Source organism: Thalassophryne amazonica, chromosome 16 (assembly GCF_902500255.1).
Source record: "Thalassophryne amazonica chromosome 16, fThaAma1.1, whole genome shotgun sequence".
Lineage (NCBI taxonomy): Eukaryota > Metazoa > Chordata > Actinopteri > Batrachoidiformes > Batrachoididae > Thalassophryne > Thalassophryne amazonica.
The window spans coordinates 44,305,065-44,416,183 of NC_047118.1; the positions used below are offsets into that span (position 1 = coordinate 44,305,065).

Here is a 111,119-nt window from a genome sequence, read left to right on the forward strand (position 1 = left end):
ACGGCGGCCTCTGTGAGGTGGCCTGCTCCCATGGAGATATGGGGCTCGTTCTGTTTATGAAAACTATTTGTTGTTTTAGGGAACAAAATGTTATGAATGCTATATTCCATTTTTGCTAAACGCCCCTAAGTCTTACACACAGTAGCTTTAATAGATGTCCACGGAGTTTTAACACATTGTCTTAAAGTTTAAGTTTACGAAACACTCCACAAATCCATAAATTTGAAACCCAAGAACCCAATGTAAAACACGTTAGTAATGGTAATTTTCATTTTATTATAAAAACTGTATTTGAATCCAGTTTGTGTTTCCTTTGTACAGTAAAAAATATTAAATTAAACTCCCGATGTTCTTAGCAGAAAAGATAGAGGGGAATGGAGTTTTGGGGTGAGGGAGAGTAAGTTCCCCCTCACAAAAGGAGGGAAAGGAAAGAGATTCAAAAGTCCAAGAAAAGCAGCAAAGGGGACGAGGCAGAAAGAGACGGCGCGCATCGCCGCCATTCTCCTCATTTCTGTGCAACACAGTTCATTTGGATCAATTTCCTCTGTCTATTCCAAACAGTAGAATCCTAAAAAAACAAAAAAAAACAAACAATAAACCCTTCCCACCCCATTCTGTCCACATCCCGGTCATTATAGTCAAAATGTTACAGGCACACAGTTATGCACCCCTCCTCCCCAAGCCTCCACAAGAAGTGTCTTTAAAGGAAGGAGTGCACACACATTCGAGGGAGAAGGTTTGCATGTTAGCGAGGGAAAAAAGTCCCTTCCAGCATGACGGATGTCCGATAGAGAAGCTGTCTGGGCGTCAAACATGTCACGCTGACAGCGGACGGTCAGCTGCCGCAAAGAAGGCTGAATAACCCCCAACTAAATACATCTAAAAGTCAAATTAAATATACACTACGCCAACTCTTAAGAATCAATAACAAAAATAGATTTCTATAGCAACTCTAGCAGTCTCACGGTACAGAACCCCCTCACCCATCCCTCCCCAAAACCAAAAATAAATAAAGCAAAACCAAACATTTTAAAAAGGAAGATATGCATCACATTTGGATTTACAATAGTAATAATAATTAAAAATCCACATCACTCTGCTGAAACAGACTACAGCCTGATGACGGACAACAAAAATAACAATAAAAAAAGGCTCTTTGCATTATCATTTTACTTCTTGATAATTTTTGAAATCTAAAAAAAAAAAAGCAAAAGCTTCTTAATAAAAGGCAAATACTCCCATTTACCCCCCAAAAATATCACCACTGTTGTATTCAGCGAGAGGTGGCGCTGTGGGGCCGCTGGAGAAACTAACCCCCTGCATTGCCCACAATTGGCAAAAATATATTAACAGCAATAACTTACAATTCATTTATACTAATTTATTTAACGACTGTTTGATTTATTGTTCATCTCCCATAGGAAGTTCAGTTCAATGCATCTTTATTGAAAACATTTTAAATAACATTTAATAATAATACTATAAAAAAGAAAAAACTAAGTTGTAACAATAACACTGTTCTGGATGAGTGCAGTTTGTGCGAAGAATCACAGAACATCTCAGATCAACTTGACAGGAGAAGTATCAATCCTACATGATGTCTAAGGGGTTGTGATTCATGTTCTGGCCCAGTGGGTCCTGACTGCCACCGCCCGGCCCGTGGAGACTAGCCATGCCGCTCAGCTGAGTCAACATGGCGCTCTGCTCGGATCCAAACTGCTCCATAGAGTTCTGTTGCTGCTGTGATGCTGGCTGTGGCTGCTGCTGTGGGGGAACCACCATACCTGGGTGGTGCTGGTTGAGGTGGCCCGGGTGCGGCGAGCCCGTCTGCATCTGTGGTGAGATGTGATGTGGGGAAGGCTGCAGTTGCAAGCGGGGAGATGGGCTGGAGTGTGGCGGCTGGGACTGTGGTCTCGGTGAGGGTTGTGGGGATCGCACCTGGTTAGCCAGCGATGTGGGCAGAGTTTGGCCCTGCAGGTGGGGGTGTGGTGACTGGGACACTTGCTGGGACTGTTGGGGGCTCATTGGGCTACTGTGCTGGGCTGGTGATCCTCCAGGGCCAAGGTGCTGCTGCTGGTGCTGGAGCAGCCTCTGGTGGAGGGCCTGGTGAAGCAGGGCCTGAGAGGATAGAGGTTGTGGCCCACCCTGAGTGGGCTGAGGGCCTTGTGGTGTCTGATGATTTCCTCCTACACCCCCGGCACTTGGCCCTGCTTCACCACCTGGTATGCCAGCCAAGGCGTTCTGCTGCTGCTGCATTTGGAGGTGGTGCTGGTGCTGGAGCCGCTGTTGGAGTGCAGCTGCAGCCTGCTGCTGGGTCATTGTCCCTGGATAGCCTTGCCCCTGCTGGCCCGGGGGTCCACCAGACTGCTGAGAACCAATAGAGGGTGGCCCCTGTCCTGCTTGAGGACCCTGCCCCAAATAGCCCTGCCCTTGCGGTGGCTGCTGGAACTGGCCGTGATTGACTCCCATTTGTGGTTGTTGCTGCTGTTGGAGATGCTGTCTCATGAACAGTTCTCTCAACTGGGGATTGTTGAGGTTTGCCATTTGTGGCCCCTGGCCTTGCAATCCTCGTCCTCCTTGCTGCTGCTGCTGCTGCTGTTGTTGTTGTTGGAGAGCTGCAACTTGCTGCTGTTGTAAACTGTTGAGCATTGGCCTCTGTTGCTGTTGTAGCTGTTGTTGCTGCTGCAGCTGTTGTTGCTGCTGCTGCAGTTGTTGTTGCTGCTGCTGCAGTTGTTGTTGCTGTACTTGCTGTAACTGTGCTATAGTGGCCATGTTGACATTCGCCCCTCCCTGACCCCTAATGTGCATCCCTGTCTGGCCAGCACCAGCAACATTCATGTTCACCTGTGGACCTCCTGTCATGACATTCCCCACAGGACTCCCTGCAGGGCCAAGACCCCCTGTGACACCACCTGCTCCTCCCTGCACCCCCTTGTACTTTGAAGCCCTCTGCTTAATGAAAGCAGCCATGAGCTGTGGATTGGAGCGTAGGATGCTGAGGACTTGCTGCTGCTGGACCGGTGAGCTAGGTGAACGAAGAGTCCGAAGCAGCTCTTGTAAGGCTGCTTGAGGACTATTCCCACCAGCAGCACCAGGGCCTGGGATGCCAGCAGAGCCAGGGACAGGTCCCCCTGGGACCCCACCACCAGCACCTTGTTGCTGCTGTGCCATATTCATCAGGGCAGCATGAGTCTGGGCTTGCTGCTGCTGTTGCATCTGTTGCTGCTGTTGAGCTGCCATCATGGCTGGATGGCCCATCTGACTCATCATAGCCTGCCTCTGTTGGGGTGGCAGCCCCTGGCCTGCCCACTGTTGTTGCTGCTGTTGAGGGTTTTGAAGTGGAGCACCCATCCTCTGTTGGTGAAGCTGCAACTGAGAAGAGAGCTGGCTCTGAGGAATGTTTCCCTGCTGAGGGGGTTGCTGCATGGGTCCACCTGGCCCAACCATCATACCTGGAGGAGCTCCTGCTTGCTGATCCATGTGAGTACGAGCAGCTGCTGCTTGAGTTTGCGGAGGCATTCCCTGGGGTCCAGCCATCCCTACTCCCCCCGGGTGGCCCATGCTCATCTGTTGACCTTGAGCTTGTTGATGGTGGGAGTGAGGCTGCATCAAACCTGCAACTGCCTGTCTCTGCAGTGCCATCTTCCTCTGTGCATCGGCAACCTGCTGGATTTTCATGGCAATCTCCACTGCTGCCGGTGGTGGGCCAGAGGGGGGCTGCTGCTGTGAAAGTGGAGGCTGGACCTGGGACTGGCAGTGAGTTTGCTGACCTCCAACACCCCCAGATATGTTGCCACCGGGCTGCTGTTGGGGAGGTGTTGCAGAGCCAAGAACTGGTTTGCCCTGGGACTGGTGAATTGGGGAGGAACCTGGGGGTCTGCTGGCATATGGAGGGAGGTTGTTTGTATGCGGCTGGAGCTGCTGAGGGGTGGTCACTGCACCACTTTGCTGCTGTTGTGGTTGGACCTGAGGAGGTATTTGCTTTTGATGTTGGGGAGAGCTCATCAACCCCCCCGCTACGCCTCCACCCGCCATCTGCTGGAACTGATGGTGTAGATGGTGCTGAGGCGGCATGCTGGTTTGTGGAGGGATCCCAGTCGGCTGCTGTTGCTGTTGGACACTAGGTCCAGGGACCATTCCTTGCTGTGCAACTGGGGGTACAGTCTGAGTTGGGGTCTGGGGAGTTGGAGGTTGAGTGCCACCAGATGTTGGGGTACTGGGTGCTGTTGTACTGTTATTCCCTGGAGATGGAAGTCCTCCAACAGGTCCCCCTGGTGGCACTCCAGCTGGCTGTCCCACCCGCTGCATGCTGGCCATCCTCCTCCTTAACATCTGGGCCTGCTGGAGTCTGTGCTGCAGCTGCTGCTGCCGGAGCTTGTGCTTAATGTTCAGGCAGAACGGGACAGGACATTTGTTCTCCTGACAGTGCTTGGCATGGTAGCAACACAGAGCAATGAGCTGCTTGCAGATGGGACAGCCACCATTGGTCTTGCGCTTGCAGCCTTTTGTGTGCTGCACAACACGCTTCATCTTCTGGCAGGATGGCAGGGAACAGTTGGCATTGCGGCACTGACAGGCATGAACCAGGGACTGGATGCAACGCTGGATGCTAAGGCGGCGGGAATCTCCGGGGCTCTGAGTGGCTGCTGCTGCCTGGTTGTTGCTGTCATCATCCAGTCCAAGACCCAGTTTATCCATCTTGTGCTCGTGACCTTTAGTATTATAGCAGGTGATGCACAAGTCATAATCCTAGGGAATGAGGAAAGAGAAGAACATGAATCAAATCCAACTTTGACAAAGTGACTGATTAATACGCAATGAAAAACTTTACTGTCTAAGTAACTATCATGCATTCACTACTGCAATTGGGAGTTGGGGGCCATTCATTCATAAAGTTTTTGTTTAAGCTTAAGATTGCAGTGAATGCTCGCTTATTGCAGATGAAGGAACAGTTGACATGAGCAAACCCTTTATCTCCTGTAGCTGGCAGAGGAAAATAAAACAAGATAACAGCATGTCTAGATGCTCACCTCGCAGACAGTGCAGTGGTAGCGGGTCTCCACATGGTGTTTACATTCATTGCAGGTGTAGACAAAACGGTCCTGGCTCTGGTTGTGCAGTTCCACCAGCATGCACATGGAGCTCCATTTGGATCTCCTCAGAGAGCTGAATTCCAGGTGTTTGTCTCTGGCTAGAGTGAGAAAGGCATCACGGCCATCCATCAGATCGCAGGCCATCAAAGGGTCCGGCTCAGTGATGGGGGGCAGAGAGTTGGCAGTGGGGCCAGCAATGAGTCGGATGACAAAGAAGACCTGCCAGTGAGGGATGAAGAAATTTACTTTAAGATTCAAATTATCCACAAAATGCTGGAATGGAAGAAATATAAAATTAGCCCTACAGGCTTTTAACAAAGGTACCACAGTGACCACAGAATCTTGTTATCGCCCTGTTCCCAAAACCATCTGGTGGATTTCAATTCAACTTCACACAGTGGTAAGCACACCCCACAAAGATTGGCATGAAAGAAAATGATTCTGGTCCAATATTGCCAATGGGAGATAACTGGACTTTTATTTCCATATATGAAAATGCATTGGGAACACTGCACACTTTATTCCAAATCAAAACATGAAGAAAAATAGTGCCACAGGCATTGCAGCTCACCTGGATGATGCAAGACATCACAGTTTCTGCTAGAAAAGTGGGCATGGCCAAACTCCAAATGTCGTACAAAGGTCAAAATTTAAAACAAATCTTAAAAACCCATCGGATATGTTTTGGAGCGACATACTACAACCCCTGGCAAAAATTATGGAATCACCGGCCTCGGAGGATGTTCATTCAGTTGTTTAATTTGTAGAAAAAAAGCAGATCACAGACATGACACAAAACTAAAGTCATTTCAAATGGCAACTTTCTGGCTTTAAGAAACACTATAAGAAATCAGGAAAAAAATGTGGCAGTCAGTAACGGTTACTTTTTTTAGACCAAGCAGAGGGAAAAAAATATGGACTCACTCAATTCTGAGGAAAAAATTATGGAATCACCCTGTAAATTTTCATCCCCAAAACTAACACCTGCATCAAATAAGATCTGCTCGTTAGTCTGCATCTAAAAAGGAGTGATCACACCTTGGAGAGCTGTTGCACCAAGTGGACTGACATGAATCATGGCTCCAACACGAGAGATGTCAAGTGAAACAAAGGAGAGGATTATCAAACTCTTAAAAGAGGGTAAATCATCACGTAATGTTGCAAAAATGTTGGTTGTTCACAGTCAGCTGTGTCTAAACTCTGGACCAAATACAAACAACATAGGAAGGTTGTTAAAGGCAAACATACTGGTAGACCAAGGAAGACATCAAAGCGTCAAGACAGAAAACTTAAAGCAATATGTCTCAAAAATCAAAAATGCACAACAAAACAAATGAGGAACGAATGGGAGGAAACTGGAGTCAACGTCTGTGACCGAAGTGTAAGAAACCGCCTAAAGGAAATGGGATTTACATACAGAAAAGCTAAACGAAAGCCATCATTAACACCTAAACAGAAAAAAAACAAGGTTACAATGGGCTAAGGAAAAGCAATCGTGGACTGTGGATGACTGGATGAAAGTCATATTCAGTGATGAATCTCGAATCTGCATTGGGCAAGGTGATGATGCTGGAACTTTTGTTTGGTGCCGTTCCAATTAGATTTATAAAGATGACTGCCTGAAGAGAACATGCAAATTTCCACAGTCATTGATGATATGGGGCTGCATGTCAGGTAAAGGCACTGGGGAGATGGCTGTCATTACATCATCAATAAATGCACAAGTTTCCGTTGATATTTTGGACACTTTTCTTATCCCATCAATTGAAAGGATGTTTGGGGATGATGAAATCATTTTTCAAGATGATAATGCATCTTGGTATAGAGCAAAAACTGTGAAAACATTCCTTGCAAAAAGACACATAGGGTCAATGTCATGGCCTGCAAATAGTCCGGATCTTAATCCAATTGAAAATCTTTGGTGGAAGTTGAAGAAAATGGTCCATGACAAGGCTCCAACCTGCAAAGCTGATCTGGCAACAGCAATCAGAGAAAGTTGGAGCCAGATTGATGAAGAGTACTGTTTGTCACTCATTAAGTCCATGCCTCAGAGACTGCAAGCTGTTATAAAAGCCAGAGGTGGTGCAACAAAATACTAGTGATGTGTTGGAGCGTTCTTGTTTTTCATGATTCCATAATTTTTTCCTCAGAATTGAGTGATTCCATATTTTTTTCCCTCTGCTTGGTCTAAAAAAGTAGCCGTTACTGACTGCCACAATTTTTTTTCCTGATTTCTTATAGTGTTTCTTAAAGCCAGAAAGTTGCCTTTTGAAATGACTTTAGTTTTGTGTCATGGCTGTGATCTGCTTTTTTTCTACAAAATTAAACAACTGAATGAACATCCTCCAAGGCCGGTGATTCCATAATTTTTTGCCAGGGGTTGTAGCTACCCTTGTACCATATTTCAGTTCAATATCTTGAAAAACTGCTGACCAATGTCTCTAGGTGACATTTTCAATATGGCCACCATGGCAGCCATGTTTGACATTGTATTGGAATGCCTTTAACAAACTTTGGTGTATTTATAAGATGCATCCCTCAGGGAAAAATGCACACACTGTTATTTTTTTAACATCCTAATATTCATTTTTCTTCACTTTCTGTAAAGTACTTCATGTTTGGATTTGACACAATGTTTAAACACACTGCTATTATTTTGAACACAACTGTACAGCAGAATGTTGTGTGGAGTGTTCCCAGATTCGAACCCTGACTGGGCCAAGTCTTTGCTGCAAGTGTCTCCCCGTCTTTGATTCTCCATTTCCTGCCTCTAGGCTGCCACCCCCCCCAAAGTATATTCTAGTTCTTTTTCATGTTCCAAGCTCTTAATATACGTTTCACACTTTTCTTGTTTGCTGTAGTATGTCTGATTTAATATACTATCATTATATTGGCAAAAAAGCCAGATTGTTCTGCAGTAAAACATGACTTTAAAAAATAAGAAAAAACAAAAATGAAAAAATATCAACCCAATAGCAACAGGAAAAATCCCAGAATTTCAGGTATCTGTGTACAAAGTCCACACACAGCTCACATTACTGAATCTTACAGTTACACCACATCACTACAAAGGCGGTGCTGGGATCAGAGTAGACTCTCATACCTCTTTGTGTTTCTCCATGGTGGCGTACAGTTTCTGGGAAAGGTCATTGGAGACACTGGGCATCCCCGGCTTCTTCTTATTGCCTCGGCTCAAGCTGCTCTTGTTCTTGCTTGTCTTTTTATTGTTCTTCTTTTTCGCATTCTTGCTGTCTCCTTTTGTGGCCTGTGAAAGTACATCAGTCACATAAAATGTCTCTGCTATGTGTGGCAATAAAATAATTAAATAAATAGCCTGTCTGGAAGTGATGATTTCACAATTAACTTAATGGCTGCAAACAATCTTTTGAAAATGTTGACGTCACATCAGACTGGTTGGTCTCTTGTTGCACTCACATCTGTGCTCTCATTAGAGGTACTGTTCTCTTCCCTTTTCCTTTCCTCCTCCTCCTGTTCCAGCTCCTTGATGCTCTCCTCCAGTACGTTTGGCCAGAAGTCGCCCTCAAAGTACGGCAGCTCCTTGGCACTGGTCAGACGATCCTCTGTAGCCTGCTTGAAAATATCCTGAGACAAAGCGAGTAAGAAGTGCTACCATTAATGATCCAATACGCATTAGAACCGTCTCAGCAACAAGACATAATATACAGTAAACTAGGACCTTTTTAGGGCTTTAGTCCTAGCTTAGAACTGTGCTTCATGCAACTTGAATAGTTAAAGGAGCGAGACAGAAGACATTTAAAGGATTATCCAAAACTCATTTATTCTCTTAGTAAAAGAGGAGAAACTGTCTCACCTTATAATCATGCACAATGCGCTCAGCGACAGCTTTGTCCAACATTTTCTTGTACCACTCCTGCAGACGTTTTGGCTTTGGGATTTTCTGGTCCGCTGGGTGACAATGGAAGATGTAATCATCCCCTTCACTGGGTGGACAGGCCCAGATATGACCAGTGGTAAACCTGTCACAAGGAGACATTTCATTATTATTGATAAAGATTCACTCATGCAAATTGGTTACACAGAACACACTGCATATATTCCGACTCATGTATAAATGCGACCAAGCCCATAAGCAATTTTTTTTTGGTGTAAGGATTTCATACCCCAGTCTCTTGACATATTCCAGGTAGCCTATGAGGATCTCGTGGTAAACAGCAGTCCTGAGGTGTCGAGGTCGGAAGAAGTGCACGCTGTCCAGGTAGGAAATGTACACTCGCCTCTGATTTGGCTGTGGGCAGTCAGAGCCATACTCTTGAACATGCATGCCGAAAAAACAAACATCTGCCCCATCAATGTCCTCAAATGCAAACAAGGCTTTCATCCTGTAGGGGAAGGACTCTGCCATATCGCCGCTGTCCACAAACCTGGAAGAAGAGCCACAGTTGGAAAACCACCAGACACCAAAAGCAAATCAACCATTTTTTAGTTTGACTTAAGTTATTGGTTTGCACTGCAAAAAAAAAAAAAAATCTTACCAACAATCTTTGTGTAAATTCTAGTCATACTATGTAATCTAAACTTAATATAACTAGTTCTGAGATAATGCATCTTATAGAAATCTTAAGTGAAAGGAGTTTTGGAAACATCCCGTTTTGAGTCACATCTGAACTTTTTATTTTATTAGTATTACGAAGTGTTACATCTTTATAAATAACAGTTAGTTCCTTCGGCCGCTCCCTTGTATTCACTCAGGGTCACCACAGCTGATCCAAAGTAGGTATGCATGGAGAAATGTGGCAGGGGTGGTGTTTGAACCAGGAACCTTCTGCACTGAAACCAAGTGCACTAACCATTTGGCCACCAAATTCATATGGTAACTTAAAAAAAAAGCTTATTTCCAAAACTTTTCGCTTAGGTTTTTTTTCAGATGCATTATCTAATTTGACTAGTACTTTGACAGTAAGTAGACAAATATTCTTGATTTTTTTTTTTTTTTTTTTTTTGGTGATTTCCCACACCAAGTTGGAAGGTATGAGACTGATGACATACTGGAAATCAGAAAATCCTGACAAATGAAATCAAAGGTTTTATTTTGTATGTACACACACATTAAGGTCAAATCTATTCATAGGAACATTTCATGAATTATGCAGATTACCGCCAAGCAACAGCTGCCTTCTGCACATTTGTATTGTGCGTGTGTGTGTGTGTGCGCACGCGTATTCTTGCACTGCTTTGCATGGACACCACCACTGCAGTAACATTATGAAGTTTGACCTCTTACCTGGACTTCATGCCTGGTTTGACCTCAACCACTTTGTCTGACACATGGACCACACGGATTGTGACCTCACCAGACTCTGGATGGTTCTGCCGTTTGAGGTAGTCGTTCACTCGTGTCTCCAAAAAGTTCCCCAACTTGGTCTGAGGAAGCCCTACAAAGTAGAAGACAGAAAGTATAGTGAGACGGGACGTACTGGAACATAAAAAGGAGTCTTATGGCAAAAAAACAAAAATTATCTTTATCTCTGCTCAGCGATTTGTGATACAGAAACTTAATGTCAAACTTTAAACTTTGTTTTATCTTCTATTCCTGCTGTCTCAATCTTGTGATCAATTTCATAAACTCTCTTGACTTATTGTAAAGAAACTGAGCTGAGACACAGCGCCTCCTTCTGACCAGCTCCAAGAAACAGGAATGTTTCCATGGCCCTTTTTCATTGTCGCTAGGGACTGAACAATTAACAGAATTTTTATCGTTACTACAACAATTCAGTAAAGTGATAAAATCTTCACCAGGGCCACAATAAATGGCAATATATTTATTACTTTAATTGATCTGTCAGAGGTGGCTAAAATGCTGAGGGCAGAGCACAGGACAGGATGTGCATTGTCCTTCTACATGTGGAGAGTTTTCTGAGAGTTTAGCAGCTCATGTAATCTTATTTACTCTGTGTTTGGACACTTTCTTGTCAAATCAGAAAAAGAACAAATAAATAAATAAAAGCCCTTTCCCCCTCCAGTTCTTAACAGGCAATGCGTCAAAGCTCCGTAGTTTACTGCATAAAACTCTTTTTTTTTTTTTTTTTAAATAATGAAAAAGCTGGGGGAATGTGCAACTGATGGCACTTTTCTAGCCTTATGTTTGTAGTTGATGCTTTAAGTTTGGAGAAAAACAACATCGATGCGAATAAATTTGTTTTCTATGTGACATATAGCACTTTTTGGTGGTGACACACGCACACCAGTGTGTGATGTGTGTGTGTGCGCATGTGTGCAACTACTACTAATGTGAATGAAGTGCTCTGAACGCAGATGTGTGCAGGTTTTTTTGTTGTTGAAGAAACTGCTAATTTGCATGAACAGGCTCAGTGTTACTAAGTCCTGTTTTTGCATGTAACAGAGTACATGAGGTTTCCATATGTTCCGAGGGACAACGGTCTTTATAAAGACTTCACCTGTTTACAAACAATTAATCTACATGTTTTACTCACGGGCAAAACAAACATCGATTTGCTCCTAAACAAGCCAGCACATCCTTCGTGTTCACGGCTGTACTGCGGCTTTAGATTTTAAACAAACTGATCAACAACAGAACCAGGTTCTGTTTCAAATATGTGGAGTACAATGAATGTGTCCCTTGGTTGCGAAAATACAACATATCCCTCCCACCATTCAGTGCAAGAAATCTGCAAGCGAGGTCAGAGCATTACTGCTGAGACATCTCATTTATGATTCATCTATTATAATTTAATCAGATAAATGGATTACCACTTTCCAGCAATTCTTTTCCCCATATCAGTCAGTCCTAATTCCGTTGACATGCAAAGCTCAACATAAAACATTCAGGCAGGTTTTAACCTCGTTTGTGCCCCGCACCTTGACATGACGTACTTTATGATTTGGTGGTGCACAAGTAAACTGAATTATAGATTGGATTTGTCTGTTTTTGCTGCTGACAAAAATACAAAAACTATGAGGCATCTGCAAACCTGCATATTTTGTGCTGCAAAATAATGTCTGAGCTACATATTGGCATTTTTCCCCAAGGCACTGCAACCAAACCCAATCTGTAACAGTGTATTGAAGTTATTATTTTTAATTACCTTAGTCAATTATTTTTACTCTTATTTTCCCCTGCGTCAAATTTTTTTATGCGTCTAATATGTCTTGATTAACACTTGTATTTCTCTTTATCACTGCATTGGCAGCTGTAATTTAAGTGCAACACATCCATTACGTTGTTTAATATACACAAAGCAAGAAGCACATTAAACGGGACAATCTTGGCAGTGGGGGAGGGGGATATGAAAAACTCAAATGAGAACTGACAGATTTTCAAAAAGGAAAAGGTTCACTGTGGAAGCAAAACAATAACACAAAAAATATTAACTTAAAATACTACAACCATTTCTAAATAATAATAATAATAATAAAAATAACATTTATTTAAAAGGAGATTTTTAAAATGTTAGAAAAGACAGAAGAAAAAAAACAACAACAAAAAAAAACTAAAGTCGTGACTATAATTTGGTCTGAATGAAGGATTCTCAAGACCAGGCATCTAAGTGGCTCTACTCTACTCTTTTCTACTCTTCTATTTTACTCTTCCTTTTTAGATATACCTTAGTATACTAGCATAGTTCCACCTTAGAATTGGAATATAACATAAGATATACCTAACTGAATTTTCATGAGAACAAGGTGGAACATTAGATGGAGAAACAATGAGAACTTGTCTTTCAACGTTACACCACTTACTTTTCGCTGCATATTTGTTCTCTTTCCGTGTCTTATTGGCCATTTTCAGGCAGTTGTCACATACGAAACTGTGGAAAGAAAGAAAATAAATTTGTACAAGGTTCAATTTACAGATGGCCATCACATCTGTCACTGGAAAAAAGAAAAAAAAAAGACATTAAGCATTTAATCAAGCAAGTCATATCTGTGTGTTTTCAATAATGACTTTGCTCACTACTTGTAATTACAAAGACATGACGTGAGTTGGAAACATTCTACTTTACTTGAGCTGCAGGACTTTTGAAAGTGCATCTCTTCAAAACACATAAAGGAATTCTGCACATTTATAGTTTCCAAACTTTCCTTTAGGAACTCAGAATGATTATTTTGAAGAGTTTAAACACAGAGAATGCAGCGTATTTGGATGATAGCTGGCTCACCCTGATGGCCATATGGTTTCATTATGCAGAACACAGATCTGGTGCATTTTACGACCGCAGTCGGTACATTCCACAAGCCTGAGCAGAGACACAGAAAAGAGTAAGAGAAGACGAAAGACAGACATAAAACCCTCAGCTAAAAGGGCAACATGTGACATATATAAGCAGTTCTTTTCCCTACTGGCTCTTCAGAGCTGTTAAATGCACATTTGCAAACACCTTTTTCATAATTCAGGTGGTTCCATTACATAAAAGCAAAACACATTTCACAGGGAAATCTCAGAATTTATAGGGTCACAGTGAGAGTAAATATAAGTTAATAGGACGTACAACTCTGGGTCGAGCGTGTCATTTTTCTTTCGCTGGAACTGGTCTTTATTAATGGACCTGTGGAACAAATCAGAAGATAAACAGCATAACCAACAGGTTCACACGTCACACCAGCTTCCTTATGATAATCTGATGTACAGTTGTTACAAAATGTCCAAACAACATTCTTATTTTTAAAGAGATTAAATTTAAATAAAAAAAAAAAATCTACAGCAGGATGAACATGAATGTCCAACACTTGGACGGGGGGGGGGGGGGGGGGGGCGCTTGGCTCAGCTCAGCCTCTCGGGCTGTGTCCTGAACAATTTACTTCCTTTTATACTGAAGCAATATTAAAAGGTATTTTAGCAGAATTATCTGAAGGTATAATAATTAATAAAATGAGAAGGTTCTGAGTTGACTTTTACACTGTGGTTACATTATGTTCAGAGTACAAACAGTCAATACACACAGTCCCAATTTTCCACTACACTAATAGCACAAGCACATCCTACTTTAATCTGTCTGCCACAAACTGTACCTTTGAGAATGTAACAATATGCAACACAGGGCTGTATATAGGAATGTGAAAGGGGGGGGTTCAAATCCTTGAGTTGGGGGTCCAGTGGGCCGCAGGGCCCCTGGTGGGGTCGAGGGGCAACGCCCTCGTGGGGGGCACGGGGGGGGGCGAAGCTCCCCGAAGCAGAAGCTTTTTGAGGATTTCGAGGGGTAAAAAGCTACATAAATTTCATTTGAAACCCAAAATGTATCATTTTAGGAAATACATTTTTATATACAAATAGTCCTTGCTTGTGATTGGATCAGTTGCCATAAGAACCACCCAGGAAGAACCAAGAATGGTAGAATGTTAAGCTTTAATGTTAACTTACTTTATCCAAATATCAAATTTTAAAAGCATAGCTTGTCTTTTTCCATCAGACAGATGTTCAACTGGGGCTGAGGGATTAAAAACAAGTCTATTATTAAAAACTATCCCCATTTTGTTGTGTATGTCTGTTAAATGGAAAACTCAAGTTACATAAAGTAGCCATTAGAGAAATCAAGCACTTAAAAGTATTTTTTGATTTATGGAAACAAATATTTTCTGCTTGTGCCGTGTTCTTAAGAGTCAAAAATCAGTAACAACTAGAAGCACTCAGAGAGTGCAAACCTCCGCCAAGGCCACGGGGTCACTGACGCCATAACATCTACACGCCGTGGAATCACTGAACTGGATAGCATGTATCCTTAGCGCTTGGCATCACAGTTTATTGCAACTTGCACCTTTCCCAGAAGCTACTGTCATCTGAGCACTGATATTGATATTGCATGTGCTTATAGACAAAAGCAAATGAGACAAAATTCAATTTATTATTCAACTAAACTGCAAATATATGATTTTTTTTTTAACATTTATGAAACACTTCTCTAAACAAGGCCATAGGGTCACTGACCCTAAAGAGATTCCCTCCTTGGCACAGTGATCTATTCAACAATTCAGTGTTACAACCAAAACTATGATACATACACTTTTCTTTCTTTTATATTTGACATCCTTGACCATGAAAACATACCACTAGAACTTGGAATCACTTTTATGTCTTTATTAGTTCAAAAGTTATTGTATAAAAACGATTTTTCGGTAATGGCGGTTTTCTTCTGGATCTAGCTCCATAACATTTGAAGCTACATCAAATCTGATGACACCTTACTGAATCAGTACAGATTCTGCTACAATTTGATGTTAGTTGTGCATCTCTAGCTTCGTCACCTACTGACACATCTTCTATTTTCCCTATATTTCTGCATATTCTGGATCACTAGATCCGGAATCCGGATCATCACCAAACTTTGTTGTTTGATAGAACATCTGTCTATGTTACACCCTCATTTTTTTCAAGCCTTTCTGCTTTGTTTTTGTGGAGTTAGAAACTAGAATGTCAAAATTCCCCTATCCCGCAATGGTGAAGAATCCTTTAAAAAATTCCTGGATCCAGATCGTGATCCGGATCACCACTAAAATTTAATCACTTGTTCCTCTTGTCATTTCCAACCACTCCACAAAACTTCATCAAAATCCGTTCAAAACGTTTTGAGTTATCCTGCTGACAAACAGACAAACAAACGCGACCGAAAACATAACCTCCTTGGCGGAGGTAATAATATATTTAGTTCATAAATTTCAAAAGATGTAAGTGAATGCAACGGTACCATGCCAGCTGTTAAACTCTTTGAACTTGATTATATCATAATTAGGGATAGACAGTATCAACAGTAAATAGTTGTAATTTGTACAGTGCATCTGGAAAGTATTCACAGGTCTTCACGTTTCCACATTTTTATGTTACAGCCCTATTCCAAAATGGATAAAATTTATTTACTTTAATACCCCATAATGCGAATGTGAAAGTTTATTATTTTTTTTTATTATTTTTTGCAAATTTATTAAACATAAAATAAACTAAGAATTCACATATACATAAGTATTCCACAACCTTTGCCATGAAGTTCAAAATTGAGCTCAGGTGTACCCTGTTTCCACTGATCATCCAAGAGATGTTTCTACAGCTCAACTGGAGTCCACTTGGGGTAAATTCAGTTGATTGGAGATGATTTGGAAAGGCGTACACACACACACACACACACACACACACACACACACACACACACACACACACACACACACACACACACACACACACACACACACACACACACACACACGTCTACATATAAGGTCCCACAGTTGACAGTGCATGTCAGAGCACAAACCAGACATGAAGTCAAAGGAATAGTCTGTAGACCTCCGATATAGGATTGTCTCAAGGCACAAAACTGGGGAAGGGTACAGAAATATTTCTAATGCTTTGAAGGTCCCAATGAGCACATTGGCCTCCATCATCCATAAAGTGAAGAAGTTTGGATCCACCAGGACTCTTCCTAAAGTTGGCTGCCCCTCTAAACTGAGCAATAGGGGGAGAAGGGTCTTAGACAGGGAGGTCTCCAAGAACCTGTTGGTCACTCTGTCAGACCTCCAGCATTCCTCTGTGGAGAGAAAAGAACCTTCCAGAAGGGCAACTGTCTCTGCAGTAATCCACCAATCAGGCCTGTATGGTAGAGTGGCTAGACTGAAGCCACTCCTTAGTAAAAGGCACATGGCAGCCTGCCTGGAGTTTGCCAAAAGGCACCCGAAGGCCTCTCAGACCATGAGAAACAAAAGTCTCTGGACTAATGAGACAAAGATTGAACTCTTTGGTGTGAATGCTAGGTGTCATGTTTGGAGGAAACCAGGCACCATCCCTACAGTGAAGCATGGTGGTGGCAGCATCATGCTGTAGGAATGTTGTACAGTGGCAGGAACTGTGAGACTAGTCAGGATTAAGGGAAAGATGAATGCAGCAATGTACAGAGACATCCTGGATGAAAACCTGCTCCCGAGCGCTCTTGACCTCAGAGTGGGGCAACGGTTCATCTTTCAGCAGGACAATGATCCTAAGCACACAGCCAAGATATCAAAGGAGTGGCTTCAGAACAACTCTGTGAATGTCCTTGAGTGGCCCAGCCACAGCCCAGACCTGAATCAGACTGAACATCTCTGGAGAGATCTGAAAATGGCTGTGCACCAACACTCCCCATCCAACCTGGTGGAGCTTGAGACGTGCTGCAAAAAGGAATAGTCAAAACTGCCCAAAGATAGATGCACCAAGCTTGTGGCATCATATTCAGGATGATTTGAGGCTGTAATTGCTGCCAAAGGTGCATCAATAAAGTATTGAGCAAAGGGTGTGAATACCTATGTATATGTGATTTCTTAGTTTTGTATTTTTAATAAATTAGCAAAAAAAATAAAATCATGTTGTCATTATGGGGTGTTGTGAGTAGAATTTTGAGGGAAAAAAATAAATTTACTCCATTTTGCAATAAGTCAACAACATGACAAAATGTGGAAAACGGGAAGCGCTGTGAATACTTTCCGGGTGCACCGTATTAATTTGCTCCACGGTATAGATTTTGATGATACCAACTAAGCAGTATAGCAGGCTTCGATGTCAGCCTGCACCAACAAATCATCTGTGAAACATGAGGTCACACTGCTTTGTTTTGCAATTTTAAAAAGGCAGAAAGCAGGTTCTACAACAAAGAGGAGTTGGTCACAGTTGGTGGAGGATTGGACCTGCTTCGGATCTAAGAAGTCAGATAGTGAGCAGAAAATGAAAAATTGTGAACTTTTGGATGATGGTGGTTGCAAAGAGGGGTAACCTCCTGTTCCATTTCCACAAATCAAAACATGTCAAGTTTGCGGAATTCAAAATAATGCGTGCACCGCAAACTTCAGATAAATTGTCAAGTGGAGATGGGAAGAAGAAGAAGAAACAAAATCTAGCTCTCCAAATCAGGTCAGTGTTTTTGAAAGACTGAAATGATTTAAGGTTTTGTACCTTTTTTCTATTATTTACTGCTGCCATGCACTTCCCATACCAGTGCTTCACCAATTCAGAAATCTTTATGTTGAAAGTTTAAGAAAAATCTACACTCACAGTGAAATATACATTTACCATTCATGCTTCAATTTATGCCATGATATGATTAAGGCTAGATGGAATGGCCAAAAATTTAAAAGTGTACCGTATTTTCCGCACCATAAGGCGCACCTAAAAGCCTTAAATTTTCACAAAAATCGGCCGTGCGCCCTATAATCCGGTGCACCTTATGTGCACACTGAATTCCAAAATCTGCAAAAACGACTGACGTTGTCTTTGACTGTCGGAATATCGGACCATTTCCCGCTGACACAAGGACAAAAAAAGCGAGGTGGCCACAGCTAGAAGACTAGCTGTTCAATTCAGACACAGAAGATGAAGACTTCGATGGATTTGTGACAGAACCATAATAAAAAATAATGTGAGTACCATACCGGTAGTTCAAAGTTGTTAAAAAGTTCAAATAAACTCACCGTTTTGCTTCCGTGACCTTTTCTTTTTTTTTTGTAGACTATATGTTTTAGCGTGCGCCTTTTGTAAGGGTTAAGTACCCGCTAATTGAGGGCGCGCCTTATAATCCGGTGTGCCTTATGGTGCAGAAAATACGGTACTCTCTTTGTATATAACCACTATATATATGGATAGAACTTCATGCTCACAAATATCTGAGCCAGAATATTTTTGGTGACAAACATCATTGGAGAGGCTGCTGTGTTACTGTTGGAATGTGATGATACTCACGTCTGAGGCTGGGATGGGTCGTCACCCAGGGAAACGCTCTCGCCCTGGATTTCGTTGAAACACTTCTCACAGAAGTGGTACCTGTCAGCAAGAAGCCCATATTTTGGTGAACTACACCGTTCGCCATCAGCACAGCCAATCACAGAGAGGGCACGATGAAGCAGGCACCAATCAGGGCAGGGCAGGGCAGGACAGGCCACGGGGCGGACACACAGGAGGCAGTGGGCAAGGTAGGTCGTCGCCAGGAGGCAGCAGCCAATCGTGATGCAGGGTGTTTGTGTGGGCGCGTGTTTGATTTTGCGCATAAATTTCAGAGAGGATGATTGGTCACACCAAAGCAGGCCAATGCAGACATCACAAGCGTTAAAAAAGTGGGGAGAGAAGGGGAGAAGGGTAGAGGGGGAGGAAGATGGGATGGGGAGGTCAAAATGAATGTGTATATATATATATATATATATATATATATATATATATATATATATATATGTATAAATAAAATAAAGTGTGAAATAAATTGGCACAGGTCAAACAATGAAGGGACAAAGGGGGAGAGAAGGGTGTGAAGGAGGGAGGGATGGACAGAATGAGAACAACCAACAGAGGACAGAGAGCCAAGGCAAAGCAAAGATTAGCGTCAGACATCCAGTGGTAAACAACAACATTACAGCAACATGAGAGACCACTAGGAGCTGTGGAGGAGCAAGGGAGCGAGTCTCCAAACATGAAAGGATGAATGAGGAAAAAAAATCATGGTTAAGCAACAAAGACCCATCATCCTTTAAAGTCATTTATAAAGTAGGAACCTTTCTTGTAGTGGGAGTGTACCCAGCCTTTGTTAAACCAAGTAAATATGAAGTAACTGTGGTGTTGGAGATGAGAGGAAAACAGGTGCCCAATTTATGAATGGCAACACACTGAAAATTAAAATGGTGAACTATGAAAGATGGGAATGTGCCAAGGTAACCATTTGAAGCCAAATTGCATCTGCGATTGTATTGACTGAATGATGCTGTGGAGACTGGAATCAATATTGCAGTACATCCAAATGTCAAAGCCCCGTGTATTTTTGTGCTATTTCATCTGTGAGTGACACCTCTTACCTGTTCTGGTAGCTGAAATAAGCAGCGTCACGTTGGATGGTGCATAACTGTTTTCCATAGCAGCACAAAGTTTGTGGAGAAAACTCAAACTAGAATAAAGGGAAAGGAAAAGAAAAAAAAAGATAAAAATTGGACAAGGACTCCCTTAGTTATAATAAATGCACAAAGACTGAGATGCTCAAGATCAAAACACATCTACATACATTTGTAACTCAAAGCACTGATTAAACAAACATAGCCTGAAAGCGAACACAGTCCATAGTTGTTGAGGTTGGTGGTACATTGGTGTCAGTTACTAATGGAGTCACAGGACGCCTCGATATGGACTGCGCAATATCACCAACACCGTGAGAAATCGGGGTTTCCCCCAGTACAGAATCTCCGCCAAGCCAGAAAAATGCTTGTTTTTTTTTTCTAAATGAAGCCAGATTAATGAAAAATTCAACACCAAACATCCATGAATTTAGAAATCAAATCATTTCAGCACAGCTCTCATCAGCATTGCAGCACTGAGGATGCAATCATCAGGTGGTACGTGTAGCCATTAATATTTTGTTTGTTTGGGTTCCCTGTTCTACTGCTCCACAAGAGGCAAGACACCTGTCAAATACTTTTCTTAGAGATGTAACTGGCTATAATGTCCTTTTCACAAGAAGACACAACACACAGTGCATACGGAAAGTACGTATTTAGTGTTTTATGTTTTCCACATTTTGTCATGTTACAGCCTTAATCCAAAATGGAGTAAATCCATTTTTTCCCCCTCAAAATTTTACTCACAACACCCCATAATGACAACATGTTTGTTTTTTTTTTTTTTTTTGCAAATTTATTAAAAATACAAAACTAAGAAATCACATGTTTGTTGATTCACCTTTGGTAACAATTACAGCCTCAAGTCGTCTTGAATATGATGCCACTAACTTGGTGCATCTTTGGCCAGTTTTGTCTGTTCCTCTTTGCAGCACCTCTCAAGCTCCATCAGGTTGGATTTGGAGCATCAGTGCACAGCCATTTTCAGATCTCTCCAAAAATGTTCAGTCGGATTCAGGTCTGGACTCTGACTGGGCCACTCAAGGACATTTACAGAGTTGTCCTGAAGCCACTCCTTTGATATCTTGACTGTGTGCGTAGGGTCACTGTCTTGCTGAAAGATGAACCGTTGCCCCAGTCTGAGGCCAGGAGCATGTTTTCATCTCTGTACATTGCTGCATTCATCTTTCCCTCAATCCTGAGCAGTCTCACCGGTTCCTGCCGCTGAAAAACATCCCCACAGCATGATGCTGTCACGACCATGCTTCACTGTATGGATGGTGCCTGGTATCCTCAAACATGACACCTGTCATTCACAACAGAGCTCAATCTTTGTCTCATCAGACCAGAGTGACTTCTGTCTGGCCACTTCACCATACAGGCCAGATTGGTGGACTGCTGCAGAGATGGTTATCCTAAGGTTCACCACTTTCCACAGAGGAATGCTGGAGCTTTGACATAGTGACCATCGGGTTCTTGGATCACTTCCCTGACTTAGGACATTCTCCACCTGATCACTCAGTTTAAAGGGCGGCCAGCTCTAGGAAGAGACCTGGTGGATCTAAACTTCTTAGATTTATGGATGATGGAGGTCACTGTGCTCATTGGGACTTTAAAGCAGCAGAAATATTTCTGTACCCTTTCTCAGATATTTGCCTCGAGACAATCCTGTCTTGGAGGTCTACAGACAATTCCTTTGACTTCATGCTTGGTTTGTGCTCTGACATGCACTGTCAACTGTGGGACCTTAGGTGTAAACAGATGTGTGTCTTTCCAAATCATGTCCAATCAACTGAATTTACCCCAGGTGGACTCCAATTAAGCTGTACAAACATCTCAATGATGCTCCGTGGAAACAGGATGAATCTGAGCTCAATTTTGAGCTTCACTGTGAAGGCTGTGTAAGTGTACATAAGCAAATGCTTATGCAATGTGATTTCTGTTTTCCTGTTGCCTTTTTTATTATAAATTTGCAAAAAAAAAAAAAAAAAGTTTTCCATATTGTCATTATGGGGTACTGTGTGTAGAATTTTGAGGGGAAAAAAGAATTTCATCCATTTTAGAATAAAGCTGTAACATAATTTGGAAAAAGTGAAGCACTGTGAATACATTCTAGATGCACTGTAACACTCATGGAAGTGTTAAAATGTGATCGAGTTGTATGAACCAGCAGCCTTTTTGCTCTATGCACCTGTGCTTTAATAATTATTAATTAAACACGGGTAAACACAGCCACACATTTTAAATGCAAAACCGTAAATACCTCTGATTCATGAAGTTTTGCCATCCAGATATCAACTTTGAAAGAGTATATTTGAAAATGAAAATTGAAATGGTGTAACTCCTGCTCTAATTATTAAAGAGGTCATGAAGCGCAAAACCAATAATACCATGATATAATACAGTCACTCTCCAAGGGAGGGGGAAAGGAAAATGTCTAATTCATTCTGCTGTCTGCACAGAATACAAGTTTAACAGAGATTTCGATCTCACCTTTCTCCCACAACAGTATCCCAGGCTCTGCATGACGGGATCGATCTCCGACTCAAACACCTCAGCCAGCTTGGAGCAGTACTTGTAGACTCGGGACGTCTTGCGGTTGTACAGCCAGGCATTGTTGAACATCAGCCAGACGTCCTCCACATACTGCCACGGTTCCTGGTACTGTCCCGTATCCAGCTTACGCTTGACGGTAGATAGGTCCATTGGGTTCTTCACTATGTCAAAGTAGTCCTGAAGCCAAAGAGGTTCGATCCAAAGTGGAGTGGGAGGTTGAGATTAATTTCAGGAGAATTGAGGGATGATGACGGTGGGTTTGGTCAGCCCCAGGCCCAAGGAGAACAAAGTACCATCATTTTTGAAGGAACCAGACGACAGTGTGAGGAAGGCATTTCAGGTGACCACATGGGACCAGATTGGGGGAGAGAAGAGGGTGCAGGGGGACAATGTTGTTGAGCGCTGCAGAAAAAGGGTTCGTGTGCAAACAGAGAGACATGACAATTTCTGCCCTCGAGCTCTCCGCTTTGCACCCCTAAGTGTGTGTGTATTACACAACAGGGCTCGACTGGCTGTCGAAAGCCTGTCTGACCCTCTGTGCGACAGATTGTGCACTACTGTAATCCATAACAGAAATGCTGTCCCAGACATTTATCAATTAATCACAAAGTCTTTTTGTTTTAGTAAACACCACCCTAAAACCTGGATTAGGATTCTTTGGAGAGGTCTGAAAGCCCCCAGGGTTTTCAGAGACCTGTGAGTGGCTGATCAGGGTGCAAAACAGAAAAAACAGAGCAGCGGCAAAGCAACATAAGCAGTCATATAAAACACAATTGATGCTTTTAGCAACATGGTAGCTGGCATCAACACTGCTGGCAGCGTGAAATGATTGCAGAGTTAAAGCCGAACAGTGCCGAGGTGATGCAAAGCTTACAGGAGCTGATAAGTCTAATGTGGCTGCGTTCCTCTTGTGCATCCTCTGCTAAAGGTGCAAAGGATGCACTGAGGGGGGAAAACAACAACTACCAATAATGAAAGCTTTGTATGATTTCATAAGAAAAAAGCAACAGTATGTGTCTCACTGCAAAAACAATCCAATGCAACTGGCGAGGATGAAATATTTAAAAGTTTAACTGAAATTAAAAAGCTTTATTCCAGTACATATTTCAGATATGATATGCAACTAACATGTCTTGTGCTCCTGAGGATTTGTTTTTGTGTTGTTTTGATTCAAGGAGAGGAAAAAAACTATACATAAAGGTGAGAAAGTCAAATTTTATATTTTTATATTCATAAGAATGACCCATCCTTTGTGCCATACAATCAAAATGTCATATCCACTTCATACAGTGATAAGACCTTCTCAAATACAATAAGTCCCTTCGGCTGCTCCCTTGTTTGCACTCGGGGTCGCCACAGCAAATCCAAGGTTGATCTGCATGTTGAATTGGCACAGGTTTTACGCTGGATGCCCTTCCTTACGCAACTCCACATTACATGGAGAAATGTGGCAGGGGTGGGATTTGAACCCAGAACCTTCTGCACTGAAACCAAGTGCATTAACCACTTGGCCACCACCCCTGCAAGACCTTCTCAAATACAACCCCTGGCAAAAATTATGGAATCACCGGCCTCGGAGGATGTTCATTCAGTTGTTTAATTTTGTAGAAAAAAGCAGATCACAGACATGACACAAAACTAAAGTCATTTCAAATGGTAACTTTCTGGCTTTAAGAAACACTATAAGAAATCAGGAAGAAAGTTGTGGCAGTCAGTAACGGTTACTTTTTTAGACCAAGCAGAGGGAAAAAAATATGGACTCACTCAATTCTGAGGAATTGAGGTTGTACAATAAAATAAATTTTTAAAAATTTTTAAAAATTACTTCTCTCACTGACTGAGTTCGAGACTAACTACCGAGCCGACAGCCGTTTACAGGACAAAAGAGAAAAATAACCAGTTTGATCATAACCAGTATTATCGCTTTTGAGCCAAGTCTTCATTGTCGACAAGCATGGACATTTTTTTTTTTTTTTTTTTTTGGCAAAGCCACCAGAAGCGTACCTTCATGTGATTGCTTTGGTCTCTATGTAACCATGTTTGTATATATAAGAGTACTTCAAAGAGTTCTCGGCCTCACCCACAACCAAGGGGCACAACTTTCTGAAGCACCCTTGAACTTGGTAAGATATCTCAAAAACGCCTAATCCAATTTTGAGCAAACGTGGCAGTAAAATGGTGTCTGTAGATGGGAAGAAATGATTTGATTGTGTTTGAATCAGTTAAAGGTCAAGGTCAAATTGAAGATCAAATTTTCAACCACGTTTGTATGGAGGAAGATTTTATGGAAATGAGTTCAGGTACTTTACTGTTTGTAAATGTGAGTGTTTAAAAACCCCACATTATCAGTTTTTCTACACTGCCTGATACTTTAAACCCAACAGCATGTGATACTATAATCTTACTTTCATTTACAACGGGCTTACTATGACACAATCACCACATGATGACTGTGATCATTTATGGAGACAATGCTACAACACTTTTAAAATGATAAAGACAGCACCATGCAGTGCCCAGTTTTCTCCACCCTCAAAAATGAAATAATTTAAGAAACTTCTTCAATTCTTTGTTTCAAAACTGTTGTTGCTTTTGTTTCAAGTTTGTTTTCAAGTGACTGGAATAAATTTGTTCAAATAAAATTTGAATGCTATTACCCCACCTCAAACACAGGTCAGCTGTATACAAATGCACTACTACTGGTGAGGAACTGAACTAGAAAGCTAAGAATTAAATACTACGGTGAAGCCTATAAAAATTAAAAGAAATTACTCAAAAAAGAGGAGTATTTTCAACATACATTTGCAGTCCTTGTTTTGAAGATTTCTTCTTGAAACATGGGGATGATATGTCTTAGAAAAGTTATAAGCCAATTACTATATTTAGTGTGCAAAGAGACAAACAGCCTTTATTGGTCTGTCTTTGGTGACATTTGAGTCATATTAGTTAGAGTTATAATTATTTGTAAAAATGCTGAAAAAGCCAGCATTTTAATATCAAAGCTGGCTGCCTCGCATCACTCTCAAAATCATTTTAAATGGTTGAAAATGTATTAGAGCTGAAGTGCACACACTATGAATTTCCTCACAAGAGTGCTTGTTTGCATTTACATACAAAACATCAATATCGTCCTCAAAATAAGGACCAATTTCAACAAAACTGAGCCTGATTTAACAAATTCACACATTAAATTTCATTCTCAACCTCAAACATGCAATGGGAAAAAAAAAATGAATTGAGGATTCAAAGCAAGTAAAGGCTTATAAATTAAAATGACTACATCTATGACAAAAAAAAAAAAAAAAAATTCTAAATATAAATTTTTAAATCTATTGAATTTTCAGAGAAGCAGAAGCAAAATGGCAGCCAGTGCAGTCCCTTACCAGGTTAGTTTTGTTACTAGTTCGAATACGTACGGGTATTCCCAGTAACTGGGGGTCCACCGGCTGACGGAAAGGAAGGGACTCAGGGTCCTGCCGGTACAGAGCTTCCAGTGTTGGCATCAGAGCCTGACGCAGCTCCTCTGGTTTAAAAACTTGGAAAAAAGAAGGAAAGACACATCAGAATCTTGAATTACCATAGTAAAATTATGTTCCATCATTTTCTTAATACTAGTAATAGTGACACATTTTTGACCATATCAGGAAGCTTAAAATTCAAACACTTTACAAAGTCAGAAAAATTTATTTCGACTTCCAGGACATGATTTCAACTTTCATTTCATTTTTCATTTATTTATATAGCACAAAATCACAACAAGGTGGCCTAAGGCCTAACCTTACCAACCCCCAGAGCAACAGTGGTAAGGAAAAACTCCCTCTGAGGAAGAAACCTCAAGCAGACCAGACTCAAAGAGGTGTGTAACCACGGTTCTATGAATCCTGGATGACCGCCAGAGGGCGGTGCTGAAAGCACTGAATGATCCCTTCGCGCATGTGCAGTTCGAGTAATAAGAACGCCACAGATGACCAATCACAGTGTATATAAGCATACGTCATCCGAGGCTCTGTTGCTACAGAACCTTCTCCCACAACGCGGAGATTCCGAGTGACAGAGAATCTCTGGCGGCCATCCGGGATTCATAGAATCGTGGTTACATACGAAAACTTCGTTCCATTTCATCCCTCCTGACCGCCAGAGGGCGGTGCTGAAAGCGCTGAATGACTAATACCAACAATGTCACGAGGAATCCTGAGCACCCACCTCACAGAGGAGTCCCAGAGGACCCCGACAGGAACACATGACCCAAAGGATGAGGGTCGGCCGCAGTGACATTGTAGAAACGAGTGAATGTACTCGGGGAAGCCCATGATACCGCAACGCAGATGGCATCCAGCGGAACCCCTTTCATAGCTGCCCAGGAAGCAGAGACACTCCTGGTAGAGTGAGCCTTCACGCCAGCTGGCCGGGATCATCCCCCTGCATGATAGGCATGGCAGATGACATCAATGATCCAATGAGAGAGACGTTGTTTAGATACAGGAAAGCCCAACTTAGGACCCCCATGACACAAAAACAGCTGGTCACAGCGTCCCAGACTCGCAGTAGCTGCAATATACACCTCCAGTGCTCTCACTGGGCACAACAACTCAGACCCATCCTTGGCTCAATGGCTGGTTATTATAAGCACGGGACAACACCTTAAGCAAAATGCCGTGTTCGGCCACAAGGTAACATCAGCCCAATGGGACCCCATCTAAGACACAAGGGACTGACAGATAGAGCATGTAACTCACCCACTTGTTTAGCGGGGACGATAGCCAACAAAAATGCCGTCTTACCTGAGAGCCACTTGAGGTCCACCCCTGCCAAAGGCTCGAACGGAGGACGACAAAGTGCTTCGAGAACAAGGGTCAGATCCCAGGCTGGTGCACGTGGGGCAGCCGGTGGATGCAACCTTCAGTGTTGAGGGAGAGTGGCCCTCATCAAGGACAGATTGGAGAAAATCCAGAATAGAAGAAACGGAACAGGTGACTGGATTCTCATTACGGGCAGAACACCACTGACAAAACAGTCGCCACCTGTTGTCATATTGCTGCCGGGTAGAAGGTGCCCTGGCAGACAAAATGGTACGCCTGACAGGATTCAGGGTGCCATATTCATCCCCCAACTGAGAGAGAAGATCCCTCGTGGGTGGAAGACGCCATGGGTCGCCTCGACATAAACTCCGTAGCAATGAGAACCATGGACGTGTGGGCCAGAACGAAGCCACCAGCAACAGTCTGTGGCCCTCCCTGAGAATCCTCTGTAGAGTGGGCCAAATCAACGGAAGAGGAGGAAAGCGTACAGGAGCACCTTGGGCCACGGATGAGCAAATGCGTCCCGACCCAACACCCCTGTAAGGGAAAACCACCGAGGGCAATGAGTCGACACTTCTGTCATGAACAGATCCACCTCTGCGCGACCACAGAGGTCCCAGATCATGCTCACCACATTGGCGTGAAGACACCACTCCCCTGGAGCAGGCGCCTGACGAGAGAGAGTGCGTCCACAGCTTGGTTCTGCTCTCCCGGTAGATACTTTGCCCGCAGAGTGGACAGAAGAGGAAAGGTCCATTCCAGCAGATCCCTGGAGACTTTTAGAAGACGAGCCGATCTGGTGCCCCCCTGACGGTTGATGTGGTAGACAACTGAGGTGTTGTCCGACGGTACCAGAATGTGTCTCCCCTCCAGGTGGGGAAGAAAGTGCCTCAGAGCTAGATGCACTGCCTGTAGCTCCAGCACACTGATATGTCTCAAGCAATCCCTTCGGCTCCAGATCCCTTGAACTGCTCTGTGCTGCCAGACGCACCCCATCCTGTGGAACTGGCATCCGTGGTGACCACCTCTCTGCAGTACACCACTAGCCCCATCAGGACACCCCTGGAGAAATAAGCCCTGTTCCTCCAGGGAGCCAGGGGCCGGAGGCACAACCATGTCACCGTGAACTTGCGATGTCTGTGCAATTGGGGGTCCAGATGAAAGCTGTTGAGCCACCTCCGCACAGGGCGTAATGAAAGCAAGCCCAACGGCACGACGTGAGTGACTGATGACAGTTTGCCGAGAAGTTGCAGGAAGGCGATATATGGAAACCGCCTGCCTAGTTTGAACCGAATGACCAACTGGAGGATATCGTCTATCCTGTGGATGGATGGATGAGCCTCCATGGAAGTTGAATCCAAGGCCACCCCGAGAAAAACAGTGGTCTGAGAAGGAGCAAGGCAACTCTTCTCCAGGTTGACCCTGAGACCCAACTGGGACGTGTGAGCAAGCAGCCGATGCATATCCCGAGATGGGGCGCACAGAAGCCGATCGTCGAGATACGGCAGAATCTGCATTCCGCATGCTTGTAGCGGGGCGAGAGCTGCCTTTACACACCGAGTAAACACCCTCGGAGAAAGGGAGAGGCCAACCGGGAGTAACCGAAACTGCCAATGATGACCCTGATAAGCAAACCTCAGAAGGTGGCGGTGGTCTGCCGCAACAGGCATATGAAAATAGGCATCGGTCAGATCTCTTGACGTAAACCACGCTCCCCTTGCCACAGTTTGAAGGACCTCCGCCGTGGTCAACATGTGAAATGGCAGCACCTTCAAATAATGATTGAGTCCCAGCAGATCTAAAATGGGTATGAGGAAATATGTTGAATAGTCACCTCCGGGTTGCTGCAGAGGATCCACCTCCTCGATAGCACCCTTGGCCAAGAGGGCGGAGAGCTACTGATCTAGTGCTTGGGCTTTCACCTGGTCGGCAATCAGAGTCATCATGACCCGGTCCGAGATCTGTGGCCGGCACCGGAATTGCAACCTGTAGCCATGGGTAAAAGTAGCAACCACCCACCGATCCACAGTGTGAGCAGCCCAGTAGTCGAGCTGCTGATGGGAAAACCATCTGACTGCCGGCCCGGTGGCCTTACCTCCCCTCCCCACGACCCCTAGGGGCACTGGGGGGTTGGCGGCCACTATCCGAAGCTCAGTTCTGCCTGGTGGGGTGGCAGACTGGCTCACAAAAACCACCACCCGGCCTCCGCTGAGAGCCCCGCTGATAACTCTCATAGCGGTACTGAGGTGGGGGTGGCTGCACCACATGGCCAATAGACGAACGCCTCAAACGCTGCGGGGGCACAGTTCTGTTGAGGCCAGAGAGACACTGCCTAGTCTGCTGTGCCTGGATGGTCCGCTCCTGTGCCTCTAGGGCAGCCGGGCTAAACAGCATACCTGGCTCCACAGGAACACCACAGAGGGTCCTCCGATATGCCTCAGTCAGGGTAGACTGTGCCAGCCAAACCTGCCAACGAGCCTGAACAAGGAAAGACATAACTCGGCCAAGCTCCCTTGACATTAGGGAAAAAGCCTGCAACGCAGTATCATTAAATCCTACCACACTTGCTGCAGCACCAGTATCCTGCAGAGATGCAGAAACTGCAAACAGGAGGTGCGCCAGGGAATTACCCAACCGGCCAGCACACGCCCTGCGAAGGAGGTTGTTGGTCACACGGCACTGAGTCCGTGGGCACCAAGCCTCGCTGCGTAGAGCCTCCTCGGGAGACACAATAAGTGAGGCTACCGCTGGCATGCGGACTAAACCGGCCCTGGCAGACTCATGCATAGAGGCCAATGCTCGACCGTCCGCTGAGAGACGTGATAAGGCTCAAGGTTCCCGCCAACATGCGTGCAATTCCCTCAAATAGTCCACCGATGGGGGAACAGAAAAGGCAGTGGGCGCACACCCACGTCTGAAAAAAGCACTCCCAGCGGCAGCCTCCTCTGCCACTGGAATATCCAAGTGCAGTAGAGTTAAGGCCCTATGCATAACATCCTGCACACCGGCACTGCTCGGCTCACTGACCACACTTTGAGAGGAGCTGAGTCTCTGTTTCTACCCCAAAATGAGAGGCCGAGACGGTGAGAGACAACACATCCTCCTCCACCGCCAACTCAGGCATAGCCGGAGAAGCCCCCGTCCCAGGCAAGGAAGCTTCCAGCTGCCGGGCTTGAAACAATGACTTCATCTCAGCCAATTCTGCAGACAGCTGCTCTACCCTTGTGGCAAGGCCTTGATCAGCTGTGACCCACTTCTTCTTAGGAGGAGCTGCGGTAGCAGTGACCTCACTCTGACACTTTGGACGCCTGGGCGCAGTCACCTGCACCGAAGACGGGAGCTGGTCGGCCTTTTGTTGAGGGTGCACCTGTGCCAGCCAAGCCACTCTCACAGCACGAGGCATGTAACTGCAGTTGAAACAGGGATGGTCTGATAGCGCTTCCGTCAAGTGGTCAAGCCCAAGACAAGCTGGGCACAGGTCATGACCGTCATCTGCTCGGACTGCAAGCCCACAAGCAGCACAGCAGTGGGAGCCGTCCATAAGCCCAACCGCTCAACAGGCGAATCCACATGTCTAGCAGTCTTCAGAACATATGCCAGCACCGGGAGAGGGGGCGCGAACGCTGCTGTCACCAGTAATCGCGAAACAGGAGACCAACTCCGTTAGCTGTGACAAAATTCAGGCCAAAAAAACTGGGATAGGAGAGCGCGCACCAGAAGTAGCCAAAGACACAACCCCCAAAAAAAAAAAAGGGCTAACACAGTCAGCTGTCAATGTAAACAAGCTCAAAACCAGGAGAGGGGGTGCTCAGGGGGTGCTGTCACCGGTAGTAGCAAAAACAGAACAACAACAGGAGGCCAACACCGTCAGCTATAAACATAAATAGGCTCAAAACCGGGAGAAGGGGCGCTCACGCTGCCGTCACCGGTAATAACAAAAACTAAACAACAAAAGGACCCAGGTAGCTCGAAACAATATATGTATGTCCGTACACCGCGCAACACCAGGAGAGAGGGTGAACACGGTGCCGTCACCGGTAATGGTGACTAAAAGAGACACTTACCGCAGTAACAAGAACCGTTGCAGCCCCAGGAGGACGAAAAACGCTGCTCCTGCCAACAGGAAAGGCAAAAGGACGTCCAACGATGGTAAAACCACAATAAATATGCAGCACAAAATGGCTGACGCCAACAGTAGCGAACCGCGCGCGAGGAGATAAAAAGGAACAGAGCCCCGGATGACATATGCTTATATACACTGATTGGTCATCCATGGTTTCACAGGTGTGACTATTTTGGTATTATTTCTCGAACTGCGCATGCGCAAAGGGATCATTCAGTGTTTTCAGCACCATCCTCTGGCAGTCAGGAGAGATGAAATGGAACTGGCAATTAAACTGATTATTTACAGGTATTATACCAAAGGGGCTGATTACTTATGCAACCCATCATCTTGGCTTTTATATTTTTAATTAATTTATATCAAGTTGTAGAGATTTACTTTCAGTCTGAGTCTAAGGAAGATAATTTTATAAATTTTTATATTGAGAAGCCTGATTTACTTTTTGTATATGAAATGCCATAAATTAAAATGTGTGAAATACCAAGAGGCTGAATACTTTTGCAAGCCACTGTAATCAGGATTCTCCAAATGTTTATGGGTATTGACCATTACGAGCTCTGGGCCCCAGATTTAGAGCTTTGGCTCATGCTGGTTAAGATCAGCGTTTGTTTGAAAAAGGCTGAGGGAAAAGGAATTGCAGATGAAAATACAGGATAAATAAACCGGATATTCACACTCACTGGACAAAAGCAAAAGTCCCAATGCTTTTGTATGGTTTTTCATGTAATTAACACCGTATATACCGGATTTTTTTTTTTTATATATATAACGATTTTCGCTCATATCGGACAAAATACACAGCCATATTTTGGGCCAGGTTAAAAATGAACTAGATGGCAAAATGTTTGCATGTGTATGCAAACTGCATACAAACACTTCCACATAAATTCAGCATTATTTCATAATAAAAGACAGGAGAGCGATCACAGTGCCACAGCAGCACGTCTGACTCTCTCTATCCAAAGTGATCAAAGGGAATAATGTGATTATGAACCATCAGACGACAAATTAAAACCTCTTAAATAATTCTAAAATCAATTTTAAGCAGAAACAAGGACATTTTATGCAGAAACAAGGTGATAATCGGCGAGTCGCTACTGACGCTCCGAAATGACGCAGGCGCAGCAGCATGTCAGACTGTCCGTCTCTTCTGTGCTCAGTATAAGTCCAATCTTATTACTGCCAGGGCTTTCAAATTCACAGGGAGCATTGTTGGGAGACAGCCCTTGGACAAGTTCAAAGATGACTAACCTTGACCTATTTTAAGAGGTCAAAAGGTCACATTCTGATTCCTATTTTTATGCTCATACGGCCAAGGGTATTTTTACATTGCATTATATTTATAATTTAAAACACATGCTTTAAAATTCCCTTGTGCAGCTTTTGGATCCCATTTTGTGTGTGCCCATCATTTATAAATGAAGCCCAAAGCATTTAATTTCCTAATAAATTTTCATGTGCTCACTTTTTTTCTTGTTCTGAGTATTTGCCGGGGAGCTGTTGGTGGCTGTTGACCCTGGACCCTCTTCTTCTTCTTTATGCTCTTTCTTGACTTCAATCTTTCGGTCTTCGCTCAACACTACAGAGGACAATTCCGAGGATGAACAGGTATCCATGGGTTCACCACTAGCATCATCTCCTGATGGCTTCTCTTTCTTTACCTGGCAGACAGACAAAATTACTTTAGAAATTAATATAAAAAGTCAATTTATGCCTTACATTTTAGACAAACGACCTCAGACATTTTAAGACTTTTTCCTGTACTTGCTGTTTAAGAGCATCTAAAAACCTACCGCCACCCCTGATTTCTCTTCAGACTTCACATCAGGCAGACCCTTGCCTGTTGTTTCCAAAGCTTTGTCCTCTACCTGGGTATCAGTTCCCTCATCTGCTTCCTCCTCTTTTGTCGCCTCCATTTTTACCTCTTCCTGGCTGGGAGCGGGGCCTTCTGAAGGTGCGAGCTGAGAACTAGGGTCAGTATTGCTGCTGACAGAGGTTGGGGAAGACACCTGGCCATCTGCTGTCAGAGGGGGCTTCGGAGACAGCTGTAGTAATATAACACTTGGTTTAGGTTGTGTAATTTGTTATTTAGAATTTAAAAAATGACATTTTCCTGTTCATGCCAAGGACTTGTGCACTTAAGCATCCTGAAATTAGAACATTTACTCACTGGGGTCTGCGGCCGTTGTAATGGCACATGAGCATTTTGAGTTGGGGCAGGAGGAGTCTGGCCTGCATGAGAACCTGAAGAAGCCACACCACTGATTATCTGCTGTGGAAGCTGATTGGCCTTCTCTGAGGTGCTTCCTTGACCCGGTGGCTGCTGCAGCAAAACTTGTTGGTGTTGCTGTGAAGCTTGTTGCTGCTGCTGGGTGTGCTGTGCAGAGGGTATGTGGGGTGTGTTGGGTGTGTGTGGCTGTGGGGTCTGAGACCCAGGTAATGTAGGAGGTGTTTGATGTGGCTGAGGTGTGAGGCTGCGTGCGGGCGAGGGAGAGTTTGTTCGGATGGGTGGGCAATGAGAGTAAGAGTTCGGCTGGGTGGAGTTGGAAGATGGAGGCAGGTTGGGTAGAGGCCCAGCGCCACTGACACTACCAGGCCCCACTGAGCTTACAGGGACTCCAGAGCCTGGAACAGAAGAGGCAGACTGTGCTGCAGGGCTGCTCGCAGGGAGGGAAGGTGGGGTCGACATCTGATTCTGTTATACAACACAGGACACACACAGGTTAAAGCTCACTGAAGTGACATGAAAGGTCCAATAGCTCTCAAACAAGAACAGAATCAAACTTAGCTGTTGCTCTGAAATACATGTGAAAAGCTTTAAGCTTCATGTACTGTATAATCCTTTTTTTTGGTGGGGGACAAGTTATTACAAGTTTTTGTTTCAAAACCATGGCAAATTCGGCACTCTAGTATGGAAATTTAATGGTAACCAATTCCAGGCTGGTTTTTGCCAGATATAGAACCCAAAGATGTGGATGAAAAATACTGCATTGCTACTGGAACAAACTACAATATTAGTAGCCTAAAAAGAACAGTGGTCACACTGACTGATTTATTTATTTTGCAATGAAACTGGAGGAACAAGCAAAAACTGCACAATAGTTGTATCTATCATCACTCTTTTGTATAATGCATTAAAAAATAAAACAGAAGTTGTTCCAGTTAGCCATTTTATTTAATACTTTTTAAAATCTCTATATCTGTATCTTTTTTTTTTTTTTACAACATCAGTATGAGTATCGGCCCCCCCAAAAAATCCATATTGGTTGGGCTCTACCAGTGCACATGCAGGCTACTCGCACAGCCAGCCAAAGAAAGGCAGAAAGAAGAAACTTTTACTGCCGTGTGTCCATGTTTGTGTTTTGTAGCTTGGCCGCTGTGAAACAATCACAAAATAATGCTGCGGTTGTCTCATTAACATTAAGAGCCCCTTCACAAATAATGCTAAGTTTGGTCGAAGTGCGCATGAAACAGGAATCCTGTGCAACATGTGTAAAATCCTCCCTGCCTCGAACACATCATACCCCTGTTGCTACAACTGTTTGCGTACACCAGCGGCTGAAGGACAGAGTGTGCGCTGTGCGAACCCATCGATCCCTCTCGCGACAAGTGTCGGCAGACAACAGTCTGCAGACAATCATTATCGTGCTGGCAGTGAAATTTGTCTAAGTTCCCCATGAGTGTGGCTTTGGTGTGTGCACTAAACTGACAGGAGGTGTGGCCGTGGACAGAAGCAGCTGTGGAGATCTGTGGATCTGGACAACAGGTACTGTGTTTGGACAGACATGAACTAACAACTGCCCACTGTGACGCGCGTGTCTGCTTGCTGCCATTACGTGGACATAAATAAAAACATATCGCGACATATCGAGCGCACGCACGCTGCAGCCCACTGACAGGCTACCCCCAGGTTGAAACAGACCATCAGATCAGAACACGCAGCGGTTGATCTGACTGTTATGTGACCCACGTGAGCGCTGTTCCACATGACCCGGTGTCTGTGCTGCAGCACACCGTCCATAAGACATGCGTGTCGGCAGGACGCGCAGGGCAGCTGGACGCACCGGACCAGCAGATGTGGACATGATCAGAATGCCCTGCTTCTCATTCATGTCATTTCATGACTGTATGTCAGTGACCATGGGTCATCTACAGAGGAACAGACGGATCATATTTGTATTGCCCGCTTGATAAATGCGGTGTTTTTATATGGTAAGTGATTTAAATTTTTTTTTTTGCAATATTTCCATGTCCTTCCTGATATGAGGCAGGTTCTCACAGCTTTCAAAGGACAGCTTCGTAGCTCAGTGGTAAAATTTCTGACTGGCAATCAGAGCTTTTGGAAGGCGCAGGTTCAAGACCCATGGGTGGTATGTTTTTTTTTTATTATTATTTTCCACATAAGCAGTGCAATGTGGTCCCACAGGTACCAGCTGGTTTTTTATTTTTTTATTGATTTCACATAAGCGGCGCGACGTGGTCCCACAGGTACCAGCTGGTTTTTATTTTTTCCACATAAGCGATGCAATGTGGTCCTACAAGGTACCAGTAGATTTTTATTTTTTATTGATTTCACATAAGCAGCACAATGTGGTTCCACAGGTACCAGCTATTTTTTATTTTTTATTTATTCCACATAAGCTGCGCGATGTGGTGCACTTCGCACTGTGTTCCTGCTCGAAAGACACTGTCATGTGCATGAACTCTCACACCGGGATCGTGCACGCCTGCCTGTTGGCGCGATATTTCGTGGTGCGCTAATTCCAACTGTTTCATGCCGTTTCGCCGTATTCGACCAAACTTTGCACTATGTGTGAAGTGGCCCTAAGTAACGTCATGTTCTCTGACCTCCTTGTTCTGCGTTTCGTCACTGACTCTCTGCAACTGGGGAAGCTCCCATGATGATGCCAGGGTCTGTGCGATACTTTTGCAGTGGCCAGTGACTACTTAAACTGTAGCTATACTAACAGACACTGTTCATTCATCATCCCCAAGATGCTATGTGTACGAAAAAGCCACATAATTTTTTACAGTTGTTGAGTGTTTTGTATAGAAGGACAGAGTAAAGTCAAACCCTTCCTTTTCTCTCAAAAATTCTTGAAAGGGTAGTTGTAAAACAGCTAACTGATCATCTGCAGAGGAATGGTCTATTTGAAGAGTTTCAGTCAGGTTTTAGAATTCATCATAGTACAGAAACAGCATTAGTGAAGGTTACAAATGATCTTCTTATGGCCTCGGACAGTGGACTCATCTCTGTGCTTGTTCTGTTAGATCTCAGTGCTGCTTTTGATACTGTTGACCATAAAATTTTATTACAGAGATTAGAGCATGCCATAGGTATTAAAGGCACTGCGCTGCGGTGGTTTGAATCATATTTGTCTAATAGATTACAATTTGTTCATGTAAATGGGGAATCTTCTTCACAGACTAAAGTTAATTATGGAGTTCCACAAGGTTCTGTGCTAGGACCAATTTTATTCACTTTATACATGCTTCCCTTAGGCAGTATTATTAGACGGTATTGCTTAAATTTTCATTGTTACGCAGATGATACCCAGCTTTATCTATCCATGAAGCCAGAGGACACACACCAATTAGCTAAACTGCAGGATTGTCTTACAGACATAAAGACATGGATGACCTCTAATTTCCTGCTTTTAAACTCAGATAAAACTGAAGTTATTGTACTTGGCCCCACAAATCTTAGAAACATGGTGTCTAACCAGATCCTTACTCTGGATGGCATTACCCTGACCTCTAGTAATACTGTGAGAAATCTTGGAGTCATTTTTGATCAGGATATGTCATTCAAAGTGCATATTAAACAAATATGTAGGACTGCTTTTTTGCATTTACGCAATATCTCTAAAATCAGAAAGGTCTTGTCTCAGAGTGATGCTGAAAAACTAATTCATGCATTTATTTCCTCTAGGCTGGACTATTGTAATTCATTATTATCAGGTTGTCCTAAAAGTTCCCTAAAAAGCCTTCAGTTAATTCAAAATGCTGCAGCTAGAGTACTGACGGGGACTAGAAGGAGAGAGCATATCTCACCCATATTGGCCTCTCTTCATTGGCTTCCTGTTAATTCTAGAATAGAATTTAAAATTCTTCTTCTTACTTATAAGGTTTTGAATAATCAGGTCCCATCTTATCTTAGGGACCTCGTAGTACCATATTACCCCAATAGAGCGCTTCGCTCTCAGACTGCAGGCTTACTTGTAGTTCCTAGGGTTTGTAAGAGTAGAATGGGAGGCAGAGCCTTCAGCTTTCAGGCTCCTCTCCTGTGGAACCAGCTCCCAATTCAGATCAGGGAGACAGACACCCTCTCTACTTTTAAGATTAGGCTTAAAACTTTCCTTTTTGCTAAAGCTTATAGTTAGGGCTGGATCAGGTGACCCTGAACCATCCCTTAGTTATGCTGCTATAGACGTAGACTGCTGGGGGGTTCCCATGATGCACTGTTTCTTTTTCTTTTTGCTCTGTATGCACCACTCTGCATTTAATCATTAGTGATCGATCTCTGCTCCCCTCCACAGCATGTCTTTTTCCTGGTTCTCTCCCTCAGCCCCAACCAGTCCCAGCAGAGGACTGCCCCTCCCTGAGCCTGGTTCTGCTGGAGGTTTCTTCCTGTTAAGGGGGAGTTTTTCCTTCCCACTGTGGCCAAGTGCTTGCTCACAGGGGGTCGTTTTGACCGTTGGGGTTTTACATAATTATTGTATGGCCTTGCCTTACAATATAAAGCGCCTTGGGGCAACTGTTTGTTGTGATTTGGCGCTATATAAAAAAAAATTGATTGATTGATTGATTGATTGATTATTATTTCAGATGACATTCAGTGGTTTTAAAGGGTTGATAACTGTTTGTCTTCATTGTTGTCACAGTTTTTTTTGCATCAGGCATCTAGTTTTCTTTGGCAAGAGTGGTGACCAAGTGGTTAGGTGTGCTTGTCTCCACAGTGGAAGGCCGATTCAATGGCACCTCTGCCCATTCTCCATGTAATGTGGAGTTCTGTCAAAAATACATCCGGTGTAAAAGTTGTTGTGCCAAATCAACATGCAGATCCATCTCTGATTTGGTATGGCGCGCCTGAGTGTAACAAGGGAGTAGCCGAAGGCACATACTTGCATCTGATTTTCTTCAACCAACAAATTAGTGACTGTAATAACACCAAGGACTTCAAGTCATCAGTTTCTTTTCAGACTTTAATAAGGCCAGTGACATGAACTCACATCACATCTGAATGACTGCCTCAGCAATCTTTCAGCCTAACATAATTGTAATTGAACATTATTTGCCTACTGAGAACCCTCATGATTCTACTCAAACTACCTGATTGAAATTAGCACATACATATAAAACTGCGTTCCACTACACATTCACTTGTGTAGTAGAACAGTGATCACAGAACTAAAGTCTCAATATGTAGCATTTCAACAAATAAAATGCAGACAACTAAAAACACATAGTAACCGAGTGTTTCTTCATATCTGTAAATCTAAGATAACATTTGGTTAAATAATCTGAGACACGAACAGCTAATTTATACTTTGTGAAATTACAGCTCTTGGAATTACTTGATCCTTACCGGAGGCATATTAGCCTGGGTTGCTGGCTGGCTCATACCAACAGGACCAGTACCAAGCCCAGGACTAGACCCAGAAAATTGGCCTGGAGGAAGACACTGGTTCTGTAACTGTGCCACACTGGACTGACTCATCCGTGCTGATCCCATACCAATCTACAGACAAGACAAGAGGTAGTGTGCGATTAAATAACACTGTTCATGTTAGCCATCATGACAATATTAATAATAATAAAAAAAAAAGCTGTGGTCCTATGTCTGTGAGAATGTGATTCGTCACAGTAAGAAGGTCAAGAATGTGTGATCTTTGATCCAACATTGTAGTTCGATTTGCACATTAAGGAGGTCATCAGAACGGCCCGCTTACATTTGCAAAATATTGCAGTGATTAGACCTATTGTATATTGTCAATGGCGGATGTTGATGCCTTTCACAATTGACTACTGTAATGTGGTGTTTTCTAAATTGCCATTTAGGATCAGATGTCTGCAGATGATTCAGAATTCTGCTGCTAGTGCCTTGACTAAAAGCAGGAGATTTGATGACATTACACCCGTTTTGGCTTCCCTTCAGTGCCTTCCTTAGTTTAAGAGTTGATTTTAAGGTCTTGCGGCTGACTCAAAGTTCTACATGGGTTGGTGCCAATCTAGCTTACTGAACCTTATTTGCTTCCTCATGCTCTGCGATCACAGGGCGCAGGTTTGCTTTGTGTTCCCAGGGTTAATAAAAGAAGTCAGTAGGTTTTAAAGCCTTTGCTTACCATGCTTATTGTTCCACAGTGTAGGTACTGTGGAACAGTTTGCCTGTTGACATTAGAAAGTTCACTTTAGTTGAATGTTAAAACATTTTCTTCAGTTTCTCATTAGTTTTATTGTTGGTCTGAATTATATTTGTTTTCATTTTTATTACTACTTGACATTTTATATTAACTGTTAATCAGGGAATAACCATGTTGTGTCTGATGATTTGCAGACGTTCATGCTGGTTATACAGTCGCAAATAGAGCTTTAAAATGGATATGTGAGACTGTAATCCAGCATGAACGTGCGCAAATCATCTGTCACAAGGGGGTTATTCCCATTCTAATCCAATTCCATCGTTTGCACGGTTTATTTTTCTTTAGGTAATTTGGTCGGCGAGGCTTACCGTCGAGACAGGATTGCTCCAACAGCGGTCAGGTTGCGGAGTAATCCATCAAATGTGAAATGGTAATTCTGTATCAGAATTAGTATTGGGTAATGGGAACCGGTTCTTTTTGAGAATCGTTAAGAAATGATTCGATCCACCGGCATCAATAGCCTTTTTGCTTAACGATTCCCTTATCGGTCCCTCAGAGCGCCCGTTGTTTTTGAGGGTGTCTGTCGGGAAAATTAGCATTTCTCTATGTTGATTACAGACCCTGCAGTGAGTCTGTAATCAACTTCTTCTGCAGTGTAGCTCTGCTTTGAACCTTGAAGCAATGAAGCAGTGCTCTGACCCGCTGCTTCATTGGTTCTTTGCTTCGCTGCTTTTCAGTAGCGGCAAATCAGCTTCTTAACCCCTCTCAAAGCCATTAAAATATGTCTATCGTGAGTCACTTTTATGCGGATTAAAGTCACTAACTGGGACTCCTGTCTTGTGAGAAAGAAAAGAGAACCATCCTCCATTCCGTTCGTACAGCTTCAAACACTGCATGGCTCTCTGCCGAGTCAAGTTAGAAATATAGTCCAGTTAGAATTAATAACTTTAAAGTGAATCTCTGTTTAAATCAAACCGATGAAATCTTTCCAAACGTAATACAAACAATAACCTGCAATCGATCAAAATGTTTTTTCCTCCCAAAATGAGACATCCTGCGCTGACCTGCAGCAGATGGCTGAGTTCAGCTCAGAGGTATGGAGTGACATTCATACCAAAATGTCTGCAATGAAATGCTTTTGACAAAAACTACAAGATCAAGGATCCACCATGTAGGTTTGATTAAAGTCCAGAGATCAAGGATCCAGTAACCAATTTCATATTTACTTACTTTAAGACTCAATAAAATGTTGTTGACATAGAAAACCTGTAAAGCCTACTTTTAGTACACAGAAAATTCACAAGAGGTGTTGACAAGGGAATCAATAAGGAATCAGATCCATAAGCGGAACCGATAAAATCTTTTCAATACCCATCCCTAATCAGAATCCACATCAATACTTTCATATGGTAGCTTAAAATCACCTATTTCGAGTCGTCGCTACACGACTTTCTCTCACTCTGAGCTGACATCTGTATAGCAGCGTACGGTCAGGGCACAGAGTAATACATGAAATGTGAAACGACTGAATATTTTGCGACCTTACACCTGATATACGGTCTGAAATCTCACGTGACAAACCAATCAGATTCGCGGAAAAAATGTAATTGGATTAGAATCTGTTTTATGATGTTAAGCATTTTGCAAATGTTTCTCCTTAAAGTGCTACATAAATAAATGCACTATTAAAAGCATTACCTCTGTTTGGAATGTTATTGAAAATAAAACCAGAGGAGGAGGGGCTAATGGGTGTGAGATCGAAATAAAATAACTGATGACAATAACATCTGCAATAAGAGTACTGAATCAGTGAGTTTACATATGAAAAAATGCTCAAATATCTGTAGTTAGTCCTAACAGTTTTTCTGCGAATGACTGCAATTCCACAGCAGTGACAACTACAGTATCATTTTGCAAAATATGTGTATCCAATCAGTGTTATTTGGATGTAGCTGGGTCTTTGTCGCTTTTCAGTGGGGCCCATTTTCTGTTGTTTTTATAAATTGGAGAACAAATTTTGACACCAGCCAATTTCAATGGTTGTTTTTTGTTTCATTACAAGTACAGAGTTTTTCCAGCAGACAGACTGCTATGCCAACAGTTTTGCCATACAATGGCAGCAGAGTAATACAGAACCAAAGTTTAAGAAGTGGTTAGTAGCCCATAGCTAGCATTAGCACATATGCAAAAGCAAGGTAGCTCAGAAAAGGGACAAATCAATATCCACAAGATGGCAAATCTACAGGATACTCCCCTAAAACAGAAACTCCAAAAAGGCAAGTTGTGTCATGCAGAGCCATGAAAGAGTCTGGACGGGTTACACCCCTGAAAACTTACCCCTCCTAGGGGGATGCTTACCCCTTAGTGGGACCACTTGCTGAAGGCAGCAGAACGACAGTAGTTGTTGGATCACTAAGTCCAATAAGGCAGCAAATCATCCAGAAGACAGGATGACAGTATGTATTATCTTTAAGGTAAAAGGCAAGGACTTATGAATCCAACCAGAGAATCCCTCAGTGTAACTGACCGGTGTGCTGGAAAAGATTCTGAGCAGGTAAGGTGGAGCTACAGATGGTAGGGGTTGGTAATCCAGTGAGCCAAAAGACACAGAGAGGAAAAAAAATCCAATGACTGCTTAAAGAAGCACAGTAGAGTACTGGGATGGACTTCAGATGGTACAATAACACATATATTACAGCTGACATTCAGCTCTGGAGCCTTAAATGAAAATACGACAGCCACCAGCATTTTTGCTGTCAGAGTCTTGATGGTTTTCCCTTAGTAATTGAAAATACAAAACCTGGCGGTTGGTGTATTTTCTGTTTCTTCCCATTTTCATTTAGCCCTCTTCCAATCTCCACTGAAACTTTAAAAAGGGGTTGGATTAGGAAACCTGTGCTACCGACAGTTTTTTTCTTTTAAAGAATTTCAGACAAAATTAATTTAGCTGGGTTTTTCAGAACTGAGCTGTTTCTACACCACATTAAAAACCACAACAAACTAAACTACAACACAGTGAATGTAGCAATGCCAACCTGGTTGACTGGAGCACCAAGAGGAACAGGAGGTGTTGACCTCTGACCCATTGACTGCATTCCCATCTGAGCAAACTGGTTCATTCCTGAAAGTGAAGGATACAAATAACAGATCTTTACAGAAAGTCACTAAGACACATAATTAGGGTGGTGACATGTTGATAGTTATTTAGTAGCTACAAAAAAACAATAAATAATTTATTAGCTTGGTTAAGATGACAACTACACAGAACACACAGAACACAGAGGTGGGCTTCATAGATAATTGGCAAAGCTTCTGGGGAAAACCTGGTCTTGTTAGGAGAGACGGCATCCATCCCACTTTGGATGGAGCAGCTCTCATTTCTAGAAATCTGGCCAATTTTCTTAATCCTCCAAACCGTGACTATCCAGGGTTGGGACCAGGAAGCAGAGTTGTAGTCTTACACACCTCTCTGCAGCTTCTCTCCCCCTGCCATCCCCTCATTACCCCATCCCCGTAGAGACGGTGCCTGCTCCCAGACTACCAATAACCAGCAAAAATCTATTTAAGCATAAAAATTCAAAAGAAAAAAATAATATAGCACCTTCAACTGCACCACAGACTAAAACAGTTAAATGTGGTCTATTAAACATTAGGTCTCTCTCTTCTAAGTCCCTGTTGGTAAATGATATAATAATTGATCAACATATTGATTTATTCTGCCTAACAGAAACCTGGTTACAGCAGGATGAATATGTTAGTTTAAATGAGTCAACACCCCCGAGTCACACTAACTGTCAGAATGCTCGTAGCACGGGCCGGGGCGGAGGATTAGCAGCAATCTTCCATTCCAGCTTATTAATTAATCAAAAACCCAGACAGAGCTTTAATTCATTTGAAAGCTTGTCTCTTAGTCTTGTCCATCCAAATTGGAAGTCCCAAAAACCAGTTTTATTTGTTATTATCTATCGTCCACCTGGTCGTTACTGTGAGTTTCTCTGTGAATTTCAGACCTTTTGTCTGACTTAGTGCTTAGCTCAGATAAGATAATTGTAGTGGGCGATTTTAACATCCACACAGATGCTGAGAATGACAGCCTCAACACTGCATTTAATCTATTATTAGACTCTACTGGCTTTGCTCAAAAAGTAAATGAGTCCACCCACCACTTTAATCATATCTTAGATCTTGTTCTGACTTATGGTATGGAAATAGAAGACTTAACAGTATTCCCTGAAAACTCCCTTCTGTCTGATCATTTCTTAATAACATTTACATTTACTCTGATGGACTACCCAGCAGTAGGGAATAAGTTTCATTACACTAGAAGTCTTTCAGAAAGCGCTGTAACTAGGTTTAAGGATATGATTCCTTCTTTATGTTCTCTAATGCCATATAACAACACAGTGCAGAGTAGCTACCTAAACTCTGTAAGGGAGATAGAGTATCTCGTCAATAGTTTTACATCCTCATTGAAGACAACTTTGGATGCTGTAGCTCCTCTGAAAAAGAGAGCTTTAAATCAGAAGTGTCTGACTCCGTGGTATAACTCACAAACTCGTAGCTTAAAGCAGATAACCCGTAAGTTGGAGAGGAAATGGCGTCTCACTAATTTAGAAGATCTTCACTTAGCCTGGAAAAAAGAGTCTGTTGCTCTATAAAAAAGCCCTCCATAAAGCTAGGACATCTTTCTACTCATCACTAATTGAAGAAAATAAGAACAACCCCAGGTTTCTTTCAGCACTGTAGCCAGGCTGACAAAGAGTCAGAGCTCTATTGAGCTGAGTATTCCATTAACTTTAACTAGTAATGACTTCATGACTTTCTTTGCTAACAAAATTTTAACTATTAGAGAAAAAATTACTCATAACCATCCCAAAGACGTATCGTTATCTTTGGCTGCTTTCAGTGATGCCGGTATTTGGTTAGACTCTTTCTCTCCGATTGTTCTGTCTGAGTTATTTTCATTAGTTACTTCATCCAAACCATCAACATGTTTATTAGACCCCATTCCTACCAGGCTGCTCAAGGAAGCCCTACCATTATTTAATGCTTCGATCTTAAATATGATCAATCTATCTTTGTTAGTTGGCTATGTACCACAGGCTTTTAAGGTGGCAGTAATTAAACCATTACTTAAAAGCCATCACTTGACCCAGCTATCTTAGCTAATTATAGGCCAATCTCCAACCTTCCTTTTCTCTCAAAAATTCTTGAAAGGGTAGTTGTAAAACAGCTAACTGATCATCTGCAGAGGAATGGTCTATTTGAAGGTTTCAGTCAGGTTTTAGAATTCATCATAGTACAGAAACAGCATTAGTGAAGGTTACAAATGATCTTCTTATGGCCTCGGACAGTGGACTCATCTCTGTGCTTGTTCTGTTAGACCTCAGTGCTGCTTTTGATACTGTTGACCATAAAATTTATTACAGAGATTAGAGCATGCCATAGGTATTAAAGGCACTGCGCTGGTTTGAATCATATTTGTCTAATAGATTACAATTTGTTCATGTAAATGGGGAATCTTCTTCACAGACTAAAGTTAATTATGGAGTTCCACAAGGTTCTGTGCTAGGACCAATTTTATTCACTTTATATATGCTTCCCTTAGGCAGTATTATTAGACGGTATTGCTTAAATTTTCATTGTTACGCAGATGATACCCAGCTTTATCTATCCATGAAGCCAGAGGACACACACCAATTAGCTAAACTGCAGGATTGTCTTACAGACATAAAGACATGGATGACCTCTAATTTCCTGCTTTTAAACTCAGATAAAACTGAAGTTATTGTACTTGGCCCCACAAATCTTAGAAACATGGTGTCTAACCAGATCCTTACTCTGGATGGCATTACCCTGACCTCTAGTAATACTGTGAGAAATCTTGGAGTCATTTTTGATCAGGATATGTCATTCAAAGTGCATATTAAACAAATATGTAGGACTGCTTTTTTGCATTTACGCAATATCTCTAAAATTAGAAAGGTCTTGTCTCAGAGTGATGCTGAAAAACTAATTCATGCATTTATTTCCTCTAGGCTGGACTATTGTAATTCATTATTATCAGGTTGTCCTAAAAGTTCCCTAAAAAGCCTTCAGTTAATTCAAAATGCTGCAGCTAGAGTACTGACGGGGACTGGAAGGAGAGAGCATATCTCACCCATATTGGCCTCTCTTCATTGGCTTCCTGTTAATTCTAGAATAGAATTTAAAATTCTTCTCTTACTTATAAGGTTTTGAATAATCAGGTCCCATCTTATCTTAGGGACCTCGTAGTACCATATCACCCCAATAGAGCGCTTCGCTCTCGACTGCAGGCTTACTTGTAGTTCCTAGGGTTTGTAAGAGTAGAATGGGAGGCAGAGCCTTCAGCTTTCAGGCTCCTCTCCTGTGGAACCAGCTCCAATTCAGATCAGGGAGACAGACACCCTCTCTACTTTTAAGATTAGGCTTAAAACTTTCCTTTTTGCTAAAGCTTATAGTTAGGGCTGGATCAGGTGACCCTGAACCATCCCTTAGTTATGCTGCTATAGACGTAGACTGCTGGGGGGTTCCCATGATGCACTGTTCTTTCTCTTTTTGCTCTGTATGCACCACTCTGCATTTAATCATTAGTGATCGATCTCTGCTCCCCTCCACAGCATGTCTTTTTCCTGGTTCTCTCCCTCAGCCCCAACCAGTCCCAGCAGAAGACTGCCCCTCCCTGAGCCTGGTTCTGCTGGAGGTTTCTTCCTGTTAAAAGGGAGTTTTTCCTTCCCACTGTAGCCAAGTGCTTGCTCACAGGGGGTCGTTTTGACCGTTGGGGTTTTACATAATTATTGTATGGCCTTGCCTTACAATATAAAGCGCCTTAGGGCAACTGTTTGTTGTGATTTGGCGCTATATAAAAAAATTGATTGATTGATTGATTGAACTAACTGCTGAAAAGCCTCTATTGTAAGTACAAGATGTGATAATATCTGATTTTGCTGACTGCCTCAACTTCTTTACAATCACTCTATTCATCAATTTAAGACTATGGCCTGTTTCCGCTGACGTGCCCATAAAGAGCATAGAGGGATATGTTTTGCAAACTTAGTACCCATTACTACACTGGATGACATTAAAATTGAGGATGGCTATTGGTTATTTGTGCAACATCAATATTTTGTGTCTGCTACCTTCAACGTGCGTGGAACTTCTTAAACCCAAAACTAATTTTAAGCATCTTATATATATATACTACTGTGGAACCGCCTCCAAATTCAAATAGTCCAATTGACAATCCCACTGAGGTGCTTAGTTTGGGTCTCATGAACATAAGGTTACTGTCCCCAAAATCGCTGTTGATAAATGATATAAATTATGGAACATCACTTAGATATGATTGCTTTATGTGAAACCTGGCTTAAACCTACTGCTGTCTTCCCCTTAAATGAAGCCTGCCCGCCGGCGTACACACTGAGCCACATCCCTCGTGGATTTTGCTCTAATTTATAAATTTTGGTTTAGTTTACTAGCTGCTGGGGTCTAAAATATAATTCGCTTGAACATCTGACTCTCTGCTCTGCCCAGGATACTATGTATAGCCAAGGTCAAAAGAATAAAAATCAACCATGTTAGTTTGTCACCGTATATAGGCCCCTGGGCCCATATTCTGAATTCTTAGATGAATTTGGTGAGTTTCTCTCTAATTTGGCAACCCGTGCAGATAAAATTCTGATTGTTGGTGACTTCAACGTTCATGTAAATAAGCCTTCTGACCCCCTCTGCAAATCATTCATGGACATTATAGATGTATTATAATTCCAGCAATACATTGAGGGGAAAATAGATGACATTAGGTTAAATATATCCCAGCATGCCTTAATCCGATCACTACACCCTGGTCAACTGGTTAACACCATTTTTCTTGCATGGAGTTTTTCCAAAGGATTTTGGGTAATTTTTGGGGCACTGAATCCGAATCTGGTGTTAGTTTTGCCAATCACATAACGTTTTAGAGATATAAAAACATTTCTTGTATCAAGTGCTGAAGCAAAAGCTGCAGTCTCGCACACTTCTTCAGCGCCATAAATGATATTACGGCTCTTGTTCACATTTCACAATCCTGGTTTAAAAACTATGCTTTTGAAGCTAATTTTGTGCATGATTAGTGTCGTCAAACTTATGAGTGAAGGAGAAACATTTGTGTAATCCATCAATATGGAACATGCAGATTGCAAACAAACGTGACGTGGTAGAGGAAATTTGAGCTGAGATTCAGATTTGGCACCATAAAAATTACCCTAAATCAGTTCTAAAAGTCCAGGCAAGAATTTTTTTTTTTTTGATCATTGTTATAGGCCAATATCAAGTCTATCATTTTGTTCTAAAATTCTGGAAAAAAGTGGTTTCACAGCAGCTCGTGGATCACCTTAATGAGAATAATCTCTTTGAGCCACTGCAGTCTGCATAAGAAAACATAATTCCACAGAGATGGCTCTCAATAAAATGGTAAATGATCTTCTGCTTGCAGTGGATTCAGGCACCACTATTGGTTCTGGTGCTGTTAGAGCACCAGAACCATAGTGCTGCTCCCGTCTGAACTTTTAATCCCGTACTGTCCCAATCACATGATAAATAGCAAAGTTGACTCCCATCCCGTGGGAATCCTGTGACCTGTGGGATTCCCAAAAAAAACGGCAGCCTCTAGTGTAAAGCACCTTGTGGCAGCTTTGTTGTGATTTGACGCTATATAAAATGAAATAAATTGAAATTACCTGCTGGGTTCTGCATCCTGTTTACAATCTGATTTGACCCAGGTGGTCGGATCATAGATGGATCAGCGTGTGGACCATCTGAGAGCGTGACAAGAACAAGAAATCAGAGATCTCAACTTCAATATCATTAATGCAAATAAAGCCACAATAGCTGACCAAAGAATGGCTACAGCACATTTTGCACTGGCACCGTGCTATGAAACACCAAGCGCACTGTTGATGTGCATGATTAAAATAGAGGTGCTACGTATTTAATCCAAAGCAGTCCAATAACGTAGTTTTAAACATGCAATTTGCTCTGTGCTAAACATAGCAATAGATCTGTGTGCCTGCTCACTCCCAACAACACTGCATATGAGATGAGGTGAAGGGAAATGCACAGGTTTCAAAATCACTCACACTCACTCACCTTCAACTGCTTACTCCAATTAAGGGTCACGGGGGGGGGGGGGGGGGGGGGGGGTTTAATCCAGTTATAGGGGGTGAGGCAGGGTATCAAAAACAACAACAACAAAACCTACGGGCCCAGGAACATCATTGAAATATGCAGATTTTTTTAAAGCAGATTTTGTTCTAAATGGGCCTGAAAATTAACTTGTCACATCAGGTAAGACTGGAGGATGGAGCAGTAGTGCAATAGCACCATTCACTTGCCAATGTCGAGCATGTCGAGCTGTGCCTCATTTGCAACAGTGTTGATGCAAACAGTGCTACTTTGCTTCCTCCAGTTAACACGCAATTTCACACAGCACCGCTGCAGACAGGCAAGCACATAGCCCCTCCCCTCACTAGCAAGTGAACCCATGAATGCTAGCTGACATTCACAATACTGAGCTGGCTGAACATGGCAAGTGCTGATGCTGAAGGGCTTTCACAACCAGTTCTATTTGAAAATGAAAAAAATCAAAAGTGCTATTTAGAAGTATTTTGCATACAAGGCAAACGATCAGTGAAAGTCTAATAACGTCAATAAACAATCCTACAGAGTGGTTCCGACAAAGCAAAGTAGCACAGCAAATTAGAAGAAGCATCTGGAGCCTATACATGGTCACGAAGCAAAGCATTTAAAGCCTATACATGGTCATAATTTAGTGCCCTGGTGAATGATTACTATTCAAGAAATTATAGTGAGTTTATGGCTACATACTATGACTGTGTGCTTAACCCATGGATGTCTTCCAGTTATTGTTTTTCCTTGTCATAATTCCCAAGCAAACAACTGGAGTATGTTTAAGGCCTTTCAATCTCTGTCTCTCTACACACAAGTGCGCAAATTGGGCGGAAAATGTTTACTCACTTAGCGGTTGCCCAGGGGCTATGGGTGGTTGTCCCATGCTGGGAGGCCCCTGTGGTAGACCTGAGGTGGCCATGCTGGGTTGGCCGGGCATCATGCCCTGCTTCTGGAGTCGTGTCCTCCTCTTTTCCTCAAGCTCTTTCTGAATCTTATAGATCTTCTCTGCCAGCAAGTGGTAATACTCCGCCTGACAAGGAAACAGTCGACAGTGTGAGAGAGAATACAAAAAGAACACAATCTGAAGCACATCCCATCGAGCAATTAAAGTATAAATTCTCTGATCCTTGAACTGGAAATTCATAACTATGCCACCAAACATCATGCTCTGATCAAGTAGTAGCTCCTTACCCTACTGTTGGCTGACTCGTACATGTCACCCTCTACTTTACGAGCATAAGCCACCAGATTTTCCATCCGCCGATCTTTCAATGCAGCTGGGTCAGGAGTGGGAAAGATGGCCTGGACACTGTTTTCACACACACAAACAAAAACAATAAGGCCACACTCAGCTTTCTCTAATATCAGAAACATCCTTGTAAGACAGAGGCACCCAACCAACAACGGCGAAGGTTATTTTATAATTCCCTGCACACAGGGACATGTTCATTTGGTGCAAAAAGTTAATAAAGATCAGACTCACAGCTTGTGCACAAGGTGGTTTCGGAGGTCCTGTGTGATGTCTTCATGCCAAGACTTCCTCAGGCCCGCAGTGGAAGGAGGCATTGCTGTAGGAATGGAGCCCAGGTTGCCTACACCATCATTCATCAAACTAGAGCAGAAAAATAAATTAATTAATTCATGAATTAAAAAGTGGAAACAGCTGAACTGAGATATTTCTGGCAGCTAATTGTAAAAGTTTTGCAAATATTAAGTGACAGAGCATCCACTGAATGACTGGCATGTCTCAGAAAATGGTACATATATACAAGGCTGCTTTACCTCTGTGCATTCATGCTGTTGTGCAACATGGTGTCTGGCAGAAGAGAGGACTGCTGGTTAGGGGGCTGCATGCCCATGTTACCATTCACTCCCATAGAATTTCCACCTGAGGAGAGGTTCATACTAAAAAATTAGTTCTGGAGTAAGTTGCAGCCACAAACGGTACCAGATTTAACTTCTCTAATCATTTTAAAAGTAAAGGACTACATAGATTAAACTTTTGATGGAGATTTTGAATATTAGTAGGACTGAAACATAATTACAAAGTAAATGTATCCACTTAAATTCACTGACTCTTACTCAGATCTTAGATTGACTCCCCAACTCCACATATGTTGGTAAATGCTGAAATAACTTTCAAACCTTTGGAAAACCAGCAGTTAAACCTATAATGTGACTGCCTAATAGCCCCTGTGCAACACACTCACCCATGGAGGTTAGCGCCCTCATGCCAGGCTGCCCCTGCAGTGCTTGGTTTGGCATGTTGGCCTGTAGAGGTTGTTGTGGCATCTGGTTGCCCTGGTAGGTAAGGCCAAGGGCATCGTAGGCTCTCTCTATGGAGCTGGGGTCAATCTGGTTTGGTGGATTCAAATTTGGACTGTTTGATGGCCCACCTGGCACCCCAGATCCTAAAGAGTTCACCAAACCCACACCTGTGCCACTAATGAGAGCTGTAGGGACATAAAAAAGACTGATGGCTTTCTATCCCAAAAAGATAACGAAGTACTAAAGATGAGTATCTATGGATTTGGCTAGCTAGTGTGAAGTGCTTTGTGCACTTAAAAGCTTAGCTGACAGGATTCAGAATCATTGACACGCTGATGAACAGTGTGTAATAATTCAATAAAGAATGCCATGATGAGGCATTCTGCTCAGACACACAGAGACCTGTACAAGTGAAGAACACTCACACTGCTGGTTCCTCTTGTCTCCTGCATTTTTTAGCGGCAGGCAAACAGGACAATCGTGTCTTGTGCAATTCTTCCAGTGAGAAATAATCTGCCTGGATGAGGCACAGTGTGCCACTGGAGGACAAGAAAGAGAAGTAGAGAAAGTTAGAGAGAAATAGGGCAATCCAGGGGGAAAGAGAGGCAACAAAAAATGGTGTCAAGATGGCAGGAGATGTATGACAATGAGAAAATGTAATCAAATTGGAGAGACAGGAGGTACACTGTAAACATAATAGGAAACATTCAGTGCAATAAGACTTTCTCAGATGGACAATTGGTGAATGCAGGATGAAGGAAGAAAAAAATTACAGAGCAGAGTTAAGGAAGAATAACTAATTTTCAACAGACTGGCAGGCAAACCAGCAGAGTTACCAAGACCACACAAGAACAAAACAAAAAAAATAACTGCTGCAGAAACAGAGCAACTCTAAACAGTGACAGCCATTCAGAAAAGAAACCATACTCAAAACACTTGCAATCAGGATAACCCAGAAGACTTACCCTGGCAAGATTTGCCAGCCTGGCAGTGAGTCATGTGGTTGAGCACATTCTTCATCGTTCGGCAGTGGGGCAGGTTGCACTGCCGCACTTCCCCATTAGCTTGCTCCCTACGCTGGCACTTATGTGCGTGGAGCAAGAGCACCAGCTGCTGTTGAATCAGTTTCCGTTTCTCAGGGTCTGCTGTAGGGGGTGCTGCACTGGGACCTGTCCCGAGAGTGCCAAGCCCAACCTGGGCCCCTCCTACTGCTCCTGCTGCTCCGCCCACTGACACACTGCCAACCGTTGCAGGCTGCTGCTGCTGAGAGGCCTGAGAACAGAGTTGAAGGATGCGAGAAGCATTTTTCAACACTTTCAATGCACATCAGAAGCAGCATGTGAACGTGTCCTTCTACTAGGGCTCGAGATTGGTTTTCAAAACTCAATACATTGAACGTCCGATACTCGATATGTATCACAATATTGCTACATTTATGTGCTTAATACTGCTTATATAAATTTTATTTAAATGTATTCATTAATTATAGAACCTTTATGGACAGCGCATCTGAAAATTATTCACAGTGCTTCACCTTTTCCACATTTTGTTATGCTACAGCCTTATTCCAGAATGGATTAAATTCATTTGCCCCCCCCCCTCGAACGTCTACACACAATGACAATAATGACAAGAGTTTTGCAAATTTATTAAGAATTTAAAAAAACCCACACGTACATAAGTATTCACAGCATTTGCCATGAAGCTCAAAACTGAGCTCAGGTGCATCCTGTTTCCACTGATCATCCTTGAGAAGTTTCTACAGCTTAACTGTAGTCCACCTGGGGTAAATTCAGTTGATTGGACATGATTTGGAAAGACACACACCTGTCTACATATGAGGTCCCACAGTTGGCAGTGCATGTCAGAGCATAAACCAAGCACGAAGTCAAAGAGATTGTCTCTAGACCTCCGAGACTGGATTGTCTCAAGGCACAAATCTGGGGAAGGATACAGAAACATTTCTGCTGCTTTGAAGGTCCCAATGAGCACAGTGGTCTCCATCATCCTTAAATGGAAGAAGTTTGGATCTACTAGGACTCTTTCGAGAACTGGCTGCATGTCTAAACTGAGCGCGCAGGGGAGAAGGACCTTAATCAGGGAGGTGACCAGTAACCCGATGGTCACTCTTTCAGAGCTATAACATTCCTTTGTTGAAAGAGGCGAACATTCCAGAAGCACAACCACCTTTGCAGCAATCCACCAATCAGGCCTGTATGGTAGAATATCCAGATGGAAGCGTCTCCTTAGTAAAAGGCACATGTCAGCCCACCTGGAGTTTGCCAAAAGGCACCTGAAGGACTCTCAGACCATGAGAAACAAAATTCTCTGGCCTGATGAGACAAACATTTAACTCTTTGGTGTGAATGGCAGGCATCATGTTTGGAGGAAACCAGGCGCCATTCCTATAGTGAAGCATGGTGGTGGCAGCATCATGCTGTGGGGATGTTTTTTCCAGCAGCAGGAACTGGGAGACTAGTCAGGATTGAGGGACAGATGAATGCAATCATGTACAGAGATATCCTGGATGAAAACCTGCTCCAGAGTGCTCTTGACCTCAGACGGACGACAGATCATCTTTCAGCAGGGCAATGACCCTAAGCAGTGGCTTCAGGACATCTCTGTGAATGTCCTTGAGTGACCCAGCCAGAGCCTAGACCAGAATCTAATTGAACATCTCTGGAGACATCTGAAAATGGCTGTGCACCAATGCTCCTCATTCAACCTGATGGAGCCACATTAATTTTGTATCTAATGATACATTTTCAGCATCTCTTCAAAATCTCAAAAGAAGTGCACATTTAAATGATCCTAGATTCAACCTTTCATTTGAACGGTCAATGATAATGTTGAAATAACAGAATATGACATGGAAGTAGGACCTGGAATGATTTCCCTTTTAACTGTAAATCAAATTATGCATTAACTCAGAACAATTAAACTACATGAAATTCATGAAGACAGAAGAGACTGTGAAAGCATTTCAAAAACCGCAGCTAAAGCTTGTACAATATTTTGAAAATCGTGGTCAAATATCAATAATATGCCTTCTAATAAAAAGTCACATATTCTTGTGTAAATTACTGTAAATCCATTCAAAGCCAGTCTTTTTTTTCCAATGAAAGAAAGTCTAGATTAATAATAATAAAAAAAAGGTCAGATAATCTTGTCTGAAATCCTGTTTGAACAGCACAATGTTTATTTTCCAGGGAGAGAAAAATTCATACCATGTTTCCTGAGGGCACAAGATGCAGTTCTCTTTTCTCGTTTCTTTAATCTTTCGGATGTGTTCGTGGACGAAGACGACGAAGAAGAGGAGGAGAATGCTTCCACAAACAGCGGGAGAAGAAGAAAACTAGAAGGGTGGAAATGAGAGTGGGGACTTTGAATGTCGGTAGTATGACTGGTAAAGGGAGAGAGCTGGCTGATATGGTGGAGAGGAGAAAGGTAGACATATTATGTGTGCAAGAGACCAAGTGGAAGGGAAGTAAGAGCAGGAGCATCGGCCATGGGTACAAGTTGTTGTACCATGGTGAGGACAGGAAGAGAAATGGTGTTGGGGTCATTTTAAAGGAAGAGTATGTTAAAAGTGTGTTGGAGGTTAAACGAGCGTCTGACAGGGTGATGAGTGTGAAGTTCGAAATTGAAGGGTTGATGATGAATATCATCCGTGCATATGCCCCACAGGTAGGTTGTGAGATGAAGGACAAAGAAGATTTCTGGAATGTGTTAGATGAGGTGGTGGAGAGTGTGCCCAAGCATGAAAGAGTGGTGATAGGAGTGGACTTCAATGGGCATGTTGGTGAAGGGAACAGAGGTGATGAGGAAGTAATGGGTAGATATGGTATCAAGGATAGGAATGGGGGAGGACAGATAGTAGTTGATTTTGCAAAAAGGATGGAAATCGCTGTGGTGAATACCTACTTTAAAAAAAGGGAGGAGCACAGGGTAACATATAAGAGTGGAGGAAGGTGCACACAGGTGGACTACATTCTTTATAGGAGCTGCAAGCTAAAATAAATCAGAGACTGTAAGGTGGTGGCAGGAGAGAGTGTCACTAGACAGCATAGGATGGTTGTTTGTAAGATGACTTTAGAGGTAAAGAAGAAGAGACTGAGTGCTCAACAAAGGATCAGATGGTGGAAGCTGAAGGAGGAAGACTGTTGTGTGAAATTTAGCGAGCAGGTGAGAGAAGCACTGGTTGGAGGGGAAGCAATTTTGGACAACTGGAAAAGTACTGCAGAGGTGGTGAGGGAGACAGCTAGGACAGTACTGGGTATGACATCTGGACAGTGGAAGGAAGACAAGGAGACTTGGTGGTGGAATGAAGAGGTCCAGGAAAGCATAAGGAGAAAGAGGTTGGCGAAATAGTTTTGGGATAGTCGGAGAGATGAAGAAAGTAGACAGGAGTACAAGGAGATGCGGCGTAAGGCGAAAAGAGAAGTGGCAAAAGCAAAGGAAAAGGCATATTGCGAGCTGTCCAAGAAGTTGAATACTAAGGAAGGAGAAAAGGACTTGTACCGATTGGCCAGCCAGAGGGACAGAGCTGGAAAGGATGTGCAGCAGGTTAGGGTGGTAAAAGATGCACATGGTAATGTGCTGACAAGTGAGGAGTGTGTGCTGAGAAGGTGGAGGGAATATTTTGAAGAGCTGATGAATAAAGAAAATGAGCGAGAGAAAAGGCTGGATGATGTGGTGAGAGTAAATCAGGAAGTACAAGAGATTAGCAAGGAAGAAGTGAGGGCTGCTATGAAGAGGATGAAGAGTGGAAAGGCAGTTGGTCCAGATGACATTCTAGTGAAGGCATGGAAATGTCTAGGAGAGATGGCAGTAGAGTTTCTAACCAGATTGTTTAATAAAACCTTGGAAAGTGAGAGGATGCCTGAGGAGTGGAGACGAAGTGTGCTGGTTCCTATTTTCAAGAACAAGGGTGATGTGCAGAGCTGCAGTAACTACAGAGGCATAAAGCTGATCAGCCACAGCATGAAGTTATGGGAAAGAGTAGTAGAAGCTAGGCTTAGAAAACAGGTGAAGATCTGTGAGCAGCAATATGGTTTCATGCCGAGAAAGAGCACTACAGATGCAATGTTTGCTCTGAGAATACTGTTGGAGAAGTACAGAGAAGGCCAGAAAGAGTTACATTGTGTGTTTGTGGACTTAGAAAAAGCTTATGATAGGGTGCCAAGAGAAGAGTTGTGGTATTGTATGAGGAAGTCTGGAGTGGCAGAGAAGTATGTTAGGGTAGTGCAGGACATGTACAAAAATAGTGTGACAGCGGTGAGATGCACAGTCGGAATGACAGACTCATTCAAGGTGGAGGTGGGATTACACCAAGGATCAGCTCTGAGTCCTTTCTTGTTTGCAGTGGTGATGGACAGGTTGATGGATGAGATCAGACAGGAGTCCCCATGGACTATGATGTTTGCAGATGACATTGTGATCTGTAGTGAGAGTAGAGAGCAAGTTGAGTCTAGTTTGGAGAAGTGGAGATATGCTTTGGAGAGAAAGGGAATGAAAGTCAGTAGAAGCAAGACTGAGTACATGTGTGTGAATGGGAGGGAGCCCAGTAGAATAGTGCAGTTACAAGGAGTAAAAGTGATGAAAGTAGATTAGTTTAAATATTTGAGGTCAACTGTTCAAAGTAATGGAGAGTGTAGTAAAGAGGTGAAGAAGAGAGTGCAGGCAAGGTGGAGTGGGTGGAGAAAGGTGGCAGGAGTGATTTGTGATCGAAGAATATCAGCAAGAGTGAAGGGGAAAGTTTACAAAACAGTAGTGAGACCAGCTATGTTGTACGGCTTAACTAACAAAAAGGCAGGAGGCAGAGCTGGAAGTGGCAGAGCTGAAGATGTTGAGATTCCCTTTGGGAGTTTCAAGAATGGACAAGATTAGGAATGAACATATCACAGGGACAGCTCAGGTGGGACGGGTTGGAGACAAAGTCAGAGAGGCCAGATTGAGATGGTTTGGACATGTGCAGAGGAGGGACCCAGGGTATATAGGGAAAAAGATGCTGAGGATGGAGCCACCAGGCAGGAGGAGAAGAGAGAGGCCAAAGAGGAGGTTTATGGATGTGCTGAGGGAGGACATGCAGGTGGTTGGTGTGACAGAGGAAGATACAGAGGACAGGGTGAGATAGAAACGATTGATCTGCTGTGGCGACCCCTAACAGGAACAGCCGACAGACAAAAAAGAAGAAGAAGGATGTGTGCGTGAATTTAGTTCAAGCCAGCGCCATTCCATGGATTTAAAAAGTTGATGGCTCTAAAAGTATCCTATGTCCACATGCTACGTTTAGCAGCAGTCACACAGAGTCACCTTAGCAACCAACCAGTCCCGCTTTATGAGAACTGTTGTAACAGCCATGCTTTGAGTAAGGCATTTTTCTCCGTGGACTTCCACAGATACTGATCTGTATAACAGATAGAGATCAGTGTCCGCGGATTTATAAAAACTTGCACGATGGCGTAAAAAAAAGAACGCTTTGCGATAGGCATTTTAAAAACTCAGTGACGATCACAGAGTAAAACTTTAACACCCCTCCACCTCCTCTCCATGATGAAATCCGCGGAATTCCTTGGATCCGCGGAGTTTTCACAACCCTGCTTATGTACATGTGATTTCTTTCATTTTTATTTTAAATAAATTTGCAAAAATAATAATAATAATAAAAAACTTCTTTCATGTTGTCATTGTGGGATGTTGTGAGTACAGTTTTTGGGGAAAAAAAATTTACTCCATTTTGGAATAAGGCTGTCACATAACAAAATGTAGAAAAAGTGACAATGTCAATACTTTCCAGGTGCACTGTATGTTTGATAAGATTACTAACCCCAAGAGCAGTCAAAATTTTCATATTTATGTCTTCCCGAACTGACCTGATTTAAAAGCTAGAACCCTAAACTGACCCAACTTTGCACAAGAGAGACTGCTTGTTTTTGTTTTTTGTTTTTTAAAGCTAGTGCTTCACATGCCACTTTAGTTATGCAGAAAAGTTAAATTAACTAAATATATTTTTAAATAGGCAATCAATTCCACTTAGTGGAGAACTGTAGTAAAACCTAGGCCCAGACTAATACGGATTAAATACTTTAAGTGTTAAAAATATTGTTATTGTTGCAGTAAAACTCGCCTAAACCGTCACTGTATAAACTGGATATTTGCACTCACCGGACAAAAGCAAAAGTCCCCATGCTTTTGCATGGTTTTCCATGCAATAAACCTCGTATATAATGGATTTTGTATAACAGATTCCCACTCACATTGGACAAAACGTCCCACCCTATCGTAATGAATTTCCATTAAAAACCCTTCGCATGTACTAAACAGAGCAGTATGGACGTGCCCAGTAACAGCGGTACAAATAAATTTCAGCACTGTCACTTGCCAAGTCGAGGAAAGTGGGTACCGTATTTCCATAATTAAAAATCAGCCACTTATTTTTTTTCAAACCATGCTCAGTTAACAGGAGGCAGGGCTTTAGGATTTTAAGGTACCACTATGCAGCTGACTTTCGACCAATTGTAATCTTTTTAATGCACATAATGTCCAGTGCTTATTTAAGGCAGACGTTTATTTTTTCCAGGCGAAGTTTTGACCTGGCCATTAAATGAGGCAGGTCCTGAATCAAGATCAGGCTTTTAATCAAGGAAATACTTAAGTCTAATTGGTGCTGGGAATTCCCTGTAGATTGTTTAGCACCTCCTGGCTGTAACTAATTTGTTACATACATAACGGATTTTGTCCCATTTATAGGTATAACGGATTTTGATTATTAGTGACAAAATTCGCTGGTCCACCTGAAGCCATTATATGCGAGTTTTACTGTAATTAGAATTATCCATCCATCCATTTTCTGTGCCCACTTACTCCAATTAAGGGTCACGAGGGGCTGGAGCCTAACCTAGCATTCATAGGCTATGAGGTGGGGTACACCCTGGACAGGAAGCCAATCTGCCACAGGGCCACATACAGACAGACAAATACATCCACAAACACTCCTACAGTCAATTTAAAGTTTCCAATTCACCTAACGTGCATGTCTTTGGATGTGGAAGAAAGCTGGAACCCACGCAAACACGGGGAGAACATGCAAACTCCACACAGGAAGGCCACAGGTGGGAACCGATCCCATGACCTTCTTGCAGTGAGGCAACAGTACTAACCACTAAGCCACTGCGCTGCGTTAATTATATTTAGTAATAGTAGTAGTCGTAGTAATAATAATAATAATAATGATGTGAAAAAATGCCTTCAAAAATGGACATTTACTCTAAGGGTATTGTGGGGGGCCATTTTGTCATCTTTCTATCTGGATAAGCCCTTGGTTTGCACAGTCTGTGTGAACTTGTGCATTTATGTGGAAAGCACGACCTGAATGACAGATAAGAAGGTTTTATCCGTGCTTTTATCTCGTGCCATCCTCAGTAACAGACTTTGGACATATTTGGGGGAAAAAAGCAAAGCACTAGTTTTTTCTCTTTGTCTTTTGCAAACTCGCCAAGGGTGTGCTTCTCTATATTTAGTTGCTATGGGCTTCATGCTAACACAGCCAGAGGATGCGCACAGACACTGAAAGAAAAGAAAAGCATTAATATGTTTATAAAACTCACCGAGGATGTGCTGCTCTTGTTCAGTGCGTTGTCACCGCGCTGTGAGACACAAACAGATGGGGCAAACTGTTTTTTCAACTCTGAGCTGCTGCAAAAACAGTGGAGTAACAGCTCGTCACATCCATCACTGATATATCGAAAATACGGGAACTGGGTTACAGTATGCATTTCATAGCAGTACTTTGATAATACCATGATCCCGTTTAGACCCCTATCTTCTACTGAAGGTGCATTTTCAGATTTGTGACTACACAGCATTCTACTCAAGCATCTGGGAGCTCTCTTTGTAAAATAACTTCATCACATTCCAAAAGCTAAACTTAACAAAACATGTGCAATAATTAATGATGACCAAAACTGCAATATGTATCCTCACAAGGAGCTAGCTACTATTTTTTTTTACTTTTCAATTCACAGAGTTGATTTGTACATATATCAATATATATACACAATGATATTGTTTTTATTCCACCTTTGTGTTTTTCCTGTTATTTGCACGATTGTGTTTTCTATATTTTGCTTTGTTATTTTTAAGAATCTTTGCGACTCGGAGAAAAGCAAAATTGTACTTAAACATGTGCAAAGGGCAAATAAACTTTATTCTATTCCACCTTTTTCAGTCACAGTCATCAACAGGCACAATGGGGCCCACCTGTATGACAGACACCAGGGGCCCGATTGACTAAAATCCCCTATGACTGCTACATCGCGTGGGTCTTACAAACCTTTGCACGATGAGTTTATGCGGGTGATTTACTAAGAATAATTGCACTTGACAGCAGGTGGTAACATGATGTACAAAGTATGTAAATGAGGATTTTGAGTGTATTAATAACCATATACACAAAATAACAAATATTCTGTTGTTTTCAATGAGAGCTTGATGGGAAAATTCCACCACTTCTGAGCCTGGCAGCCACGTACCATGATAGCACTTGCCTTCACAAGTAAAAATAAACTTTTGCCACTTACCACAGTGACAAGGACAAACTGGATTTTATTTTTAATAAGGAAAAAAGGACAGCAAGAGACAGATTATTTAAGTGCAGAGAGTCATCTGGTTTTAAAGATGGAAACACAAATAATTTGGGTGATATTACAGAAAGGAATTAATCTATAAGCTTACAAAAAGTTAACTTCTTAAGTTGCCATTATAGCCCAGCGCTTCTTGTGCCGTGCAAAAAATTAAAACTCTGTTGTATCTTTCAATTAAGTAAATTATTGTCCATATTTTTGGCACTGAAAAATGACCACGTCCTCACCTGTCTGCCACTGCAGATGATAGAAATTCTGCTATAAAGGCCGCTGGGACAGTTCTTCTGCCACAGATGTGAATGCAGCATAACTGTAGCTAAACTTAATACTGTTTCTTTTCCAAACTGACATTTCTGTTTTGATGTTGTTCCGGAGGAGAAAGCATTTTCTCAATCACTGCAATGCTCCCATAATTATGCTTGTGTGGTTGTACTGCCACTACAATTGGAAATGAGTTTTGGAACTATTAGTTTTAATCATGAAAGACATAAAAAAAAGAAAAAGTATGAAACAATGTTAATTTGAACGGAAACTAATAAATCCTACCATTCCAGGTATGCTTTGCCCTGGTGGTGTCTTCTTGTCCATGCTGAACTGTGTGGCCAAATTGTTGGGCAGTCCTGACTTATTCTGGAGCTGTGGGCCCAGCCCTGCCCCAGGCAGTCCCTGTCCAGAAGACTGGTTGTATGGACAACCATATGGGTCCGTATTGGCCATCATATTCATCTAAAGATCAGGTTGAGATTTAACAAAAAGAAGATGGGAAGGAATAACACACACAAGCAAGATGGGAGAAGGAGAGAAAGCATAAACCACAAAGGTTTGAAAGCCGTTAGAGGACCTGATAACCACTTGGACACACATTACAGGTAAAAATAAAGGCAGGGTTACCACATATTATCAACTGAATTAATATGTTACAAAGAAATTAAAGATATTAGTGTTTTATAAACTATTAAATAAAATGTTAAAGTTCGACTGAAATAAGGGAGATATGACACAAATGTAGACTTCCAAATATCTGGAATGAATTTCTGCATGTATTTATTTTCTTTCATTGGCTAACTTCTCTGTACACATATGTTCTCCAAAATAAAATGACTAATGTTGGCGGGGTCTAAATGCCAACTCTGACGCATTTCAAACAAGGTAAGGGCCCATTCACACCAACACGTGAAGTGGCTGACGCTGGTTGACACAGATTCTCAAAAATCTCTGTGAAACGCCAGGGAAAGCTTGTTCCAAGGGTCCAAATTTCCTGTTATCTGTCTTCAATGCAAGGTCAACGTAGCTCAGCAGAAGGCGATGTGTGGCGCTGGTCCACTGGCTTAGTATTGGACGTAATTCAACATTCACCATCGGAGGGTGGGCGTTTCCTTCACATTTCTACTTATTTCTTCACGCCCAAGGGATCCAGAGGAGTTGGAGGATCCAGTCAAGCCTCTGATGTTGGCCTGCAGAGGCTGGCAGGGGGCAATGGAGCAGTAACGGTGTTCTAGTGAAGGTGATGTAGTGGTAGTGGAGCTCAACTCTTGCCGGCATTTTAGCATTAACGTTGAAGATTTTAAACATGTTGAAAAAATTTTTGGGACCACGACAAACATCAGTGTTGCTCGACTGATGCCGAATTAGTTCCTATGGAGTCTGGTGGACCTCAGCATTGGTCAATGGTAAGCAAGTTTTCACTCTCCGTCAGCAAATGCTGGGCTAATCGTCAGAATGTGAATGGACCAATTCGTCTGGTGGCAAATATTGCCTAATCAGTTGGTCTCTACTAGATTTGGGGCTCTGATGTAATGAGTGGACAATCCCTGAATGTGGGTGTGCATCGCTTCCAGGCGACGATCAGAAGATGAACAGATAATGCACGGACAAAACTAACATCTATCAGATGTCCACTGACAAGCCACAAACAAGTATAGAACAAAATGGTAAACATGCAATCACCAGGAAAGGTCTCCATCTGATATCCGCTTAAAGTTTTGAGCATGTACAAAACTGTCTGATGGACTCATTAGACATCAGCTGAAAAGGAACACATTTAACAAATGAGAAAAGGACTTGTACAGGACAGAAATAGACATAGATATCAAAATTTCATTACAATACAGAAAATCATCTCTCTCTCTCACACACACACACACACACACACACACACACACACACACACACACACACACACACACACACAAATAAATAAACTATGAAAACCCGCATACCCTCATATGATATTCTGGAACCAAACAAAGTTAAATATCTTTCAAAAAGAAATTATTTCATCAATTATTAAAATGGTTGATCAATATTTTTAAATCAAGCGATTTGATAATGACTACATTCATTATTTGCAGCTCTAGTTGACTGTTTTTATAGAACCACTACTTGTCAAATCACCAGATTTCATTATAACCCAAAACTACATTTTTCTGTGCAACATAAAGTAGCAAATTAAACCACGCAACTGCAACCTATCTATAAACCAAGATGCGTCTATGTGTGTGTGTGTGTGTGTGTAGCTTAGGGCTGCAGCTATTGATTATTTTTGTAATTGAGTATTCTATCGATTATTCTGGCGATTAATCGAGTAATCGGATAACGATAAGATAAACTTTATTGATCTCACAGAGGAGAAATTCACAAGTTACGTCAGCTCTTAAAAAACACACAAGATATGTGCAAGTAGAGGAAAATGTTCATTAAACAGCGTGTGCAAGGATAAGCAATAATAGTAATACTTGTGACAGTACAAGACATAAGAAAATGAGGTAGAAATAGAATATCGGAAAATTCAGATGGCTTTCAGGGACGATTTTATGTGGATTACACAGATTAAGGAGTGCTTCAGCCGGTTTAAAGACCGCCCACAGCGTCTGAGAGCGCAGCGCACTCCGAGCGCCGATCGACAGGCTGAAACAACCAGATCATTTCCAACGTGAAGGCTTTGTTGATACGGGACATCGTCTGACTTACACAACAATGGCAGAAGACGTGGACATCAGTACTTTTTCGGCACATTCCACTGTTACAGGAGTTTTTTTTCATGGAAAGAGGAGCGGAGGGATGCACCACCGTGCCGCTCATGGCGCGGCACAAAACCACCTCCATGTTGGTCTCACAGGACGGCTTTCAGACGGCTTTTCAGTCGTGTGACTATCCGAGAAATTGTGCAAGAGCTGGACATGCCCCAATATGTCCTGTGAGGCTTCATCACGCCGTTGCTTTGTGCCATGTGGCTCCTCCGCACGTCTGTCTCAATGTGCTGAAAAAGTGCAGATGTCCACGTCTTCCGCAATTCCTGTGCTAGTCAGACGACGTCCCGGATCAACAGAGCGTCCAGTTTGGAAATGAATGGCACATTCCACTGTTACAGGAGTTTTTGTCATGGAAAGAGGAGCGGAGGAATGCGCCACTGTGCCACTCATGCTGCGGCACAAAACCACCTCCGTGTTGGTCTGCATGGCGCAAAGCAACGCCGTGATGAAGCCTCAAAGGACATGTTGGGGCATGTCCAGCTCATGCACAATTTCTCGGATAGTCAGACGACTGAAAAGCCATCTGAAAGCCGTCCTGTGAGACCAACACGGAGGTGGTTTTGTGCCGCGCCATGAGCGGCATGGTGGCGCATCCCTCCACTCCTCTTTCCATGAAAAAAACTCCTGTAACAGTGGAATGTGCCGAAAAAGTACTGATGTCCACGTCTTCTGCCATTGTTGTGTAAGTCAGACGATGTCCCGGATCAACAAAGCCTTCACGTTGGAAATGATCTGGTTGTTTCACCCTGTCGATCGGCGCGCGCCGCGCTCTCAGACGCTGTGGGCGGTCTTTAAACCGGCTGGAGCACTCCTTAATCTGTGTAATCCCCATAAAATCGTCCCTGAAAGCCATCTGAATTTTCCGAATGGTGTCCACCTGGAGGTCTCTCACAGTTTCTGGAAAAATTTGATGCAGCAAAGCTCCAAATCGTTCAGACATTTTATTTGCAATAAAAATCCGACGAGAGGGGTGGACCACTGCTCACACAAAGCCTGCTCACAAGCGAATGACGCAACCGACAGGCGTGAAAAAACTCACGCATGCGCACGAAGGTTCAAGGTTGGCTGATGCAATCACACGTGATTCAAATCCATATGGTTTTTGAAAAAAATAAAAAGGTCGGATACTTTTCTAACAGACCTCGTATGTACACACACATACATATGTGTGTGCATATATATATATATATATATATATATATATATATATATATATTTCATTTATTTATTTAAAAGGGACAATACATACTAATGAACACAAAGTGTAAATATGTCAGATTATAGCCATGGGCTAATTTCCATCTGTAGTCCCTGACAGACTACAGGAATTAAACAATTTAGAGTAAAAACACATAAACATCACAGGAGCTTTACAATACAACAGACTACAATACATAGGGGTCACCAACTACTACAAGACATTGACTAGACAAAAGACGGGAAACAAAAGGACACTGACATGATCTGAGCATGAAGGTTAGCTTACACAAATTCAGTCAAAGGAGTACACACAGTTAGAAAACAAAAAAACTACGTGTACAATTCAATTAGAATAAGTTAATTAAAACTACAAGTCTAATTTCATACATTTATATATTTTAAGAACCATAACTTTAAGAACAATAATTTATAAAGTGCTGTAGTGCATTGCACATTCCCTACAGTTCGTCTTAGTTTCTACAATTGAGTTCATAATGCTCATATTTTTTATTTGATTTGAGCCACTCCTTTAAGTACTTTTGAAAGCTTTAAAACTTACAGCCCCTCTCACTGTAGTTGGCAAAGTGTTCCACTGGGCACTGCCTTTGTAGGACAGAACATTTTGTGCAAAAGCTGTTTTTTGCACAGACACTTCACAGTCCCCTCTACTCATACCCCTGGTGACTCTCGGACCAATTGTTCTATATTTAATATAATTTGCAAGAGGTGGAGGAGCCAAGCCATGTAAAATTTTATATATTCGACAAGCATTTTTAAATTTTATAAAATTTTCAAAACTAAATAAGTTATGCTTTGTTAAAATTTTGCAGTGATGATATGAAAATGGTCTTTTATTTAAAATTTTCAGTGCTCTTTTATAAAGTCTTTCAATCTGTTTTAAAATTGTCACACCTGTGAGAGACCAGCTGGTTATGCAGTAACCTACATGAGAAAAAAAAAAATTCATACAGTGTAAGAACATCATAGTCGCTTCATCTGTCATTGACCTCCTTATTTGGTTGAAGTTAAACACACTGTATTTGATTATTTTAGTTATCATGTTAATATGATTTTTAAAGGAGAGTGTAGAGTCCAGCAACGCTCCCAAATATTTGAATTCTTTAGCTAACTGCAGTTCATCTCCAATGTACACATTGGAGCACTCAATATTGGAAGCCTTTTTTGAAAAATACATACAGATAGTTTTCTGTATGTTTAATTTCAGACATGATCCGTTAAGCCAATTTGAAATATACTTTAGGGCTGATGTAAGAGTTTGAGCTGCTGCCTTAGGTGATCTTGCACTTGTGTAGATTACCGCATCATCAGCGTAAAGTTGTATGTCCACATCCTCACAAACACTTGGTAGGTCATTAATGAATAATGAAAATAAAATGAGCCCCAAGATAGATCCTTGGGGGACTCCTAGTGCACAGTCTAAGTAGGGGGATTTAATACCATTAACCACAGTGGCTTGTTTTCTATTTGATAAATAAGATGACATCCATTTTATGGCATGCTCAGAAAAGTTAAAAGATTGCAACTTTAATAAAATATTATGATTCACTAGATCAAATGCTTTACACAAATCTAAGAAAACTGCTCCTACACAATTGTTTTAATCCAATATAAATATATATACTTTACACACACACACACACACACACACACATATATATATATACACACACACACATGCATGTACATATGCACACACATACCTATACACCTATACATATACATATGCATATATATACTGTATAAACATGATTGGGATTAAAAAAGAGATAGGAGCATCTTATTTACAGTATGTGAAATGGAGTTTAGGTGTGGTAAGGTGACATTAGTGCAGGGATTTGTAAACGAGTTGTTATTGCACATGATTTGTGGACATAATATTGCACATGATTTGTGGACATATAATTGCATGTGGTTATTTCACAGTGTTATTGTACAGCCTGACAGCAGCAGGGAGGAATGACCTGCGGTATCGTTCCTTCTTGCACTGAGGGTGCCTCAGTCTGTCACTGAACGAGCTGTTCAGCTCCACTACAGTCCGGTGCAGAGGGTGAGAGGAGTTGTTCATGATGGATTTGAACTTGGTTAACACCCTCCTCTCATCCACCTCCTCCAGAGAGTCCAGAGGACAGACCAGGACAGAGCTGGCCTTCCTGACCAGCTTGTTCAGTCTCTTTCTCTCCCGCTCTCTGCTGCCCGGGGCCCAACAGACGACAGCACAGAGGAGAGCTGAGGCTACAACAGAGTCGTAGAAGGTCTTAAGCAGAGGCCTGCTCACTCAAAGGATCTCAGTCTCCTCAGGCGGTGGAGGTGACTCTGGCCTTTTTTGTACAGGGCGTCGGTGTTGTGAGTCCAGTCCAGTTTGCTGTTGAGGTGAACACCCAGGTATTTGAAACTGTCCACAGTCTTTATGTCCTGCCCCTGGATGTTCACCGGTGGGTGAGGTGGTGGTTTCCTCCTGAAGTTGATCACCATCTCCTTTGTCTTACTGGTGTTGAGACAAGTGGTTGCACTCACACCAGTCCACGAAGTCTGTGATAACCGACTGGTACTCCAGCTCATTCCCCTCAGACACGCGACCCACAATGGCGGAGTCATCAGAGAACTTCTGGAGGTGGCAGCTGTCCATGTTGTAGGTGAAATCTGAGGTGTAGAGGGTGAAGAGGAAAGGTGAGAGGACGGTGTCCTGGGGGGCCCCAGTGCTGCACCTTACCACCTCAGACTGACAGCCACTCAGCCGCACGTACTGCGGGCGGTCAGTGAGGTAGTCGATGGTCCAGGCGGCAAGGTGTCCATCCACATCTGCGTCTTCCAGCTTCCCCCGCAGCAGCGCCGGTCTGATGATGTTGAAAGCACTGGAGAAATCAAAGAACATGACTCTCACAGCGCTCCCGTCGGTTTCCAGGTGGGTGAGCACTCGCTGCAGTAGGTAGATGACAGCGTCATCTACCCCAATGTTGGGCCTGTAGGCGAATTGCAGTGGGTCCAGGATGTCGCTCACCACGGTGCGGAGGTGAGACAGGACGAGCCGTTCCATGGTCTTCATGAGGTGGGAGGTCAGGGCAACTGGTCTGTAGTGGGCCGGTTCCTTGGCGTGCGGTGTTTTTGGAACTAGGACCACACAGGAGGTCTTCCACAGGGTGAGGACCACCCCCAGGCTGAGGCTCATGTTGAAGATGTGGCTGAGGACCTCACAGAGCTCATCTGCACAGGTCCTCAGCAGCCTCAGGGAGATCCCATCAGGTCCTGCTGCTTTCCTTTGCTTCAGCCGCAGGAGCTGGCCTCTCACCTCGGTTGGGGTTACAGTGAGGGGGGAGGGAGGGGGAAGCTGAGGTGTGAACTGAGGTGGGCTAGTGCTGAATACAGTCCCGGGAGAGGAGGGACAAGGTCCGGGGTGCAGTGGAGGTGACCGGGGGGTAGAAGGTGGGGGGGTCAGAGGGACTGGAGGGCTGGCTGCTGGAGCCATGTGAAGAGCCGGGAGCAGGCAGAGGGGCAGGCGTGGAGGAGCCAAAACTGTTAAAGTAGCTGTTTAGCTCCTCTGTGAACTGAGAATCTCCATCTGCAGTCCTGCTGGCGCCCTGCCTAAATCCGGAGGTGGTCTTGAGGCATCTCCACACATCTCTCACGTTGTTCCGGGCCAGCTGCTCCTCCATCTTCCCTCCATACACCTTCTTGGTTGCATGGATCTTCCACTGGAGCTCTTGTTGGACTCTACGCTGCTCCTCTCTGTCTCCTGAGTTCTTCTGGTTCAGCAGGACCTTCAGCTCGGGGGTCACCCAGGAGTGGTTGTTGGGAAAGCACCGTACCCTCCGGGTGGGCACAGTGCTCTCTACACAGAAGTTCATGTAGTCAGTGACACACTGGGTCAGGCCGTTGATGTCTTCACCATAAGAGTTTTGAAACATGCTCCAGCCTGTGGTTCTGTAACAGTCTCTCAGCCTCTCAGTGGCCTCTTCAGTCCAGAGTTTCACTGACCTTTTGTGTATTGGTTCTCTTTTCACCCTGGGTGTGTATTGGGGGAGCAGTTTAACGAGATTGTGATCTGAGCATCCCAGTAGGGGGAGGGGGTGGAGGTGTATGCGTCCTCCACATTGGTGTAGAATAGGTCCAGTATTCTATTGTCCCTGGTTTTACACGTGATGTACTGGGTGAACGTGGGGAGGGCGGCAGAAAGGGAGGAGTGGTTAAAGTCCCTGGTGATGAGGAGGAGGGCGCGGGGGTGTTGTGTCTGCAGCCGTGTGACTGTACTGTGGATCCGCTCACAGGCAGCGGCGGCGTCTGCAGAGGGAAAAATATACGCACAGAGCATAATCACACTTCCAAACTCCCGTGGGAGATAGTACGGCCTCATGCTCACCGCGCATAGCGGTGGAGGAGCAGATCTGATCTTTGACGTGAATATGAGCTGCGTTGCACCATCTCTCACTCACATAAACGGAGAGCCCCCCACCTCTCTTTTTTCTGCTCTCCGCCAGCGTCCTGTCTGCACGGATGAGTGTAAAGCCATCCATGTTAATAACCGAGTCCGGTACATGTTCATCCAACCACGTCACCGTGAAGCACATGAGACTGCAGCCCTTATACAGCCTCTGGAAACGGGTTAGCGCTGACAGCTCCTCGGTCTTGTTGCGGAGAGATCTTAGATTCCCCATGACCACAGACAGAATATAAGTCCTTCTCCGCTTCGTTCGTCCGCCCCTGCAGGCTATCCATCTCCTCTGTATATCCGCAGGTATGTCCAGGTGCTCAGCATAGTGGGGACCTGGTCCACTGTACATTGAGTCTCTTAGTCTAAGCAGCTGATCCTGACTATAAACAATGGGACGTCCGGAGCTGGAAACAAAGGGATTTCCCCCAACTGCCTCAAATAGCACCGAGAGCAGCATGAAAATAATCACAAGAGTAACAAAAGTGGATTTCCCATATGCATACTTGCACAGGGTACCACCCACCGCAAATAAAGACAAATAAGCACTATTAAAAAGTATTAAAAATATCGAAAGTAGGAAAAGAGGGGGTAGAGATGAAATAACAGGCAGCTGTTTCGGCAGCGCCATCTTGAAAAAAAAGTACTTTTTAAACAACATCAATAGTCCAGGAGGTTGAACATACAAGCCTCGCAGTCACCATTTTTTTTTTAAGTTACCGTGTTTGTGAAGCATTGTGTGTTGCCCAGAAAAAGCGAAACACTTAGTGCGAGTCTGAACAGCAGCCGGCTTTGACTGTGGGCACCCGGCCGTCGGGTCAAGAGTCACTCACCACGTCGAGCAGACCGTGTGTTTTTTAAATAATAGACAAACACTCTGCTTCACTTTAAATGTGCAGTAAGTCTATTTCAGATGATCAGTGTGGACCCTCTTTCGCTTAAAAGGCTTTATTTTACTCTGTGTCGCATTGGAAAGCGGTAGCTTTAAGGGCTAAATTATTAGCTATTACACGGCCTGAGTACATGCTCTAGTCTTCTTTTGTTGTTTTTCTGGGGACATTACAGCACCACACACAGGCCTGGCATATGTACTACAACGTTTAAACGAAGCTTCAAGGCACAGAATTTGCCTCGATCATTTTTTGTAATCGAATTACTCGAGTTATTCAAGTAATCGTTTCAGCCCTAGTGCGACTCGCACATCTCTCTGACTGTTTATCAGACCGGCCTGTTTTTTGATAAGGCTTGTACATGGCACGATGATGTGCATTCTTTATTATGAAAATTTTGGGGATTTATTTTCAAAACCTTTATTTTGATTAATGTAACATTAGTACTTCCAAGATTGCACCCTCCATGGTGTCTCTGTTCTACTCTTCTGCCAGCTACGCGACTGTAAGCTACAGTAGAGAAACACTTCTGAATATTGGCAAAGTTCATCATGAACTTTCATTTAGCCTCTTGAATCTGGTATCTTTAGCCCAGTTTAGCCCAGAAGTCTTCTGCCGCACTGCAGCCACTCCCCCTCTCACATACTGAATTGCCAACAAACCTGATACAGTAATGCCAAGAAAATGCCCGAAACGCTTAAAGCTACTATCTGCCACCATTTCAGGTTCATAAGCAAAGCGATTTGCCAGGCATGCCAAATGGAAGTGAAGTATTGCAGAAATATGACTGTATACGAATGTGAAACAAGTTTTAGTCAGCACAGAGGATGAGCATTACAAGTGACACCACTCTTAAAGTTTGCCGATTTTACAACATGCCAACACATGCATGTCCATGTTGGTAAGAAGTCCATTAAAATGTAGCCTACATTTCAAAACAAATCCTGTTGTTAGAGTGTCAGCAGATCACCTAAACAAATTCATACTTACTACAATATTCCACCATACATACCCTTTACCACAAAACAAATCTAACCAGATTGAGTCTTCAAAACACTTAAAAAAAAAAATCATCCTAAAAGTTTCATTTCCCAAATATATAAAATATGTTCTCATCAAATATACCTTTCTCCACAGACCACCTCAAAAGACAATGGCAGGCTGATTTAGGAGAGGAAATAAATTAAGAAAAATGGACTCTCATTAATAAAAAACACACTTAAAATTTGAGATGCAACTCTGATTGAGAAACACAATTTAAGATATTATAGACTCCACTTTACACCTTTACTGAAAAGTGGACTGAGTCTGAGCTCATTATACTGCTCTAAATGCAACATCGAAATGGGTAAACATGCACACGTTTTGGAAGTGTGTAAAAATTCAAAATTTTGGACTGGTATTAAAAATGAAGTGTCGGCAATATTGGGATACCATCTGTAGCTTTCAGCTTTTCAATGTGTTCATGCCGCCAGTGTAGATAAGGCAAAGGACAAACACAACTCTAAACTGACGGAAATTCTTCTTTATGTAGCGAGAAAGACCATTTTGACACTCTGGATTTACAGTGACTGGCCTACAATTGAAGACTAGTACACAGAGGTTCGGAAGATAATCCCACTTGAGAGACTCACATATATTCTTCACGACAACATTGATGGATTTTTGGACATTTGGCAACCGGTTTAAAACAAAACAAATCTCACATAAACTGAAATGCCCTCTGACTTCAGACAACTTTACTGATCCCAAAAAAAGGGCAATTACGTTTACACTCCAATTACCTCAGACAAGATACAGCAATTAATCCACAATTAATACTTGTTTACTATAATAATGGCACACATCAAAATTAAAGACAAACACATATACATTTGACATTGTTTATGTGTAGCAAATCGTCCGTGAAGATTATTGGTGACTGGTTTATAACAGAGTTTGAGGGGAGAGAGAGAGCGAGGAACTATAGAGCCCTGGAAGTGTCATCGCAAAATGTTTTGCATGTGGAGAGAATGTCCGCACGTTTTATTATATTGTGCGCTCATTTTGTTATATTGTGCGCTCGTTTTATTATATTGTGCACTCATTTAGTTATATTTTGCGCACGTTTTAAGCATCATTTGAGTAAAACAAGGGCAAGATCTACTTAAACGTGGCCACAATTTGTAAAACGGGCACTCAATTATTCAATATTGTCTTGACACATAAATGTTGACTATTAGCCAACAAACCAGCAGACAATGTAATACAGTTCCCCATTAGAAATGGATCTGGTCAGGGTATATCATCATGGTTTGGGCGCACAAGGACATACAGAGAACTCCAGCTGCCCAGCATGACATCATCTGGAGTTTAAGCACATTAAGAAGGATGCTGAGGGCGAAGCGTCTCCCCCTCATGAGTATGACAGTTTAGTTCATATTATGGAGTTCATTTTGAACAAAAGGAAAACGTGCGCACGTTTAATTAATTTGTGGGCTCAATTAAAGGAAAACGTGTGCACAAATTTTCATGGCCAGAAAAAAAAATATATCACTTTAAGTGACCTCTCCCGGGTTCAGAAAAAAATATCACTTTAAGTGACCTCTCCCGGGTTCCGTAAAGGAACCGCAGCGGGAGCCAGTTTTTTGTTTAGTTTTTTTTTTCACGTGCGCATGCTGCTGGCGACGTTTGTCAGCTTTCCACAACAAATAGAGCACAGCAACTCGCTCCGTGTGTGAGAGTCATAAAATGCAGGGAAGACGAAGACAACACACTGGAAATTGTTTTTTTCCTTATTTATTCCTTTATTGGTTCATTCTGTGCTTATGCAACCCCTGGCAAAAAATATGGAATCACCGGCCTCGGAGGATGTTCATTCAGTTGGTTAATTTTGTAGAAAAAAAAGCAGATCACAGACATGACATAAAACTAAAGTAATTTCAAATGGCAACTTTCTGGCTTTAAGAAACACTATAAGAAATCAGGAAAAAAAAATTGTGGCAGTCAGTAACGGTTACTTTTTTAGACCAGGCAGAGGGAAAAAAATATGGAATCACTCAATTCTGAGGAAAAAATTATGGAATCATGAAAAACAAAAGAACGCTCCAACACATCACTAGTATTTTGTTGCACCACCTCTGAGTTTTATAACAGCTTGCAGTCTCTGAGGCATGGACTTAATGAGTGACAAACAGTACTCTTCATCAATCTGGCTCCAACTTTCTCCGACTGCTGTTGCCAGATCAGCTTTGCAGGTTGGAGCCTTGTCATGGACCATTTTCTTCAACTTCCACCAAAGATTTTCAATTGGATTAAGATTTGGACTATTTGCAGGCCATGACATTGACTGTGAAACATTCCTTGCAAAAAGACACAGTCTTTTTGCAAGGAATGTTTTCACAGTTTTTGCTCTATGGCAAGATGTATTATCATCTTGAAAAATGATTTCATCATCCCCAAACATCCTTTCAATTGTTGGGATAAGAAAAGTGTCAAAAATATCAACGTAAACTTGTGCATTGATTGATGATGTAATGACAGCCATGTCCCCAGTACCTTTACCTGACATGCAGTCCCATATCATCAATGACTGTGGAAATTTACATGTTCTCTTCAGGCAGTCATCTTTATAAATCTCATTGGAATGGCACCAAACAAAAGTTCCAGCATCATCACCTTGCCCAATGCAGATTCGAGATTCATCACTGAATATGACTTTCATCCAGTCATCCACAGTCCACGATTGCTTTTCCTTAGCCCATTGTAATCTTGTTTTTTCTGTTTAGGTGTTAATGATGGCTTTCGTTTAGCTTTTCTGTATGTAAATCCCATTTCCTTTAGGCAGTTTCTTACAGTTTGGTCACAGACGTTGACTCCAGTTTCCTCCCATTCGTTCCTCATTTGTTTTGTTGTGCATTTTCGATTTTTGAGACATATTGCTTTAAGTTTTCTGTCTTGACGCTTTGATGTCTTCCTTGGTCTACCAGTATGTTTGCCTTTAATAACCTTCCCATGTTGTTTGTATTTGGTCCAGAGTTTAGACACAGCTGACTGAACAACCAACATCTTTTGCAACATTGCGTGATGATTTACCCTCTTTTAAGAGTTTGATAATCCTCTCCTTTGTTTCAATTGACATCTCTCGTGTTGGAGCCATGATTCATGTCAGTCCACTTGGTGCAACAGCTCTCCAAGGTGTGATCACTCCTTTTTAGATGCAGACTAATGAGCAGATCTGATTTGATGCAGGTGTTAGTTTTGGGGATGAAAATTTACAGGGTGATTCCATAATTTTTTCCTCAGAATTGAGTGAGTCCATATTTTTTTTCCCTCTGCTAGGTCTAAAAAAGTAACCGTTACTGACTGCCACAACTTTTTTCCTGATTTCTTATAGTGTTTCTTAAAGCCAGAAAGTTGCCATTTGAAATGACTTTAGTTTTGTGTCATGTCTGTGATCTGCTTTTTTTCTACAAAATTAAACAACTGAATGAACATCCTCCGAGGCCGGTGATTCCATAATTATTGCCAGGGGTTGTAGTTGATAAAACTTGGATAAAGTTACTTGCACCAGTGCAAGTGCAATATAAAATTACGTGCACCGCTCGAATAATACGTGCACAAACTAGCACATGCACATACTATTTCGAGCCCTCTAGTCCCAATATATATATATATATATATATATATATATATATATATATATATATATATATATATATATATATATATATATATATATATATATATATATATATATATATATATATATATATATAAACCCATGCTGTTGCATTTCTGTTTTTGCTTTTCCCCAATGGCCAAAAAAAGCAAAAGGCACCAGTAGTGGTACTTTCACGTTAGTGGAATGAAGTTCAACTACCCACAGTGTTCTTGCTAAAAGCCAAAATATATGAAAACACAGTTAGTAATCAATCCACACATTTTACACCAAACCTAAATGTCCCTGACTCACATTAACAATAACTATTCATATCCTTATGTTTGTGCTGCATGTACGCTAACTGTGTTTATTCCTTCTTATATCTCTGTGTGTGTGAGACCCTGTTGGATGAGTGTCAATCTTCTTCTTAAAATAATTATTTGCGTGTCTCTTTATATCTCAATGTCAACCATGTGTTAAACATACACTTCATCTGTGAAAACTATGTAAGAGTAAGTACAAGTCTTTGTACATCCCACCTTCAAACACAGCCTCATGTGACCATCCATGAAAAAGCTACTTAAGCTCCTAATTTTCTATCGGAATACAAACTTCCTCTGGGCACTCAACTAGTAGTGAGAATGAGAACAACAGTGATGAATTAGCAGATTGCACAAATAAATAAAATAACTGGATCATGCGTTTACTGTCATGCAGCCGTGGTGGAAAGGCAAAGGTTAAATAAGCCACTCATGCTGCAGCAAACACACACACAATTAAACCGATTAACACAGTCATTCATTTGTACATGTCCACAAGCTTCACAATGAAATCTCATTCATCAAACAGGGCAATGAACAGTGGGACGGACAACCATCAAAATGAAAACGCAAATACTGATGTGGGTGCAAACCTAATACAACCAATCCAACAGGTCCAGAGAATATCTTCAGCAGTGTCACTGAAGCAACCACCACAGTTCCACTTTAGTGTTCAGCTCAGACCCAAAATGCTATGTGCAAAGCCTTTCTTGAACCGAACCTTTAAACGAGAGATGCCTTAAACTAGTCTGTACAGCCCTGCACAGGACTAATTTCTTCGTCACGTTCCCGACCGCTCCCACTGAAATTCAGTCCATTACCGCCCGCACTCACAACGTGTGTTAAGGTGCCCTGACACCTGTACGACTTTGATGCACTGCACTGTGCACTGCACTGCATTCTCCTGCAATGTGTCGTGCAGGAGAATAAACTCATCTTTAACGGGTGTAGAATGAACATGAGAGGGGCGAATTTTGAAGTGTTCAAAAAAAAAAAAATCTTTCACGCATAAATGTCAAGGAACGTGGCACGATCTGCTCGCCAACACAACGTGCAGCTCATCAAATCGAGTAAAGAAGAAGTGAACAGAGCGAGTGATTGCATCAGCGCAGCGCATCAGAGCACAGCTCGTCTGAATGATTATAACAAGATGTTAAATCTGTCATAAACATACAGCTGCACACAAGAAGGAAAGAACATGCAACTGTTTTACCAAGCCATGACAATTATTTTTTATACAGCTCCAAATGCTTTTTCCAGCTCGTTCGGCATGCCCGTAAGAGCAGTGCTCTGGCTGGAGCAGTGCTCTGTGATTCAGGAAGCGATTAGAGCTGTTTTCAGCAGCCAACGAGCAGAGAAAATGATTAATCCGCTATGAAATAATTATTTTATATGTGCAGCATCCAGAGCACAGCGCGTGGCTGCCAGTGGAACAAAGCACAGCATCTAGCTGGAAACACAGCGGGTGGGATCGTCAGGACGGTGTGCACAGATCAAAGTCGTGCAACTGTCAGCGCACCTTTATACTCCCATCCATTTTCGCAATGGGTACATCCAGTCCCGCTCACGCTGAAACTTAGAGAATTTAAACCCGCACATTAATACAGTTGCATTAATCTTGTGTCATCTCCGTCCCACGGGAGAAAACACGTGATTTATGCTATTAATAAAGAGATTCGTGGGGTTGTTTTGATTCATTTCCCTAGCATGTATTCGTGTGCCATATATGAGCTTGCAGTGTTGCTATGGTAACTGTTGCTGTGTCCGTGTTGCTGGTACTGTCCGCTGCTCCTGTTAAATTAAAGACGTTCTATTTAAGCTGAAAGTAGCATGTGGACACTGCATACTTTTACACTATTGTCCTTTGCCGACTGAGTCATCCTGTCGCTTCCAAACCCGCAGTGTTTTTCTGTTAGTCGCCCACTCCCACCTGCAGTGAAGTTCTAACTGCCCGCTCCTACGACTTTTGTGTTGGGTCCCGTGGGACTCAATCCCAATGCACCCTCCACTAGTCTGCTGTATATGGATGAGGGCATCACACTGTCTAACATAATTTCTTTAGGCATTATAAACTACTTGCTGCATGCAAGTAAAATACTGTTTTGCCAAATAACACTGTGCAAGGCAGGGGTTGACTGGTATGGATTTTTAAGGGCCGATACCGATTATTGCCAACGTTTGGAGGCCGAAACAGACATTTCAGGCCGATATTTGCCTGCAGTAAAATGTGTCAAAATAATGACACACATCTTTCTTCAAACGTTTTGCAGTATATGTTTAACAGAACCTTTCAACATAATCGTCACACAAAGGGCGACGAGCTACAAATAACATTATAAAGTTGAATAACTGAACAAATAAATAAATGGCCAACACAGCTCCAGTCTGCACATTGCTATCTTCTTCTATGCCAGTTTATGCGATAGCAGCCTTGAGTATTGACAGGCTGAACTTGTGATGTCTAACAAACCAAGTAGTAGTGTGGGTGGGACTTTGCTACAAACCAGAAAGCAGCGATTCATATTTTAAAAGAGTGGTATAGGCTAATAGCCCCTCAGTGCCTGAAGTGAGGGGCCATTTGCTCCATACGATGGGTACTTGAATGAATGAATAAATAAATGTATTTATCCGGCACACAGATAAGCAACAACAAAGACAATAACAAAACATAAAAGGAACAATGTACAGAGAACCCATGTGGATGAAAGGGTGAAGGCAAAAGCAAGGCCTATAAGTACCCTCCCCTTATACCATTAAAAATGTGTTTGTATATACACATACACATACATACACACATATATATACATATACATACACACATATACATATATATATATATATATATATATATATATACATATATACATACATACATGTTGTGTGGGCCGCCAGAAGAGGAGGTACTGCTGGCCCACCACCAGAGGGCGCCCTGCCTGGAGTGCGGGCTCCAGGCACCAGAGGGCGCAGCCGCCTCACAGGAGCAGCCAGGGTGACAGCTGTCACGCATCACCTGCAACAGCTGTTACCAATCAGCAGGGATACATCAGCAGGACGATGTCTCCACCTCTTTGCCGAGATATCGTTCTACCTGGAAGGTAATATTCTCAGCTGACTGCTTGACAGTAACCTTTTGTGATTTTTGTGAGTGATAACAGACCTTTTTCCAACGAGAGGTGGAGGTAGCTTTCCTGCCGTGCGGATTACTGGGTGCAAACGCGCCCACCTTCAATTGTGTTTTTGTTCCTCGCCAGCAGTACCAGGTCCGACACGCGGAGGCAGTGGCCACCTGGGAATTCGGGACTTGGCGGCTCCAGTATTCCCGGGGTCTGGTGGCGGAGGAAATCGTGTGGTTCCGGTTCTGCTTTGGACAGGTGTCTCCTATCTTCGAGCCTGCCCACACGACACCTTTGTGAATTGATTCTGATCTATTGTTGTAATCTGTTGTATTTGTTGTGCACATTCACAACAGTAAAGTGTTGTTATTTGACCTACTCCATTGTCCGTTCCTTTGCGCCCCCTGTTGTGGGTCCGTGTACGGACACTTTCCCAACACATATACATACATACATACATACATACACACACACACACTCATGACAACTATACGAGGGCTGTCCGTAAAGTATAGGTCCTTTTTATTTTTTCAAAAACTATATGGATTTCATTCATATGTTTTTACGTCAGACATGCTTGAACCCTCGTGCGCATGCGTGAGTTTTTCCATGCCTGTCGGTGACGTCATTCACCTGTGAGCACTCCTTGTGGGAGGAGTCGTCCAGCCCCTCGTCAGAATTCCTTTGTCTGAGAAGTTGCTGAGAGACTGGCGCTTTGTTTGATCAAAATTTTTTCTAAACCTGTGAGACACATCGAAGTGGACATGGTTCGAAAAATTAAGCTGGTTTTCAGTGAAACTTTTAACAGCTGATGAGAGATTTTGAGGTGATTCTGTCGCTTTAAGGACTTTTCACGGTGCGAGACGTCGTGCAGCGCTCTCAGGCAGCGTCATCAGCCTGTTTCAAGCTTAAAACCTCCACATTTCAGGCTCTATTGATCCAGGACGTCGTGAGAGAACAGAGACGTTTCAGAAGAAGTCGGTTTCAGCATTTTATCCGGATATTCCACTGTTAAAGGAGATTTTTTTAATGAAAGACGTGCGGACGGGTCCGCGCGTCGGGACGCAGCCGACGCGGCGCGGTGGCACAGGAAAAACACCTCCGTGTTGATAACCATTTGTTAAAATCCAGTTGGCTTTTGATGGCTTTCAGTGGAGTGAGTATATGAGAAACTGTTTATCAGCTGGAGATGTTCCAACTTGTCCTCAAGGCTTCCAACAGAGGTGTTTTTCCTGTGATGGAGCGTCGCGGCGGCTGCGAGCCGACGCTGCAATCCGCCCGCACGTCTTTCATTAAAAAAATCTCCTTTAACAGTGGAATATCCGGATAAAATGCTGAAACCGACTTCTTCTGAAACTTCTCTGTTCTCTCACGACGTCCTGGATCAACAGAGCCTGAAATGTGGAGGTTTTAAGCTTGAAACAGGCTGATGACGGCGGCTGAGAGCGCTGCGCGACGTCTCGCACCGTGAAAAGTCCTTAAAGCGACAGAATCACCTCAAAATCTCTCATCAGCCGTTAAAATTTTCACTGAAGACCAGCTTAATTTTTCGAACCATGTCCACTTCGATGTGTCTCACAGGTTTAGAAAAAATTTTGATCAAACAAAGCGCCAGTCTCTCAGCAACTTCTCAGACAAAGGAATTCCGACGAGGGGCTGGACGGCTCCTCCCACAAGGAGTGCTCACAGGCGAATGACGTCACCGACAGGCGTGGAAAAACTCACGCATGCGCACGAGGGTTCAAGCATGTCTGACGTAAAAACATATGAATGAAATCCATAGTTTTTGAAAAAAATAAAAATGACCTATACTTTACGGACAGACCTCGTACAAAAAAAAAGAAAAAAAAGTGCATGAACAATTTAACTTAATCACTGAAATTTCAAAACACAACCAAACAAGTAATAGTGAACAAGGACAAAAATGGTAAACCTAATCCTTCAAATTATAACAGGTAAATATGTTCTTTTTGTAAAGCCTTTTAAAACCAACCAATGTACCAAGTATTTTAATATTATCAGGACAATTATTCCAAATATTAACCCCCCTGACGGAAAGACAATGACTTTTAACAGTAGTACGGATCTTCTCAAATAATAATGTTCCTCTCAAACTGTAGCTGGAATCCCTCATTTTAAACAGATCCTGGACATGTAGAGGCAAAAGCTTATTTTTGACTTTATATTACAATACAGATTATGTATAATCAACCAAGTCCCAGAATTTTAAAATTTGCAGACAAGCAAATAACGGATTTGTTGGCTCTCGATATGGTTTATTACTGATAATTCTCATAGCTTTCTTTTGCAACAGAAAAACTGGTTTAGTATTAGTTCTATATGTATTTCTCAATACCTCAACACAATATGTCATATGGAACAAGTAATGCATAATATTAAGTGGTTAATGCATGTTGGGAGAGGAAGTCCTGGGCATTATGCAGAATTGCAATGGTTTTTGACATTTTAGATTTAACATAGTTATGTGTTTTCCAGCTTAATCTATTGTCAATATGAACACCAAGAAATTTTGTATCTGTTACAATTTAAATTTCAACATCATGTAATAAAAGATTTTTGCTTAGGTTCCTGGACTTATTCCCAAATATGATACACTTAGTTTTACCAAAATGGAGCGATAATTTATTCAAATCGTACCATTGTTTAAATTTATCTAATTCGTTCTCCATCTTGTCCAGGAACTGTCCCAAATGATCCCCACTACAAAACACAGTCGTATCATCTGCAAATAAAATACAACTTACGTACTTGGAAACCAAACATATATCAGTAATATACAAAAGAAACAACAATGGCCCAAGAACTGAACCCTAGGGCACCCCACAAGTAATCTTCAAGAACTCGGAATTTGTCCCACCAACGTGGACACACTGATGCCTACTGTCTAAGTAGCTCACTATCCAGTCATGTGCCAATCCCGATACCATACTTCTGTAATTTATCCAGTAGCAAGGTATGATCTATAGTATCAAATAGGGCTGCAGCTATTGAATATTTTTGGAATCGAGTATTCTATCGGTTAATCGGATAAAAAAGTACTTTTGTATTTTTAAACAATATCAGTAGTGGTAGGGCTCTCCCTAAGCAATGGCACAATGTCGCTGTGCCATCATGCAGATTTTTAAGTTTAGGATGTTCCCTCTCTCTCTGTTTAGGTAATTATTTATTTTTTCACATTATTAAGAGTTTTGGAGCTTTGCCAAACCATAAGCCCAGGCGCTCTGTGAAATCTTCAGTCTGCGGACAGGACATTTTTTTTTTTTTTTCTTATTGCACATTTCATTTGCACTTTTTATTGCTGTGATTTATTCAGTGTTTGGTGTATGCGAGGTCTGTGAGAAAACTATCCGACCTTTTTATTTTTTTCAAAAACTATATGGATTTGAATCATGTGCGCTTGCATCAGACAAGCTTGAACCTTCGTGCGCATGCGTGAGTTTTTTCACGCCTGTCGGTTGCATCAGTCGCCTGTGGGCAGGCTTTGAGTGAGCACTGGTCCACCCCCCTCGTCAGATTTTTATTGTTTAGGAATGGCGGAGCGACTACCGCTTTGTTCCATGAAAATTTTTTCAGAAACTGCCAGACAGCCACATGGAAACCATTTGGAAGATTCAGATGGCTTCCGGTGAAGATTGTATCGTTATCACACGGATTAAGGACCATTAACACTGGATTAAAAACGGCCCACAGCGGCGGAGGGTGCACCGCGCCCCGAGCGGCCATCGACAGGCTGGAACGAGCAGATCACTTCCAAATTTAAGGCTCTGTTGATGCAGGACGTCGTGTGACTAGCAGAGAAGTTTCAGAAGAGGTCGGGATCAGCACTTTATCGGCACATTCCACTGTTAAAGATTTTGTAATGAAAGACGTGTGGACGGATTTGCGCGTCGCGACGCAGCCGCTCATGGCGCAGGACAAACAACACCTCCGTGTTGGAAGTCGTGATGCGCGAATCCGTCCGCATGTCTTTCATTACAAAATCTCCTTTAACAGTGGAATGTGCTGATAAAGTGCTGATCCCGACCTCTTCTGAAACTTCTCTGCTAGTCACACGACGACCTGCATCAACAGAGCCTTAAATTTGGAAGTGATCTGCTTGTTCCAGCCTGTCGGACAAAATCCATTATAGCCAATGAAGCAGTGCGATTCTTTCTAAAACTGTATTGCTGCTCGCTAAGGATATGATGTTTAGTTAAAAAAAAAAAAAAAAAAAAATCATTTAACCTAATTACAAATGCCTTTTCAAAAATTTTTGAAAACTGTAGTAAGAGGGAGAAAGGCCTATAATTTGGAAAAAAACAAAAAAAACATGCTTGTCACCAAATTTGAACAATGGTATCACTTTATCCATTTGCATTTTGAAAGGAGATTTCCCAGGCTTAACAATGTGATCAATAATATTTTTGATGACAAACATATCAAAACGGTCACTATCAGTTGATTTTTTCCCCTTAAGTTTATGAACTATGTCAATTTTTTTTTTATCCGTTCCTTTAATGAACATTGAATCAAAAACTGTTTCTATTGTTTTGCTGTGATCCAAGGAGCACATTTTATAAGATACAACTGAATTTGCAAATTTTTTACCCATGTTAACAAAATAACCATTAAAATGATCTGCTACAACTTTGTTTTCTTTAACAACTGTGTCAGTATTTGTATAAAACTAGGCAGGATATTCTTTAACAACTTTTTTTCTTATTTATGATTTCATTTAAAAACCTCCAAGTACTGTTTATATTTGTTTTATTTTTTGCCAGTAAATCACTATAATACTGCTTTTTACATGATCACATAATGTATGTTTGTTTTTATATGTCTTATATCTTATCTTGGCTTCAATTGTTCTAAATTTTAAAAAACTGCTTGTACAATTTTTTTTTCTTTTTACAGGCATTCTGAAGTCCCTTAGTGATCCAAGGTTCATATTTACCTATCTTATTTCCATCTTTTAACACACAAGGGCAATGTCTATCATATAAATTGGAAATAATAGAAATGAATGATCCATAAGATTGATCTACATCCTCAATGTAAATGTCACTCTAATTTTGCTCTATTAAATCCGTTCTAAGCTTTTCCAAAGTTTCCTTTGTTATTTTCCTTGTGAAGTTTGTAATGCAATATGATCAATTTTATCAACTAATGAATTGAAAGCAACAAAAACAGGCAGACGGTCACTGATATCACTAATGAGAAGTCCGCCACTGCCCCATTTATTCATCCTATTTATGACAAAAAGATCATAATCATAGCCAGACCGTGTCCATGTGCTCATCCCTCAACCATGTCTCCTTAACCGCAATGACAGAAAAAGGTTTATTGACATTTTGGACAAATTCATAGGAAGACTTCTACTATTATTTTTTTTTAACAGGTGGGCTTAAATGGTACATCCCATCAACATGCATGCAACTACAGTGAGCACATGCTAATATTCAATGACAAAAACTTTATATTTCTGAATGTGTGCACAGTAGTAACTGCTGTAATGTTTGATGCAAACCATGTTTAGGCTGCATGCATAGTTTTGTGAGCATATCTTACATTTTGAAAGGAAAGCATCACCTTTTTTAAGCGTTTCTCATGGTGGAAGCACAACATGCTCCGTTTAACCCCACCTCCTGTATTTCAACAGAGAATTTCCTCTAGTACAATTTAAATACATTTTTCTATTCAAAGGTGTTTAAAAGTAGCCTAACAGTTCACTGTGTGACTTTAAATTACTGATATACTTTACTAGATAGAGGCAGACAGATATATAGATAGATAAAATGTACATTTTAATATGTAAATATGAATGTAATTTTTTTTAAAACATGTTCACTGTTATCTAATAAATATATTGCTGTTTAGTTTTAACTGAACTGCCTGAAATGAAACTAAATTAACTGATTCATCGTTCTGTGTTGTGTACTGCACTGTTTGTCATTTTTGTCATTTGTTCAAATAATGATCTTGTTCAAAAGGGATTTTTAAAAACATTTTCACTGTCATTGACAAAATATATCACATTAATTATAATTTTTATGCATTAATTATTGCATAAAACAAGTTTATTTTATCAATAAATGATGTTATGGGCTTATTTGGAACACACATGGGGCTAAATGGTACCATGGCACCAATTAAGACCATTCCAGACTTTTGACTTTTTCCCTAAAATTTCGTAATTACATCTTTTGAATTGTACATCAACTAATTACTAAATATTCAAATGAAAGGAAAATCTTGCCCTTTAACAAATGATTTCACTTAGAAATTGTCTCAATATATAGGAAACATAGAAAAACTTAGATTTTGGTGGGCTTAATGGGTACACTTACCCTAACTTTTGTGAAAATGAGTGAACTCCTCTCACCTCCTCCCACTTCCCTCTATCCTTGTTTAGTAACTAAATCTTAGCTATACCTTAACTAGTGACATTCCATAAACTCCCCTGCATCACTGGAATGTCATCTCTGGGACAACGTACATGTCCTGTGAGACTTCAACAGGAAGGCGCTTTTGCTCCGTCAGCAGCTTTGTGCTGAGGCCATCGGCATGAATTTCATGGCCAAATCTTATGACACAGTGGAATGTGCCGAAAAAGTGCTGATGTCCACCACTTCCGCAATTTTTCGGATAATCACACGACGGTCCCGCATCACCACAGCGTTCACTTTGGAAATGATGTGGTCATTTCAGCATGTTGATGGCGGACCAGAGCGTGGCTCGCTCTCCACTGTTGTGCGGTCGTCTTTAAACCGGTTGTACCACTCCTTAATCTGTGTGATGCCCAGAGGATCGTCACTGAAAGCCGTCTGAATAATCCGAATGGTTTCCACCTGGCTGTCGCCCAGTTTCTGGCAAAATTTGATGCAGTCGCGCTGCTCCAGTCGTTCCGCCATTTTCCTTGCAAAGAAATCTGACGAGAGACTACACCCATCCTCACACAAAGGCTGCTTACAAGCAAATGATGCAATCGACGGGCGTGAAAAAATTCACGCATGTGCACGAAGGTTCAAGGTTGGCTCATGCAAGCACACGTGATTCAAATCCATCAGGTTTTTGCAAAAAATAAAAAGGTTGGATACTTTTCTAACAGACCTCGTATAATATGTTTCTCATATATAGTGAGAAAGAAACACTTCCAAATTTAACCGCTGTTTTTGAAACCAGATAGCCTAACACCTCTGAAGTGATTTACAAGGCATTTCACGAATGGTAGCGTGCACTCCACGGGAACAGGGCTGCCACGATTAGTCGACTAGTCATGATTACGTCGACTATCAAAATCGGCGGTGGCTAATTTAAGAATCGACATGATTTTTTTTTTCAAGTTTTGTTTTTTTGTTAAAGCTGCCGCTGTACCTTCCGCTGCCTTTCTGCCCTTGACACACAAGCGAAGTTGTTGTAATCCGGGTCAGCCGTAATGTCAACAGAAAAGTTATGCCCAAACAATACCGTGGCTAGCTGGCAACAAAGCTCAAAACATTTTAACAAAATTAAAGAGAAAAAAATATGCAATACAAAATCTGCAAGGCAAAACTTGCCTTCCACGACAGTATAACGGCGCTCACTGTGGCTGATGCTGACAAAGACGGACAGTCATCTCAGTAAGCTAATTAGCTAGTTAGCCGCTAATATTACAACCCCTGGCAAAAATTATGGAATCACCGGCCTCGGAGGATGTTCATTCAGTTGTTTTATTTTGTAGAAAAAAAGCAGATCACAGACATGACACAAAACTAAAGTAATTTCAAATGGCAACTTTCTGGCTTTAAGAAACACTATAAGAAATCAGGAAAAAAAATTGTGGCAGTCAGTAACGGTTACTTTTTTAGACCAAGCAGAGGGAAAAAAAATATGGACTCACTCAATTCTGAGGAAAAAATTATGGAATCATGAAAAACAAAAGAACGCTCCAACGCATCACTAGTATTTTGTTGCACCACCTCTGGCTTTTATAACAGCTTGCAGTCTCTGAGGCATGGACTTAATGAGTGACAAACAGTACTCTTCATCAATCTGGCTCCAACTTTCTCTGATTGCTGTTGCCAGGTCAACTTTGCAGGTTGGAGCCTTGTCATGGACCATTTTCTTCAACTTCCACCAAAGATTTTCAATTGGATTAAGATCCGGACTATTTGCAGGCCATGACATTGACCCTATGTGTCTTTTTGCAAGGAATGTTTTCACAGTTTTCGCTCTATGGCAAGATGCATTATCATCTTGAAAAATGATTTCATCATCCCCAAACATCCTTTCAATTGAGAGGATAAGAAAAGTGTCCAAAATATCAACGTAAACTTGTGCAGCCCCATATCATCAATGACTGTGGAAATTTACATGTTCTCTTCAGGTAGTCATCTTTATAAATCTCATTGGAACGGCACCAAGGAAAAGTTCCAGCATCATCACCTTGCCCAATGCAGATTCAAGATTCATTACTGAATATGACTTTCATCCAGTCATCCACAGTCCACGATTGCTTTTCCTTAGCCCATTGTAACCTTGTTTTTTTCCTGTTTAGGTGTAATGATGGCTTTCGTTTAGCTTTTCTGTATGTAAATCCCATTTCCTTTAGGCGGTTTCTTACAGTTCGGTCACAGACATTGACTCCAGTTTCCTCCCATTCGTTCCTCATTTGTATTATTGTGCATTTTCGATTTTTGAGACATATTGCTTTAAGTTTTCTGTCTTGACGCTTTGATGTCTTCCTTGGTCTACCAGTATGTTTGCCTTTAACAACCTTTCCATGTTGTTTGTATTTGGTCCAGAGTTTAGACACAGCTGACTGTGAACAACCAACATCTTTTGCAACATTACGTGATGATTTACCCTCTTTTAAGAGTTTGATAATCCTCTCCTTTGTTTCAATTGACATCTCTCATGTTGGAGCCATGATTCATGTCAGTCCACTTGGTGCAACAGCTCTCCAAGGTGTGATCACTCCTTTTTAGATGCAGACTAACGAGCAGATCTGATTTGATGCAGGTGTTAGTTTTGGGGATGAAAATTTACAGGGTGATTCCATAATTTATTCCTCAGAATTGAGTGAGTCCGTATTTTTTCCCCTCTGCTTGGTCTAAAAAAGTAACTTTACTGACTGCCACAATTTTTTTTCCCTGATTTCTTATAGTGTTTCTTAAAGCCAGAAAGTTGCCATTTGAAATGACTTTAGTTTTGTGTCATGTCTGTGATCTGCTTTTTTTCTACAAAATTAAACAACTGAATGAACATCCTCCGAGGCCGATGATTCCATAATTATTGCCAGGGGTTGTATTATCTATAGTGAGCTACTTACTTATATTGATAGCTGTAAATGTTAACATTAACAATGACAATTTCATTAGCCTTAGCACACGTGTTTGCTGTAACGTTATAACAGCGATGTCATGTTTGAATAGGAAATGTGATAACGCTAATGTTTTACAATGCTACGTTACAGTGCAAAAAAAAAAAAACATTCATCTTCAATGGACTACTTTATTACCAAGCCAACAACATGCACAGTTCGACAACCAAAAATCCTGACTGAAGCAATCTTGAACATATTGGTGACTGACATGAGACCGATATCACTTCACCACAATGATGGAAAAGAAATATACAACCACTGAAAAGGTCAGTCTCTCTCTCTCTCAATTTTCTTTATTGGCATAAATGTATTAAAACAACATTGCCAAGAATCACACATAGTAAAATAAATAATTACTTAAATGATATAATAAACATTAGCAACATTCAAAGACAAATAACAGCTGAATGCTGGTGCGATAAGCCACAATTTATGTATGACCCGATTAATCAAGTAATTGCAAAAGTAATCGATGACTAGTCAATTATCAAAATAATCGTTTGTGGCAGCCCTACCTGGGGAGGTGAGATTACCTTTGACCTGTAAGTGAGACAGGTCAAAGGTAATCTCACAGCCTCATACATGTGCACACGCATTTCCTCCTGTATATGGCATTAGAAAGAAAAGAAAATTGTCACCATGGAATTCCCCTCTAGGTCAATATGTTGTCTTCATTAAAACGCACTGTAATTTTCAAACACGTTCTGAAACTAAACAGAGCATAATGATTGCATTTTGGTAGAAATTAAGTTTTGATACTTTTGTGAAATGTAAAAAGGCCGTACAGCTATAAGTAAATAATCAGAGCTCAATTTAAACTGTTCTTGTCGTCCGACATCATTTTTGTCTTGTGTCTGTTTGAAACAGAAGTGAAATCAACTACCGTAATACTCATGTTATGTCCACAATACCCAGCACCCACTAAGAATGAAGAGACTTTATTTGCCATTTGTATACGTACATACAGTTTAGGCGCATAAGAATTTGTTGAATGTCCACTGAATGAAAGCTGTACTGCATTTCTGTCTTGGTTCCACCAGCAACTGAACTGGAATTTTATTGATTATGGACTTTAAAAATCAATTTTTGTAAAATCAAATTTCATGATATCCTGAGCCTCATTTTTTTTTGCCCCTCAATGCTCCTCAATTAAAGGTTCACTTTTGAAGACATTTTTTTCCATACTAATAGAATACTACTACAACAACTATTTATAATAATAATAATAATAATAATAATAATAATAATAATTTAACAACTAAAAATGTTTAAATCAATATTACTCAGGGTCAATTAAACAGTTCTGCACTGTTTAACTGATTAGCTATAAAACAGGTTTACTTAGTTCAACTTTTCTGCATAATTACATAACTAATGTCTAAGCTCAGGTGATACTGGGTCTGTTTGGGGTTCTAGCTTTAAAATCAGATCATTTAGAGTTCAGGAAACCATAAATATGAAAATGATTATGGGGCTTGGGATTAATATGTTCTTGATAGCTGTTTGTGGTTTGATCAATACATAAACTCGTGTCAAAGCAAGTTTTTTCCAGCTACATCTTCTGACTAAAGTAAAGTCCTTGACATGATCTTCAGACAGCCATTCACGCTTTCATCAGCTCCAGACTCGATTACTGTAATCAGGGCTGTGAAATGCAAATTGTGAAATCCGAGGAAAATTCGCAGGGGGTCTGGGGGGCACCCCCCCTCCCCGAGGAGACGGGGTCTAGGGCCTTGTGGGGCCCCAGAAACCAAATTAAATTTTCATCTACTGATACATTTTCAACATCTCCTGGAAGAACAAATCTCAAAAAAAAATTAGTGTATATTTAAATGATCCTAGATTCTACTTTTCATTTGAACCGTCAATGATCATGTTGAAATAACAGAATATGACATGGAAGTAGGACCTGGTATGATTTTCCTTTTAATTGTAAACCAAATTATGCATTAACTCAGAACAATTAAACTACATGAAATTCATGAAGACTGAAAAGACTGTTAAAGTATTTCAAAAACCACAAATATAGCTTGTAGAATATTTTAAAAATCAGGGTAAAATATCAAAATACCTTATAATAAAAAGCCACACATTCTTGTGTAAATTCCTGTAAATGAAAAAAGTCTGATTGACTGATAGCAATTTTATCAAACAAAGGTGTAGGTTGTGATATCAATTTGGGGTAAAGGCAAAGAAAAGGTGAAAATGTGCAAAAAAAAAAATATACCACACATATTAAGCAGTACAAATATATATATATATATATATATATATTTTTTTTTTTTTTTTTGGGGGGGGGGGGGGGGGGAATTGGGTGACAGTCATCAAAAAATAAATAAATAAATAAATAAATAGATAAATAAAAAAATTAAAAATAAAAATATCCCCAGGACATCAAAATCCCAAAATCTGATGACCCACTGCCACCAAAGGTCCACTCTCATCAAAAAAGACCCCCCCATTTCAGATCCTGGCTATGGGCCTGAATAAACAATGCATTTTTTTCCAAAATACTAAAGACTTGGCAAAATGACGGTAAGAATATGTAAACACGTCCTATTTCGCATAGCTCCTACACTCTGTTGTTACTGTTACGGTCACTTCAAAAAGCCACAGAATGCCCCCTTTTGACCTCAAATTTTCAAAACCTCCACATCGCACCTGTGAGTCATACAAGTGCTGAAACAAGTGGGCGCCCTGAGCATGCTCAGAAGAAATTTTTCTGTGCAGCATAAGCAGCACAGAAATATTTGTGTAACCAAAATACAGTCACAGAAGACAATTTTTCTTTCTTTGTTTTTTAATACAGTGTGCGTCTAATTTGGGATTTTTGCATCTGTATTTGCCAACATTGTGAACCTTTAATTTAACCTGGGTGTAGCTGATACAGGTACCAGCTGTACCTCCTGTCAAAAATTTTAGAATATGTAAACAAAAATAATTTATCCTTTGGTATAATCCAGATCACAGACATGAAAAGCGCTCAGTAAAAGTAAAAAGCAGAAAAGCGTCCAACAGTAGTTGTGACTTTTTTCAATCACTGAAATGGTTTCAACAATCAATTATAACTATATATCTATCTATATATATATATATATATATATATATATATATATATATATATATATATATATGGCTGTTGAGATATTTTGATGTAGCTACATTTTAAGATAAAATTAAAATACAATGCAGATTATTTTTTTAAAATTGACCATAACAGTAGATAAATCAGCACAGCTCCCTGCAGTGAATGTGGCCAGAGCAGCAGAATTCCTGTACTTGATTCATGGCTGCAGTGCTCGAGTCAATCCATTCATGACAGAGATTGATAAATTGCTCATGCTTTGGCTCAATCACCTCACCCTTAAAATATGTCCCACTACAAAAAATTTCAGCAAGAATTTAACCCAAACCTTTAGGTTTAAAAGGTGAAATTATACTACTGATCTATACTCAAACAAACACAAAAAGATCTGAGTGACTGGAAACAAAAAAATATGAAAGTGCATCAATGGAAGCAATCCCTGAATGCAACTTTACCACTTCTGAGAGATTAAAGTTGCTATCATACGAGACCACCCAACACAAAATGAAGCCAATTCAAATGGAAGTCTGGTTTGAAATGTACTGATCGGTACATGCAGGTAGAATACCTGTTTTTCCAACTAGATCCCGGGGTCTTCAGGTTCAGTTGCGGATTGTTGCGAACATTCAAAAGCCCAGAATCTTCGTGTCACATCAGCTAAGATCACCTTTTTACCACAAGCAAATAGGATGCTGTCTGCGTACACTTTATAAACCTGTTTGGGTTGAAATATCCTGCTTTTCTCATTCTACCATCAAGCTTTCCTATTGTCAGAAATTCATGGTTGAACCCACGCTTTTTAGTTGCTTTGTTATTCCTGCAGTTTGCTCCAATGATGACTGACAAAGGCTGTAAGAGACAGCGTGCAAAGCAAAAAGCGAATGTGGGCAGTGGATGTCCAGGAAAAGACTATGTTTGCGCTGACAGTCTTTTTAGTTTTCAGTAGAAACTATTTTTCACCAGCACATGCCACTAGAAGCAGATGCATCAATCTACACTTTCTTTACGAACCATGAGAAACATCTGAAAGTCACAGCCTCTTGAATTTGTGAAATGATAAGTTACCAAGCATGTTAATTTAGAGAAAACAAATGATACTATGCATTTGTAAAGCACAGTCCTGTTATCTTGAGTTTGCTTACCTTGTTAAGTGCCCCAGGTTGCTGTGGCCTCATCCCTGCTTGTCCTCCAGGTCCAATTTGCTGACTCCCCTGCTGTTGCAGTGTTTCTGCCAGGAGATTGCCGCTGCTACCCATGCCTGTACTACCAGGGTAACCCATTCTTGTCGAACCATTTATCACCTGCCCGCTCATCAGTCCTTGCTGCTGCTGTCCAGTGTTACCCTTCTGGACACCACCCATCACAGCAGCTGCTCTACTAAGTCCGGCTACCCCTCCAACCATCCCAACCTGCTGCATTAGCCCAGGTTGCTGCTGCTGCTGGCCCTGGGGCGCCAAGCCTTGAGGTCCACCAGGGGAAACACTGATGCCTCCCATCATCCCCATGGGTACCCCAGCTGCTGTACTGTTTGGTGTGTGGCCACCTTGTTGGGGTGCTGCTCCAGCACGCAGAAGTTCAGAGAGTTGTTTGTGTTTTGCGGCGGCATCTTGGCCACCTGCCACTCCAATACCACCTCCAATGGCTCCAAGACTAGTATGGAGTTGGCTGGCATCTCCACCATTGGGTAACCCAAGTTCAGAAGAATTGATGAGCTCATCAGGGAGGTCATGCTCCAGGTCAAAGAATGATCCAAAATCTGGAAAAAGAGAAAAGGCTTCACACCAAATTCTTACATCCTACAAAAACAAGGGACTTGGTTAAAGCAAGTGTAGAGGAAATTCCATGTTAAACTAACATTTGCACTACATACAACTAAAATATCAATAATTCAAATGACAACTTCTGAAATGTTGTACTGCTCCAACACTAGTTTGAAAAATCTAATCTTGAGTTCAGAGTTTCATAGAAAGTGCAGCAGCAGCAGCTGCTGCTTCCCACAGCCTGGACTTCTCTCCGGTACTTCGGTTTGTGGCTTGATGGTGTGCCAGATATGGACAGTGAATGCAGGAGGGTCACGGTGAGAAGCCACAAATGGGTAAATACTACCTGGGTAGGTGTATGCAGTGACTCTAGGTTTCTATGGTGCAAAAGCATCAAAATGAACAAAATATCAGAATATGTTACATAGACTGAGGAATGAAGCAATTTCAGATTGGCCATATATTACGAATAGGGACTCGATATTCTGAAACAAAAATTACAGTCTTGCTAAGTAGAGGAAGAAAGCATTGATTTCTTGAACAGTTATAAACTAAGTGGGGTTTCTTTGTGGCACTATGGAAACAAACAGGCACTTTGAAACACGGTATGATTTTTGGTATTATACCATATATTTCTCAGAAAAACACTGGGCACTTTGAGGAAGATCTGCTATGCCATGTGTGTGCGTTGTTCTTGCCAATTATTCATATCCCATGAAACCCTACAGTTCCTGGTAAGAATCCTTAGTCCAGGGGCCAAGCAGGTTTTCGGTACCACTTAAGAGGACAAAACAGCACGTATAATCCAGCCTCAGTGTACCATGGCCTACACAAAAATGTATGATAGCATCCCAGGGTGGTAGTTACAACCAGGTAGGGGGTCAGTAAAGAACTAGCACGTTGCTCATGGGAATCCACGGGCAACGCGCTAGTTCTTCATCCATGGGCTCTAGATTAGGTAGTGTTTATTAAATAGGTGGCTGACATTTTTCAAGGGTGGCAATAAATTGTGCAAAGTTTCTATAATGATTTGGAATGGCATGAGAGTCCAGAATGTAATTATCAATGTCCACATTTCTAATTTTTAATGTGGAGTTGCATCAAAAAGGCTATCCGAGGTAAAACCTGTGCCAATTCAACATGCAGATCCACCTTGGATTTGTTGTAGCAACCCCAAGTGCATACAAGGCAGCAGCCAAAGACACAGATTGCTCACTGTTAGGTAATATCTGTAGTTTCTCCAAATGTTAGTCCTATCAATGTTCCGTTTTGGCGGCATTCATCCATGACCCAAAATACATAAACTACCAAAGGGCAAATGTCAGGTCTCCCCAGTTTGTCTGTGGTCGAAGTTAAACACGCATGCATCCATGTACACAGAGTCCACTTCGCTTTTAAAATATAGACGACTTATCGCCTATTTACCGCCTTTATTTTAAGTGTTGTTTTGTCCCCTTAAATGGTACCGATTATGTCAAAATGACTGCCTCATGGACTACCTGATCTGATTGAGTCAAATACATAGTCACACAGGGCGATGAATACAAGCAACATATCTGCTGGAGCAAATACAGGGTCTGTGTCAGCTTTAAATATGAAATTCAATGCAATTTTCAATTATTATTTAATTGTTACTGCATCCAGCCTTTCACCCAATGACTGCTGGGATAGGCTCCAGCCCCCAGTGACCAGATTTAGAAAATGGATGGATATCACTTAAGTATTGTTTACAAATCAAAACACTACAATCCTAGTTTGCTTATTTGTGTTTTATTATGTTCAAGATCAGAGTAGTCAAACTAAATAGTGCAGCAGATAACTGAAACAATCCTTCAAATGGTGATACAAGCACCAAATTCAGCACAAATACACCTTGAGCACCTTTCACACCGGGCCAACATAGGGCTGCATCATGCGGCGTCATGACGGCGCCGAGTTTTGCAGCCTAATGCCACAATACGCTGATGTACACAAAAGGCAACGCAAAACAGACGCAAAAAATTAAACATGCTTAATTAAACATTTTGATTGATTTTGGTAAAAACGAAGCAAGTTATTGGTTGAGTTAATAGGATTAATAAATGGAATTGTTTTGACAGTGTTGAATGGTTGGTCTCCAAAGTAAAGGTCAAACAAGGTCAATGTTCACCATTGGATTCTATGACTTGTGACATATGCTACCCCATAACATGATAACTAAGCAAGACACATAGTGCAAACTATTTATTTTTAAAACCCTATTAACTCATCTAATAATTTGCATCACTTTTTACCAAAACTGGAGCAACTTTAACTTTTGCCCGCTGTACAAACTGAAATGGACCTTTGTCACAATTCTTGCTGTTTTTACCCCATAACATTTAGTCATAGATAGTCCAAACTATACATTTTTGGAATGTTTATGATCAGACAAATAATGTTGTGTAGTTTTCAATATGAGCATCTTTTAATTCTAACCCCTGTGTAATTCTTCAATTGACCCCTACCAGGCTGCCTATTAAAAATTCAAGTGGCCAGTCATTTTTTTCAAAAGACTAGAAGCCCCATTTAGCACAACACCTGACATCTTCCTTTTGATCAAGAACAATGCTCTGAAATACAGGTGTTGCAAAAATTCCAAAATGCATCAGAACAGTGTTTTGAGCTTACATCAGTAATTTGCAAATAAAATTCATTTCATAATTATTGCTGTACTTCCTTGTTCTGTTGCTTATTTTGTGCAATATTTGCCCATCATGCTTCTCTCCAAAGTTGCTGATACTACAACCCCTGGCAATAATTATGGAATCACCGGCCTCGGAGGGTGTTCATTCAGTTGTTTAATTTTGTAGAAAAAAAGCAGATCACAGACATGACACAAAACTAAAGTCATTTCAAATGGCAGCTTTCTGGCTTTAAGAAACACTATAAGAAATCAGGAAAAATAATCGTGGCAGTCAGTAACGGTTACTTTTTTAGACCAAGCAGGGGGAAAAAAAAATATGGAATCACTCAATTCTGAGGAAAAAATTATGGAATCACCCTGTAAATTTTCATCCCCAAAACTAACACCTGCATCAAATCAGATCTACTCAGTCTGCATCTAAAAAGGAGTGATCACACCTTGGAGAGCTGTTGCACCAAGTGGACTGACATGAATCATGGCTCCAACATGAGAGATGTCAATTGAAACAAAGGAGAGGATTATCAAACTCTTAAAAGAAGGTAAATCACCACGCAATGTTGCAAAAGATGTTGGTTGTTCACAGTCAGCTGTGTCTAAACTCTGGACCAAAGACAAACAACATGGGAAGGTTGTTAAAGGCAAACATACTGGTAGACCAAGGAAGACATCAAAGCGTCAAGACAGAAAATTTAAAGCAATATGTCTCAAAAATCGAAAATGCACAACAAAACAAATGAGGAACGAAGAGGAGGAAACTGGAGTCAACGTCTGTGACCGAACTGTAAGAAACCACCTAAAGGAAATGGTATTTACATACAGAAAAACTAAACAAAAGCCATCATTAACACCTAAACAGAAAAAAACAAGGTTACAATGGGCTAAGGAAAAGCAATCGTGGACTGTGGATGACTGGATGAAAGTCATATTCAGTGATGAATCTCGAATCTGCATTGGGCAAGGTGATGATGCTGGAACTTTTCTTTGGTGCCGTTCCAATGAGATTTATAAAGATGACTGCCTGAAGAGAACATGTAAATTTCCACAGTCATTGATGATATGGGGCTGCATGTCAGGTAAAGGCACTGGGGAGATGGCTGTCATTACATCATCAATAAATGCACAAATTTAAGATGATATTTTGGACACTTTTCTTATCCCATCAATTGAAAGGATGTTTGGGGATGATGAAATCATTTTTCAAGATGATAATGCATCTTGCCATAGAGCAAAAACTGTGAAAACATTCCTTGCAAAAAGACACATAGGGTCAATGTCATGGCCTGCAAATAGTCCAGCTCTTAATCCAATTGAAAATCTTTGGTGGAAGTTGAAGAAAATGGTCCATGACAAGGCTCCAACCTGCAAAGCTGATCTGGCAACAGCAATCAGAAAAAGTTGGAGCCAGATTGATGAAGAGTACTGTTTGTCACTCATTAAGTCCATGCCTCAGAGACTGCAAGCTGTTATAAAAGCCAGAGGTGGTGCAACAAAATACTAGTGATGTGTTGGAGCGTTCTTTTGTTTTTCATAATTCCATAATTTTTTCCTCAGAATTGAGTGATTCCATATTTTTTTTCCCTCTGCTTGGTCTAAAAAAGTAACCGTTACTGACTGCCACAATTTTTTTTCCTGATTTCTTATAGTGTTTCTTAAAGCCAGAAAGTTGCCATTTGAAATGACTTTAGTTTTGTGTCATGTCTGTGATCTGCTTTTTTTTCTACAAAATTAAACAACTGAATGAACATCCTCTGAGGCCGGTGATTCCATAATTTTTGCCAGGGGTTGTATATGGCAGATGGTCACTCCACTGTTTGGGCTGCTTGTGGTTTCATCCTATAATCAAACAATGAGGGAGTTTTTCCTTTACAGTTTTTACCAACGCACATGCTTATGTAGTTTGCTAAGGTCTAGCTGTATAGTGCCCCAAGGTAATATATTTTGACTTTTGTCACGACATATAATTTACAGTCACGGTAATGGTAAATGGACTGCATTTATATAGTGCTTTTCCATTTCCATCAGAAGGTCAAAGCGCTTTACAATTATGCCTTGCATTCACCCATTCACACAAACACACCAATGTCAGGGTACTGCCATGCAAGGCGCTCACTATACAGCAGAAGCAACTTGAGGATTTAGGACCTTGCCCAAGGGCCCTTAGTGACTTTCGGGTCTGGCTGGGTTTTGAACCGAGAAGCCCAACGTTTAACCACTAGACCAGGGTCTTCAACTCCAGTCCTTGAGGGCCGGTGCCCTGCAACTTTTAGATGTGTCCCTGGTCCAACACACCTAAATCAAATGGCTGAATTATCTCCTCAGTATGCAGTCAAGTTCTCCAGAGTGCTGCTCATGACCTCATTCATTGACTCAGGTGTGTTGAAGCAGAGATGCATCTAAAAGTTGCAGGACACTGGCTCTTGAGGACGGGAGTTGAATACCCCTGCACTAGACCATCACTTCCCCTCACCTCTCCATGGTAATGAGATATTACATTTGCAAAACAAAGTTGCATTTTGGTACCATTTGGCAGGGGTGGTGGCCAAGCGGTTAAGTGTGCTTGTTTTCAGCGTGGACGGCTCACAATAAGTGAAGTGCGCAACGCACCTGCGCATGCGTGGGTCAAACACGGTCAAAAATTCCAGCTACCAAACACACACCGCCGCCACTGAATTTCGTATAAGGTAACGTTAGCGTACTGTGAAAGTTAAGGCTTACAGGGATTGTTTAGAAGGTTTTAAGCCTTAAGTGATGCATACAATAATAACAGGTGTGCATTGTGCCATTTTCAAATGCTCAAATGGAATTTATAGGCTTGAAAGCTGAAAACACATGATTGCAAGACTCTGCCGAGTCCACCCAAAGACAGAAATAAGAAGAAATGTGGTTGTATACCTCCGTTCATTCTACACAATTTCCCCACAGAAAAGAAAGATCCAGACAGACGTAGAAGATAGACTGAAATTGTAAGTTTCTTGCACATATTTATTTTGTTAATACCCTGAAACCATGCCGAATTATAATGTGGTTCACGGCACCGTTTTCGTGTATCGGCTTATGACTGTAACGTTGCACCATGAATGACATGGCGCATAATATTGTAATATTGACATGTTCTATAAACAAACTGCATGCATGCACATATCTTTATATGTCTGTCAACTTATCAAAACCTTCAAGGGGTCAGGAATTTGTTTGTCTCCAACTATCAACAAGGACCGGTCATTTTCAACAGCAGCTCCCTCTTCCTCCTTTGACAGCACCAACGGTAGTTTCTGTACCGATGCAGCATATGTAAGGGCAGCCAGCTTTTCTTTCTGTTTCTGTCTACTGCCGTACGCAGTCCTGGTTGTAACAGGCAATCCGCGGAGCTTACAAAAACGCTTTAAATCGTCAACTTTCCAGCGGTTCAAATGGTCCAAATCATAGCACTCCTCGTTGCTTTCTGCCATCTTTGAATGTGGATTGGTAGCCAAAAAATTTTGCTTACCCATAATGCACCGCACTTTGCTTATTCAAGGCCACCCCTGCCCATTTCCATGTAATTTGGTGTTGTGTCAGGAAGGGTATCTGGCATAAAACTTTTGCCAAATCAGCATGCAGATGTACCACGGATCTGCTGTGATGGCCCCAAGTGAAAACGAGGGAAAAGCTGAAGCGAATTACTTCTAGTACAAGATGACAGCATTTGTTATATTTCAATTACTGCTTACACAAGATCGCGGGATGGACTATCCCACCGGCCCACTCAACATTTTTTACTGTACAAGCCCAACATCAGGTAGGTTTCCATGCCCTCTAATTTGCTCAATTTGTAGTAGCAAGTTGAAAATATGCTTAATGGAAACACATGTATTTAAAAAAAAAAAAAAAAAAACACGCACACAAAGCCAAAACATGACATTCTAAAATACATAGTGTGGTATGTGTAGTCAAGAGTAAAGCCCGTTTACACATAGACGGTAAGAGCTCCCGGAAGCGTCCCGGAAGAGTTTTTGGCCGTCTTAAGGATCCAAACGCCTTGTCAATGCCGGCACTAGGGGTCATGGCTTAGTTCCGGCTTTACCGGGAATCGTCGAAAAAATTATTCAACATGTCGAATAATTCCGGGAGCACTCCTGGAGAATTCGCGTGACAACGGAGACAACACGAACAACGGCGTTTGATACTTTTTAATCGCCGTTTCATCCTGCCCCTTCCTGTAGTGCCGCAGTTTACACCGCCGTAATTGGCAGCCGGCATTGTATCCCTAACCAACGGCGTGTAAAACGGCGATAGAGCCCACATCGGCGTCCTCAAAGGCGTTTTAACCGGTGACAGAGGCAGACAAAACGGCGGCGCTAGCGGACAGTACGCCGTTCTAAACGCCACCTCCCGGTTAATGGTGTTCCAAACGGCCGATAGGCGGCGGTCAGTATAAAAACGCTAGCGCACTGCATGCAGGCCTCTCACTCGCGGCCAGCTCCAGATGTTTTTGCAGAGAAGCTCCAGTATGCCTCCTAAAAGAAAACTGGCAGCAGCAAGGACTTACCAAGAGGTCTGGTTCAGAAGCAGAGGAGAGGCCTGTGTTGGAGACAAGCAACACGTTGAGGAGGGAAAAAGAAAGGAGAAGAAAAGGCTGAGAGATGAGCTCCCTCCCCCTGCAGTGACAGCTGCTTCAGCCTATTATACTCTGGGGGCGATGCCTATATGCAAAAGTTCCTGGAGTAATGCAGGATTTTGCCCTGGATAAATCCAGGGGTACACAGGGCATTATCGGCGGCAGCAGAACACATTCTCACGGGCGTCTTAACCTGCGATTGTAAAGGATAGAACTGGGTATTAACCTCCGTTGCCTGACGTGTGCCTGATGCTACGGCGTCAAAATGCTGCTTTATTCGGTGGATTTAGCTGCATTTTATCCGCGTATTTGCAGCTAGTACGGCGCTCAAACGCCAGCGAAATGCTCGCCCTTTCCACCGTGAAAACAGCCGGAAACTACCGCGAACTTCTGTTCTACGTACTACCCGCCGGACCAAAACCGTCTATGTGTAACCTGGGTTTAAGAGACGAGTTTGTTAAAGACATTGTTGCACAGAATTGATAACTCAGATTTTGGCTATTCGAGGTCTTGTGGTGCTATAACTGTATTATTTGTGGGACTTCTGTAAACAGTCTGCACGCATATGCCAATCCACAGCCAACTGCTCTGGAGACTACTGAACACAAAATACACATTAATACTCAATTTCCGAGTGCTTTAGACAGTGTTCATGTCACCCTGAGCAAACGACCCAGCGCGCTGTTGAATGGAATGTAGACAAACTGTTGCGGGTTAATTGCAAAGTTTACATAAATCTCATGTCATGATGACTCAATAATTGTTCATTTCGATGCAGTCGTGATTAAAAAAAATTAAAAGAGTTGGAGGTGAAATGTGGTTCCTCCCCTCTGTACGGAACACTGAACAGAGCAGTGTGCGCAAGGCTTGTACACATCCGCCAGCTGGAAGAATGTCCATATCGCCTGAAATTAATATTGCCAACTTTGCATTTTCGAGCAGCCTGTAAAACAATAAACTGTAAACAATTTTGTGGTGGAATTTCAGACACATGCACACACAACCAGGTTAAGAGTATTGTATTGATTTCCATACCCGTTCACAACGGCATCTATAATAGGATTAAAACGACGTTGTCCTCCCGTACAGACAGCAGACTCCATACACATCTTGATACGAAATCCAACAGACTCAAAAAACAAACAAACAAAAAAAAAAATTAAAAGAGTTGGGGGTGAAGTGGTGTCATCTCCTCTCTGTACGGAGCACACCAGGGTTGGGTGACTAATGAAAATCATTAGACTGCTAATCAGGTTACCATTAGTTACTGACTAGTTGATGACTCAATCTGACACTGAAGGAATTAAGCCAATTTAGAATGTTCATGGTGAACTCAAAGGTGACATTTATTTTAACAAATATAAGCACAAAAATAACAATACAAAAAAAAACAGCATTACATGAGACAATACAGGTGAGCCCATTAACTCAAGCCGCTTAAGTCGCGATTCAGTTTATTTACAGTTCAAGTGCGGACCCTGAAAATTTAGACTGTATAAAAGATCTATTTTGATTTGACCATTTTTGGGAGGGGACTGTCGGTGTGGACAGTTCTGGACAATGATTTTGTCTTCCTCCTCAAGCTGCTGCAGGTCAGCTATGAGGTGTGGACGTTCTGTGCGGACATTCGATTCCGGCTCAATCTGAACTGGCAGTAAGAATCTAAGAGTCACATCCAAAAACTTTGAATCATCAGGAAGCGTCCGCACTGATGAAGCCCTCATCATTGACCTGCAGTAGGTGGAGGAAGAAAAAGATCCCAACCCACTCCAGATGAAGAAATCATCACCATCCAAAGGAGGAATCATGCTTCAAATGGTTCGAAATTATTGTAATATGGCAAGGTAAGCTGATTTTAAGTTTTTTTTTGGTCAACTTCATTAACTCTCTGTTTTCAAATAATTTGCGGGTCCATTTTTGTGGACCCCAACTCGCACGAGTTAACGGGCCTCACCTGTACCTGCATTCATTTACTAGGCATAGACTACCCATTTGATCTGACTAATTTACCTGCCAACATTCGCACACTTTCTTCATTGAGTTGAAGGGAGTGGTGGCAGCTCCAGCAGGTCGATTCTTTTAAAGGTTAAATGAACTTATAAATTGCTTTTGACGAGTCGACGAAAAAAAAAAGAGTCCACTAGTCGACCCTAGAGTGCATGAACCAAGTGGGCGCACGTCACTTTTTCCAATGTAAGAAATAGATGGATGCCCAGGCAGCCTGTAAAAACAGTGCTGTGGCGTAGTTTCAGCTACACATCCAAACAGCCAGGTTGAAAAGAGCCTCATAATGAGTTTCACGTCGGCATTCAATACAGCATTATAACGGGATTTAAAACCAGCTTCCTGCTGCAGTACAGACAGGAGACTCTGCACAGATCAGGATCCTAAATCCAACAGGCACTCTCAAAAATGAAGAGTTGAGAGCGAAGTGTCTGTCTCCTCTCTGTATGAGCACTGAAAATGGGCAGGACGTGCGGCGCTTGTGCATATCTGTGAGTTGGTAGAAAGTCTTGAAGCTCCTGAAAATAATGCATTCCTGACTTTTTTCAAGCGTTTGCTCACAGGTCCACCGATTTGAATGAATGCTGAGCTATCACTCTCACATGAATGGTCAGTAGTTTCATGATCTGATGTTCAACATTTGTTTCACTCTGTTTGTGTTCGCCATTGTGCTGTTTATGCATTTGCTCGGACTGATGTCACCTGCTGACAAATACCTGGTAACAGGTTTTCCAGAAATCCGATCACTGACTAGCTGAGCAAGAGGTTTAATTAGCAATAAAGTACATCAGGGACCATTGATTGTGACCACATGGTCTCAGATAGAATTACAAATATTGCATTCTTGAACAGTATGTTAAGTAAAATGTGACGTCCTTTAAACTTAAGACGATGTTACGCAGTACTGGATTAACAAAAACCACACAACAACAAAATGCCAATATTAGTGGCACTTTCCATCTGTTGCCTGACTATTGGCATAACAACTCTCATGAGTGCCTCAGTTTAATGACAGTTCATTTTACAACAAAATGCAAACAGTCACATTCATCAGTTAATGGAAAGTAATGCTGTGATTTCGTTTTTTTGTTGAGATTCAAATTATCGCTCAAATTGTCCGCAAATCTCTAACGGGCAGCATGGTGTCTTATTTAGGGTTTAATCCTTTCTCTGCCCCTATAGTACAGCAGACAACTGTAAGAATCACTCAAATCCGGTTACAAGCACCAAAATTTGACTGTGTATACCTTTTGATACCTACTGTAGAAAAATAACTTTAGCCATTTGAATTTTCAATAGGGACCAAGTAGGGTCAATTCAAGAATTGCACAGGGTCAAAATTAAAAATGTTCCAATCATATTGAAAGTGATACAATTATGTATCTGATGACAATGATTCCAAAAAACGTATAGTTTGGACCATCTATAACTGCATGTTCTGGAGTTATGGGGTAAAAACAGAAAGAATGGTGACAAAGGTGAGTTTTCAGTCTGTACAGGGGTCAAAAGTTAAAGTTGTTCCGTTTTGGTAAAACGTGGTGCAAATTATTGGGTTGAATTAATAGGATTAAACAAATGGAATAGTTCTGACTGTGTTTGAATGTTTGGTCTCCACAGTAAAGGTCAAGCAATGTCGACATCCAATGGATTCTAAGACATGTGACATATGTTACCCCGTAACATGATAACTAAGCATGACACATGGTGCAAACTATTCCTTTTTAAAATCCTAACTCAACCAATAATTTGCATCATGTTTTACCATAATTGGAGCAACTTTAACTTTTGACCCCTGTACAAATTGAAAGTGACCTTTGTTGTCATTCTTGCTGTTTTTACCCCATAACTCCAGAACATTCAGTCACAGATAGTCCAAACTATACCTTTTTGGAATCTTTGTGATCAGACACAAAATATGGTATAGCTTTCAATATGATTGGAACATTTTTTTGACCCCTATGCAGTTCTTCAATTGACCCCTACTTGGCCCCCTATTGAAAATTCAAATGGCTAACGTTATTTTTCTAAAATATGTACCACAAGGTATACACAGTCAAACTTTGGTGCTTGTAACCGGATTTGAAGGATTCCTCTGCAAATATTCTGTTATCTGCTGCACTACTAACCAAGGCAGCATCTCTACATCTGGAGTTGATTCCCGGGCGCTGGACTGTGGCTGCCCACTACTCCTAGTGGTTGGATTGCATCTAACTGTAATTAGGATGGGTTAAATGCAGAGGACAAATTTTATTGTACGTTATATATACAATGACAAATAAAGGCTATATTCTATTCTATTCCATTAGTGGTTAGTACTGTTGCCTCACAATCAATTCCCACCCGTGGCCTTTCTGTACAGAGTTTGCATGTTCTTCCCTTGTTTGTGTGTGCTTCCTCCCATATCTACAGACATGCAGGTTAGGTGAATTATAAACTTTATAATTGTCCAGGTCTCTCTTGTAAAATAGATCTCAATCTCAATAGGACTAACCTGGTAAAATGAAGATTCTTGGCAGTGGCTAGGGGTACAGACCCGTATCTACAGAGACCGTTCTAAAGATACGAAGGGTGTCTTACCGACCAATCAGAATGTGCATATTGTCCGGCAAGGCTTCAAAACTCATCCGTACATTGTCCGTATCTTCAGTGAACCCATGGAACTGTATATGAGAACTAGAGTCCGCACTCCCAATGCTGCACACTAAATAAAAACGTGTTAAAATGCCATTTTGACCTGGATATAGAGCCAGTAAAATTAATTTACATTAAATTACGTCAGGAAAGTATTAAACTTACTCTGACACACACACACATTCCCAAATAGTGTTGAAAGTTACACGGATCTGCGCTGTTCAAGCTGCTGAGCTGAGGCATCCTGCTGCAGCTGCTGTGTTCAATGCAGCGCGGCTCCGTACCTTTAGCAGCCCCGCAGAAGATAAAGATGTACGTACCTGTAGCCACTTCATTAAATAATGGAAACCCAGCTACTGTTTCCTGTGCAGGGAGTGCCAACATTTTTTTATCCTAATGCCGAACTGTACTTGCAGAGTGCTATTCTAGTTTAGTGGCAAAGTACTGATGTTGTTGATCAAACTTTGGAAATATGAGATGTAAAATTACATTTTTTAATGATACAAACTGAGTTAAAATAGCCAATCAGCAGAAGGGAAGTGATTATAGCTTCTGTACTTAATTACATTCAGAATAATGAAAAATACCCTGGTAATCTGGGTTGAACATGAAGTGAATTACAGAAAACGTAGTAGTGGGACCTTCCCAAAGCCACACAATGGACGACGAAAACGAATGGGTTTGTTTTAACACAAATGGGTCATACGGGGAAAAAAAAAATCAAAGGCACGGAACAAAGGACATTAAAACAGATCAGGACGGCGGCCGTTTTGGACCACTTGCGACGCGAAAACAGTTTCACAAACCAAACAGTTTAAAGAGAACTTTAATTAACGATGCACCGAACAATAGCTAGTTATTTTACGTCACAATATTCAGTCATTTTTTAAAAAAAGTATTTGTTCCACTTAAAACGGATCTAGTCAAAACAGGTTTAGTGCAAATTTTCTTCGCTAAGCAGCTAAACTCTTACGGTGTTTTGTGCCTACCAAGCTAACTAGCTGGATGAGTTATCAGTTATTTCGTTAATAAACGTTAATTTCGGTACGTTCCTATAATATTTGCTGTTTTAACTTTGTACACTGTTTTTACCGGACGAGCCGACTTTGGCTGCCGTTATTTGTCAACTCCAAACAGAGTGAGGAGACTCGACTCCTCCATTGTTTGGAGGATCTGAGAGTTGCCTGCTAGTTAGTTAGCACGTTTAGGCTAACACCAAAACAAGAGTTGGAAAGTTGTTCGACAGGTCGTACTTATCAAAATGTTTCAAACGAATCGACTTTTTCGGAAAAATCGCAACGGTTCAAACGGAATCTGTTGTGAAACAGTGCAGTGATGCAACTTGATGTGCAACTCTGCAGAAACTGGCAAGACTACTGGCCATTCGTTGTTCAATAACCAAACCTAAGTTATGCTTTATTTACGTGTACAACAAAGCATGCAGTATATTTACCATTTCCATCACTGGCCGATACTGAGAGAGCTGGAGAGGACAACTTGGGCCTCTTGGCTGAAGACGGGCCAGACTCCAGGACATTATCGGCCATATTTTTGGCGAATTAAAATTTACTGTAAATCCGCAGTATTTCCTTTAATTGTGTCTCCTTTGAATAGCTTCTGATCATTCCCCGACCGTTTGAGGGTTAGTGTAGAGGGGAGATAAGACCGTTGATCCCTCACAGGTCTCCCCTCTCTGCAGATATTAAACCCCCTCCCCTGGCGGAGATTTTCTTCAGATTTCTTCGAGATGGACAGGAGGTGGGAAGGTGGGGTCGGCAAAAAAGGCAAGCGTGTGGCCCTGTATCAAACTCATGTGGTCTCTTCTGCCAAACAAAATCGATCCCAAAAGCCGTCGTACATGGCGCACATCACAGAAATCAAGAGTATTTAAAATCCCTCCGATCCAAAAAAACACATACAAACCACGTGAAGCTCGTTACCAACTTTACAGGGCAGTTTTCCCCTCTCGTGCAACAGTTAGGAAACCCTCAGTGACGTTGATCCTTTCTCCCACCTGATCACAAATTTCACTGCTGTCACGGATTCCTTGTGCACCAAAAAGGCAATCGACCCATCAAGTGCAATACTGAGGAAAAAGTTGCTTGGGCTGTAAATTAACTGAATAAATAGCGCGGCATCCTTCTCGAGAACTTAGTCTCACGCTTGCATTTTATTCAGATAAAACGGAAAACCTGCAAACACATGCTTCCATGCATTTTCTTCAGAACGTGCATGCTGGAAAAAAATGTGCACTTAAATCTGTGCATTTGAACATGCAAGGCACTGGGTCACGAACGGACTCATATTGCACATTTGGTTGTTGCAACCCCCCTTTTTGCACGAATATGCAGTCCGCAGGGTTGACAAGAAAATGTTGACCCTTGTGCAATCGATCTTGATGCAGACTCGTTTTCTGAGTACAGTTCTGGGGAGGCAATCGGGGCCCTAATTGCCAATCAACTGGACAGGATGATCCAATTAGTTATTTTGCAGAGGGCGATCTGTGGGGTGGTCACTTATCTTGTCCTCCTGGAGATGTTCTTCCTCCGCTTTTCGATTGGAAGCCCCCCCAAAAATAAAAAGAAGCCCCCATCACTTAAGGCGTGTGGGGTGTCCGTGCGGTTCAAGGTTTAAACCCCCCCCAAAAAACGAGGCAAAAAAAAAAAGAAGCAGCAAGGACGACTGGCGAAAATGTGGAAAATTTTTTGACAGATCGCTGACGGCTATTTTGCAAGCAGGAAAAAAGCTTCGGATCGGCACGACAATGATGACGATGACACCCCCTTATAATATTTGGGCAGATAAAATCCGCTCATGGACTCTTTTGTGATGGAGAATGCCCCCCTTCGTCTCGATCCTGGCAATTTTCTCCTCTTTAAACCCGTCTTTCTTTCCACCTCTCCCTTCTGCCCGGTAGCAATTTATTTATGTAATAGTCTATGCGGGCTCTTTCCTTCCTCCACGACGACATAATGATTTCTCCTCATGTTTTCTCTCCTTTTCGCCGCTTTCCCTTCGTTGTGATAACGTTCTTCCGCCTCTCCGTAAAACACCCCCTTCCTTGGATTTTTTTTTTCCCCCGGAGTATTTCCTTCTCATGCATACATGTATTTATTACCGACTGGTTTTCCTCTCCCTCTACTGCCGTCTAATGGTTCTGGTTTTGCTTTGTCGCTCCTGATATGACGGACAGGATTTTGGCTGCTCGTTTCCCCCCGGCGGTTCCCGGAGCGGCTGCCGGAGTCGCTCCTTCTCTCGGTTATCTCCTCCTGTTTCTGACGGTCTGTCCGCACAAACAAAATGGCGGCTTGTTGTTTCCACTCCTCTGATACGGGGGGGAGGGTTGGAGGTACGGCAACATTAGGCGTGAAGGGGTGGGGTGGGGTGGGGGGGTGGATGTGGGGAAGGAGATTTGAGGTTTGGCTTCTCGTCGGGTGTTCGGGAATCGGAAGACCGATTCTGTCGGCCGCTGGTCACCTTTGTCTTTTGGCAACAGTGGAGTTTCCCCCGCTAGGAAAGAAAATAATTATTTTCTTTTTTTCCCCACGTTATACTTTAATGCCTACGGAGACCCACAAATTTGAGCCCCAAAAGTGGCAAAATAAGTTTAATTATTACAGTCGGGTCCAGAAGTAGTTGTCTAGTGAGTTGTCATCCAGGTAGGAGATCATATCTAGAAGTTTACATCAACTAGACTTCTTGAAGACCTACAGTAAATCCAGCTGATGTTGTTAAAGGATTATTAACCAAAAGCAAGGTCTTACTGGAAAATATTCGACCGAGGTGTTGTTTGCATAGACTTCGCTAATGCTCTGCCTGTACTGTCAAAATCTCAGTCTGATATTCCCAGAGAGCAAGCAAGGTTAATAATTTGTTAATTATATGGCTGTATACATATATATGCAAACTTACGGTATCGCCCGAACATGAAATCTGCTGATGGTTTTGGACTCATAGTCAGATCTGTTTGCGTCTTCATCTCTTAGAACTTCCTTAAAAGACAGTCAGGTTAGCTGGTAAGCTTTCAATCTTTGTTTTTTCCGATGCTGTAGATATTTATGGAGTATGTTCATGTCCGACTTTGTTTTTTTTGTGTTTTTAGCTTTCTGGTTTGTAATGAATGTGATGCGATCCGGACCGATTGTCATGGTAATGGTCACATATGGAAAAATATCAGACCTGAAATCAGCCATTCAGATCGCGTGTAGCGTCATAGCCATATAATTCTCACTCATCTTCAACCGCTTTTCCATTTTTGGGTTGCGGGGGCAACCGCTCCAGCAGGGGACCCCAGACTTTCCTTTCCCGTGCCACATTGACCACCTCTGACTGGGGGATCCCGAGGCGTTCCCAGACCAGTGTGGAGATATAATCTCTCCTACTCCTGGGTCTTCCCCGGGGTCTTCTCCCAGATGGACGTGCCTGGAACACCTCCCTAGGGAGGTACCCAGGCGGCATCCTTACCAAATGCCCGAACCACCTCAGCTGGCTCCTTTCAACATGAAGGAGCCATATAATAATAAAGGATTATTAACAGGATTATAATTTTATTATATATATATATATATATATATATATATATATATATATATATATATATATACAACCCCTGGCAAAAATTATGGAATCACCGGCCTCAGAGGATGTTCATTCAGTTGTTTAATTTTGTAGAAAAAAAGCAGATCACAGACATGACACAAAACTAAAGTCATTTCAAATGGCAAATTTCTGGCTTTAAGAAACACTATAAGAAATCAAGAAAAAAAGATTGTGGCAGTCAGTAACAGTTACTTTTTTAGACCAAGCAGAGGAAAAAAATACGGAATCACTCAATTCTGAGGAAAAAATTATGGAATCACCCTGTAAATTTTCATCCCCCAAATTAACACCTGCATCAAATCAGATCTGCTCATTGACATTGACCCTATGTGTCTTTTTGCAAGGAATGTTTTTGCAGTTTTTGCTCTATGGCAAGATGCATTATCATCTTGAAAAATGATTTCATCATCCCCAAACATCCTTTCAATTGTCCAAAATATCAACATAAACTTGTGCATTTATTGATGATGTAATGACAGCCATCTCCCCAGTGCCTTTACCTGACATGCAGCCCCATATCATCAATGACTGTGGAAATTTACATGTTCTCTTCAGGCAGTCATCTTTATAAATCTCATTGGAAAGGCACCAAACAAAAGTTCCAGCATCATCACCTTGCCCAATGCAGATTCGAGATTCATCACTGAATATGACTTTCATCCAGTCATCCACAGTCCACAATTGCTTTTCCTTAGCCCATTGTAACCTTGTTTTTTTCTGTTTAGGTGTTAATGATGGCTTTCGTTTAGCTTTTCTGTATGTAAATCCCATTTCCTTTAGGCGGTTTCTTACAGTTCGGTCCCAGACGTTGACTCCAGTTTCCTCCCATTCGTTCCTCATTTGTTTTGTTGTACATTTTTCGATTTTTGAGACATATTGCTTTAAGTTTTCTGTCTTGACGCTTTGATGTCTTCCTTGGTCTACCAGTATGTTTTCCTTTAACAACCTTCCCATGTTGTTTGTATTTGGTCCAGAGTTTAGACACAGCTGACTGTGAACAACAACAACCAACATCTTTTGCAACATTGCGTGATGATTTACTCTCTTTTAAGAGTTTGATAATCCTCTCCTTTGTTTCAATTGACATCTCTCGTGTTGGAGCCATGATTCATGTCAGTCCACTTGGTGCAACAGCTCTCCAAGGTGTGTTCACTCCTTTTAGATGCAGACTAACGAGTAGATCTGATATGATGCAGGTGTTAGTTTTGGGGATGAAAATTTACAGGGTGATTCCATAATTTTTTCTTCAGAATTGAGTGATTCCATATTTTTTTCCTCTGCTTGGTCTAAAAAAGTAACCATTACTGACTGCCACAATCTTTTTTTCTTGATTTCTTATAGTGTTTCTTAAAGCCAGAAAGTTGCCATTTGAAATGACTTTAGTTTTGTGTCATGTCTGTGATCTGCTTTTTTTCTACAAAATTAAACAACTGAATCAATCAATCAATCAATCAATTTTTTTTTTATGAATGAACATCCTCCGAGGCCGGTGATTCCATAATTTTTGCCAGGGGTTTTGTGTATATATATATATATATATATATATATATGTATATATATATATATATATATATATATATATGTATATATATATATATATATATATATATATATCGTATCACCTCTATGAAGAACGTGCTAACAGATGGTCCGGTCGTTAGCTGGAAATCTTTCAATCTGTGCGTTTTTTCAGATGCTGTTTAGATATTTATGGTGTACGTTCATGTCTGATTTCATTTGTCTAATCGTGTTTGTAGCTTCCTGGTTTGTAATGGAAATACGCATTACGGACTGACTGTCATGGTAAACAGTCTGGATATGGGAAAATATCAGACCACAAATCAGCCAATCAGAGCACGTGTAGAATCGTAGCCATATAGTAATTAGGTATATTTAACCAAGTGGATATGGT

General features: G+C 41.9%; 1 protein-coding gene across 9 annotated transcripts; it reads right to left on the reverse strand.

Moving 5' to 3' along the window:
- Window positions 1–259: 259 nt before the first annotated feature.
- On the reverse strand, window positions 260–106,512 carry ep300b (E1A binding protein p300 b). Of its 9 annotated transcripts, XM_034189611.1 has the most exons (33): window positions 106,062–106,512; window positions 92,094–92,707; window positions 61,408–61,587; window positions 59,827–59,865; window positions 52,183–52,489; window positions 51,643–51,756; window positions 51,160–51,402; window positions 50,732–50,837; window positions 50,433–50,561; window positions 50,141–50,258; window positions 49,796–49,979; window positions 48,499–48,576; window positions 42,793–42,878; window positions 38,983–39,135; window positions 33,565–34,089; window positions 33,188–33,439; window positions 32,860–33,055; window positions 25,856–26,007; window positions 22,410–22,649; window positions 19,884–19,972; window positions 18,784–18,894; window positions 13,583–13,639; window positions 13,253–13,330; window positions 12,834–12,901; window positions 10,357–10,507; window positions 9,236–9,496; window positions 8,926–9,091; window positions 8,529–8,696; window positions 8,197–8,358; window positions 5,031–5,312; window positions 2,743–4,749; window positions 2,623–2,703; window positions 260–2,484 (listed from the first exon to the last, which is right to left on the reverse strand). In XM_034189611.1, exons 1-33 carry the CDS (start codon window positions 106,153–106,155, stop codon window positions 1,591–1,593), a joined length of 8,385 nt encoding a protein of 2,794 aa, XP_034045502.1. In that variant the 5' UTR covers window positions 106,156–106,512; the 3' UTR covers window positions 260–1,590. The 9 variants fall into 9 exon arrangements, with proteins under 9 accessions (XP_034045502.1, XP_034045498.1, XP_034045501.1 ...); XM_034189607.1 differs by having other exon boundaries at window positions 260–2,703; XM_034189610.1 differs by having other exon boundaries at window positions 260–2,481; window positions 2,623–4,749.
- Window positions 106,513–111,119: the final 4,607 nt, after the last annotated feature.

Bases quoted from the DNA above. Each gene is read 5' to 3' on its own strand.
- ep300b (XM_034189604.1), bottom strand. From the start codon at position 106,155: ATGGCCGATAATGTCCTGGAGTCTGGCCCGTCTTCAGCCAAGAGGCCC. The intron at 61,588-92,093 runs GTAAGCAAACTC...CCTGATCTTTAG, and splicing joins AACCTGGGGCACTTAACAAG to ATGAATATGATGGCCAATAC. The intron at 9,497-10,356 runs GTAAGAGGTCAA...CTCTTCTTCCAG, and splicing joins AAACCAGGCATGAAGTCCAG to GTTTGTGGACAGCGGCGATA.